Source organism: Sarcophilus harrisii, chromosome 5 (genome assembly GCF_902635505.1).
Source record: "Sarcophilus harrisii chromosome 5, mSarHar1.11, whole genome shotgun sequence".
In the NCBI taxonomy this organism is placed as follows: Eukaryota; Metazoa; Chordata; class Mammalia; order Dasyuromorphia; family Dasyuridae; genus Sarcophilus; species Sarcophilus harrisii.
Genome location: NC_045430.1, coordinates 253,721,950 through 253,843,845, shown reverse-complemented (window position 1 = coordinate 253,843,845; position 121,896 = coordinate 253,721,950). Strand labels below are relative to the sequence as shown.

The 121,896-nt window shown below is 44.0% G+C and overlaps 3 protein-coding genes across 7 annotated transcripts; 1 reads left to right on the top strand and 2 right to left on the bottom strand.

Annotated features, from left to right (window-relative positions):
* Positions 1–203: 203 nt before the first annotated feature.
* OXNAD1 (oxidoreductase NAD binding domain containing 1) lies at positions 204–44,949 on the bottom strand. Of its 3 annotated transcripts, XM_031940298.1 has the most exons (9): positions 44,793–44,949; positions 39,636–39,713; positions 32,162–32,311; positions 31,822–31,885; positions 22,955–23,061; positions 17,625–17,766; positions 7,978–8,220; positions 7,262–7,370; positions 204–807 (listed from the first exon to the last, which is right to left on the bottom strand). In XM_031940298.1, exons 3-9 carry the CDS (start codon positions 32,272–32,274, stop codon positions 653–655), a joined length of 933 nt encoding a protein of 310 aa, XP_031796158.1. In that variant the 5' UTR covers positions 32,275–32,311; positions 39,636–39,713; positions 44,793–44,949; the 3' UTR covers positions 204–652. The 3 variants fall into 3 exon arrangements, with proteins under 3 accessions (XP_031796158.1, XP_031796159.1, XP_031796160.1); XM_031940299.1 differs by lacking the exon at positions 39,636–39,713; XM_031940300.1 differs by lacking the exons at positions 39,636–39,713; positions 44,793–44,949 and adding an exon at positions 31,091–31,246 and having other exon boundaries at positions 32,162–32,179.
* Positions 44,950–45,132: 183 nt separating this feature from the next.
* On the top strand, positions 45,133–64,518 carry DPH3 (diphthamide biosynthesis 3). Of its 2 annotated transcripts, XR_004229821.1 has the most exons (4): positions 45,135–45,386; positions 58,438–58,512; positions 59,826–59,942; positions 64,258–64,518. XR_004229821.1 is itself a non-coding variant. In XM_031940301.1 (3 exons), exons 1-3 carry the CDS (start codon positions 45,279–45,281, stop codon positions 59,889–59,891), a joined length of 249 nt encoding a protein of 82 aa, XP_031796161.1. In that variant the 5' UTR covers positions 45,133–45,278; the 3' UTR covers positions 59,892–64,518. The 2 variants fall into 2 exon arrangements, 1 of the variants encoding a protein (XP_031796161.1); XM_031940301.1 differs by having other exon boundaries at positions 45,133–45,386; positions 59,826–64,518.
* Positions 64,519–71,712: 7,194 nt separating this feature from the next.
* Positions 71,713–109,271, bottom strand: GALNT15 (polypeptide N-acetylgalactosaminyltransferase 15). 2 transcript variants are annotated; one of them, XM_031940297.1, is made up of 10 exons: positions 108,025–109,271; positions 96,067–96,233; positions 92,443–92,647; positions 86,536–86,703; positions 85,325–85,442; positions 84,720–84,914; positions 81,078–81,209; positions 79,359–79,463; positions 77,552–77,714; positions 71,713–73,423 (listed from the first exon to the last, which is right to left on the bottom strand). In XM_031940297.1, exons 1-10 carry the CDS (start codon positions 108,585–108,587, stop codon positions 73,362–73,364), a joined length of 1,878 nt encoding a protein of 625 aa, XP_031796157.1. In that variant the 5' UTR covers positions 108,588–109,271; the 3' UTR covers positions 71,713–73,361. The 2 variants fall into 2 exon arrangements, with proteins under 2 accessions (XP_031796157.1, XP_031796156.1); XM_031940296.1 differs by having other exon boundaries at positions 77,568–77,714; positions 108,025–109,263.
* Between the last annotated feature and the right edge of the window lie 12,625 nt (positions 109,272–121,896).

Genomic DNA, 121,896 nt, shown 5'->3' with positions numbered 1-121,896 from the left:
AGAGCCGGGCGCTTGGTGACGAGAAAGCAAAGGCACAGCACTCACCGTCCTGGCAACTCCTGACTCCCACACCCAACTTTCCTCGGCTCCTCAGGCCGACCACAGGCCCAAGGAGCCAGGTTGCGGCTAAAACAGGGCAGTCAGAGGCCTTTTAAGCAAACAGATTTTCAGGGCAAAATTAATCTTCTACTTGTGCTGCTAAAAACACTTGATTAAAATGTGAGTTTATTGCACATAAATTACATGTTTTTTGTAAAAGAGAAATCTTACATAATCAATAGTTCACACACAAATCCAATGGTTTCAGATATTTAGGGATAAAGAGAAATCATTTGTCACCCTCACCCTCTGGAAAAAGAACAAAAAATCAATGTGGAATCAGTGTGGGGGTGAGAACATTGCTGAGGAGTTCCCGAGGACCCTTCAGGCAGCTGTCCCCCACACCCAGTCATCAGTGACTCCTTGGCGCAGATTTTGTTGTCTCTGTCCGCGTACACACACACACTCCTCCATCCTCCCCCGTGAGGAGTCCCCTCGGTGGGTGGTGTTGGGGCAGCACCAGGGAGGCCCGCGGCCTCAGCACACATGGCACAGAAGCGGTCCCGCTCACTGTCCTGGGCCAGCAGCCACCCTCTCTCCTTCGCCTCAGCGGCTACCACCACTTCTCAAAACAGATGCGCTCCTTGGGGACCCTGCGGGCTTCCAGGTGCTGAGAGAAGTGTTCTATCATGGTGGGCGGGCCACAGATGAAAAAGAGAGTGTCCTCCAAGATGTGCTCCTCCAGCTCCTCGTGGGGGATCCTCCCCTCTGACAAGAGAGAACAGGAGCAGCTCAGAGGTGGCCCCCAAGGAGGCTGATGGAGGTAGCTCCATCACCGGGGAAGGGTATGGGTGTGTTGGGGGGCTTGTTGGCCAGCATGGGCCTATGGAGGAGCTGGGCCTGTGGGGGGCGTGATGGGCCAGCCACACTTTGCAGTCTCCATCTAGGTGTGGTGACCAAGGCCTAGAGACCCAAGGGAGGGCAGAAATTGCCATGTCCCCTACAGCCAGAAGGGGGAACCAGCACGCTTTAAAAGCCTCTTCACAACTTCCATCGACTTCTTAAATAACTAAAGCTCTGGGGGCAGACCCCAGACAGATTCTCCCAGCATCCAAACAACCTTAAACCAACTGCTCAAAGCAGCAGAACCAACAAAAAATGGAGGCCCAAGAAAACTGGCAAGAGAAGTCTGAAGAGCCTGGAGAGGTCCGTGGGGGCTGCACAAGTGGTCAGAGAAAGATTAGAGGGGACCCTGGGAGGAGCAGGCTCTGATGGGCAAATCTAGGCTCCACAGGCATCTGGGACCACAGCCCCCGGGTCCCCTCTCCCCAGATCACACAACATGGGCACCGAATCACGTGCCCGTCTCCAGAACTCTCTATGAAAACAGCAGCACAAAAAAGCCTTGGCACAGGCCAACCTCAACATGGAATTCAGGTAAGAAACAGGATGCAAAAAGGAGCAAACAAAAAAAGAACCTCCCCATAAAAAAAACTACTCACTGCGGTGATAGAGAAACCCAAGAAGACAGAGTGAAAAGTTTGAAAAAAAACACAAATAAAATGCTAACTGGATCCAATGACAACAAGAATTCCTACAAGCCTTCAAGAAAGAAATGAGTCGTAGAAGAAAAATTGGGAAAATAAATGCAAGTTATATAGGAAAATTATGTAAAGAAAATTAATAGGTTGGTAAAACAGGAACAAAAAATACTAAAGAAAATATAACACCTCAAAAAACAAAATTGGCCCAAGGGTAAAAGAGACATAAAAATTAACTGAAGAGAAATACTTTAAAAGCAGAATTAAAAGTCGGGTAGATGGCTCAATGACTAGAGCAGAGCACATCCCCAAAATCAGGAGGAATTGAGTTCAAATCCAGTCTCAGACACTTAACACTTACTAGCTGTATAAATGAGCAAATCATTTAACCCCAACTGCCGAGAGAGAGAGAGAGAGAGAGAGAGAGAGAGAGAGAGAAGAGACAGAGAGACACAAAAGTTAATTAAATAAATTCCTTAAAAATGAGAACTGGATGCCACTTGTTCAGTGACAAAGAGAACCAACTACACTCAGAGAAAGGGTCATGGAAACCAAATGTGGAACATAACATAGCATCCTCACTCTCTCTGTTGTTGTTCATTGCATTTTGTTTTCTTTTTTTTTCCCCTTCCTTCTTGATCGGATTTTTCTTGTGTACCAAGGTAACTGTATAAATGTGTATATATATTGGATTTAACATATATTTTAATATATTAGCATGTACTAGACTACCTGCCAGCTAGGGAAGGGGATAGGGGAAAAGAAGGGAAAATTTGGAATAAAAGGTTTTGCAAGGGTCGATGTTGAAAAATTACCCATGCATATATATTGTAAATAAAAAGCTTTAATTAAAAAAAAAAAAATTAGAACTGTGCTCCTGGAAGCTAATGACTCCATGAGACATCAAGAAACAAAAAAAATCAAAGTCAAAGGAATGAGAAAATAGAAGAAAATGTGAACTGTCTTATAGGAAAAATAAGAGTTGGAAAAGAGCCCAAGAAGTGATAATTTAAGAATTATTAGACTACCAGAAAACCACGATCAAAAAAAGAGCCTATATATCATAATACAGTCCCAATAATTTAAGATTCAGAGGATAAAATAGAAATTAAAAGAATCTATCACTTCCTGAAAGAAATTCCAAAATGAACACTCCCACTTACATTATAGTCAAATTCCAGAATTCCAGAACAAAATATTTAAACAGCCAGAAAGAAACCACTCAAATATCATGGAATCAGAGTCAGGATCATATAAGATTTAGTAGTGTTCATGTTAAAGTAGGAGAGAGCTTAGAAAATGATATTCAGAAGGTCAAAGGAGCTAGAATTAAAACAAAGGATAACCGATCCATAAAAACTGAGTAAAATCCTTCTAGGGAACAGACAATTAATGAAACAGAGCACTTTCAAGTATACCTGAAGAAAAAATTCAGAACTGATAAGAAAATGTGACCACCTAGATTTGTGGAGAAGGAAGGAACTTATGGCCAAAGAAGAACTACAGAACATTATGAAATCTAAAATGGGTAATTTTGATAATGTTCAATTTAAAAGTTTTATACAAGTTTTTATAAAACCAATGGAACCAAAAAGGGAAGCAGAACACTGGAAAAAAGTTTTTACATTCAAGAGTTCTGATAAAGTTTTAGTTCGAAAATATACAGAGAATTCAAATTTATAAGAACACAAGCCATTCTCCAATTGGTAAATCGTCAAAGCATATGAAAAGACAATTTTCAGACAAATTAAAACCATCTTTAGTCATTTTTAGTCAAAAAATTCTCAATCACTATTGGTTAAAAAAACAAATTAAAACAATTCTGAGATACCACTTTGCACCTTTCAGATTGGCTAAGATGACAAGAAGGGATAATGATAAATGTTGGAGGGGGATGTAGGATATTAATACATTGCTGGTGGAGCTATGAACTAATTCAACCATTCTGAAGGGCAATTTGGAACTCTGCCCAAAGGGCTAGCGAACTGTGCACACCTTTTGATCCAGCAAATGTTTCTATTGGATCTATATCCCAAAGAGATCCTAAAGGAAGGAAAGGGACCCACATGTGCAAAAATGTTTGGGCAGAAACTGGAAACTGAGTGGATGCCCATCAATTGGAGAGGCTGAATAGGTTATGGTGTATGAGTGTTATGGAACATTACTGTTCTATAAGAAATGACCAGCAGGATGATGTCAGAGAGGCCTGGAGAGACTTATAGGAACTTGTGAAGGGATAGATACTTGTGAAGGGAATAGAACCAGGTGAACATTGTACATGGCAAGAAAAAGATTACACGTTGATCAATTCTGATGGATATGACTCTTTTCAACAATGAGATGATTCAAAAGCAATTCCAATAGACTTGTGATGGAGAGAGCCATCTGCATCCAGAGAGAGGAGTGTGAGGACCGAATGTGCATCAAAGCACAGTATTTTCATCTTTTTTGCTTTCTTTTTTCCTTTCTCATTTTTTCTTTTTGAACTGATTTTTCTTGTGCAGCATGATGAATGTGAAAATATGTCTAGAACAATTGCACATGTTTATCCTCTACTGGGTTACTTGCTCTCTACCGAAGAAAAGTAGAGGGAAGGGAGGGAGAAAAATATGGAACACAAGATTTTGTGAGAGTGATTGTTGAAAAGTATCTTTGCATGTACTATGAAAATTAAAAATGACTACCAAAATTTAAAAAAAGAAAATTATTAAATAAAAAAAAATGTGACCTTCAGATATAAGACTCAAGAGATGTATAAAAGGACAAGCATGAAGGAGAAATCACTAGGGATTATATAAGGTCAAACCACTTGTATTTCTATATAGGAAAATGATTCCTGTAACTTCAAAGAAATTTATCATCACTAGGGCAATTAAACTTTACAAAGACAGAAGGCATGGATGTAAGTTGATTATTTTGGAATGATCTTCCAAAAGAAGGATAAGAAAGAGGGATATATTGAGAGAAGGAAGAGGCAGAATGGGGAAAACTCTCTCACATAAAGGATGCATGAGGAAGAAAATAGAGTGAAGAAGAAAATGGGGGGAGGGGAGGCAGGCAGTAGTTAAACCTCATTTTCATTGGAATTGGTTCAAAGAAGAAAGACTATACACACACACACACACACACACACACACATTTTGAGTACTGAAATTTCTCTTAATTAAACAAAAAAGAGAAGGTAAAGTGAATAAGAAAAAATGGGCAGGAGCTGGCAAAAAGGAGGATGGATTAAGGGAAGAAGCAGTTAGAAGCATACTAAGACTTTTTAAGAGGGCCGGGATAAAAAGAGGGAGAAGAATGAACAGAAGAAAATGGGATGGGGAGAAATACAAAGTTACTAAGCATAAATCTAAACTGGAATAGAATTAAGCTCTTCCATAAAATGGAAGCAGACAGCAGAATAGATTAGAAACCAGAATCCAACAATGTTGTTTATAATAGATGTACTTGAAACAGAAAGACACACACAGAGTTAAAATAAAGGGCTGGAGCAGAATTTATTATACTTCAAATGAAGTAAAAAAAAAAAAAAAAAAAAAAAAGCAAAAAAAGGGTAGCAGTCACAAGTGCAGACAAACTACTAAATAAAAGAGAAAATCAGAGAAACTGCATTTTTGCTAAAAGCTACTACAGACAATGAAGTAATATCAAACATTTTTACAGCAAATTTTTGTGATAAAGGCCTTATTTCTTAAATACATATGGAACTGAGACAAATTTATAAAAATAAGGGCCATTCCTCAATTGATGAATGTCAAAGGACATATGAACAGGCAGTTTTCAGAAGAACAAATCATAGCTATCAAACATGTGAAAAAATGCTTATTACTATTGGTTAGTAAAAATAAAAATTAATGCTGAGTAAAATGAGCAGGCCCAGGAGATCATTATATACTTCAACAACAATACTATATGATGATCAATTCTGATGGATGTGGCCCTCTTTAACAATAAGATGAACCAAATCAGTTCCAATAGAGCAGTAAGGAATTGAACCAGCTACATACACCCAGCGAAATAACTCTGGGAGATGACTATGAACCACTACATAGAATTCCCAATCCCTGTATTTTTGTCTGCCTGTATTTTTGATTTCCTTTACAGGCTAATTGTACACTATTTCAAAGTCTGATTCTTTTTGTACAGCAAAATAACTGTTAGGACATGTATGCTTATATTGTACTTAATTTATACTTTAACATATTTAACATGTACTGATCAACCTGCCAGCTGGGGGAGGGGATGGGGGGAAGGAAGGGAAAATTGGAACAAAAAGTTTGGCAATTGTCAATGCTGAAAAATTACCCATGCGTATAACTTGTAAATAAAAAGCTATAATAAATAAAATAAATAAATAAAAATTAAAACAACTCAGAGTAGCACCTCACATGTAACCAAAATGACAAATGTTAGAGAGGATGAGGGGAAAAAGATGTACACTACTGAACTAAAGATAGAATAGTGAACTGGACCAACCATTCTGGAGAACAATTTGGAAATATGTCCAAATATATATGTCTTATATGTCTATAAAACTATGCATACTCTTGGATCCTGTGATATCACTACCAGGTCTACATCTCAAAGAGATCAGATCAAAGAAACCTTCAAAACTTATATGTTCAAAAATATTTTTAGCAGTTCTTTTTGTGGCAGCAAAAAAATGAAAATCAAGGAGATGCCCATCAGTTGGGGAATGGTTGAACAAGTTGTGTTATCTGATTGTGATGGAGTTCTAACTGTACTCTAAAAAAATAGCAAGGCGATAGTTTCAGAAAAAAACATAGCAGGACATATAAACTGATGCAAAGTGAAGTGAGAAGAATGAGAAGATCAGCGTATATTTAATAGCAATGTTACAACGATAATTAACTGTGGAAAACTTCTAATTCTAATCAATACTATGCTCCAATTCAATTCCAAAAGACTCATGATGAAAAATGCTATTCACTTCCACAGAAACAATCGATGAACTTCTGTGTGCTAACTAAAGTATCATCTTCTCATTCTATTTGTTCATTCATTATGGAAATAGGTTTTACCTGATTTCATATGTATGTTGTTTAAGCATTTTTCAATTGTGTTTGAGTCTCTGGAACCCATTTGGGGTTTTCTTGGCAAAGATACTGGATTAGTTTGCATTTTACAAATGAGGAAACTGAGGCAAACACGAACATGAGGCTTCTTAATCATGTTCAGCACTCCATCTACTATACAACTTAGCTGCTCTTTCAAATGTGTAATTAATATCATATTTTTTGCCTTCTCAGTGGATGGGGGAAGGAGTGAAAGGGAGGAAGAGAATTTAGAAGTCAAAATTTTAAAAGAATGCAAAAAGTAAATTTTGAAAATAAAAATAAATTCTTAAAAAATTAAAAAAAAAAAAAAAAAAAGTGGAACAGCTAAGGTGACAGTGGATAGAGTACAGTATAACCCCTGGAGTTAGGAAGACCTGAGTTCAAATCCAACTTCATAAGCCTACCAGTGGGTGTGATCTTGGGCAAATCACTTAACTTGGTTCCTCTTCTATCCCTCTCCCCCCAAGAAGGAATGCTTAAAATAAATAAATTTAAAAATCAAACTAAAGTTTGCTCCATTGCTCCACCACCACCACAACTACCCAATCTGTGGCTCGAATGGTGGGCGCACCTTAGGGCAGGTCTGTGCGCCATACTCACCAGTGACATATGGCCGAAGCTCTTCACTGATTTCTGCAGTCTGCTTTGTGACATAGAAATTACACCTGACTTTCTCAGGAAATGCACTTGTTAAATTGAGAATGCTCCTCTGGAATGTTAAACATACTTAGTTACACCACAGTTGGAGGAATCCCAGCAGATGTGCCCAATCAGCCCGGCTCCCCTGGCCATGCTAAGCAGGCTCTCCACATCTGCCCACACCCCAGTTCCCCTCCTCCCTCTTTATTTAGACATATTGTTTGCAGCCGGGCAGGCCAGAACATTTAAAACACACTGCATTCTTTGGCTTTAATTGAAAAATGAATATGCTAACAGGCATATTATGAACTCTTGGGATTGCTTTTTCTCAAGCACAAATAATTCAGCTGTGGCTTCACTGGCCACATTTGTGTCTTTAACTCTCTCTGCTCTTTTGCACTTTTTTGGTGACGCCCCAAAGCCCACCCAAGCAATGTGACTTCTGACTAACGATGTCCATTTAGACCAAGGAGCTCGCCTTGTTCGGGCAGACTGGCCCTCTCCAGGGCCTGGGGCTTGGGGCAGAGGTTGTAGCTCGGGGACATAGTCAGCCGCAGTCAGGAAGACGCCCCCCAAGCTCATTCCAGAAGGGGGCAATCTGCCTTGTGCACCCCAGAGAAGAGCTCTGCTGGGCGTCAGGGCAGCGGGCCGACGTCCCCACCTCCCTACTCACCCACCTTAAATAACAACTCGTTGGTGTTTCTCGCACTGTACAACAGCCTGACTCTTCCCATCTCGTAACCGCTTCCCTTCTTGTCCCGATGCCTCTGGAGATCGGTCAGGTGCAGGAGGATGGAAATGAGGGGGTTGATCCCCACGCCCCCAGCTATCAGCACTATGTTCACGGGGGGATCCGAAGGCTGAGGGTCAAAGTAGAAGTTTCCGCCAACTTGAACAGTCACTTCGGAGCCGAGCGTGCACTGAGAAGAAAGGGAACGGCGTCAGATGCCTCCCTGCAGCCGCAGCATTCCGCTCGGGCACAGGCGCAGCTCAGCCGTGGGCACACTCTCCATGGCCGCACCTCAAGAGGAGAGTGGCTACAAGGAAGCCGCCTGCTCCGTGAGCAATTAAAAGAGGGAGAGGTCCGGAGAGTGCTCGGAGACATGCCGCGACTGACGCAGAGTCGAGGGAATAATCGACGCAAGCCTGACAGGGAAAGCCACCGTGAGAGACCGAGCACTCCGAGGAGCGGGCCCAAAGGCTGACGAGAGGGGCAGACGTTTCGGGGGAGCCAGCGTGGGGGCGGCCCTGCCCCTCCACTGCACGCAAGGGTGAGCCAGACATCCGCACCCACAAGAGCAGAAGGAAGGTCAGGAAGGGCACAGCCCGCCGAGCACAGCCAGCGCCAGCACGCTCCCTCCCAGATTCCCTTCCAAACAACTAGAAAAACCTCTTCAGAATTAATCTGGCTTACCAGCCCAGCAGGAAGTCTGCCTCACCTTGGTGGCTTGTCCTTCCTTCTCCAAGAGGACCCTGACATCAGGGAGGCGGTGCCGTGACATACAAGTGAGGGAGGTCTGGGCAAGGTCACCAGCCTCCCCTTCCCCCCAGAACCCTCGGGGTCCAGGGCCCAGATACAGATCAGGACCACCGGCTATGGCCCTGGATGCACAAGGAGATCTGGGCCTTTCTAAGCTAAGGGCTCCCACAGGGCTCTGGCAGGCCACGCCCACTCAGTGATTCAGGCTGTCCTAGGGCAGGAGAGAAGGGAGGTAGGTCCCAGCCTCACTGCAGCAAGATCCCAAGCCTGGGCCCCCTTCCCCTCCTCCCCCCCAGGCCCCAGTCTATCAGCCTCTGCCAAAACAAACTCAGGAATTCTATGAACACAATTGCAAAACACAAATAAAATCAGATCTAAACAACTGGAAAAACATTAATGACTCATTGGCAGACTAAGCCAATATAATGATGACAATTCTATCTAAATTTATTTATTGAGTGACATGCTGAACATAAGCTCAAGGATACCAAGGAAATCAATGGAAAAAAATGCAAAAGTAAATGGTCTGCTGTATGTGCCAGAACGTTTGTGGCAGCCAGTGCTTTGTAGTGGCCAGAAAGTGGAAACTGAGAGGATGCCACATCAATTGGAGAATAGCTGAATAAATTGTGGTATATGAATGTTGTGGAATATTATATTATTATACAGATGAAGAAATCGAGACCTAGAGTGGTGAGGAGTTTGTCATATAGTTAGTGAATGTTGGAGTTGAGACTGAAAGTAGCTCCTGTGACTAAAGACCAGGACTTAGACTTCTAGAATGTTAGAATTGAAAACAACCTTAGAGATCACCTGACTTCCTTCTTTTTTAAAATTTAGCCCAATTCCAGAATTCACATACCAAGCAAAAAGTACCATAAGCAGCTAAAAAGAAACAGTTCAAGTATCATAGAGCTACAATCAGGATTACACAGGATTTGGCAGCTTTCACATTAAAGAACCACAGGGCTTGGAATAAGATGTACTGGAAGGCAAAGGAGTTAGGATTACAACCAAGAATCACCTACACTGAATATCTTTCAGGGAAAGAAATGGAGATCTAATGAAATAAAGGACTTCTACAAATTCCTAATTAAAAGACCAAATCTGAATAAAAATTTGACTTCCAACTACAAGACTCTAAGGTAAAAAAAGAAACAAGAAAGAGAAAACCTAAGAAATTCAAAATGGCAAGATAATATATGTAAAGGAGACAGAATACAGACAGAAGGTATGCCTATAAGACACTTTTGATGGAATGATGCCCCAAAACACAAAATAAAGGCATGAGAAAGAAAATTGCACTGGAAGGAGAAGAGGGAATTGAATGGGGTAAATGGTCCTACATAAAAGAGACATGAAAGAGCTATTATAATGGAGGCGAAGATGGGGAGCAGTGAATGGCAGGCAAAGCTTAAACCTTACTCTCAACAAACCTGGCTCAAAGAGAGAATAACATACATATTCAGTTGGATACAGAAATGTCTCCCTATAAGGAATTAAAAAGAAATGGGAATAATAAAAGGGGGGGAGGAAAGAAACGAAAAGAAGGGAGGGTAGATTGGGTAAGGGGTGAACAGAAGTTAAGATACTTCCGAGGAAGGAAAAAAAAAAGGGGGGGTGAATGAAAGAGGGGAATATACAGGGGAAAAATAGAATGGAAATACAGCCTAACTATAAATGGGAATGGGATGAACTTACCATAAAATGTAAGCAGACAGCAACAATGGATTAAAAACCAGACTCCTGTAATATGTTGTTTACAAGCAACACATTTGAAACCGAGAGATAAGGGGATGGAGCAGAATTTATTATACTTCACTTGAAAAAAAGGAAAGCTGGGGGAGCAATCATGATTTCAGAAAAAGCAAAAGCAAAAATAGATCTAATTAAAAGAGATGAGGAATGAAACTATATCTTGATGAAAGATACCATAGACAATGAAGTAAAATCAACATTAAACATAATATATCCACCAAATGGTATAGCATCTAAATTTTTGAAGAAATTTAATGAGTTACAAGAGGAAACAGATAATACTAGAAGATAGTGATGCATCCTTTTTAGATCATAATGCAATAAAAATTATACTCCATAATAGACAATAGAATGAGATTAAAAATTAACTGGAAATTAAATAATCTAATCCTAAAAAATAAGTAGGTCAAAGAACAAATTAGAAACAACTGAATTTTTATTAAGAAAACAACAACAATGAAACAATTACTAAAATTTAAGGGATACAGCTGAAGTGGACCTTAGGCAAAAATTTATATCTCTAATTGCTTATATCAATAAAATAAAAAGCAGATTAATGAGTATTATTTAATATTATACTAGAAATGTTAGCTACAGCAATAAGAAATTAAAGGAATTATAACAGGCAATGAGGAAACAAAACTATTACTCTTTGCAGATTTTATATTTTAAAATCCTAGAAAAATCAACTAAAAACCACTTGAAATCATTAACAATTTTGACTAAGTTGAAGGATTCAAAATAAACCCACATAAATCATCAGCATTTCTACAGGTTACCAATAAAGTCCCGTAGCAAGTGATGGGAAAATTTCATTTAAAGTAACTGAAGACAATATGAAACACTTGGGAGTCTATCTGCCTCTGCCAAAACAAACCAGGAATTCTATGAACACAATTACAAAGCACAAATAAAATTAGATCTAAACAACTGGAAAAACATTAATTACTCATTAGTAGACTAAGGCAATATAATGATGACAATTCTATCTAAATTGATTTATTGAGTGACATACTGAACATAAGCTCAAGGATACCAAGGAAATCAATGGGAAAAAAATGCAAAAGTAAATGGTCTGCTGTATGTGCCAGAATGTTTGTGGCAGTGCCAGAAACTGGAAACTGAATGAATGCCCTTCAATTGGAGAATGGCTGAGTAAATTATGGTACATGAATGTTATGGAATACTATTATTCTGTAAGAAATGACCAGCAGGATGAATACAGAGAGGCCTGGAGAGACTTGCATGAACTGATGCTAAGTGAAATGAGCAGGACCAGGAGATCATTATATACTTCAACAACAATACTATATGATGATCAATTCTGATGGACGTGGCCCTCTTCAACAATGAGATGAACCAAATCAGTTCCATTTGTTCAATAATGAACAGAACCAGGTATATCCAGAGAAAGAACTCTGGGAAATGTGTGTGAACCACACATAGCATTTCCAATCCCTCTGTTTTGTCTGCTTGCATTTTTGATTTCCTTCTCAAGTTAATTTTACCTTATTTCAAAGTCCGGTTCTTCTTGTGCAGCAAAATAACTATGGATATGTATAAATATATTGTATTTAATATATTTAACATGTATTGGTCTATCTGCCATCTAGGGGAGAGGGTGGGGAGGAGGGGAAAAGTTGAATTAGAAGGTTTTATAAGGGTCAATGCTGAAAAATTACTCATGCATAAAATAAAATAATAAGCTATAATAAAGTAACTTAATAAATAAAAATAAATTAAAAGCTATTAAAAAAAAAAAAAAGTAAATCATCTAGCCATCCCAGAGTTCAAACTGTACTACAAAGTGATAATTATCAAAACAATCTGCCATTGGTGTAGAAATAGAGTGGTAGATCACTGGAACAGATTAGGCACAAACTATATTATACTATTCAGCTACAGTAATCTAGTACAGGATAAGCCTGAAGATTCAAGTTTTTTTTAAAAAAAATTCATTATTTGACAAAAACTATTGGGAATATTGGAAAATGATATGGCAGAAGCTAAATATGAACCAATCTCTCTCCCATTGTATACAAAGATAAGGTCAAAATGGATAAATGATTTATACAAAAAGCAAATTGGGAAAACATGGAATAGTTTATCTGTCAGATTTATGGATAATGGAAGAATTTAGGACCAAAGAATATAAATTGAGCATTACAGAATGGAAAACAGATCATTTTCTATAAAGTCCTCATTTTTCAAATATATTAAGAACTGAGTCAAATTTCTATATATTTCAGAAATGAAGCCCTTATAAGAGATACTTGTTACAAATTTTCCTTCCAGGTTTCTGCTTTCCTTATAAACTACTAAACTTTTCCTTATAAATTACATGTTTTGAAAAATAAAAAGCTATTATAAAAAAATTAAAATTGCATAGTAAAAAAAGAAGACTCGATTAAAAAAATGAAAGAAAGGGAAAAATAGCAGGGGATGAATCTTCTTAGAATACAGCTGACTTGATGAAATTTATCTAGTTTGGAGTTCAGCAAGATGAGGGAAATTTGGAGAATTTAAGAGAATGATGAAGCATTAGGAACATTACAGAAACATTACAAAAAATGAACAGAATTAAAATATAATGCCTATAAAATTTAACCTATTTTAGATAGGGAGGATATTATTATATGAAAAACAGTAGCAGTTTCTCATTTTGGACAAAGAAATTAACTAAAAAGTGGAGCAGGATTCAAAGTAGCTGACAAGTTGGAAATTGATATACTAATCACCAAAGGTACTTTTAAAATTTCCTTCTTTAATAATTAAAAACATACATGAAGCAATTTGAATGGCTTAAGAACAGTTTTTGAATAGATCTGCCTGAAGTAAGGGAAGGGACTGGATGACCTTTCAAAATCCCTTTCGTCTCTATGTGAACCTGAGAATAATACTGAAAACCACGGGATGATTCTTCTAATGGTTCATTCTATGCTTAAGAGGAAGGCTATAAGTCTAATTTAGCTTGCTGTGTTTCACGATGCACTCCCAGCGTTGGAGATGTACCACAGCAAATGTGTGGGAAGTCAAGGCTTTCCAGGAGCCCGCCCATCCTCCCCGAAGCTATTAAACACTCTTCAGTGGGGCTACCTTCTCCTTCCTACCATGCGAAAGAAGCAGCTGTGACCCGGATTCTGACAAAGAGAAAAACTACCAGGGATACATGAATAGAATAAACTCGTAAAGACGATTAATGTATAAACACCTTAAAGGATGCTGCTTTTAATTATGTGCTAAAGAGTGAATTTGTGAATAGATTTTATATTTATAACGAAAAGGATTTTCCACAGCCCCCGAGTTTAGCACAGACCCAGAACACCGTGATGTGGCAGGGGTGGCCGACACAGCCCAGAGATAACATAAATGAAGGTGTTCACTCCGAGTCCTCCTTCTTTAACCGCCCACAGCCAACATCTCTTCTGTAGCCACCATCCCTTCAAAAAGCCAAGAATGACACCAAGAGGGGGACAACAAGTCACAGAGAGGGGCTCCGGGTAAGTCGGGCTTCACACCGGCTGCCGTGCCGGGTCTTCCCTGGGACGAGTGCCAGGACCCAGGCCAGAGTACGGGCAGAGCCGGAACAGAACCTTCCAGAACAATCACCTCATTGAAAGGCAAGGCCCCTCCCAGGGGAGAGCATGGCAGCGACCGAGCCCCTCACAAGCCCTTCGGCCCTGACTCTGCGGTCCCATTTTAATGAGGAAGGCGGCGGGAAGGCCATGGGGTGGGGAGGTGGGGGGGGGGGGGGGGGAGAGCGCCACCCACAGGTGAGAGGCGGCAACACGGCAGGCCATCATGGTCATGGGGACGTCTGAGGTGGCGGCCGGGGGGCTGGACAGCCAGCTCCACCATGGAGGGAGTCCCGTGGATGCTGCCCCTCGGGCCTCACCAGCCCCATCGGCTCCTCGTGGAGAGGGTCCCAGGCCCATAATTCAGCTCATGCTGAGGGTCTAGGGCTTCCGTTGGTCACTAATGCCTCCTCATCTATAGGGTCCCCAAGGACAGGGAATCCAAGCTGGGGAAGGAGGGCTTCTGATGCAGGCTAGTTATGGCTGAGCGGGATGTCCACCCCTTTCTCCTCAGATTTTCCTTTGACTCTGTGGGTAGGTCTTCCCTCTTCTTCCTCCCCCTCCTCCATTCTCCCCCAGCCCCCCTGCTTCTCATTGGCCGGTATGTGTGACGGGAAGGGGAAGGGGGGCGCAGAGTGGAACCTGGCTAGGAGGAAGGGAGCGCTGAGCCCCCACAGCCATTCTCTGGGGCAGGCTCTCGTCTCCCTTGGCAGACCGCCATGAGCACCGATGGCAATGGGGGACTGTCATTCCCTATGTGGTTTAAAGCACAGAGGGAAAAAAACAACACAAAAACCGTGTGTACTGCGGGGAGGGGAGGGAAAGGAGGGAAAGCATCAAAGGCAGCCTTGTTACTCCCTGCTTTCTCCCTTGCTTACCAAAAAAGAAAACCTTATAAAGGTCCTACATTCCTCAGAAACCCCCCAGGGTCAATGAAGGAAGGACACACTAATGAGAAACAACAGGTGGCTATGAAAAGGAAGGTGGGTGGGCCAATCCTGGCAGTTCCAGGCAACAAGAAAATCTGTGCAATGACCCCCAGGAGATGCCAACAGGAAAGCCTAGATCCGCCGGGCTCTTTGCCCCCATCTCCTGGGATTCTCGGCCCCTCCTCCAGTTCTAAAGCCCTCGCCCTATTGGAATGTCTGTCCCAGGAACCACCGGTGGCTCTGAGCTAAAAGGCTCCTAGGTTCCCACGGTCAGGAGGGAAAATGGTGCAGAACAGATATCCTTGAGCCCACTGGTGCCAGTAACTGGGGGGAAGGTGTTCCTGGCATCTCAAACTGGAACCTGGGACCCAGCTTCCCCAAAAAGCATCCTACGCAAGATGGCCAAGTTTTCTGCTACTTAATATATTGCAGATTAAACCGAAGCACAATTCAAAAAAACAAAACAAAATATGGTTTCTGTGGGGAAATGAATTCCAAGTATAAAACTAAATCTGTTCAATAAACTAGAACCTCCTTATATTCAAATACCCCACGAGTGACCAGAAAATTATAATACATACCAATTTATTTAGAATAACTAGCAAATGGGGAGTTCAGATTAATTAACATTTTGAGGTAACAGTTACCATATTTTTTTTTTTTTTTTTTGCTGAGGCAATTGGGGTTAAGACTTGCCCAGAGTCACACAGCCAGGACATATCTGAGGCCACATTTGAACTCAGGTCCTCCTGACTTCAGGGCTGGTGCTCTGTCCACTGCACCACCTAGCTGCCCCCAGTATTGTTTTAAATAAAATGGAATATAGTCTGATATGTTTTAACACTATAACTGTGCTGAATAGAATCTAAGTATATACATTATCCCACTTATGAAAATGGATTACACTGTAAGAGAATAGGGATGTGGGCTTTCTGACTATTTGGATTCAAGTTCAACAGAAGCTGATTTTACACACACACACACACACACTCACTCTCTCTCTCTCTTTTAGTAAGGCAATTGGAGTCAAGTGACTTTCCCAGGGTCACACAGCTAGGAAGTGTTAAGTGACTAAGGCTGGATTTGAACTCAGATCCTCCTGGCTTCAGGACCCATGCTCTATCTACTGTGCTGTGTAACTTCCCCTTACCTGTTTCCATAGTAAAGGAAAAAGATGGTAGCCCAGAAACTGGAGCCCATTCCCAACTAACTGCGGAAATTTTTTGAAAAGAACAATTATGTGCCACATGTGAACAATAATAGTAGAGTCCACAGGACCAAAAAAGAGAAGCCCAACAAGGCAAAATGCTTGACTTAACTCAGGAGAATGCAAATCCTTAAGGAGCTCATTCAGCAATTCACCGGCCTCCACGCTCCCCTCCACCAGGGCCCAGGAGCCGATGCCGGCCCCAATGTGCTCGCATACCCCACCCCACAACAAGCAGAGACACTGATTGTGCCCAACCATGTAACAGGAGAGATGGGAGAAGGAGCAATTTTCCCCTGGCTTGGAGACGCCCAATCTGCATAGGTTTTGTCAGCAAAGCCTTTCCTGAATTTGGCAAAAAATTAGCAGATGCTAATACAGCTCAGCCAGAGGAGCACAAGGGGTGAGGAAGAAATGAGATAGCAGATAAGCATGAATGACTTTGCCACATCTGAAATTCAGCGGGTGAGTTTTGTTTCCCAGAGACTAAAGGCGGAGGCCAAGACAGTCAAAACTAAAATCCCCCAGTATGGAAAAAGGCTAAGGTCGCGCTGCAGCTTAGCTCTGGGAGTGTATCCACAAGCAGAGGGGAATCAGAAAGTGGGGAATGGGGGAATACGAGGGAAAAAAAGATAAGGCTTCAAGGGGAAGGAAATCCATTAAAAACACAGCAGATAAATGAACTGAGAGAATCCCAAACTACAAAGAGAGATGAGCATTCAAGCTTCAACAAGATCTTAAAATACTAGAAGACAAAGGAAAATGAACCAAAATGAAACAAAGAATTATAAGCAAGAGCAAGAAATTCCAGACTGTTCAAAAGAGAAATGAAATTCCTAAGAAATGAGAGTTTTCATTAATAATAAGAAAAGGCATAAATGGGGGCAAAGCAGTAGAGGATAGAGGGGAAAGGGTGATTTACCCTTAGTAAGCCCTACTTGGAACACAGGTTAATTTCTACTAAAGGGCAGTGCTTCCATTCCATTACTTCTCTAGTGAGGTGATTGTTCTAAGATAAAACAGAAATAAGGAAGAATGAAGCAGATTTTACAAATTTTACAAATGGAATGATAAGAAAAATTGATTCAGAAGTTTTAATGACACAAAGAATACCAAGAAATTCATAGAGGAATTCATAAAGATAGAGAACACAGCTGAAAGATTAAAATGGCAGAACAGAAAGGAAGAGACAAAACTTACTGAAGCAACAAGAAATGCTTCTCAGAAAAAAATGCTGAAAAATATATAACAAAACACATTCTAGTGATGGACTCTTCACTGAAGTTTAGATTTCTTGAGTGAGTAAAATGAACTAAATTTAGATCCTCTAAGTGCAGACAGCCACAAGGGGATGCCAAGTGCACAATGCCCCTACCTTGGTATGGACCCAGAGAGAGGAAGCATGGTTGGTATATTTCACTGCTAATTCCAAAGCACTTTCTCGTTTTAACAGGCTCGGGCTTGAACAAATCGAGAATCCAGCAAACACAGGAACATCAGGAATAAAGAAATCAACCCTAAAGTGGAAAAGCAAATAAAATGTATGATTTTAATTCTTAATGGGGAAAAAAAAAAAAGCCATTTAGCAGTATTTGCTAAAACAAAGCGCCAGACGAACACTCTTGAAATCTCATCTCATTTCTCCTGCTGCTGCTCTGATCACAATAGTATATTCTAAACAATCCTTCCTCCTCCATTTTTCACATTGCCATATTCTAGGATTCCTCATTTCAAAACTACATGTTTTATCGAATAAAACCTCTCAGAATATTCTGGCCAATAGAGATAAACCTTTTCAAAACACTAAGGAAAAATAATTAGTCCTGAAAACTGCCAAATCTCAAATCCCGGTCTCCTGGGAAACAAGATTTAAGGCACCAAGGGGCTCCTCCCAACAAGAAAAGTCAGTCTAATCTCCCCATCTTTTCTATGTATTTCCTTTAGTGGCTGGTTTTTAAATGCCCCAAGGCTAGTGCTACTCTAAGCTAAAGCCACTATTTCTCACTCTGTGGTTTTCCATTCCTAAATAATTTTCCTTACTTTGGGTAATGAAATGGTTGGTGATTAACTGCCACTGATTAACAGTGTCCATTGTCCATTCCCAGGTCAACTGGTGAGGGAGGCTGTGTGGTTTATGGCCTGCCCTGCAGCGCCCTCTGCTGACAGATGCTCCCAGGGCCAGGTCCTGGGTGCTCACCAGTGCATTCAAGGCAGGGTCTCTGGCTTGATGGCCCACAAAGCACAAAACGGCCTTTCCGGACCAGGACTCTTTTGGGCTTGGGATGAACACCATACACTTGCAGAAATTGATCCTACTGAATAGCACATCATAACCAAGGTGAACGGGAGGCCTTAACCAACAGCCTCTAACAGAGCAGGACAAGTGGAAATGGTGAAGGTGCCAAAAATGAACTCTGGAGGACATTTCCCTGCCCAGGGCCAGCTCTGAACCCACAGAACGAGAGAAAGCTCTTTCACTCGTCTCCCAAGGTCCCCAGTCTAGTCTTCCTAATGCTACCTAATACAATCTCCTTCCCCTTTCCACACACACACAGTTTTCCTGCTTCCACACCCGAGCCGTCCTACTGTGTGACCCTGGGTCAGTCACCCTCTGTACAAAGGAGCTGCTCAGACCAGACTGGGCCGACAGACCACCCCGAGTTTTCCTCCTGTCCTCAATCTGACTCAGTCACCCCAAGTACTGTCTTCCCCAGTTAGCTGCCATTGGAAAAGAGGCTTCTGTAAGGGAAGCTGAGTTTCAGGGGTCTTCTCTTCTCAGCGACACAGAGGGCATTTGCTGGGAGGACAAATAAGCTAACAGGTGGAAAAGCATTTTGTGAAGTAGGACCAAGGGCTGCCCAGTGCCACAGCACGATCCTCACTACTATCAGGAATCCAGGGGGCTGCCTCCAGTTCTAATGTTCCACTGGATCTCTGCCTAGGCTTCTGCAGGTGCCTCAGACCACACCTGTGATCCCTCTTCCTGCTGACAATGAGGCTGTAATCACCATGACTGGGTCTAAAACCGTAAGCAGTCCTTGAGCTCTGCTTTCCCCAGTGCCCAGTACGACCACTTGTCCATACTGCTCAGGTCCTCATTACATCTCTCTGGAATACGGTTAAGAGCCCAGCCTGGGCGGACCACAGCGGTGTCTCACTCGTCAGCCCCTACTTCACTCAGAGGCCAGAATCGATTTCATCACAGCCCTACTAACGTGTCTTCAGTGGTTCCCAGGATGGGAAAACCACCAGACCAACAGGGACTCCCCAATATCTCCTTTGCCCTATCGTCCCTGTGCACCCCAAGAGATGACCTTGTCTAAAGCTCAGGAGCCAGAGTTCACACTCAGGCGGCCCTTTCCCCGAGGTGTTCCACCTCACCCCGCAGGGAGAGGCAGGTTCCAGAAGAACTAATACTAAACCCCATGGACTTCTTGGAGGCCAGCAGAAAGAGAAGATTTCAATGGTTCTGCAGGTAACAAAAGTGACTCAGGAAAGTTAAGAGTCTGAGGCAGGATCCTAGATCCCTGGGTCTCAGCTCAACCTCACTTCTACCAAGTAAGTAGACCTACTAGGTCCTAGTAAATAGGAGGACCTCTCACACACAGGTCCCGTGTTCTAGTCCTGCCTCCAGTGAGTGCTCCCTTAAGGCGTCCAGGTGGCCTGGGGGCTCTTGTCTCTGAGAAGAAAGCGGACCCTTCTCCAAAGACTGTGGCTACACTCGGGGAGCTCCTCTCTGACAGCTGCCTTTCAAAGTTTATGAATGTATGGCTCGTTCTTTTAAACACCTTCAGCCTCTTAACAGACATCTGATGTCTGATGAGGGGGATGAGTGGACACCATAGTTTAGGGTCCAAAGAATGTCACAAAGTAAAAGCCCAAGGTCTGATGATGAAGAGTTCTCCAAATACTCACTAAAAGACTCCCAAGGGGATTAAAAAACAACATCCCAATCTTTTTACTTATGTCCTGCCAAAAATGGTGAATGGGAAAAAAGGAAATTAAGAGTTCTTTGCTTCTAAAAAATACACCTCTCATAAATGGGCATGATTAGGAGATGGCCTATAAGAGCAACAAAATAGCCAACTCGTTACTGATTCCTATTTCTCCCCCAGAAATTCATCTGCACTTCCAGTATGTGAGTACTGAGCCAGACATGTGTCAACACCATTATAAGCACTCTCTAGCTAATTCTACATGGGTTGAGAATATGAATGGGATTTTATTTCTGTAAAACAGCAAAGAGACGGCAGCCTTTCTGGTTATAAACAGCTTGACCATGACAGCCTGCACCCAATATGTATGCATTTCTAACTTGGGAAAAGTGGTCTGACGGCTGGCGGCAAGTCTGAGGGGGGCTGTTGAGATGCTGCTGCCGCCACATCAAGCAGACTATAGGACAGAACAATGCCACGGAAGGAAAAATGCAAAGAGAGTCATTATAATTAAAGCTTCTAATCTTCAGGGTAATAACTGTTGAACAATTCTTGAAGGGTAAATATATTTTCTATACCCCACCCCTCCTCGAAACAGCCACCAAGAATTTAATATGTATCACTGAACATGTGCAAAGATTACAGTAAATTGCTTCAGAAACGCAAATTGTTGCAATCAGCATCTTGTTTTCTATTTCTAAATCCAAAGGCAAACTACTTAACATGAGCGCTCTTATTATTCTCACACGTCTCCAATTCTAACAAAACTTATTTTCAGATGGACCATGCCAAAATTAGCCAAGACATGCCTGTAAAATCCAATTAAGATTGAGAAACCAAGAAATGCTTAAAAATTGACGTGACCTTGAAAAGTAGCCACCCGCATTGTAAAAACAGCCCATTTATGGATCTACCTGAATTCAGGGCCCCTCAGAGGAATGGTGGGGCAGATATCTGGGTAGGAAGGCCATCGGTGTCCCAACTATCCTTAGGAGACACACAGATGACTTGTCGGTATCCAGATGAACTGGGAAGCATTGATAACATGAGGTGCGCTCTTACAACTTGACCCAGACAAAATGAAAAGACCGGGGGAGAAGTACTTGAGTGCTTGCTCTTAGCCATGGGAGCTGACAGTCTACGGCTCGTGACTGTGTGTAACCTCGTCCACTCAGTGAGTTCAGCCCTGGCCTAGTGACCCACTGCTTCTAACCAGACTAAAAAGTGCCCCGAATTCTGTTGGCAGCTTCCTTCCTGGGGTTGATGCAGCCTGTTAGAGTGAAGCGTCTCCAAAAGGCTGCGAGGCACAGTAGCCAGAGCTGGTCATGGAGCCGAGAAGAGCGGACACATCCTGTTTAGGTGACTCTGGGCTGGCCACAACATCCCAGAGAAATGAAAACTCCCAGAGAAAGGGCTGAAGCCCAGAGCTTTGACTGTAAGCCCAGCCCTCTGGCAGGTCATCAGAGAAAAACAGAAGCCTCCAATGCTGAGGATCAGAATTTGGACCACACCACAGGGCTTGGCTTGGACAGTGGGTGTCCGCAAACCTTATTCCAAAACTGTAAATGAGCGCGGGGGGGGGGGGGGGGGGGGGGGGGGGGGGAAGGGTCGAGAGAAATGCTGGGAGATGTTCCACCTACTTTATCAGTACAGGTCCTAGAAAAAGCTAAAACTAGCCAGAGTAGTAGTACTGAGGCCCAAGAAATCTATATGTAACAATATTTATTGCAGCTCTACATGATGGTGACAAAAGAACCAGAAACTAAGGAGTTGGGGAAAGGCCGAACACATCACGGGATATTCTTTACTATAAAAATTGATGAACAGCTACAGAGAAACCTGAAGACTTGTTATGAATTGATGCAGAGTGAGGAGAGCAGAAGTAGGAGAACCATTTTTGCTAGAACAACAACACTGTTAAAATGAACAACTTTTGAAAGACCCAAGAATTCTCTCCAACCTTGACAACTGCTCACCTCTTGCAAGAGAAGTGACAGGTTAAATAGACTACAAGTGTTCTCTTTTTTTCCCTTCTTCCAGTAGGGTTATGGGAGGGGAAGAAGGAGGCAGCTAAGTGATATCTAACACAAAGTGCCAGGTCTGAAGTCAGGAAGACACTATCTGTGTGAACCTGGGCAAGTGACTTCACTCCATTTGCCTCAGTCTCCTCGTTTGTAAAATAGCTAGAGTAGGAAATAGCAAACCAGTCCAGTATCTTTGCCAAGAAAACCCCAAATGGGGCCACAAAAAATCTGAAATGACTGAACAACAATATGAGGAAAAGAACAACAGGAGAGAAAAGAAATGCTTTAAAACAAAGATTCACTCACATCCTGATAGCCTCAGGATGTAGAATTGTCTTACAGTTCAACTATCCATACCTACATGAGTTGGTAAAACTAATTTTTAATTGAAACTTAAAATGGTAAAACTCCCCATTGATTACTATAAATCAGAAAAATGGATATCTTAAAAGTATTTCTCCTCTGCATAAGCCACGGGCCAAAAGCTACCACTGTACAAAATCAAGCAGATGTACTACAACAGGATGGCTACTAAGCGGACACACATGGACAGGTGTGGACTAAGCAACTTCACCTCTCAAACTAGAAACTGCAGAGCAGTTGCCAGGGTACCCAGATACTAGTTAGCCTCCTCATGAAGTAGTTCCCTATGGCAACAAAATCAAAACTCTGGATCCCCTCCCCCTGGGGCAATGATGGAATCTGCCCTTCCGTGCACCATGTGAAAAAAAGCCAAAACAACTCACCATTGGCCAGCTTTGAAAGTAAAATCTTTATTGGTGATCAGCAAACGGAGCCTTCGGACAGTTTCCGATTCTTCACTAAGCCCACATACTTTAGCGGGAGATAAAACCTAAAACAAGAACAGTGGGAGGTGATTTTGTTACATTTACAAACCACACACAAAAACTTCCAGTAACACATGGGCCGAGTGCCACATGGTATGTCAATTTAGAAAATCAGTGTGACTACGCCTCAAAGATAATTCTATATAAGCAAAACTAAAGAAAACCGGGCATGCAATTTGTCTACAAAGAAAATTCATAGTCTTTTGGGAGGCAAACTGTCAGAAGGTTTAATTTAATCTCAAGATTCAGCTTCACCCTTCTAACAAGCAATAATCACTATAGTTTCAAATTCTAACTAATATGTCTGATGCATGAGAATGGTTTTTTAAAGCTCATCACTTTCAGAAACTCTAAATGTTGTCTGGGGGGGAGAGGTCTAAGAGTCAAGGAGCCACTAACCATCTTACTGGTGAGTGACTTGGTCGCTGGATATTTCTCTTTCTGCTCCCTGCTGTACTGAATTCCCAGGACTTTGCACAGTGCCTGGCACATAGCAGGCACTTCACAAATATTTGGATTGGACTGTCTTCTGTCCTCATTAATATTTCCAGAAAAAAGTGGCCAGGAGATAAAGACAGGGTTTAAATCATTCAGCTTTGTCTTTGGAACTGACAAAGTCCTATGGGTGGAGGAGACCCTATTCCAAATTTCAGTGCGAAAGGATTAGTCGTTATCTCCCTGGCTATGAATTGCTTCCATGTTACTCATTAGGGGTGATACAATCTTGCTTTGAAAATTGTAGATTAGGGGAACTCATGCCCTCCCAGGGCAGCCATTCCCCTTTGCAGTGGCTTCCTGTTGGGAAGCTTTGCTTCACTTGGAGCCCAATGCTTCTCAGCAGTCTTCACCCATTATTTCTGGCTCTGGACACTGAGACCGCTCCTTCCCATCACAGTTCTTAAAATATTGGATGACAGCTCTCCTGTTGCCCCCAAGTATTTATTTGTTCATGGTCCACCTGCTCCCTCCCCTCTCATCATGTGCACCTCATTTGTACTATAAAGAATTAATCATTCATACTTCCTGGAGAGATATAAAATCATTCAGGCCATTAATGTCCATTTCTAGTCAACCTGGACAAAAGATAGCCTCATATAGGCAGAAACAGTCCTTAACTGTGCTCCTAGGATGCCGATTTGACATTCTCAACAGTGGCCCAGAGAACTTCCATAACTCACAAATATGGCTTCACCCTTGGCCCTTGCTTCCCGCTTCCACCCTCCTCCCTCTTCCTTTCTATTTCCATGACGGACATGTCTCTCTCCACCTTGACCTCTGAAGGTTTTCACACTGGACACTGACACCTTGAGGCTTCTCCTGGGCAAACAGGAGAATTAATGCTGTGGGCTTACCCCCAATGCTTCCTCCTACCCCCAATGCTTCCTCCTACCCCCTTCATGGCAGCATGTCTCTTCTGGGTTTAACGTGGACCCTTTTCTCTCCTGACATGGATTCATCTAGTTCCAAGACCATGACTCCCAAGATGACTCTCCCTCCCCCTCTGAATCTTTCATCCCTTCACCAATTCCCAACCTCTTGCTGACCGTTTCTGGAACTTGACACTTAACCCAACTGAACACTTGGCCTGGTCAGCCATGACCAGAGCCTCCAAGCTGCCTCTCAAGAGCCAAGGGGCCTACGGATGCCTCGATCCCATCTTCAAATGCCTCCTATCCATTCTCGCTGCTCCTACCCTCCACTGGCACACCACTTTTGCCTAGAACCATGAGCTGATCTTCCTGGCTCTTTCCAGTCTGTCATTCTCCACCTTATAGGATTCACAAGATTAATTTGCTATCTGCTAACCATGGCTCACCCATCCAAGACTGTATCACCTCCCTCCTGGTAGCAGAGGGCGCAGAGCTCTCAGTCAGGTCAGGAAGATCAAATCAGACCTCAGACTCTGCCCTGCCAACTTGTCCCCAAATGGGGAAGATGAGGTCATTGGGAGGACCAATGGAGGTATCTGTCCAGTCCTTAGCACAGTTCCAGGTACCCGGTAAGCATTTAATACACACCTGACACCCCCCCCTCCCAAACTGGATTCCAAGATCTCTGATGAAGGAGTAGATCCACTCTCGTTATCTCTCTGCTCACCAATATGCCCAATAAAAGCCTTTACATGAAGCAATCAACCATACACAGATGCTGAATGAAGATGACTTGAAAATTAGTTTCTAGAATAAGAGGAAGTAACAGAAATGGAAAGTGTTCCTTAAGATTAAAAAAACCTGGATTATTATGAATATTTAACAACTCAAGGAATAGGAAGGGGAAGGAACACCATCTCTGTTATTATTCTGAGGAACAAGAAATTTCTCTTACTCTCAGCATACTGGATTTTTAAAAATCCAAACACAAAGAAAATGAAAGAAAAGCATCACAGGAAATTCCATAATGTAATTCTTCTCCCCTGGAAGAAAATGCTTCCTTTTTAAATATCAATACTATTAATTTTCAGTAACAGTAACCTTTAAAAAATCTATCTGGCAGATGCATTATTTCATTTAAAAACGCTTAGCTTCCATCTGTCAAAATTATTTCAGAATTAAAAAAAAAAAACCTAAATGTGCAAATTCTCTTATAATTTATAAGAAGCCTTTAAAATGAAATAGCATTTTATTAACGTCCAAATATGTACTATAGTGATTTTGTTGAAAAGGTTTTATTAGTATTATTAAACAATCAAATTTTCATTTGACTGTGAGATCTGGAAAAAACCAAAGCACTCTCGACAGATCGCATGACTTGCTGTAATACTGTTCTAGGTAAGAACATGAAAACAAGCAATGAAGAGAGAGGGAAGGCTCTACTGGACACTGACTGCCAAGGTAAATGCCTCTTGCTGATGCATAAACATTTATTTTTAAAGTAAGCAATTGAGCAAAAATTTCCAGCAATGACAATCAAGGACTAGTCTTGGTGACACTCCCAGAAGTTACATTCTATTCGAACATAATCTGCCTGACCATGTTTCTTTTAATAATTAAACAACTAACTAGGGATTTCTCTTCCAATTTTTTTCTAAAATGATCTGTAATCTACAACCTTCTTATGTACTATTGTTTCTTTGTTTTGTTTGAAAAGCAAACATTCTTGATGACAGAAACAACTCCAATTTTGATGTTTGTGCTTATTTTCATGTTTAATGATCAAAAGATTTAGAAATTGGGGCTTTAACCAGGCACATTCTAAGTTAAAACACATGGCAGGAAGTGAATTTCTCCATGAAAAAACATTTAAACACGTTTATTGTACAGTAAAACAACGGGTTTTCCAATTTATGCTAATAGACATACATACATACTTGTAGATATATTTTTAAAGCTTTTTTTTGTATCAGTATTAAAAAAAAATACAACTCTACTGACTAAAGACATTTTACCCAGATGATTTCGAAGTTACTACTAATATCATAATCTCTGAACAGGAAATGGAAGTTGGTAGAGGTAATCTAAATTCCCCCCTTCTCTCCCATTACTACCCCAGCTTAAAACCATAGGTAAAAGGGCTCAAATAGGAATACAATTAGGAATTATTTGACCTTTTGTGATTTCCCTCCAAAATATTTATGCACAACCTGAAATAGGGAAGAAACATGACTTTCAGATGAACTGCTCTTCTGAGTTAGCCACATCATTGTTAAGACAGTTTTGGGTTCCGATAAACTTAATAATGAAAAACTTCACATGCATAATTATCATTAGAATAAAAGAGCTGGAAGAATGCTCAGGGAATCAATCCAGTCCAGTGCCCTCACAAAAGAAACCATACCAAGACCCCCCCTTGAGAATGCAGCTCAATGGGAGGAGATATCCTGGTGTTCCTCAGGTTGGCTGGCTCCAATGTCTTACAGCACTTAGGCTATCTGACACAGGCACTTAAATACACATTCATTGGACTGGCTCATCATTGCTCATAATTCAATTTAACCAACATTTATTACCTTCCTAGCTCCGTTCTAGTAGTAAGAGGGCAAAGAAAAATGACCCCCTCCAACCCTTGCCCTCTTGGAGCTTACACTAAACAGGTATGACATGTAAACACACCTGTGACTTCTAGCCAAAAGGGGTCTGTGGGGCTCTGTCAAGGGAGGCAGTCCCAATGCCATGTGTGGAGGAAGGACCGAGGTCGTAGGGGGTGACCTGTGAAAGCAGAGGAGGAGCCGGGATTCAGTGGAGGGGAAGAGCTCCAGGTGAGACAAGAAAGGTGGACGGAAGGCCAGCTGGGTCCACTTGGGAGTGGTCTTCAGTATCACAGGAAGAACCTGAAGGTCTGTGAGTTGAGGGGAAAAGGCCATAAGGACTTCATGGAAGTCAGGGCAGGAAAGAGTTTGGAGCAGGGAAAGAGAGAGAGAAGGGAGGAACTGAGAGGGGGAAGAAAAGACCTGGGGATTTGGCTGTTAAACTGGTAACCCTGAATAAAGGAGGGAGGCCATCCACGTCAGCCAAAGCCCTCAGGATGGGGTGGAGCCCAAATGGAGAAGAGGAGCCTTATGGCCAATCTCTTCCAATTTTCCCTCCAAACAGTTTTAAAATCAGGCTTCAAACCCAACCCAAGGGCAGAAAATAAGGAGCTTGAGGCACCTAGGAAATGGGCAGGCAGGGGCAGCCAAACAATGGGCCAGAGAGAGAGATTAGTTGGGAACTCTGGGGCTAGCACTGGCTGGGTCAAGAGCTCTGTATGGATTGCAGGCCCAGGGGAGCAGACACCTTCCTGGTTAAAGGTCAGAGCACGGACCAGAACATTCAAACATTTCTTCCCGAATCATCCCCAGAACTTGCAGATCTCCAGAAGCAGCTTTTAAAACAGTAACATGGAAAGGCCTAAAGATTAAGACAGAGCTCAACTTTAACATAAAAGTCAAAGTTAAGAAATAGGCTGGGAAAATTAGCGAACTTGACCCATAAAAAGCTGCTATATGACAGGAATGATTAAGACATAAATTCAGGTAACAATAACATGAAATAATTTAAGAATTATTAGATTACCAAAAGGCTATGATTAAAGAGTCTAAATACCATTTCAAGAATCTATAAAGAAAAGTGTCTTAATATCCTAGTACCAGAAGGTAAAACAGAAAGTCAAAGAATCTATCTACCACCTCCTGAAAGAGATACCCAAACAAAAACTCCCAGGAATATTGTGGCTAAATTTCAGAGCTCCCAGATTAAGAAGAAAATATTACAAGCAGCCAGAAAGAAACAATTCAAATGGGATAGCAAAAGATTAAGCAGCTTCCATGTTAAGGGAGCAAAGGGTTTAGAATATGATATTCCTGAAGGTAATGAAGCTAGGAATAAGCTTCCCAACAAAACAGTGTAATTCTTCAGAGGAAACAACAGATATTTAATGAAACAGGACTTTCAAGTCCTGATGAAAAGATCTGCACTAAACAGAAAATCTGACATTCAAACACAAATTCCTTAAGCTTTTGCAACCTAGATATTACAGTGATTATTTTTTCAATCTTAGTTGTAAAATGATACGTCCACACTTAATATGGAGTGTCAGACAACTTGTCTGGCCACTTGTCTAATCCGTAAACATCCAACCTACTTTATAAATTAATGTTTTTTTTTCATGTAACCCTTGGACAAATACAACAAAAACCCCTGTGATTTTGGGTCAACCACTAATACCTTCTTCTAGGTGTCTTCCTTGATAAGTGATAGGCCTGCATTAGAAGTCTACTGTACCCTCCAGCTCCCATAACCACAAATTCTTCAGGATAGAGGAGCTCTCTCTGGCCCCTTTTCTTCCAAGAACTTTGCTAATAATTTGCTAATTATTCTTGCATAAATTAATTTTTAATTCATGAGAATTCAATAAGAAAAAAATTCATTCCATTGCTTTGATTTATTATCTCCATGAGATTCTTAGTTATGCCAACCTTTCTGATATTAGGACTATAAAAAACATTTCAAATCTGAAACTATAAGCAGACAAATGTCTGCTCTTTGTTCCTATAAAAGCATAAACTTTAGATATCCCGTACAAATAATAGAATATAAATAATATCCTAAAATACACATTAAATGTGCACTTTTAAATTAATCCCTGGGCAAAAAGCTTTTCTTTCTACCATCCATGCTAGAATGTTTTCATTGTGACACAATCCAGAAGCCTTTACCCCAAGCCTCATGCAACCTTTATTTGAGAGTGGCCAGATGACCTTTACAGTGTGTACGGACACCGCCTCTTAGAGCTTTTTATAGTTCATGTTTAAGTGGAATAACAGCTCTTCATTAGCTTCAGGAATAAACTGGCTCTGAAAGACTTTCTAGTTAGGCCACCTTTTGTTCAACCTCTCCTGCTCCTTCTCTAATATAAGGAGAAAGTCTAACTTTGCATTATAGGATTAACATCCCAGCATCCACCGTATTACTACAAGTTAAGTTCTCTAAGGATAGGAACTAGGTTTTAAATAAACTTGTACACTGTCCTAGCACACTGTTTTGTACAAACTAAGTCCTTGTGGGAAGAAACTTCATCTTCTAATGTCCTGATTTCTGGACACAATGATTCTCAAAACTTTTAAAATTGTATTATGAAGAGTTTGTATTAATTTTTCTTTAAGTTTGAGATACAGTTTCCCTGCCCCAACCCCAAAGAAACCCAACTACCTAAAATTAACAGCACAATCAAGGGGTCTTCAACTTTCAAAAGTATCCACTGAATAGTCTACTTGTACCATCTTTAGAAGAAAAAAAGTTTAACTCGAAACATGCTAAAAATAATCTACAAAACTTCATGCCATCCCATTAAATTGATTTTCTTCATAATTGGCATGGTCGTCATGCTTCAAAGAGAGCTAACAAGTTTCAGCTTTACCAATTCAACAATTTGGGGCTGAACAAGACAAAAATGTTTTACAGATTTTTTTTAAAAAACCCAGTATGACAGGTGTATGTCCCTATGTCATATGAATCTGGAGCATTTAAGTTAATGTAATTCAAATTTTGCAAGAAAACTCTGGCTTAAGGTTAATCCGAAACACGATTTTAGTCCCAAAGCAACTTTTGAAGAATGGAATTAACTTGAAAACAATTCCTCCTTCCAAAATGTCAGCAGCAGCAGGGGACCTGACACATGACAAAGGGGACACTGCGGCCAAGAAACCAGATGGCCTTGCTTCCATGTCAGTGGGTAACCGTGGGAGAAATCCTTCTTCAGGGCCCAGGACGTAGTTTTCTCATCTAAAAAGCGGAGGTGAATTATTGGGTGGAGGGCATCTCCATATTGGAAGGGAGGGTTTCTACAATCCATCCCTATTCTCTATCACAAGAGTCTTTGGATCTCTTTCCAGTCTCTTCTGTTGAATAATTTGGGCCAGACCGGACCTCTGATTTTATCTGTGCAGGAGCACCCTGGTGACCACACTCCTTCCCCCAGTGCAAACAGGCAATTCACTGTGGTATAGTGAATAAGTAGACTTCAAAAGCCAAGTGGGACAGTCACTAGTTATGTCATCAGTCACAGCCTCTTGGTGACTCAAATTCCTCACTTTTGTAAATTGTTAAGTTTCAACTCCATGACCAGAGTTCCTTTCAGCTCTGAATATAGAATCTAATGAAAGAATTTTGGGTTAATATGAGTTATAGTTTATGATCTTTGAAAAGTTGAGTATTGTGTTTGCACTGTCCCCCTCTCCACCCTCTACTCCTTGACTTCCACTGATATTCAAATTCTTTAGGGTTCGACTGTGAAAAGCAAAGGAAAGAGCCCTGATCTTAGGGCTGAGAAGTGAGGAAAAAACACTGGCAAGCATAGAGAGCTACATAAATTTGAGTTGGGATGAGCAGGGAATTGTGCTATCTTCTTACTACTATAGTCTGTCTCTCCCTCCCCCCACCCTCGCATTTGATACTTGTAAACCTTAAAATTTATTTAAATATCTTTTTTTTAAATTTAATATATTTAAATATATTAACATTGTCTAACAGCATGGACGGCAGAAACACAACCTATGGAAAACCATTAACCAGCTCAAACATTCAATTTAAAATATTCAGTGAAAATGGGGCTACTCACAGAGGGAAAGGTGAGTGTCCTTCCCATGCCATGAAACCCCATCATGGAGTAGAAAAGCTTTCTAGGGGTCTGTCTGAATATGGTGGAAATTCTGCTCTTGGGACAAGGAAAAAGATCTTCTGCTCTGCTTTCTCACAGTTGAAATGAGAGGTTGCTCTACAGCAGGAGGGAGAACAAGGATTTTAAGGCGAAGGCTTGAAAAAATCCACGCACATACGATTCTGACTTAGTTCTCCCTACCACCCCGTGACAGTTCGGCTCTGACACTCTTCCCCGGAGGAGAGCCACTGTGCCACGCCACCCTGACTCGGGGTAGGGGGGAGCAGCAAGTGCCTGTCATCTACACAGCTACAGCCCCATCTTCTACAGGGCTGGGTGTATAACCAGACTGAGCTCCCAAAGCTGCCTCCCTGTGTGACCTGGGCAAGTCCCTAAACTGTAAAAGGTAGGAGACTAGACTGCCAGCCTGGGATGCCGGGGAGCTCTGGGTCACTGATCCTGTGAGCATCTGGGAGTCCAGTTTCCTCATCTGCAAACCAAAGCAGTAATACCTGTTCTCTACTTCTTCAAAGGACTGTTCCCAGGGACGTGCCCTGTAAATCAAGCTACCTCAATGTGAGTTATCATCATGCTGACTTACTCAGAAAAAGCAACAATCAGCATCACTGAGGATTTCCCCATTCTTTCCTGGATAAGACAGAAAAAACACTGCACAACATAAACATACTGACCTCTTGTCGAAAGCTTTTTGCTGTCCTCTCCAAGTGATCGGTTTTCTTCTGGGGTTTCATTATGCTAATTCAACAAAAAGCAAAACCAGAAATTTACTACGCCGGCCTCGTAGAGAAGCAATGAATCAAGTTAACATGCATAGTAAGGCAATTCAGAAAGAGACCAGGGAACAGGCAGGATCTTAAGAAATAAACCAATAAACAAGCCTGAAGAGCAATGTCCAGAAAGTCATCGTCAGCTCACGGTACCCAATGGGTCACTAATCTGGGAAAGCTAAGGAGCCTCCTGGGACAGTGCCATCAAAGCAGCCTCTGCTGTCGAGGAGCACACAGGACATACCAGCTCCCGAAGGGACGCAAGCCTTTGGGCCTCCGTGGGGACAACGCAGCCTGAGGGCAGAATATTCCAGCAGAGCCTCTCAATAACGGGCACATCACAAAAGCCTGAGTCATGGCGCAACTGGGCAGAGGCCAGAACACTCCTGAAAGCCTAAATTTCATAAAAAGATGAAAGAAGCAAAGGCAGATTATTCTACCGGTAATTGTCCCTGAATGTTAACAATAATATAAATGAGAGCTTCTTTGACATTTATCCCTATGGAAAAATGAATGTTTAAGAGGTTTATGGATAATGAGTTTATAATAATATAAAGGGGTCCACAGACTTCATCAGATTGCAGGAGGGGTTCAGGACACACACAAAAGGCTAAAAATCTGTTAATTAATTAACAAGCATTTGTTGATTCCCTACTATGTGCCAGGAATGTGCTTGGAACTAGAGAGAGAAAGACAAAAAATCCTCAAACAATTTGTGCTCTAGAGGAATTTCTATTTTTGTGGGAGAGCCAGCATACAACAGTAACAGCTAGCACTCAGGGGGTTTAAGGGTTACACATATGCTTTTGTTGTCACCACAACCTTATAAGGCACTATCTTCATTTGACAGATAAAGAACCTGAGGTTGGGGATTAAGTGACTTGCAAGTGCTTGCAAGGTGCAGAGGCAGAAGTGCTGCTCTATCCTCGAGGTATCAAAGAGGCACTCAAGGCTGGTAGCACCTCTCCCCACCCTAGCAACCAGTGCAACAGTCTGGACAGGAAATATTGGAGGTTACCTGGACCATGGAGGTGGCAGGGCCAGAGGAAATGCTCAAGAGCTGAAACCAGTGGCCTTGGGAATAGCTTGGGTTGGGGGAGCGGGGAGAACATGAGGAGTCTGGGAGGGACTGGGACGGGGGAAGTAATGAGTAACCTGAAGAATAACAGGAAAATTCAAAGGGGGTGGCAGGGAGGGGGTTTTCCAGAGCAAGGATGATGAGTTCAGTTTGAGGACAGCCCAGATCCCAGGTTTCATTCCCTGAATCTGAGGATTCACAATGCATAGGATCTCCCAGTGTTGGGCTCTTCTGGGGGCGAAATATTGCTGCATTTTAAAAAGAGGGAAGTGAAGACCTTGAATAAAGAGACCTATTTGAGAGTCAGGGTAGGAAACACCCTGACAAAAACTTGTGGGAAAAGTTTATTTCAGGGCCTTTTTTTCTAAGTCCTGTCCCAGTACTGTCTCTGTCATAAAAACATCAAGCAGCTTCCTTGGTGCCCAACCCTTTCCCCAGGGTGCTCCCCCTGAGGAGGCTGGACTCTGCCCAACCTCCACCATCTTTGCTTCAGGCAATCCAAAGAATGAATGGACCACCTATTCTAAGGCCTCCAGAAATATCTTTAAAAGCTTTTCAGAAATGCAGTTTAACTTTCTGGAGACTATAAAATTGATGCTTACTATAGTGCTAACAGTGCTTACTATGAATAAAAACATTTATACCAGGTGAACATTTACAATCCCACTTCATATATTTTGCTTCTTCAATTATAATCTTATGAAAAAAACAATCCTCTCCATTGGAAATGGGCTGTTAGACACAAGAATCTATTTCTTGTGACGGATGTAATGTGAGACAAGAAACATTTCTTTTTCTTTTGGTAAATTATGAAAATACAGGGTTACTTCTCAACTTACAAATTACTTAAAACATTTTTAAACTTAAAAAGCCAGAAACACAAACCCAATATTTACACGAACTAGATCTGTTAAAATTCATTTATAAATCTAGGATATTTAAAACTTTAAATGCTTGAATTTCATTAAGGATTCACTGGATGAAGATCTCATTGGATCTGAAGGATCACTCAGAGGATGTGGATTCAAATTCCAGCCATTTACTGCCCAAATGACACTGGCTGAGGCACACAGCAACCTCTTTTGGCCTAAGTTTCCCCATCAATAAAAGGAGGGGATGAAATTTGATGAAATTTAATACATCTTTTTCATCTATAAATTTATTATCCTATACTGTGACATATTTAACATGTATAGGACTGCTTGCCATCTGGGGGAGGGAGTGGAGGGAGGGAAGGGAAAAGTAGGAACAGAAGTGAGTACAAGGGATAATGTAAAAAATTACCCAGGCATAGGTTCTGTCAATACAAAGTTATAATTATTTAAAAAAAAAAAATTATCCTTCTATCCTCTTCAATCCACACCTGGAAAAAAAAAATGATCAGCGAATGGGCAATTATTAAACACTATGTACTGGACATTCCTAAGCACTGGATAAACAAAACAAAAAGAGCCCTGCCCTTTAAGGGCTTTGACTTGCTAAGGGAAAAGGACATGGACATAAAAAGGCATTCTCCTTTAGTTTAAAAAGCTCAATGGATACCACTCTTTTTAATGTCTTAATAACCGGGGAAGAACTTGCTATCCCCATCAATATCACTTTCCCCATTTTTTACCAAGATAGAATAGCTAAGGCTCTCAGAGGTTAAGGGAGCTACCTGGGGTCACAGCTTCAGTGTGGAGGGAGATTTAAATCCAGGTTTCTATATTTCAGATCCTATCCATTGCAGGCTATCTCATGAAAAATGCCTATCATTCAATTGAGGACATGCAGAAGGGTGGCAAATAACTTAGTGCTTTAATTCACAGATTCAGAACAGGCCAATGGAGCCAAGGAGACAATGACCCTTAAAATAAACCTAGAATTGACTATGAGGAAGTGGTAGTAAAGTGCTTAGTGAGAAAAACTCTTAAGTAGCATAGTGGCAGAAAGATAGCTTTGGAACCAGAAGACTTGGGTTTGAGTCTTGCCACTGAAAAACACTGGCTGTGACTGTTAAGTTGGAGAGAAAATGCCAACCTTTACAGGCAGTTTCCTATACCCTAAAATCACATTGCCTGTTCCTATTTTATATGTATGTGTTCGAGTGTGTTCACACTCAATCAGTTCCCACGAATCAGTCTACATATCTCTCTAGTTATTCTTTCCACGTTACAACTTTCCCCACTGTGGGTTGGCATAATTTTTGGGAAATTTTACAGAAGCCACAGATGACACATTTTGTGGAATCATAGACCACAACAAACAAGTTCAGAAAACTGGAAAAGCATAAAATATATGTATGTGATCAGACCTTCTTTTACAAGAAGGTATTGGGAACATCCTCAAAAAGAAATTAAATCAGACTTCTTTGGTGCAGAGAATCAAAAAACTTTTATGCAGATTTTCAAGTCACGGGGCCACAATGATGGGAAGAGATAACTGTATCTTTCTCCATTCCAAACTGTTTCCTGGTGAGGAAGAAATCTGGAAAAAACACTCCATTTAAAAAAAAAAAAAAAGTTCCCCCACAGATACAATCTCAAGATTAATCTCATTATAATTGGTAATTATATGGTATCCATTTCCTTTCTCGTAGTCTTCCCCCCCCCCCCCCCCATCCCATCTCCCATTCTTTTGCTTTTGTTTTTTTCCTTTTATTTTCTCTGCCCAGAATTTTCTTCATTCCTGGAAGAAGACAAGATAACAGCATTTTGGTTTTTATTTTAAACCAAGTGCCATGATTTGCTATGTAAATGGTAGATGGTTGTCCTGAAGAGGACCAAAATGACACTCCTAAGTTAGAGTAAAATGCAATGTGTCTGACTGTCCAATACAAGCTCAGAATGCTCTGCCACAGATCAGACACAAATAGACCATATCAACATTTGGGGACAGCTTCTCTAATTTTACGCATCTCTCATTTCTTTTGGGCTAATTCAAGTCCGCTTTGCTCCTAGAGCCTAGTACATTCTCTGATGAAGGTGTGCCATGCTGGGCAGTCCTTTGCCAGTGTTTCCCATGTCATACAAAGGTAGAAAGGTATTTTAACTTTTAATTTTTTGCTATGCAGTTAAAAGTTAAAATACAGTTCTACTCAATATTTTAACTAATTGTTTCTAAAATTAATTATCTATACAATGGAACACCAAGTGGTGATTAAGATGTTGAATGGGAAACAAGGAAATATTCATTTTTTTAAAAAAAGCTGCTCCCTTTTTCTTAATTCTGAAATTGTTTTGTTACAACTCCTATTAAACACAGTGCCATCTGCTGGTAACTCAAATGTGTTTGACATTTTTTTTTTTAAACCAGTTGTTTGAAAAGTCACATGGCCTTTCTTTAAGCTTAGTTTTCCAAAGCTTCTATTTGATTATTTAAAACCAGGGCTTCTCAAACTTTTTCGACTCATGACCCTTTTCATTGGAGAAATTTTTAGATGACTCCAGCCACAAAAAACAGGTATACAAATCAAACATTTACTGATAGTAAATCATAATTCCGTGACCCCCACTTTAATGTAGAATCTTGGATACATGTTCTTACCAATACTTAGCACACCACCGATGCGCAACAAACCAAAAACTTTTCAAAAACATTAAAAAAAAAATAACTATTTAACACGATGCTTGCTGAATATATTTGCTCTCTCATCAAGTAATTTATAATTAAATATAATTACCTCATTTATGTTTAATTTATTCATCTCAGATGTTTGCTAAATATATGACCTCTGGCCAGTCATTTAACCCTGTCTGCTTCAGTTACTACAACTTTAAAACGAGGATAATAAAAGCAGCCATCTCCAGGCTTGTTATGAGGACAAAACGGGTACTATTTGTAAGGCACTGTCCAAACCTTAAGGTGCTATCTAATCATTATCATTGACAAAGAGTAAACCAGATTCAGTGTCAAGAGCAGCTGTGGTACTAGAGGAGCCAAGTTCAAATCCTACCTCTTGATGCTTACCATCTATGTGATTTCAAGCAAACCACTTACCCTCCTTGGGCCTCAGTTTCCTCATGATTTTCCAAATCTAGGTCTATGAAGTCACTGCCACGGATGACACAGTAGTCATCGGGCTACTGTAAGGGCTTCCTCATTAGCCTACTGGTTTCTACACTCTCCTCCAGCCAGTTATCAGAAGGTCACAATATACATATACTGGCAGTCAAGGCTCTGTGGGTCCTAGGTCCAAGCTCCCTTTTGCTGACTATTTCACCTAAAGCCCCTCCAGACAGGATGCGTTCTAGCTGAAGGACCAGTAGTTCCCTGAACCCACCAGCCCATCTTTGACTACAGAATCTAAAGGGTTAAAGGGGCCTTTGTTGCCATCCACTCCAATCCCTACCCTGCACCATGTGACAAAGGGTACCTGAGGGGAGAGAAGTCACTTCAGAGAGCACTAATTCTTCTTTACAACTTCCACCTGTCATTCCCAGCCCTTGAGCTTCTCCCTCTCCCAGGTGAGAGTGGACAAATACTTGGAGACGGTCAGGTCAGGTCAACGTGTCCCATGCTCTCCAAAACCTAAGTCCCGCTTCTCCAACCAGTTCTCAAGTAGCAAGACCTTGATGCCCTTTCCCCTCCTGATCGCTCTCCCTCTAACATGTGGCACTCAGAACCAAACCCAGTCTCCTGGAAGTGGCTGGGGAGAGAGCAGTGGACAATAAGATCACTATCTCCCTCTCTAGATACTCTACACAGCCTAAGGTCGTATTTTCTTCTCTGCCCGTTGTATGGTCTACCAAAAACCCAGATCTTTTTCAGATGACTTAGTAAGGACGCTTCTTTCATCTCTTACTTCTGAAACTTTTGTTTAACCCAAGTGTGAGGATGGATAGTAAGCTCTTAAACGTCCACAGCCCAATACTCAGTTTGTCAAGACTTTTGTGGAGCCTTACTCTATCATACAATTTATTAGTTAATGTGTCATTCACAAATGTGAACATGAAATGTATGACTTTATCCAAATGACAAAGTATACTCTGCAAAAGTGATCATCCATCCAAGGAAATCATCAACTATGGATATGATTAACCCCTGGATCTGATTACTCACCAACCTGAAGGCAATCTACTATCTAATCTCCATTTCTCCACATAGTCCTCAAGAAAGCCATGAGAAATTTTATCACTTTTGCAAAATCTGGTAACTTATTCCTACTGCATTTCCCTTATCTAAGAGATTAAGAAACCAATCAAAAAAGTAAATTAAGTTAGTCTAGAAAAACCTGTTTATATGTTTTAGAGTCTTGCCAAGATTTTTAATTGCCAGCACAGGGGGATGGGAATGATAATAAAAACCTGTTAGTTGAAAACTAATTAAAAAAATTTTTTGGCCAGGAATAACAGTCAGGCTCATGGCTTATATAGTTCATAGTCTGCTATCTCTCTGGTTCTTTGTATTATGGTACCATTCACATCTTCTAGCAGTTTTTTAAAAAAACAAATCCTCATCCCAGGAATTACTGCCTCCCCAGCCCTGACCTTGTCTTCCTCAAAGGTCCCTAGCTACTTGCTTCTACAATCAAGACTTCTGTGTTTGCCATCAGCCCTGCTGATGATTTCTGGCCTCTGACCCCCATCTGGACTTTGATAAGCAGGGACTGTGTCTAGCACTTTCTCTCTGAATTTTCAATTAATTGCCACAGAACATTTAATACTTTTTCATTCATTTGCTTTATAAATAACTTCAATCATTAGTGCTCATTCCCTTCTCAAATTTACTATTTATCTGTGTAAATGTAGTGCAATCGCATCACAATATAAGCTCTTTAAGAGCAGTGGCTGTTTCATCTCTGTATCTCCAGTACCTGGGAAGTTTCTCATAAAAGATATACTATTGAAGGAAAATTTGAACAATACAAATAATAAGTGTAATTATTGGGGAGAGGGAATCTAGACCAGGATTCTGAACAAACATTTTTCTATAAATAAAGGAACAAAAAATATTCTATGTGGTACTGCGGATTTCTATAATGCACAGCTGGCTTTTACTTTTAAGTATAAAATTTAACATCTAATTTTCTTTTTTTGTTTTTAATTAAAGCTTTTTATTTTCAAAAGATGCAAAGATAATTTTCAACATTCACCCTTGCAAAACTTTGTATTCTAAACTTTTTTCTCCCTCTCTCCCTCCTCCCGTCTCCTAAGGGATATAATACCCCTAAGCAAGTAATCCAATATTAACATTAAATTTTCAAAGCTGTCCTGCATGTCCATGATTCCTTCTGGCATTTCTTTGGCTGTCTTCAGTGCACTTTAAGAAATGCTTCAACTGCTCTTTTCCTTTTTTCTTAAACCCCATTCCAATCACCCTCTTCTTCACTTACCTTTCCCTCTCCCACTGAAAAAAAAGAAAAAACAAAAAATAACAAATATGCATGGTCAAGTAAAACATATTCCTACTTTGTCTGTGTCTGAAAATATGTTCCCTTTTCCATCTAAAATTCACTGACTGTCAGAAAGCAGACAGCATGATCTCCCATGAGTCCTCTGAAATTGTGTTGTGGTTCATTGAGCCAAATGATTAAAGCAATTTTAATATGAAAACTCCTAAAATTGATACATTGTGATTGTGAGTGATACATTGTGAGGACCACCCTGAAATTTAGTTTTAAGAGTACTGGCTGGTGATACTGAGAAATTTAGTTACTTACCCATGGTCTTACAGCTTATATGTCAGAGGTAGGACTTCAACCCAGTTCTTCCCGACTTCAAGGTCAGCCCTCCAAACCCTATGCCATAGTTACAAAGTTAACTACTAAGGTTTTAATTTAAAGAGTATTCATGAATTGAACAAAAAGATGCTAATTCCTAAACAAGAACAAAATGTGTGTACCACTAAGTTTGAAATACTAAGTGATGTTGACATTAGAGCTGTAATGACAAAGGTCACTTTTAATGGGGTGACCAGTTCCTCCATTTGTCCTATTTCGTAATTCTGCCTTAAGGTCATGACCGTCCCCTCTTAATGGTTGAGATAAAGGTGCTATAGCCATTCTTTAATGTCATTAGAATATCAGTAACCTCCATCTATGAGGCTATCCCCACCTAGGTCTCTGCATTATGTTATTCCATAAAAGGCTTGCTGTCCCAATACTTGGTGCTAGACCCTTTGAGATGATAGTCTTGTCTAGCCCTGGGATCCATTGGTCCCAGTACTTCTCTCCATTTAATAAACTATTGAATTGGTCTCTAATCTCTGTCTTGCTCAGTCTCTTTTGACATTACATTTGGAGGCCCCAGCGAGATGATTAGAAAATGAGCAGGATGAGAGACAAGACTTTCGGGTCTCTGCCTTGGGCCGGGGTGACTGCGAATCTGAATTCTTGGCCTGGAGAGGTTGGGCCCTCCTGGATTTCTTTCCAGAGCTTCTGGGAAAGAGAGCAGTTTCCAGCCACAATAGCCTGATGGTAGAAAACCCCATTTCGGCCACAGGAGAGTAAGTTTGTCTGGGTACCTTTTGGGGTACCGTGTGGTTTTGTTTGTTTGGTTTATGAATAATCGGATTCACTGGGTTGCACGGTTGTATGGTTGTCACTTTTGGGGTGCCCTTTTCTTGGGGTACCGGTTGGTTTGGTTGATTAGTGATTACTGGACATGGGTGTCACTTGGGGTGCCCTTTTTGGGGGTGCCATTTGCTTGGTTGATGAGTGGCCTACTGGACGCAGGAGGTCGCTACTGGAGTGTGATGGAATTTTGGACAAGGTAAAAGACTTTTTCTTTCCTATCTTGTGGTGGACACTGCAGTCATCAAGAGTGCAGTTGTTTGGAGCTCTTGGGAGCTCTGGCACAATTCTTTAGGAATTGCTGCGGCTCTTTCTCTAAAAAGAGATACAAGGGAGGCTGCAAAAGTTGGGAAAACCAAGTTTTTACTTGTCTGCGATCTAGACACTCTGCCGCCTCAAAACTCTTTTTCCTGGAGCAGATGCTTTGCTTGAGGAAACTTTCTGTTCAACTCTTTTCCAGAGACAAAGGCCCGTCCTTTGCATTTCTAAGAGAGGTTCTCCCACTTCTTCCATCGAGTGGGAAGTATATACATTTGAAAATAGGACTCAGTTTCCCTGTTTGGGTCATCCTGTGTTAGAGTAATGCCGGCCCCTCTGGCTTTTGCATGGTCAGGGGGCTATCTACAAAGACTGGGGGTTTTACAAAAACGCCATTTGGTTTGGCTTTAATGTTAGTGTCCTACTGAATGTTGTAATTGTGCAGTCTAAGTGTGATCAGTGTTCTGTATGTCTTGTATGTTATTGGACAGTCTAGTTGTGCTCTGTGTTCTATGTGATTTTTGTGAAATTGTTTGTAATTTGTTTGTCTGTTTCGGGAACTTAAGAGTTCTGTCAAATTTAAGTACAATGATCAAATTTGTGAATTGGTTATTTCAATACTGAACTCCAGCTGGTGAAAACATTTGATTAGGAATTTAAAGATGATTCTAAATTTGGGAAATGAATTGGTTTTCCTCAAGTATAAGATCTTAAAGGAACAATAGCTTGTTAAAGAATGTCTGTTAACTTGCCTGAAAGAGGTCATGTGCCTCTAATTTTACCTAAAGTATGTAACAAGGACTTTTCTGAAAGCTTCATCCCTGGCCAGGCTGGGCTTAGAAGTCCATTGGGAATAATGGCCACATGGGGCCAGAAGGAGAGAAAGAAACTATGTTGTTTTATTATTTGAAATGAGATAGAAATGGATTATATGTTTTAAATCCAGCTCTGCTGGACATGTAGGTTTTATGGGAATCCCCCACCCACCCACTGATTTCTGCTACTTTAAATGTTGGGTGGGGTAGGGATCTTTTGTAAAGATTTAAACTCAACCCCCCCCACCCCCACCCCTGCTGCTACTTCAGCTATAGGAACCATTTAGTTAGCCTGGAGTGATTTCGCTCCCCACCCTTGTGGAGTTGGGGGAAGGGTAGTCGCATGGAATTCTATTCTCCCCCCTTCCTCTAAACTGTTCCAGACATTTTAAAAGCAGCAAACTGATAAGGTTATGGTAAATATCTGTCACTAGAGGTAAAATATCTTGGGTTTGTAGTTAATATGCACTGCATTTTTTTCCCTCCTGTAACTGATTTCTATAATGGTCAATAAGAAATTGTTAATTCAATTATGTCATACTTTGCTGTTTCCAATCTGGTTATGTGTAATCACTATATCCTAAATACTTGAGCAAATAAGTATTTAGTCTGGTCATCTATTGGTTACCAGATATTGTGTCTGGATATTCAAGTTTTTTTAAGGTTTTTAACTAATGAGAGGCCACATCTTGTAGCAGTCCTTGTGGACTGGTCTTTCTATCTCAGACTGTTCTAACTTTTCTTTGTTAGATTTGTTTTTATTTCTAGATTTGGTCAAATTGCAGATATATTGACTTGCTTCTGGGACCCAGATCAAACCTTTGTTTGTCAGCTCGCCACACTACAGATCCATCCCCCTCGCGGACCGAGCATCATCCCTGTTCAGCTTGGAAGAAGCAAATGACAGCCATCGCCCACTTTTCCTGATGTAATTTGGACTGATACTGTATTACTGTGCTGTGTTTAAGACTTGGAATGGAAATTGTTAAACTTGTGTAACTACTGTTATTATGTTTGAGGGACTTTTAGTCTGTTATGTATATGCATATGTGTATGATTTGTATGTGGGATGGTCATTTGATAATTCCTTTCAAAAAAAAAAGGGGGGGAGGAGAAGAAATAGGAAATTGGGAAAACTTGTACCTTGCTAGTTCAGATTTAATTGAAAGTTGGGAAAACTGGTATCTTGCTAGTTTAGATTTAATTGGAAGTCCTTTACTTCTTGCTTAAATTTATTAGAATACGATTTGCTGGTTGTGCTTTAACTTGGAAATCCCTTATTCTGTTGGAATTGCCCTGGCAGACTCAGTTTTTGGGATTATTTTTTTTTTGAAACAACCAGAAATTGGATACCTGTCTTGGAACTGGCAGTCTCTCTGAGCTGTTTCTCCACTCCTGTTACCCCAGGTCCTTAATTAGTATTTCAGTGTACTTAAAAGGACCTGGTTGATATCGAGACCTCTAAAAAGTTTGGAGTTTGCCTGCCTTGGTCTAACTGCATAATCTGCTCAGAAATCTGCATTCTGGTGGCAGCCCTGTTTGTTCCTCTGGGTGGGACAGGTGGGGCTACTCCAAGCCTCGCCCTTCTCTCCTGGAGCCGGTTGCCCCTTTGAATGGGCAACACAACTGCTTTGAGCCTGCTGCTCTCCGTAAGCAGAGGCCGAGTCATGCACAAATGACCACAGCTGTCCATATGCTCCCCAACTGCAGAGGATCTGACAATTGATCGTCAGAAATACTTGCCTTCTAGAGGAAGGTAATTCAAAGATTTGAATAGTTCCAAGAGAAAAAGGAGGGAATGTAATGTCAAAGGTCACTTTTAATGGGGTGACCAGTTCCTCCATTTGTCCTATTTCGTATTCTGCCTTAAGGTCATGACCGTCCCCTCTTAATGGTTGAGATAAAGGTGCTATAGACATTCTTTAATGTCATTAGAATATCAGTAACCTCCATCTATGAGGCTATCCCCACCTAGGTCTCTGCATTATGTCAATGTTCTTGTTAAACCATAAAAGGCTTACTGTCCCGATAATCGGGGCTCCACCCTTTGAGATAATAGTCTCGTCTAGCCCTGGGATCCATTGGTCCCAGTATTTCTCTCCATTTAATAAATTATTGAATTGGTCTCTAATCTCTGTCTTGCTCAGTTTCTTTTGACATTACAGAGCAACATTAAGAATATGAAACACATACCAGGTTTATACTAGCCAATTAACTCTGATGTTAATGAAAGTAACAATCACTCCCCATCAATAACTTTGACTAGTTTAGCGTTATTTTACCGATTCCTAAAAATGGTTTTTAAAAAATTTACAGCAGGATTCAAGTTGCAAGGAATCTAAAGCAATCATCTTGTTCAACCTCCTCATTCAAAGATGCAAAAACCCAGGGCCAGAACATGGGCTTGAAGGCAGGTCTTTAGACTTCCTTCAGATCAGGGCTTTCCCCACTAGCCCTTGCTCTCCAGCTCACTGTAGCCTTGCAGACATTTCCCCTCAGGCCCCCAAAGAACATCGTAGTTATTCGTAAGTAAGCATCCAGACCCACTATACGAAGAGGCTTTTGTTTTACATTTCCCCAGGTCCTCTTGGTTCGGCCCTGCCGCGATATTTAAATCCCAAGTGTAATGTTTTAGCCCTCTGCGACCGAAGAAAGCGCTAAAAATCCCACACGCTTCAATTCCCTTCGCTAACTGAACGGCTGCTTGGGTCAAAGCAGAAAGCGACCGAGGGAGGCCGACACGCGCCAAGCCCTGAAGGCTTCGGGCGTGGGGGAGGGCTCCCCCGGGCGCAGGGCCGGGCCTGCCAGCCTGTGCCGTGGGCCCGCTCCCCTCCGCAGCCCCGCTTGGGGGTGGGAGGAGCAGCCTGCCAGGCGCCCGAGGCGCGGAAGCGGCCAGGGAAGGTCAGCCTCGGGCTCGGGCCGAGAGGCCGCGCGCGCGATCTCCAAGGAGCCGGGATCCGCGGCACGTGCCCAGGACTGGATTTGAAATTTGCATTAAATGGCCTCTCCCACTGCGGGGACGGCGCGCGCGGGCGCCGGGGTCACAGAGGACAAGGGACCCCAGACCAAGGTCACCGCCTGAGCCTCCGGGGTCGCCGGGGGGCCAAAGGCAGCCGTTTGTCCCGGGGGGGACCTTCGCGGACCGCTGGGTGAGGTCCAGCGCCGCGGGGACCGACGGGGGTCGGGGAGACCAGGGGACGCGCCCGAAGCCCGCACACGCCTGCAGACTTACGTTGGGTGAAAGGTGAAGCAGAGGAAGAAGAGTTACAGCCTCTTTCGCCGCCCCGCGTCTCCGCCTCCCCAACTTCTGTCTCCCAGAAGCTGGGCGAGTAAAAGCCGGCGGAAGTTCTCCAGCACGTGGCGCAGCGCTGGGCGTACACTACGGACGCCGGAATCCTATTGGCTAGTTCTGCCGAAGGGCGGAGCACATCGCTGCCAGCAATTGGCTCGATTCCTGAGAATCGAGGCGGGACTTCCTACCGCGTGCTTCCTTCCCAATCCCAAACGGTTTCCATGGTGACCCCCGCCCAGATGCCTGCACTCATTTCCGGGACTCTCGCCGCGTCCATTGGCTGTTGGTGGAAAGCGCGTGTGCGCGTGCGCGTGCGCTCCAGCCTTGGTACCGGGCTGGAGCAGCCGGAAATCAAGGCGGCTGGAGTGAGTGTAGGGCGCGGCGCTGTCCGGTGGTAGCCCGAGCGGGCTAGTTGCTGCGCTGACGATGTCGGTGTTTCACGACGAGGTGGAGATCGAAGACTTCGAGTACGAGGAGGAAACGGAGACGTACCTCTACCCCTGCCCTTGTGGAGATAACTTCGTCATCACCAAGGTAACGCCCGCACGCGAGGGCCTGGGTGCAAGTTCTGCTGCTCCTCGGCCGTGTGTCCCTGCGGGCCCTGGGCCCGGGGCGTCGCTCTGACTGCGTCTCCAAACCCGGGGTTTTCCGAGATCAATGAGGGGAGGGGTCATCTCCAGAAGTCTAGGGGTCAGAAGTGCCGACTTCTAGTGAACTCTCCCAAGGAAACCCAGCCTCCCTCACCCGGCGGCGTTTGGGCTCGCTCTGACCACAGGATGACTGGCTGCGCCTTCGTGTCACTGGCCCCTTTGCCCAATCAGACTACACGCTAATTTGGTGATTCTCACGTTATACTTTTAGAAATAGTTCAGGATCTGTCCAAGGAGTTTTTGTTTTGTGTTAGTTATATTTACGGAAATTTGTCATATTAGAAATAAAATTTTCTTTCTCATTTTTCCCCTTTTTGATCTGATTTTTCTTGTGCAGCATGAAAAATGTGGAAATATGTCCAGAAGAATTGCACATGTTTAACCTACATTGAATTACTTATTGTCTAGAGGAAGGAGAGAGAAAATTTTGGAATACCAAGTTTGCAAGGGTGAACATTGAAAAGTACCTTTGCATGTATTTTGAAATTAAAAAACTATTAACATTTTTAAAAAAGAAATTGTCATTTTGTAGACCCTCTGTTTCAGAGACCCCTTGTTCGCCTTTAAGAAACTGACAGATAAGAATTTCGAAGGATGCCAAGGCAGCGGTTTGTAGTTTGTGTTTAAAAATCTCTTTTTGACCAGAAAGACCTCACCCTGAGACTTAGAGTCACAAACTTCATAAAAAAAATTTTTAGTCTAATCTAATTATTTTCTTGTTCTTTTCTATGAAAGAGTAAACTCATTCTTTCCCCCACTAGCCCTTCTCTTCAGTCAGTATCAATTTCTCCTTGAAGTTATATTTTTGTTATGTTTTTTTACATTTTCTTTTTATCATGAATATGAGGAACATAAAGGAACTATTCACATGCAAAGAACAGGAAAAGAGGATTTTATATGAAACTGAATCTCCATTATTCAGAATTTATTTTATTTTTTTATATTTATTTTTATTATTATATTATAATTATATATTATATTTAATATTAAATATATTATATAATAATTTATATAATTATATATTTACATAATATATAATAATTTATATAATATTAAACATATTATATTTATATTATATTTTATTTTTAAAAAATATGCATTAGACTTAGCAAGTAGTGCTAATATCTAGTCTTCACATTGATGAGAGCTCTTATTTTCTATTTATTTATTTAGTGTGGTCAAGTTTCAGTGACTTGCCTTAGGTTACACAGCTAGTAAGTGTCTGAAGTCAAATCTTGAACTCAAGACTTTTTATCTCCCCCTGTGGTGAGTTACCTAGCTGCCCTGAGTTTGAATTTAAGTTCTAAAGGTGTTTTCCTTTACTTAGTCATTGTATAAATTGTTGGCTCTGTCTTTCAGCATCAGCTCTTCTGATTCTTCGAATTTTGCTGTTCAGTTTTTATACCATCTTCTCAGTCATCCAGGGTAGCAATCAAGAATGTAATCCTAGATTTCATATTCTCACTTAACCCACATGTCTAATCTGTTGCCTAATTTTGTTTTGAACTTGGCAACAATTCTTACATATTATTCCTTCTTTCTACTCACCCAGCCACCCCTCACCACTTCTTCTCTAGACTTCTGATTGGTCTCTGTATCTCAACAGTTTTAATCACTCCAATCTATTACCAAAGTGATTTTTTTCCTAAATGTAGGTTTGACAATATCATCACCATCCTCTCCCTCCCCCCATACACTCAGTTCCCTATTACCTCCAGGATAAAATAGAAATAGAATAATTTCTGTGGAGAGTGGGATTATAAACGCATTAGTGTGGAAAATTGCTGCCCTGAAGAATCGGATATGATAAGGGATCATAAGTTGTTAGTTGAGGCAGTCAGCATGTTTTCATTATTTCCACCAACTCTGTTCAACAGCACATGAATAGTGCAAAGGAGGAGGGGCTGTGAGTGACCCAAGCTTGGGGTTTGGCAAAGCCTGAGCAATAACAGGAGAAGGGGACCAGGGATGAACAAGATGAGGTGAGATCTTTCAAGACAGTTGTGAAGATCAAGTAAGGCTTCATTTATTTCAAAGTTTGAGTAGATCTGAAGGACTTTAAGTCGTGAGCATACTTAAGCCCCCTCCCTGCTATCCTCCTGAGGGTATATTTAAGTCCCTTTCTTCTTATCCTCCCTATTTCAGTCAAATATGGGCAACTATGTACTTACTGGTCAAGTTCAATTTCTTGGGTAATTCCCGGGTTTAGAATGTAAGATCCTCAGCCAATAAGGATGAGGGTCAGTGGTGGGAGGGGGTATTTGCGTTAGGGATAAAAAGTGTTGACCCTGCCCCCTACAGTGTCTCCTCCCTTCGATTGTCTGCTTGATGGGTGGAACGCCTGATTCTCAAGAGAACGAGAACGGATAATAAACTTTGCTTTGCTTCTAGATATCTCTCCAGCTTTTTTTATTAAATGCTGTCTGAACCACACAAGGACTTGAGAGTAGAGGACAATGTAAAGTTATTCATCCAGGGTTTGAGATAGGGGGAAAAAAAAGAGAGTCATCAGTACTGGTGAGAGAGTACTGGAGAGAAAGAGGACCAAGAGCTGGTCTAGACTTTGTAAGACAGTGGGGAAAGAGGAAATAATAAAATGTTGTGATTAGATGAACATGGAAACGGAAGGTCAGGTGATGGCTAAATCAAGGGAATGACTCTGAATAGCTGAGATGAAGTAGAGTGCAGGTTGTAGGAATTAAGTAGGTTTGAGAAGTTGGGAAGTTAGGGAAATAGTGTTCTATTATTTTCATATGTCATAATTTCTTAAGCCATTCCCCATCTGATAGATGCTCCCCCTTTTTAGTTCTTTGCTAGAACAAAATGTGATGCTATAGAAGTGTTTCAGCACTGGTTGGACCATTTTACAGCTCTATGCGCTGTGCTACCTTAGCTGTCCCTTGAAATTATTTTTAAGTGGAATTTCTCTTTCTTTTCTTAATATGCATTGGTAATATGTAGGAAGTCTGATGATGTGCATGAGTTTATTTTAGATATTCTATTACTTCGCTAAATATTAAAAATATCTTTTAAATTTTTAGTTGAATTTCATTAATCACATCATATACAAAAAAAATGCTACCTACTTGCCCCAATTATTTGACTTCTAAGAATTAGTACATCATGTAACAGTGATAATGTTGGACATACTAATTTGAATTCCAATCTTTCTGAAATAACTGCTAGCATTTCCACATTATATATGAAGTTGACTCTTGGTTTTAGTAAGATAGTATTTACCTGAGGAAAAATACATTCACTCTTTTCTCAAAGTGTGTGTGAGTGTGTACTCACAAACATATATACACATACATCAAGATATTACAGATGTTGTATTTTGTCACAGGCTTTTTTTGATTCAGTTGATATGTGATTTTTAATTTTTAATATCATCTGTTATGTCAGTAGTTTTCTAATATTGAACTCTTTCTCTTTTAAATACTATTTGTTAAATGGGATTGCTCTCTTGCATAGGGGAGGAGAGATACTAGGGAAAACTATGGTAATATAAAAACAAAAGATGTCAATTTTTTTTTCTTAAAGAATGAGAAGAAAGGATGTGGAGGTATCAGTTCTAGATGTGAATCTTTTTTAAAGTAATATTTGTCCCAGTTATATGTAAGGACATTTTCTTAACATTCATTTAAAAACATTTTTTTAGTTCAAATTTTTCTCTCTCCTTCATTTCCTTCCCTGAGATGATAAGCAATTTGATAGGTTATATATATGGAAGAAGACATAGGTCAAAAGAGAAAAAAACAACCATAAAGAAAGTGAAAAATAATATGATTTGATATGCATTCAGACTCCCATCAGTTCTTTCTCTGGAGGTGTATAGATTTTTTTAATCATGAGTCTTTTGGAATTGCCTTGGATCATTGTATTGCTGAAAAGAACTTGGGCATCCATAGTTTATTATATGGCATTGCTGTTACTATGTACAGTGTTCTCTTGTGTCTGCTTACTTTGTATCAGTTCATGTAAGTTTGAACAGGTTTTTCTAAAAGTATCCTGCTCATAGCACAATAGTATTTTTTTAATAGCACAATAGTATTCCATTCTGTTGGAACTTGTTTAGCCATTTCCCAATTGATAGGCATCCCCTCAATCTTTAGTTCTTAGCCATCACAAGAACTGCTAGAATTTTTTTTTTTAAACAAATCGGTCCTTCCCCATTTTTATGTATCTCTTAGAGAAAGAGATTATAGTGGTGTTGCTGACTCAAAAGGTATGTACAATTTGATTGCCTTTTGTGTTTCAAATTGCTTTCTAGAATGGTTGAGTCAGATCATAATTAGTGTTTCAATTTCCTCACATTCCCTCCAGTGTTTATCATTTCCCTTTTCTGTCATGTCAGCTGATCTGAGATGTCAGGTGTTATCTCAGAGTTGTTTTAATCGGTGATTTCCAGCATTTTTTTCATATTATTGTACTGCCTATTCATAGCCTTTATTACCTATCAATTAGGAAACAATGTCTGTTTTTATAAATTTCCCTCAAGTCCTTAATGTAGTCTACAAATGAGACCTTTGTCAAAGACACTGTAAAAATTGTTTCCCAGATTTCTGCTTTCCTTGGTTGCATTGGTTTTGTTTGTGTAAAACTTAAATTTAATATAATCCATTTTATCACTTACAATGTTCTCTGTCTCTTATTTGGTCATCAGTTCTCCCTTCTCCATAGATCTGACAGATGACCTCTTTCTTGTCCTCCTAATTTGTTTATGGTATCATTCTTTCTGTCTAAATCATGTACCCATTTTGATCTTATTTTGGTATATGGTATAAGACACTGGTGTCTACCTAATATCTGCTTGCTATTTTCTATTTTCTTAGCAGTTTTTCTCAAGTAAACTCTAATACTGGGGTCTTTGAATTTGTCAAATAGTAAATTACTGTCATTTACTCTATCAAGTCTTGTGTAACTAATCTATTGTATTGACTCATCATTCTATTTCTTAGCCAGTATCAGATCGTTTTTATGATTACTATTTTATAATATAGTTTGAGATCTGGTGTGAGTAGGCTGCCTTCCTTCACTTTTTTATCCCTTGACAATTTTGATCTTCTGTTCTTCCAGGTGAATTTTGTTATTATTTTTTCTAGTTCTATAAAAATAATTTTTGGTAGTTTGATATAACACTGAATAAGTAAATTAATTTACATGGAATTGTCATTTTTATTATAATTACTTGGCCTATCCATGAGTAATTGATATTTTTCCAGTTGTTTAGATCTGACTTTATTTGTGTAAGAAGTGTTTTGTAATTGTATTCATATAGTTCTTGAATTTGTCTTGGCAGAGAGATACCAAAGTATTTTATATATCTACAGTTATTTTAAATAGAATTTCTCTTTCTATCTCTTGCTGCTAGGCTTTGTTGATAATACAGAGAAATATTGGTGATTTACATATCCTGTAATAATCCTAACAACAAAAGTTGTTAATTGTTTCAACTAGTTTTAATTGACTCTGGGGTTTTCTAGTATATGTCCTCATCTACAAAAAAATAATAGTTTTATTTTCTTATTATCTATTCTAATTCCTTCCATTTCTTTTTCTTTTTTCATTGTTATACCTAACATTTCTATTACAGTATTAAATAATAGTGGTGATAATTGGCATCCTTGCTTCAACTCTAATCTTAGTAGGAAGGCTTCTAGCTGATCCCAATTACAGATAAAGCTAACTGATAGCTTTAGATCAGTGGTTCTCAAAGTGTGGTCTAGAGAATCCTGGGGATCTCTGAAATCCTTTTAGAGGGTCTACAAATTCAAAAAGTTTTTATTTCCAACATGGTAAATGTCTATAAATATAATTCAGATAAAGAAAAACTCTTTGGAGAGATCCTCAATAATTTTTAATAGGCTAAAGATACTGAAAACAAAAGTTTGAGAACCACTGCTTTAGATAGATGTTATTTATTATTTTAAAGAAAGCTTCATTTACTCCTATGTTCTCTAGTGTTGTTAATAAGGATAGGTATTATGTTTTGTCAACAGCTTTCTCTGCATCTATTGAGATAATCGTGTGATTTTTGTTATTGATAGATTCAGTTATGCTGATGGTTTTGCTTATATTGAACCAGTCTATATTCCTGATGCAATTCCATCCTTCTCATAGTATAAAATCCTTGTGATATATTCCTGTAAGCTCCTTGCTAGTATTTTATTTAAAATTTTTGCATCCGTGTTTTCTTTTGGGAAATTTTGTAATCTCCTTTGATTTTCAGAATTTCCAATTTAGTCTTTAATTGGGGATTTAAAATTTGTTCTTTTTGAGTGAGCTCTTCACATTCACAGTTAGGATTACTGTGCATTTCCTGATCTCTCTCCTCTTTCCTTTCACACTGTCCTTCCTCACCAGAGTTGTTCTGACCACTACCTCTCCCAATTTGCTCTCCCTATCACTTCTGTTCTCATCCTTTTTTAAAAAGTCCCTTTCTATATATAGAGTAAGATTGATTTCTATATCCAACTGAGTTTATTATATGTTATTCCTTCTTTGAGCCAATTCTGATGAGAGTAAAAGTCAAATGATTTCCCACTCCATCCCTAATCTTTCTGAGTACTGTAATAGCTCTTTTGTGCCTCTTTATTTGAGATCATTTTTATTTCTACCTTCCCTCTTCTCCCAGGGAAATCCTCTTTCTCACTCCTTAATTCCTTCAAACTCAGTTTATATTCTCACCCTCACCCTCTATTCTTTCTAATTGCTCTAATAATGATACAGTTCTTAAGCGTTATAAGTATCACCTTCCTATATAGGGATGTAAGCAGTTTAACCATATTGTATTCTTTATGTAACCATATTGTTTCTCTTTCCTTTTTACTTTTTTATACTTTTCTTAAATCTCATGTTTGAAAGTCTGATTTTCTTTTCAGCTCTGATCTTTTTATCAAGAATGCTTGGGGGCAGCTAGGTGGCGCAATGGATAGAGCATCAGCCCCGAAGTTAGGAAGATCTGAGTTTGAATGTGCCCTCAAATACTTAGCAAGTCTTAGCCAGTGACCCTTGGCAAGTCACTTAACCCCAATTGCCTCAGCCAAAAAAAAAAAAAAAAAAAAGAATGCTTGAAAGTCCTCTATTTCATTAACTATTAATTTTTTCTTCCTGAAGGTTATGCTCAGTTTCACTGATAAGTGGTTTTTGCTTGTATTCAAAGCTTGTTTGCTTTCCAGAATATCATATTTCCAAACCCTCCAATCCTTTAATGTAGACAGCTGTTAAATCCTATGTAGTCCTGAAAATGGCTCCATGATATTTGAATTGTTTCTTCCTGACTACTTGTAATATTTTTTTCTTCTGGGAGTTCTGGAAGTTGGCTGGGAGATTTCACTTTGGTATCTCTTTCAGCAGATGAATGGTGGATTTTTTCAGTTTCTGTTTCTGGTACTAGAATAAAAGGGCAGATTTCCTTAAATATGATACCCAGATTTTCTTTTTGATCATGACTTTGTAGTCCAATAATTCTTAAGTTCTCTCTCCTGGAACTATTTTCTAGATCATTTGTTTTTCCAATAAAATATTTCACATTTTATTTTTTTTCATTCTTTTGATTTTGTTTGATTGAATCATGATGGGATTATCAGCTTCCATTTCGCCAATTTTAAAGGATTTGTTTTCTTTAATGGATTTTTGTACCTTCTCTCTAAATGACATTCTCAAGGAGTTTAACCACAAAAGGGAGAAGAAATATGGGACAATAGCTGGTGAAGAGAGATGGATCAAGGGACGGTTTTTTTGAGGAGGAAGAGAGACATAGACATGTTTGTAGACCATAGGGAAGTAGCCGGTGGACAGGGAAAGATTGAAAAGAAAGTGGGAGTGAGAAAGAAAAGGAAAAGGGGGCAATCTGGTAGAAAAGGCAAGCCAGAATGGTGCATGTAGAGAGGGTGGTCTTGGCAAGGAGAAGGAGCACTTGGGAGCTTTTGGAGGTTTACAGAGGTATGAATAGGTTTGGAAGAGTTGCTATGGAGGGTAGGATAGGGGATTGATTAAGAAGGTGTAAAAGGGTTGCCTTTCAGGAGCGGGAATCTATTTGAAGTTATGTACTATAAAATTGTCATGGACCAGTCAGGCTAATTTCATGACATTCCTCAGCTTCCATTAGCAGCCTATGGAGAGGAATGAAAGTAGGGGATTGTGGGAGTGATCCAAAGCCAAGATTTGTCAGGGTATGATCAGTGATTTAATAAGAGGACAAAGGCCTCAAGAGAAGAGGACTATGAAAAGTTGAAATAGTTCAACAAGTGATCTTGGTAAGAGAGAGGAGGAATGAGTTAGTGTAGAAGTTTCAGTTCTGTCTGATTCTCTTTGACCCCATTTTAGATTTTTTGGCAAAAATATTAAAGTGGTTTGCCATTTCCTTCTCCAGCACATTTTACAGATGAGGAAACTGACTTACCCAGGACCACTCTGCTACTTAGTGTCCGAGGTTGGATTTGAGCTCATGACATTTGAGTCTTTCTGATCAAAGTCGAGTGCTCTAACCTATTGTGCCACCTAACTACTGTCCCCTAGTTTTAAGAGTAATGGCCTGAAAAAGAACTAAGAGCTCAAGGGATTGGGGGTTGCAAGGCAGAGGAAGAGATGTAATAAGAACAGATTGTGATCACTCAGATAAAGGAATTTTAGAGTTTGTGGATGTGGAAATAGTGGGTTTGTGGGTGATGGCAGAATCAAAGTTTACGACTGTCTTTTATGGGGCTCAGGGAAAGTGGAAGAGTAGGTCATGTGAAATGAGCAAATTGAGGAACTGTGAGATTTAAATGTTTTAGGAGGGAATATCAATATGCATGCTGAACTTTTCTTGTATGAAAACAGGAGTTGAGTAGGAGAGAAAGACTGTGAGCCAGACACTGAATTCATTGAAGAAAAGAAGGAAGGTACCCTGGGGAGTTGTAGACTGCAACTACCAGAATTTTAATCTTATGTGATAGAGATGAATTTAGTCAACCTCAGTGGGATAGAAAGGTTAGAGACTTGGCTGAATGGAACGGATTTCTTATTTAAATTCTCTATTCTGTGAATTTGTGAATTTTATATTTTTGTAAATTCCATTCTGCTTATCACTTTGTTGGCAATTAAAAAGTACTCTGGACTCTGGATAAAGTTCTGGGCCTAAAATCAGGAAGACCTGAGTTAAAATTCTTCCTCGGGTACTAGGTATGTGATTGGGCAAGTCACTCAAACCTCACTTTGACTCAGTTTCCTTTTCTATAAAATGGGGTATAAGCATACCACCCAGGATTGTTGTGAAGATCAAATGAGATATTTGTAAAATGCTGTATTAAATGCTAATCATTATTATCACATAATTGAGCAAAATAGTTTCTGATTTTCTTTATTTGTTTTGAGTTTTCTTTATTCATTTCTTATATTGACAGATTTTTCCTGTTTTTTGAATCAAGTTAGTCTTTTTTTTTCTAATGTTGCAAAAGAACCACCAAGTTTGCTTAACTTGTGTTTATATGTTATCCCCCAGTACCACTGTTCATCCCTACCTTTAAAGACAGTATTCAAAATCAAGTTTGAATTAAAGATAAAAGTATAAAATTAACAATTAAAAATCAAGGAAAAGAAAATTTCTGATGCTAACATAGGGTTTGCTTTTTTTCTGTACCCCTCCACCTCATCCCGCCCTTACTGATACCAGTTACATTAGGCCCTCGTTGGTGAGAATAGCTTGAAAGATTCTGGAGCCAGTTAGGGAGTTCTTAGAAAGAGGAGACTCAATTTTCATAACCCTTTTATATTTCTTCATTTGGCCTCACATGGCTCTCCAAATTAGTACATGGTAATCTTATGTCTGTTCTCAGAAGAAAAAAGAGGTTCTCTTAGATATTGAGCAGGTATATCCTTGTCAAAGGGGCTCTTTCCAGCTGGCTATAGACAACAGTAACCTGTACTCCTGCAGATCTCCATATATGGGTCTAGAATGAGATGATGAAGTGGGGCTGAGATGGCAGTTGCAGAAATGGTTTCTCAGTTTTCTATCAGCTTTTCCATTTTTGTATAGATTAAAAAGAGTTCCATCTTTAGTGTATGCTAAGGGTGCTCCTCCTTTGGGGGACTTTTTAGAGTAATAATTAATAGGGAGCACCTGCTTCTAAGGCTGCACTTTGTGATCTTTGATAGTATCTACCTAAGGGTTAGAGTGTAGCAGGTGAATGTTGCTTGATTTACTCAAGGTGGATGTGAACTATCTGGGTCCTGATGAATGGTATTTTTTCTGTAAAGTTTGTAAAATAGGGGGCTTCCTGTTGGAGTTCACTTAGAGGTAAGAGCAAAAAGCAAGGGACAATTATAGAATAGCTGCCAATTATCTAGAAAGTAACTGGAAAATAACTTTGGCTATGTTCTCATAAGGATTATATCAGAGGCTTCATAGAGGTATTGATGGGTTCCTCCATCCCACCCCCTTGGGACTAATTGTGAAACCTAACTTAGCTTCCTTATGGCAGGTAGAATAAACTTCCAAGATAGAATGAACCCAATGTGGCCCTGTTTATTAATACAGCCATGTATTAATGTATATACAGATATACATCATAGCAAATTGTTGATTCATTTTCACTCCCCTGAGAACAGAACTTAGAGCTGTTATGGAAAATATTGCAGCACTTAAAGATCTGTTGGCTGTGTCACACGGCTCAGATTCAAAAGCGCTGGGGCTAAAGAAGATGAAACCCAGTGGGTAAAAACTAACCCATAGAAAGATGTTCCCCAATACAGTGAAATATAGTATGGTACAGCTTACAGCAGGGCAATGGAGGAGGCAGGATTAGACAGCATTTTTTAAAAAGATGGAGGATTTTAGTGGATTGCAAGCTCAACACGAATGAGCAGTGTGATGTGATGTGGCAAACCCCCAGAATCCTAATTTGATCAGGAAAGCAGCCTGTATGTATAGTGGGGAGGGCATTTGTTGTGGAGTTAGGAAGACCTGGATTAAAATATCACATCAGACACTCCCTAGCTCTCCGATGCAAAATGGCGAATGGGTGGAGTGGATTCAGTGACTTTGAAGGCCTCTAAATTTAAGGTCTTGAGTTTCATGAAGTGAGACATGGTTTCCAGGAATTAAAATTGGTGTGTTACTTATTTATACTTTGCTTTCGTCAGAACTCATCAGGAGTCCTGGGTTCAATTGTGAACCTCACAGTTTAAGAGGGCTGATAAACTGGAATGTGCCCGGGTGGGGAGAGGGCTGGAGATGACCAGAACAATGGGGCAAGGCCTTGAATCTTGTCATCTGAAATCTGCTGTTCAAACTAGTTATGTTTATTCAGGACAAAAGAAGCTCAGGGGAGACATGGCAACCAGATTCCAGTGCTGGGAGAGCTGTCAGGTCGATGAGAAATCTTCTTTTGTTTGGCCCTGGAGAGGAGTTCAGGAGCAGTGTTTGCATATTGCAAAGAGCCCAGTTTACCAGGCTGGATGTCTGGAAAAACTGCTCAATACTTAAGAGCTCTCATAGAAGTCAGTGGACCATATGAAGAGGTGGTACAGGTGTGTCCCCTCTTCTAGGAGTCTTGGAACAGATGCTAGGTGCCCATTTGTGGGGAATGTTATAGTGTTCCCTGAGGTCTCAGGAACTCTTATTCTTTGATGTGATTCACAGACACACACATACACATTTACTGTACACACATGTATACATGTGTACACACATATGTTTGGGACTGGGCCTGAGCCTATAATCTCATTGATATGGTAACTGAGGCTTACCTCAGGGTCATCCTAGACACCTCACTTGCATTCGTCTCTCCATCTGTGTGTATGTATGTATGTACTGTACAATCTGTTATCAAATCTGCTTGTTTCTCTTTTCACAGCATCTCTCCTCTGCTTGTCTCCCCTTCCACTGCTCTAGGTAGATCCCTCATTATCTCCTGCCTGGACTGTGGCAGGAGCCTCCTAATTACTGCGCCTCATGTCTCTTCCAGCCCAGCCAGCCCAGCTTTCACTCAGATGCAGTGATTTTCCTAATGTATAGGCAGATCTCTGCCCACCCCCCAAGATATACTCCACAAATGCCTTCAGAATCAAACGCAAAGACCTCACCTGTTTAAAGCCCTCCATAACCCGGCCCTCCCACCTTCTCTTTTCCTGCCCTCCACACTCGAGACCCGTGACCCTCCCAGCTCCTTTCTCCTCCTCTTGGCTTGCCCTCCCACACCTGAAGCGCCTTTTCCCTTCCCTCCACCTTCTCTCTTCCTGGGTCAGCCTTAGATTCAGCTCAGATCTCTGCTTGGGGGCCACTACTCCCTTTGCTCGGAAGTTACCTTCATTGTGTGAATCTTGCACGTACCTCCCTCCCCCCATGAGCTTCTGTGGCTGGGGGGCTGCGGAGTGTGGCCTTTTTTTGGTGTCCTCAGCTCCTAACGGTATACCTGGCGCGTAGTGAGTGCTTAATGAGTGGTCCTTGATGTGACGGAATATCGGGTCTGTGGCAAGTGTCTGGTGACCCCGTGGCTTCCTTCCTTAAAGGTCTTAATGTATAAACACCCAGGTTTACTTTGTGGAGGTGTCATTTTTAAAAATCCCCGGATCCCGGGTTCAGAATCCCGCGTCTAGAAAGCCCTCGCGGGCACTCGGGGGTTAAGGGACTGGTCCAGGCCCGGCCTGGTTGCGGGAGTTTGGTGGCCTAGGGCCGCCGGGGCAGAGGTGCTGCTGCGGGCCGGGCTGCTGCTGCTGCGGGGCCTTCTCCCGCCCGGCGGCTGCCATGGCAACCGCCCTGGCGGCGGCGGCTCGGCGGCAGACGGGCATGCGCAGAGGGGCTCTCCTGGCCGGCTCGGGCAGGCTGGGGAAGCTTTGACGCAGTGCGGAGGTGGGCGGTTTGGCGCCAGGCTGCTCTCGCTTCTGCTCCGCGTACTGAGCTCTACTCTACGCGGGAGGAGCGAAGTTACTATTATTTGGTTTTGTCATAGGAGGATTTGGAGAACGGGGAAGAGGTGGCCACCTGTCCCAGCTGCTCCCTCGTCATCAAGGTGATCTATGATCGAGTAAGTGCTCTCCCTCCCGGGGCGGGGGCAGGGGGCTGGGGAAAAGCCCCCTTTCCCGAGTCCAGGCGGCCGGACACTGGGGGCTCTGTCCTTAGGCTCCCGGGACAGGTGTGGGCGCTCCCTGGACTGCTGTCGCACTTGGCTGGGGGGGGGGGGGGGGGGGGGGGGGGGGTGTGGGGGGGGGGGGGGGGGGGGGGGAAGAGCAGAGGACTTGGTCCCCCTCCTGTGGGGCTCCTGGACAGTGCTCCCTGGGCAGAGCCCGGCCCCAGGGCGGCTGCTGGGTCCCTTCTCTCCCAGCCTGTGAGCTGCTGGGAACCGAATCCATGCATGTCCTAAGGGGGAAAACAATTCTGGGCAATTCACAAAACTCAACTCCAGATTAACCACAATTAATGGTTACACACGCTTGATTAATGGAAACGCATAGATGGTAAAGGTCATTTGTTTAGCTCTCCGAATAAAACGTGAACCAGCCAGAGCTGTTAACAGTTCACAAAAAAATAGATTATTTTAATTTATTTTTCCTGCCCTTTTTGAGTTTGTTCAGTTTCTAACAAAAAAAATTGGTGTGTAATCTTTTTCTGTCATTTAAAATATCAGGAAAGAAGGAGGGGAAACAAGCTAGGGGCTGGGGTTTGATACAAAATGGATAGCTACAGATTGCAAAATCAGAATGTGACGTTAGATTCTGCCATAGCTAGCCTAACAACAGCCTTGACTGACGTACTGGAATATTGAACTAATGGGTCTTTACTAGAAATAAAATTAAATTTTTAACCATTTAAAACTAAAATTCAAGAAATTTGGAGGGCACTTAAACACAAATTTCAATTTTGTATATATTTTAAATGATTATCCATAATTTACAGCTTTTGTTATAAAAATAATTACAAGAAGTAAGTAAAGGAACCTATTAAATTCATTTCAACAAGCATCATTGTCTCCCAGATACCAGATGAGACATTGGTGGTACAAAGATAAAAATATAAGTCTCTGTGCTCAGGGAGCTTACATTCTATTGCATGACGTGCAAAAATCTAAAGAGTGGTGGTTTGGAAATAAAAGATGCAGATGTTTAGTTTTTCTGTGTTTTTTCCCCCCAAATATAAAATATGAAATTAAATATGCATTTTAAATCTGGGAATGGGGGGCTTCTTTACCATGGATTTGCATTTTAATAAGTGCTACAAATTGATTAATAGAATAATATTTAATAGAAAACAAAATTGATAGTATTGAAAAATGTCACTTTAATATTGAACAAAAAGTGGTTTGAATACTTATTGGTTAATGCTATTGTCTCTCTTTCTTAGGATCAATTTATGTGTGGGGAAACAGTCTCTGTTCCTTCGACCAGCAAAGAGTTAGTTAAATGCTGAAGAAAGCTTTGAAAACCTAATTTATACCAAATAACCAAAGGATGTGTCCAGGTGGATATTAAATGTGATACTGAATACTTCTGAATAACAAGAGAGGATTTTGGGTTTTTGTTTTTGCTTGCTTGCAGTGTATTTGCGAAGCAAAGCTGCTTTACATCAATTGCCACATTAATCGTGAAAATAAAGAACTCAATTGACAGAAGGGACAAACCTAGATTTTTACAATTGAACCTAAGTCTTAATATCAATCAAAAATTTTCATTTTCTGGAATTCAAAAAGAAGAATTTCAGATCAGCAAAAGCTCTTATAATTTAATCATTTATATGATAAAACCTGTTAACTTTGATATTTCTCTTTTCCAAAGTGTCATCTACCTCTGCAATTAGTAGTAATCACTGATGCTCATTTAATTGGCTTCAACAGTAAAGATCTTGTCAGTAGCTGGATTGTAATAGGATTAGGAGTGTGCATTGTCTTGTTTTCTGTCATATCCTAACTTCATTAAGTAAAAGCAATGGATATGAAGAGGAAAATAAGTGATCTCTATCCTCAGAGGATAAAAGTCTTCTGTGTCTTAGATACTAGAAACAAAACTCAGTGCGAAATTGCAAGAGACCTTGGAATTCTCATGTCATGTTTTCTCAAAACTAAGAGGAGCATAAAAAGGCAAGCTTTGGGGCTTGATGATAAGAATAAAGTAGTGACCAAAGGGAAGAAAATGAAAGGCGCAACCCCTGTTGAGTCAGGAAGTGAACCAGTTGATTATTCCAAACCAGAGCCAATGGTGTCTCTCTGTCTGATCATTTTCTAAAAGTAAAAGGCAGTGTAATTGCACCAAGGAAGGTGGCTTTGTGTATTTTGGTACCATTACAACATTGTGTCCACTGCATGTAAAAAAGGTGAAGCGTCTCCATTAACCATATCCATTGCTGATGATCATCTTTAAAATGTGAGTGAGACCCATTCTGGATGACAGTACTAGTAAGGACACATTCAGGGCAGGTGCCATGTATGTGAATTTCAGCTAAGTTAGATCCTAATAGTCCTAAAAGCTCGCTGTGGAGAGAGGGAGATAAAAAGACATGTGGATGGTCTTTGCTGTAGTGATGATAGTAGTGAGAAATTAGAGTCATTTGTGGGGAAATTGGAAAATCCACAGCTCATGAAAGGCGTGAATCATCTTCCCTGTGAATACTAAGTTAGCAAACATGCATTGATGACTAAAAAGTTATTTTGGTATTGACTTCTGCAATTAGACAAAGTGGCTTGCCAAAGTAGATATTTTGTTGCTGTTAGATGTGCTGTGCATACCCATATTTAAATTAAAACATGTGCACGTACCTTTTCTGCCTGCCAGTCCTACAAGGTATACACAAAGTTAGTGAGACCAAGGGACAATGAACTAAAAGTTGTGTGTCTGAGGCACTCGGTTCCATGGAGTGCAAAGGAATGTAACTGTTCTAGAAATGTGGAAATGGCATTTGATAGAGTGAGGAGTCCCCTCGCTGCAGGGACACAGTTTCATACAAAAGCAAAGCCGGCCTTGAACACCAGTGGTGGCTTGGACAAAGGAGCATCTGCACTGACTCAGACTAGAATGAGCTGCCGGGAGAAATGGATTGTCCAGTCTGTTGACATTTTTGTAGGTCTTGGCTACCTCTGCTGTTACTGTATCGACGACAGGCACTTTAGTGCAAAATTTGTAGTGAGTGTAAAGGAAGAAGAGGAAGAAGCTGCTTGAGCCCATGAATCCTGCAGGAAGAGAAGCTTGGACAACATGAACAGTTGCTGAATTTGTGATAAATCACAGTGCCATGAAGAGACTCTCTCCACAGCATTGGGCAAGACTACCGAGTTCATTTGAGGGTCTGAACCATGGGGGAAAAGTCCAAGTTCAGGGTTGGGTTTTTTTTTGACATGTAACCAGTTTCCAGTCGCCTAATAATGAGAAATTCTTGGTCATTCATTTCTTCTTTAGGCTCCCTTCTAGTCCCTTTCTTGTTTGCATTTGCAGCTTTTGAGCCATGGCCAAGCTACTGTCAGCTCAAGCTCTGCCCCCTGCTGCTAGCCTGCTATAGCCACTCCCTGCAGCAGTGGGCCGAGGGCTCATTGTGTGACTGAGAGAAATTCTGCAGTGAGGAAGGAATATGCAGATGAGATGCATCGGAGCTAGCTGGAGCCTGAAAAGGGCTAGAGACAGGGCGAGGCTGCTGCAGTAGCCAGATTGGTATGATGGGGTGGCAGTTCCGAAGATGGCTTTCCAGCTTTCCCTTTTTTTGTTCAGAACAATCAGAACAATCATGTATCAAAGATGGTTATGGGGGAGAAAGGGAAAGGAGGATGTTACCTATTGTCTCTGCTTCCTTCCTGTAGGAATCTTCGAGTTATAGGTGGTCAGGAGGAATGAGGGTCATGGGTCAGGCCTCCCCCTAACAAAGGGGATGGGATCTCACCTATAATGGGGTCGTTTGAACTGAGGTGGACACTTCCTGCAAAGTTAAAATTGGAGAGATCTTTTTGACTGATTTTAGAGGTTAAAACAAAGTGAGAAGCAATTACAAGGCACCTCCAGGATATTAGAAATACAGACTTGTGTCTTTCCCTGGTAGACCTGCCTTGGAATTGCCTGGCTGTTGGTAGAAGGACAACTTTGGGCAGTGAGGACCAAGGGCCCTCTGGTAGGTGTACTTGTAGCTTCTTCCCTTGGCTTTATGCAAGAGAAATCTGTGTATTTCTATATATCCTGTGAGAGAAGGATAAGGTCATTTTTATTACACAAAGATCCTTACAAGTGGGTGGGTGGGGGCCTCAATTATGACTATAACTATGTATAAAAGTGTGTGTGCATATAGATTCTCTAGTGGGCAATAGCAATTCTCCATTTGGCAGTTACAAAATTCTTAAACATCTTTATAGATATCATGAAAAAGGTCATAAAAACCAAATTAAATCCTATGAAATGATTCACAGTAGTCATGGATTAATGGATGCTACAGGACAGGCCCAGGAGCCAGTGGGCAGAGCAGAGGCTGCAGGGGGTAAATGGCATCCACTGTCTGAATTATGGAGAGATTCATTGTTGTCATTTCTGCGTGGTTGTTGGGTTTCACCTCATTTTGAGAGTTTAGCCAGAACAGAGCAATAGAAGTTCAGTGGCATGAACTTTGAGGTTTTATTTCACAGGCATTGTAATGATAATAACTCACGTTGTGCAACAATTGGTAGTCTTCAAAGGACTTTGCTCACAACATTTTCTTAATCGTGTCACTGATGTATTTTATTCTTCTGTATCTGTCAATATGAGCATCTTTGTAAGTAGACTTAGAAAATTTAATCTCCAAAACAACTTCAGAGTACTCTGATCATTTTACCCATTTGCATCCAGTATCCCAGTGAGTGGGGGACGTCATGCCTTAGGAGTAAGATTTCTAAACAGAGATTTAGGGAAGCAGTGTGTATAGTGCACCATCCAGCTAAGAGACTTGGATTATTGGTTTTAGTTTGGTTACTAATTAGCTGTTGACATTTGGATAAGATTTAGAATCCGTCTAAGCCTCAGATTCTTCATGTGTAAAATGAGCAGGTCGCTTTAGATGGGCTCTGAACTCTAATCCATCTTGTAACCATTCCTCATTCTGTGACGACAGATTTAAGAAGAGCGACATTAATTTGCTGACCCAAACCAAATTGAACTCAGATATTCAGAGCAAATTAAACTAGGTTTTTGAAAGTGGAAATTCTTAATTTTAATTAAAAAAATTTTTTTTTAAATTCCTTAAGTAATTTCAGTTAATATAATTCTTTCAATTGAAAATGCAGGTGAATGTGAAGACACTAGTCGCAGCACTCATGCAGGTATCACCTAGGCACACAAGTTGTCACTGATGAGGAGCATATTATGTAAGGAGTTTGACCTCCCTATAAATTCATGGATTTTTATTATCCTCCTGTCCTCCCTGCCCTTGCCTAAAAGAGTAGTTTTCACCTCTCTTCAGGAAATACTGTTTTGATAACTGAACTTAATATTCTGTGTTATTTTTGAAAAATTACATTGGATTAATAGTCTCAGTAATAACAACTGGCATTTATATAGTGTCTAAATGTATGGCATAATGCCTAAAAAACAAGCTTTAGAGAGAGGGTGATCTGGCTTCAGGTTTCTTGGCACTTGGTTGTGTCTCTGGGCAATGCCCAAGCCATCTTTAGTGGAAAATTTTCATTGGGGGGAAGAATTTGGATTTGAGTTCTATTTATGCTACTTGCATTTGAGTCATGGCTATTTAAATGGAATCTAATTGAATGTCAGAATGTTCTTTTGAATGGAATGAAAGTACTTAATGTCCTATGTATCATTGTTCTTTTTAGAATTGAACCTTTTCATCAACACTCAAGATAATCAGTGAATGTAAAATGTTATGTATACTAAGATCCACCGATGATGACTGACTCCTCTTTATAGCCTCCATTAGGCCATTGAAATGTCGGATCCCTGGTATATTTGGTTACGTGGTGCCAGTGCTTTTCTCACTATGACTTAACCTGTAAAGCAAATGTTATCACTGTCTCAACTCCAATATTATACCAAAACCGTATTGTGCAATAAAGTGTGTTTGTCTAAATGCAAAACAGCTTGATTGTTTTCATTGACTTTAAAATGAAGCTTTAGGGATGCTTTTTTAGACCATGTCTTTTCCTACTCCTGTATGAGCCATTTCCTATAAAAAGAGAAAGAATGAAGCAAAAATAAGTAATAAAATAAGGAACCTTGTCTGATAAAGCAGACAGACTTCTTTCTATCTGGGGAGGATAGAAAGCTATCTGTTGCAAGGGACGTTGTAGTTACTAAGGGAATCTTTCCACTTCCACTGTTTTAAACATATCTGATTATTTGCTTATCCTTATTTATCACATCACTCATACTCTTTCAGTGTTTCTCTGAATTCCTCATACTCATTTCTTGTTGTATAATATTTCTTTATCACAACCATTTTTCCCCAATTAATAGATTTCACAGATTTTTTTTTTTTCTCAATAATGTTTTAAATCAAATGAAAGGACCTGGATTCAGGGCCCAGCACTGCCATGTCATTTTGGAATCCTGTCTCTTAACCTCACTGAGCTTAATTTCCTTATCTTTAAAATGAATGGAACTAAATGACCCCTCAAGATTCCTTCCAGGTCTATGATGAAATGCCAGTTTCATCAAACAAGTTGTTGCAGTGATAATATGGTAATTTCCTATAGTGCTTTTTCTTTGATTACAGGTAAGCCCTGTTCTCCCTTCACAGCATTTACAGTTACTGATGCCTATGCAAAATTAAAGAGAAAATCTAGGACCACACGTTTTTAATAGAACCTTCTTGATATCCATATGCTCTCACACCTGGGAACATTTGCTTATGCAAACCCTTCAAAGAACAGGATGGACAGTAATTGCACATGGAAGAAAAACTCCAGCCTGGACCTGATTTGGGTGTAATCCTTGATTTAAGCAAGTAGTTGAATTTTCCAGCTTATCCAAGCATCTTTTTTTGTTGTTTGATTGTTTTTTTGTTTTTTTAATTGTTGTTTTTATTATTTTGGTTTATCCTCCATAAGCAATGAGTATTTCTTTTTTTTTTTTATGTTAAATCCAATATGTATAAACAAGTTATACAGTTCTCTTGCTGCACAAGAAAAATCAGATCAAAAAAAGTAAAAGTATTAGACAACAAAATGCAAGTGAACAATAACAGAAAGAGTTGAGAATGTTATGTTGTGATCCACACTCAGTTCCCACAAACCCCTTTCTGGGTGTAGATGGCTCTCCATCACAAATCATTGGAACTGGCATCAATCATCTCATGGTTGGAAAGAGTCACGTTCATCAGAATTGATCTTTGTATAATCTAGTTGTTGCTATGTATAATGATCTGGTTCTGCTCATTTCACTTAGAATCAGTTCATGTAAGCTCTCTAGGTCTCTCTAAAATCATCTTACTGGTCATTTCTTACAGAACAATAATATTCCATAATATTCATACACCACATCTTGTTCAGCCATTCTCCAAGTGATGGGTATCCACTCAGTTTCCGGTTTCTTGCCACCACAAAAAGCACTGCTACAAATATTTTTGCACATATGGGTCCCTTACCCTCCTTTAAGATCTCTTTGGGATATAAGCCCAATAGAAACGCTGCTGGATCAAAGAGTGTGCACGGTTTGATAACTTTTTGAGCATAGTTCCAAATTCCTCTCCAGAATGGCTGGATCCATTCACAACTCCACCCAACAATGCATCAGTGTCCCAGTTTTCCCACATCGTCTTCAATATTCATCATTGTCTTTTCCTGTCATCTTAGCCAATCTGAGAGGTGTGTAGTGATATCTCAGAGTTGTCTTAATTTGTATTTCTCTGATCAATAGTGATTTAGAGCACCTTCTCATATGATTAGAAATGGTTCTAATTTCTTCATCTGAAAATTGTCTTCACATCCTTTGACCATTTATCAATTGGAGAATTCAGGCACCGATTTTATAGCTCACAATAAGTGACAGCATCTGCAGGTGTGAGTAATTAGAGGCTTTTTTTTTTTTTTTTTTTTTGGTAGCTGAAAATTCATCACTATTTCCCACAAAGCAAATTGCTCATAATTACATATTTGATTAGGAAATAATTTTGAAAATTATTTCTTGGTAAAGGCATGTAAAAAGGGACTTTTAAAAGAATATCGGTTTAAAATGTTCTTCCATCCATGCAAAATGTTTTAAATCTCCATTTTGCTTGCAGAATTTAAATCTGTATTTGTTGAACACTAGAGCATGGCAGAGTTAGTACCATAGAGAATGCTAGAGAAATTCTTAGCAGAACAACAGCACAAAAGGAAATTCTGGGAAAGCAAATCATTTTTGTCCTGAGACCCCAGATTCAAGGCAGTTGGTGTTTTTGTTAAATGTTTGCTTTTTCCTATGTGGAAAATCAGTGTGAACTTAATAAATTTTTATAATCCAGTTTAGGAGATTGCAAAGTTTTAGGGCTGATCCAGTGAGTATGATGTCAGGAGCACTGGGAAGATTTCATCTATAAGAAATCCTTTTTCCTTTGGACTGGGTGCTGGATATCCTCTGGGAAAGTGGGGAATACCCTTGACCACTGTGTGACCCCTTGCCCTTTGCCCTGATGATGTGAATGATCAACACACAGGATAAACAAATATAAAAATGGAAACTAGGATGCGGTCCAGGGATGACCAACATTTAGTACTCTGTAGAGGATCTGCTCTAAAGCTAGAAGGACCTTAAGACACCCCACAAAACACCCATCTTGGGTAGTCATAAACACCACAAAACGAGGACTGTGCCAGTCATAAGTAAATGTACACCTGGGTTGGAGGAATTCATTTGGCAACTTAATGGGCCTTATGGACTTGCTGGTCACTGGCTATTTCAGTGAATGTCTCCCTCATCTCCCTTGCTTTGGAGAAAAGGGCCTCGCAGACCAACCTAAATAACTCAGTAAACATTTTTGATTGAAATGTATGTGTTTATTCTCAAAGTAGAAGTGTAGTTTTTTGGGAAACCAGAATATGGCTGCTCTTCCTTTATGACATTCCACTCCTCACAACAAGGCTGGGTTGGGTTTCACACAACAAGCCCTCCATAAATGTTGACAGACTGCCGGGAACCCCATAGCATCACTCCCCACAAATTTAGGAATAGAAACAATACTGAATCCAGTAACAACTGCAGGGGAATTACCAGGGGGGTGGACAGATGGTTAATGACTAGTTTGGAGTGTTAACAATTACCAAATTTAGATTGTCAAGCCTTCTTTATAGAAAACAAATCAGATTCATGCTTGTGTAGGCAAATAACTACCACAAAGAAACCACATGCCATGTGGCAAAACTACAGTCAGTGTTGAAATTGCTAAAGCCAAGAACACTAGGCTTTTTCCACACCCATTGTTGGGTGTGGACCAGCTCCCCTCTCCTTCTTCCCCCCCCCCCAACCTGGGCTGTAGTTCCCATATCCCTACACTTTGTATTATGTGTATCTGTGTCTTTGTCCTACCCCTATCGGCAAAATCTAGGTTTTTGAACTTTATTATCTCATCTTGCACAAATCTTTTCTATGTCTCCCCACCCCCAGCCTTTTGTTTATCAGTCCTGGAACAGACCTCATCCAGGAAGTTTCAAATTGCTTTTGGGTATTGCTAATAAGCCGACAACCTCTCCATAATATTGAGCAGTCTTAGGTAGTCTGAGACTTTTTAAAATTGCATTTGGAATTAATAGGGTTCATATCACCAGTGTTATATAAGCAGTTTTGGATTTTCCAGAACAGTCTTCCGTATCACTGCTCACTCCACCTTGAAAATCTTCCATGGCTGTCTCTTGCCTCCAGGATAAAATCCAAACTGGCCGTGGAGCTCCTCCCAAATCTATCCCCAACCAACCTTTCAGGCCTAATTTCACATTCTTCCCCTTCACATACTCTTATGTTTCAGACATTTACCTCTGTGCTTTTTCAGAGGCTCTTACCACAGAGGTTGGCAGTTTTGGTTGGAGATATAATCGAAAACAGAAATACATTTCAGTAAACAAACATGGATATTGGGGAAAGAAAGCATCTTTTGCATCTGTCTTTTTGATAGCTATGCTCACTGTCTGGTGAGAGACCCTGTTGTAGGGGAAAGGACCTTAGGACTTTCTCCCCTGTGAGGTCACATGATCCAGAGTACCAGGTCTCACTCTTTGGCTTCTGCATTCGTTCAGGAATGGACCCACTAACCTTGTGAATTCTGAAAGCTCGGGAGGGCTCCCTGGCACTCTGGTGTTTAAAGTCCATCCAGGTTTGCAGCCAGTACAGCATGGATGTCCCAAGTAGCACAGAGTCACCCTTGAGAGTGACCAAAAGCCAGGTCCACAGTGGCAGAGATGGACTAATCAGAATTATGCTGCATCCAGATGTAAATTTAGTGGGACCCCATGTTACATAAGAATTGCACTAAGTTTTGAGCCTACTCTCTTCCAATGACAACTATGGTATAGAGAAGAGTATGGAGGTACTGGAATCAGATACTTGTAATTTTTTTTGAAGTTAAAAAAAAAACTTGGTAAAAGCTGGAAAAGAGGGGGGGAGCAAGTTTGAGAAACTAGTCTTAGCATATCTAGTTAGTAGATGCTGAGCAGGTTATCTGCTTAGAGAAGAGATGTAGAATTTCAGGTTGGGCCTTTAAGGCAAGAGGAATAATTTCTGCAGAAAGTGTGATAGAGGTAGAATTGAATAAGAATTTCTCCCTAGGACTGAGGGCCTAGTTGAAGTTTAGAAATGACTATGTGATATGTTTTCAATGGCACCTCAAAAGTGGTGCCATCTTGGCAGTGTGGAGAGGGTCTCATTACTGGATAAAGAGTAAAGCCTTATATGAAAAGATGCTCCAGGTCATTATTAATCAGAGAAATGCAAATTAAGACAACTTTGAGATACCACTACACACCTCTCAGATTGGCTAGGATGACAGGAAAAGATAATGCTGAATGTTGGAGGGGGTGTGGAAAAACTGGGACACTGATACATTGTTGGTGGAATTGTGAATACATCCAGCCATTCTGGAGAGCATTTTGGAACTGTCCTCAAAAAGTTATCAAACTGCATACCCTTTGATCCAGCAGTGCTACTACTGGGCCTATATCCCAAAGAGATTTTAAAGAAGGGAAAGGGACCCACATGTGCAAAAATGTTTGTGGCAGCCCTCTTTGTAGTGGCTAGAAGCTGGAAACTGGGTAGATGCCCATCAGTTGGAGAATAGCTGAGTAAATTATGGTATATGAATGTTATAGAATATTATTGTTCTGTAAGAAATGACCAGCAGGATGATTTCAGAAAGGCCTGGAGAGATTTACATGAACTGATGCTGAGTGAAATGAGCAGGACCAGGAGATCATTATATACTCCAACAACGATATTATATGATGATCAATTCTGATGGACGTGGCTCTCTTCAACAATGAAGATGAACCAAATGTGTTCCATTTGTTCAGCTACACCCAGCGAAAGAAGTCTGGGAAATGAGTGTCAACCATTACATAGCATTTCCAATCTCTGTTTTTGTCCACCTGCATTTTTGATTTCCTTCTCCTTTTTTCCTTATTTTTAAGTCCAATTTTTCTTGTGCAGCAAAATAACTGTATGGACATGTATACATATATTGTATTCAACATATACTTTAATATATTTAACATGTATTGGACTACCTGCCATCTAGAGGAGGGGGTAGGGGGGAAAAGGGGGTAGGGGGAAGGAGGGGAAAAGTTGGAAAAGAGGGTTTTGCAAGGGTCATTGCTGAAAAATTACCCATGCATATATCTTGTAAATAAAAACCTATTTAAAAAAAAAAAGAATAAAGGCTTAATCAGTGTGGAATGTCAGGCTTGGAAGAGCAATAAGATACTGACAAATTTTACAAGAATATCCAGGTTTGATGAATTTGCATTATCCTTGTGAAATCAGAAGCACAACCCTAAGCACTGGCCTTGGATCCTTTTGATTTCACCACTTGCTTATGATCACTGGATCCCATCCCCCTTTCTTTCTCTTCCTTTCTTTCTCCTTGTCTGTCTCTCTCCTCTCCTAATCTTTTTCCTCATTTCCCAGAACTTGTCCTTCCCTCCTCCTCCTCATCTTTGTTATATGTCTTCAATATTTGCTCTTCATCTTGACACTAAAAATTTTGCATAAAACTAGCTAGTTTTATGAAAAGCAAAGCAGTTCTAAATAAACCACATTTTTAAAGAACCACTTAAATACATAACTTGTATTATGATTTACATTTGTAGAGATGTGACCATTGTCTGATTCCCTTTTTTACTGGCCCTTGAATTTTCTTGAGGCCTTCTGAATGATATGGGGAGCTCAGTAAAGAAAAACCCTATTTATTGACAAATTAAGGGGAGCCCAGGTCAAAGCTAATAGCAACAATGAACCAGAAACCCTTCTGGAACAGATTAATAGTTTGATTTTTTTTTTTTTTTTTTAAAGCCAGTATAAGCACCTATCATGTTCTGATATCTCTGTTTAAAAATAATGTCACGGTATTAGTTAAAGAGAATGGACCAAGAAGCTTTTCTTTTCTACCAAATAAACCATTGGTATCCTCTTTTATTACCATTTGCCACCAAATACAATTGAAATAAACTTTATTCCTTTATATTAATTTAAGCCAGCAATCTGTGGTGCAAACATATTTTAAATACCAATAGTAAAAATCATGTAAAAGTTAGAGATCTTTTTTTTTTCCCTTTATTCTTTGCCTTTGACCATACTCTATATAGTAATTGTTACAGAATTTTTCCTACCATTGTTTAACACTCAATATTTGGAAATGTTGTTGAGAATTTGAGGATTTCTTTTAAATCAAGATAAATCTGAAGTCGGGAAAAGGCATTCATTGTGAAATGATCTTTCCTTTTTTAAATAAAGGAAGGCCATCTGGAGCATAATACAAGGAAGAAGAAATGGTTTGAATACTTACCATGTATTGGAAAAGTAATGTGCCCACATGACAGAAGTCAAGAGTAGTATAGCTCATCAAGCCCGTAAAAATCTGCTTGGTTTTACTCCTTTGAAATACATTAAATTCATTCACCCTTTGCAGAAGATGGACATTTTGGGGGAAGTTTCCAAATTCAGACGTTCATGGTCTGAGAATATGGGAGTAGTGCTCCATTTTAGGGAGAGGGATCATTTCATTCAAGGAGGCATAATGCTTTTGAAGAAGCAGAATAATCTAGCTACATATTTAAGCAAAATTTGTACATTGTCACATGGAGGAAAGATTTCCCAATGAACAAATCAGCATTTATTAAGTGCCTTCTATTTAACAACCATTCTAGTCCAGCAGATCCCATGACCCCATGCCAAATGTGGCCACCTCCTGCCCATATGAGGGGAGCCCACCTGTTCCTTCCTTTGAGAACTTCTACCAGTGTCTACTCCCACTTCTCTCCAGCCCAAGTCCTCAAGAGTTCCACTCTTTTTTAGTTAAGGAGAATGAATCAGTGCTTGGTCATGGGCAGCTCTTCTCTCTATGTGTGTCCATCATACCCCAAAGAGTGGGGTTAGGATTTTGTAACCAACTATACTTTTTTTTTTTTTTTTTGGTGGAGATTCAGACATGATTTCATCGGCAGAGGGAATTGCTGGTTAGAAAACTCCCTTGACAAATGCAGATCGGCAACTTTTTGGGACCTTGGAGGCACTGACAGGTTACAAGTCAGGGTCCTGAGGCTGATAAGGGCTAGCTGTAACTCGGGTCTTCCTGCCTTTGGGGCCACTACCCTTGGCTGCCCCCATCCACATATACATACACATGCCATTATGAGTGTGTCTGTCTGGGGCCTTGAAGAGTAAAGTGATTTGCCTACGCGTCAGAAGCAGGATTTGAACCCCATTCTTGGTTGTCCTAAGACTATACATATAGGTGTGTGCATATATATACACACATATACATACACACACACACATCTATCTATATCTATCTATATATATATATCTATATATATCTATAGATATATATATAGATATATATATATATTTCTCATTGTACAGTAATGGGAGACCAAAAGAGGTAAAGAGATTTACTCAAGATCACACAGGTGATCTGTGTGATATTTGACCAGGAAGGAGATACACTGTACAGAACATTTTCTCTTTCACTTCATTTCATGATTGTATGTCCAGTGTTCCCAAAGAGGGCCGTGACATAGGGAAGGTGATATCATGACCATGAGTTGGATTTAAATGAGAGAGGGCCATGCAAGGTCATCTGCCTCACTTTCCCCTTCAGAGCCATTTGGGTTCAGTGGCTAGATGTAGATCAGGATGACTTGAGAGAGCCCCATCTGCAGTGGGAGATCTTGGCCTTTTTAAGCTAAGGTCTACATAGACATGGTCAAAAATGTTCGAGTTCTTTTCTCGTGTCAGATATGAAGAAAGTAGTTTTAAGGTAGGACAGTCTTTTCATCCTGACAGCTGAAGGAAGAGCTTGGTACCTGTCCATACATTCATTTTCTCACAGTGAAGACTATTGATCCTCTTAAGCAGCTAGAACTGATGTTAGATTAAGAATTGGAAGGGACTTCAGATACTATATTCTCCACCCTTTGCATTTTACAGATGAGGAGACTGAGGCCCAAAGAAGGAAGTGACATGGACAAGAAATGATAGAGCTGGGGTGTAAACCTCGGTTTTGTGACTCCAAGCTCTTTGCACTGCATCTTGGTGATATACTCCAAGCCACCCGAGAGCTGGGACCAAGGCAGTTTTTCCTCTAAAGCCTGGGATGTTTTGAGTTCCTGGGAGACCATACACAAAGTCAGGCTTCTGTCTGGTTTCCACTGTTCACCGCTGATCCACAGCATGGATGCGGTCAAACCTCCACACCTGATTGGCTTTCCCATCACACAATTGCAAGGACAGAGTCTTCTCATGGTCGCTCTCTACAGCTTCTATGCATTTCCCAGAAAGGATGTGGACAATCATTCCATTCTAGAAAAAAAAGATTGATCCATTCAGTAAGCACGCATTAAGTGTCTGCCATGTGCTAGGCCCCAGGGACCAAAAGACGCAAACGTGGCTCCTGTATCCCAGAATGTTATCAACTGTCTGTTAACATCTATTATCTAGTCAGTCGAAAAACATGAAGCCCGTGCAGTGTGCCAGGCCCTGTGCTGAACACTGAGAAACCAAAAGAGACAAGTTCAATACAGAGAAGTAAATAGGAAAAACTGCAAAGCACCTGTCTTATGAAGTGGTGCTTTCCTCCAGGTTCTTTCTTTTTGTAAAACCATTCAATGAGATTTCATTTTCCTCATTATCAGATTATCACCCTAGATTCAGAACTGGACCTTAGAGGTGATTGTGTTCAATTTGCTCACTTTCTAGGTGAGGAAATGGGAGGCAGGCATAGTGACTGGCTAGGGATCACACAACTATGAAGTCCAGGATCCTCCCTACTCTGCTATATTGCTTTGTGATCAAAGTGGGGAAAAGGATACAATGACACTAACTGTGAACAAAATACTAAAACACCATAAACTCTGATTTGGCCTGGTCAATGTTGTAGTTAATAGAAGATTCTGGTCCAACAAACGAGACACACTGTTCCCCAGCTAGGCATTTTGTCTGCCTTGTCTGGAACTCTGCTTCTTCAGCTCTATCTCCTGGCTTTCTGAGCCCGCCATCTTCTCTTTAGGCCCTAGGTTCTCCCACTTTTGCAGAGGACTAAAATGTTTCTGAACCCAATTCCTCTGATGACTAAGAAAGCTCTTCAGGATTAGAGAGAGGGCCCATTATGGATATTGTCATTGATGGCACGATCCTGGTTAATGGAGGTTTCCAGTTAATTAGAGATGCAGACAAGACATGTGCTCTCACCATGACCAAAGCACTCTTTCTACTGACATTGTGACATTTTCTCTATTCCTTTTATTCAGCTGATTCAGCCTCCAAAAGGGATTTCTTTATTTCTTGGGAAGCTTAATCAATAATAGCTTATGGGAGGTTGGGAGTGGGGGTGGGCAGCTGGATGGCTCACTGTATAGAGCATTGGCCCTGGAGTAGGAGAACCTGAGTGTGAATTTAGCTTCAGAGACTTAATACTTCTTAGCTGTATGACCCTAGGCAAGTTACTTAACCTCAATTGCCTCACAATTACCCTCCCCTCCCCCCCCAAAAAAACCCAATAGCTCATTTGTCTAAGATTCCTGTAATAAATTGATGTAGTCTTCTCTAGATTCCTACTTGTATTTCCCACAAAAAAAAAAAAAATTCAGCTGCTGCCCTGTGGCTCCTGGCTTCATTCAAGTCCCAGCTAAAATCTGACCTTTAACAAGAAAACTTTGCCTATCCATTCCCCCTCAACCCCCAAGATTAGTGCTTTTTCTCAGAAACTACCTCTGGTTTGCTCTGTATGTGTCTTGTATGTGCATAATTGTTTACATATGTCCCCATTATAGAATCTGGCCACTTTGTGGTCAGGGAATGTTTTTTGCCTGATACATAATAAATGCTTAATGAATACCTGTTGTTATAAAATCATTGCTTGCTTTCTTAATGAGTAATGGAGGGACTGGAAGAAGGAAGAGAATTTGGAACTCAAATTTTCAAAAAAAAAATAAAAAATAAATAATTTTTAAAGGAAAAAATTAGGAGAAGGAAAATAAGAGCTTATCAGTAGTAACAATAGACTGGTCACTATATGTAGCTTTCAGAGAGCAACTCAGAAAATAACAACTAGCATTTATTTAGCACGTACTACCTACTAGACTGTGCTCAGCACTTTATAAATATTCTCTTATTTGATCCTCAAAACACTCCTAGCAGGTGAGTGCTATTATTATGTCCCATTTTAGAGTTGAGGACATGGAGGCAAGAGGTTGTGACTTGAAAGCCATTCATGTGGAAGGTGACCATGATTCTAATCCAGATTCTCAGATTCCAGATTCTTCATTTATTCACATATTAAACCATTCTGGCTCTTGATTTAAGGTAATCTAACATTTGGGAAGGGCATTATGGCTGAAAGGGCAGTTTTTTATGCAGTCTAAGAAAACATTTTGGAAATAGTGTCTATAATCCGGGTGTGTCTTGGCTGAATTAAACAGTAGGGGAAATTTGCCCTGGAAATACTATTCCCCTTTCCTCTCTATGGTAGCTCTAGTCCAGGCCCGTTATAACCTAAGTCCTATTTCCTGCTGCCCTCTCCCTAATGAGGACTGATCTCAAGAAGAGCTCTGGAACTCATTGTGAGTGACTGGTAACAGCTGAAAAGGTGATTTTTTCCCCCCATAAATATTTGTCTTTGATGGAGGATCAGAGTCTAAGACTAAAAGCCGGAAACTGGAATTTTAGATGGGAAGGAGCAGGTGGGATATCTGGGAGATGAGGAATTGTGTTGAGGGTCAGAGGGAAGGCTGACCCCCAAAATATCTGGGGAGGAGAAATGCCCAATGAGGCCAGAAGGGAGGGGTGGTGCCAGGTCATGAGGGACTTCAACAGCTAAACAGGTGAGTTTGCATTTGCTGGGGACATTGAGAAGTGCCTAGAGTTTATTTATAAGCTAGGAAAAGATGTGATATGATGGGCAATTAAGGATAATAACTATCAGTTTGCAGGGGATGGACAGGGAGGAGGGAGAGCCTTGAAGGAGGGTCGGCAGCAGTAATGAGGGCAAAAGAGAAGGGGGCCTGAGCTGAAGGGACAACTTGATGAGTGCAGAGTTGGGGGGGGGAGGGTGGAGATGAGAGATGGGGAGGAGAACCAACAAGAGTGAGTAGCCCGTTGGCTGTGTGGTGTGAGGAAAAGTAGACATTTGTCCAGTCAAAAGCACTTAAGTAGCCTCAGTTCTAAATGTCTAGGAACAAAGAAAAGGCTAAATAGATATAAATGAATGAATGAATGAATAAGTAAATGCCCCTCCCCTGCCTTTAAAGAGCTTCATGGGATGGATGTGTGGGTGCTGTTATTGGCCCCATTTTACAATTGAGGAAACTGAGAGAAGCAAAAACAGCTAAGTGACTTGCTCAGGATCACACAGCTAGGAAATATCTGAAGCTGGATGTAAACTCAGGTCTTTCTATTTTGTTTTTGATTTATTTAATATTTTCCCCCAGTTGCATTCAAAACCAAAATTTTTTATATTTGTTTAAAAAATTTATGAGTTTGTTTCTTTCCCTTGTTCCCACCCACAATTAAGAAAGCACATGTGAAGTTACTCACAATATTTCCATGAAAGTCAAGTTGTGAAAGAAAACATAGATCTCCACTTTAAAGAAAATAAAAACCCTCAAGAAAAATTAAATTTAAAAAGAGAGAGACATAGAGACAGCAGAGAGATGGAGAGATAGAGAGATAAAGATAGGAGAGAATGCCTCAATCTGAATTCAGACACAATCAGTTCCCTCTCTGGGTATGGATAGGAGTTTTGATCCTAGGTCTTTCAGAGTAGTCGTGGATGATTGTGCTCCGGAGAAGAGCAAAGTCATTCCCAGCTGGTCATCCCATAACACGAGTTCAGGTCTTTCTGACTGCAAGTCCAGCCTCTGTCCACTGCACACCTAAGTGGACCGAGGCCAGATCCCTGGGGACACCCACATGTGTGTGTGAAGAACCAAGCAAAGGGGACCGAGGCGGTCAGACAAGGGAAGGGAGCAGGGTCACCAAAACCAAGCCTAGATTACCCGTGAGAAGGAGGAGGTGGCCACGGTGTCATGTGTGTCAGACCAAGGAGGGTGACATTGGGCAGAGAGCTGTGCCAGCATTGGAGGGAGTTAACATAGTTAGTAATGCCGGTAACCACGTCCTTCAGTGCTGAGGGCAGAAGGCAGGTTTGCAGAGATGACGGGATCATTTGGGGGGGATGCCCTTGCCTGTGCCCCTAAAATCCCATCCCATCCTTGGGTTCCACTGATCCCAACCCCTCACTGTCAGCATCAGAGCTTTCCTAAGGAGCTGATGGCTTTCTTCAATAAAGTCAAAGTGGTTTACATCTACCCAGAGCATTCACTTTACCTGTTGGCTGTGGCTAACCTAACCTGCTCTAGAAAGAGGGCACGAGTTGGTCCCTCCCAAAAGCCCCCAAGCCAGCCCTCAGCCACATATCTGCCGTCCTCTCACCAGGCTGCCCGCATACCTCCTGGACCTCCCAGTGCTGCCTGTGGAAGGAGCGCGTCTCCTCTGTACAGTTCTGAAGAGTTACCCGATTTTCTTGGTTCACGTCAAAGCAGAGCCGGGCCTGCTCTCTGCAGCTGATCTGCTTCTTGCCTGTATACTCCAAATGCTGCAAGGGAGAGCATGGTCATTAGCAGGGCTGCCACGGTGGAGGCGGGCGACAGTTCTGCTACATGGCTCCTTTTCCTCTGTTTTTTATCTTTTCTTTAAGAGAGTGGCTCGCTGGGTCAGGGTGCTGGGTGGTGCAGTGGGTAGAGTGCCGGGCCTTTAGTCAGGGAGACTGGAGTTCAAATCCAGCCTCCAGCACTCACTAGCTGTGTGACCCTGGGCAAGTCATGTAGCCCAGTTTGCCACAGTTTCCTCATGTGTAAAATGAGCTGAAGGCTCATGGCCAATCACCAAGAAAACCCCATAAAGAGTCAGTCACAATTGGAAAACTGCTGGGTTGGAGAAAAGGGAGGGACTGTACATACACTCTCACACACACATACACATACACACACACACACACACACACACACACACACACACACACTTTTAACGCTACCTCCAAACCTCTGTCTCCCAGGGTGGGCTGTCTGGGGTTCCATGAAATGCATCTCGATGTGGCTGAAAGCCAGGAGTCCTGCTCCTCCTCTGAGATGAAGAGCTAGACAGGACCCCAGTGTTAGTTACCCCAATTTGCTCACTTTGCAAATGAGGGAACAGGCCCAAATGGGGAGTGCTTGCCAAAGGTCCCATGACAGTTCTAGCACAGCTGCAATTTAGACACTGCAGGCTGTGAGGCCGTTGGGTCTTTCTGAACCTCAGTTTCCTCTCCTGTAAAATGGGGATAATACTGATTATCAGTAAGGTGGTAAGGGTGAGCACATGCATTGAAGAAGTGCTATGTGGATGTCAGGTTTTACACTCTCATCACCTCTTTGCTGGCTTGCGTGGACTAGGAAGAACCCAAATGGTTTAAGTGAATGGAGGCTAGTTAAGAATTGGGAGACCAGGATACACATGAGAGGCTCACAGTCAGAACCGACAGGGCCCCTCTGGAGCTTCTGTTTTCTGGGGCCCCAAAGAAGTTTAATAGCTTCCTCATATTGGTGAGAAGTGACCGGTGGGCTTTGACTCATGTCCTCCGACTCTGAGGCACAGGTTCATTTCTGCTGTCCCCACTATCCCCACTGTCTCCACAGCAGGACTTCCATTTAATTATCTTAATTTGCCCATCTGTAAAAGGGGAATAATCTTCCCAACTTCTATGAGTGGGATGGGGTGGGGATGGTGGAGCAGGAGAGTAACTGTGAGGATTAAACAAGGCAGTGTTTGTGAAGGGGCTTCTGTAGCTCACCACAGTTCAATTCACATGAAAGATGTCATTGTTATTATTGGTGCCGGAGCCCTGACAAGCGAAGAATGTCCGCCCTTGAGGCACAGTGGGGGACAAGTCAGGCTTTATAGTGGGAGGGGGGGGGGGGCAGATTTTGGCCTGCACTGAAGCACAAGGACTCTGGGTGTGTAGGTGGAAGTGAGGACACATGGAAAGAGAGAAACCATGGTGAGAGAATGAGCCCTGTCGTCAGAGGTCCTCAGTTGAATCCCTCTGGCTCACCTGCCTTTATTCAGCTTTAAAATGAGGACAATGGGCTCCAGGGCTCCAAAGAGCCATGTCCCATGATCTGCAGTAAATGATGGGGCACCAAAGGCGAGGTTCCGTCACTCAGCCATTTGGCTGATCCAGATGAAACCGTGGCCCCCTTACCTGCTGCTGCCAGCTGTCACTACAGGGAGAGAGTGTCACCAGGCCTCCTCCAAGTGCCCTTCCAGATGCACAGTCTGCACAGGAGCCAATGCCAGAGTTGTAGAGCTGAAAAGTGGAAATGACACCCAAGTCAATAATGACCCAGAAATCCTCTGTCATCGACTTTGCCTTCCTCGTTCTGGGCAGATTCTGGAGTACAGAATCCAGTTCACAGGCACATAGCTCCTGGGGTCCAAGAGCACAGAGTAGCTGACTGCATGGGCTCTCCCCTTCATGGATAGGTCTCATGGATGATTAAGACAAACATCAAGCAAAAGAATCCCAATGTGATGAGTCTGTTGGCTACCCAGAGGACATTGGAAAAATGATTCTGTATCAGTGTCAGGACTTTCTGTTTGCATGTAGCATTCTTCTACTTGTATCATGCTCCAGAATGCTACACAACAAAAACTTTAGAATGAAACCCCCAGGAAAACGAAAGAGATGGGTCTAGCCATCCACAGTCCTAAACAAAGTGGATGAAAAATGCACATTGCTCAGATTATGATGTTTAGCTGAATCGGGCAGCCCATACATTTAGCCTGATTATGTCTCTGGATGCCCACTTAATCTTGGACAGACACACATAGGAAGTGAGCCGAGCCCACAGTTAAGGGAGAAAAATAAAACACAATGATTATGTTGTGCTGTGATTGGCAAGTTGCATAGGCTGTTGAGAATTCTAGGTTGTTCCCTCATTGGGTCAGAATCCTACCTTTTAACATTAATATTCTGATGATTCAAATGGCCTCAAGTCAAGTAAGACTATCTTTGAAATCTCTACTATTGCCCGGCACTGGGAATCCAGAGTCAAAAATGAAAGCTACAAATCATGATTCTGAGTATTGCAGGAGAATTCAAATGATAAGTAACCAAAAAGAAATAGAAAGTAGCATGGTAAGTGTCAATTGGCTACAGCATGTTACTTGCCTGCTAACAATTATGTTAATTAAAGACACAGAAAGCCACGGAGAGCCAGAAAGAGGCACACCTTGCAGGTAGTGAGAATGACAGGCAACTGTCCTGTTACTGTAGTACTTCTGAGTAACCAGGAGCAAAACGAAACAGAGGAAAGTCTCTGAGTGTTAGATGACACTGCAAGGATGGACTTGTGGAAAGACACAGACAGCGAAAGAACCACATCAAGTGGAAGGGCTTGGAAAGGCTTCCTTCTGAACTTGCTGTGGGAGCCCTGAGCCCCCAAAGTAGCCAGGATGGAGACAGAGCTCTGGGAAAGCTCTCTAGTGTAGTCCTAGAAGGAATCCGGAGAAAGGTCTTTCAGATGCCCTCTAGTCCCCGGCTCAGAATTGTGTGATTACAGAAAACATGGTGGTTCTGTTCAGCTCTTGCCTCCGGAAGCTGGCCTGGAATGCTCTCCCTCTCCTGTTGGAGCACTTTGCTCTCTCCTAGCTCTTTTCAAAGACTCCCTCTTGTAAGAGGCCTTTCCTCATTCTCTCAGTTGTCAGTCACTTCCCCTTTCCATAGTGTGTGTATTGTTTCCTGTCTGCATCCTGCTTTCTATGTATCCACGAACACATCTCCCCCAATAGACTGTAGGGTCCTCGAGAGCAGAGATTGCTCCATTCTTTGTGTCCCCGGTACTTAGCAGTCACTTAGTAAGCGATGGACGGATGGACAGATTTCGGTTGCCCTCCCTCTTTCCCTGGGATCAGTTCTTACCTTTCCGGAGAATCCTGGCTGGTGTTCAGAAGGGTATAACTCTGGAGAGAGGTTGGCTAGAAACCAGTGGAAGGTCCTACACCCCAGCCTTTTCTGCAGCTGAAGCCGTTCGCTGCAGTCCTGTTTCTCAGCCTGGAGGGGAGACACGGGAAGTGAACGCCAGAGGAATAGCATAGCCCGAGAAAGGCCCAGTTCTTGCTTTCACTGTTCTTGGTATCCCTGGTGGTTAGCGCAGAGCCTGACGCGCAGCAGACGCTAAGTAACTGTTGGCTTGCGGAATAATCGGTTGGTTCAAGGCCACTTTCAGAATGCCCGCTACCCCCTGAAGCTGGGCTTTCAAAAAGGGCGGGAGCCGGAGGGGGGAGCGAGACCTGAGACAAACGCGGGGGGTGCCAGAGAACACCCCGGCTAGTGGGGGAGTCATGGGGATGGGCAGCAAGTTGTGGGGCCTTGCGAAGGGCAAGTCCTGGGCCCCAGCCAGAGCCCGAACCAGGTGGCACTGGGAGCAGGAGCCTGCAGGGACTGCCGTGATCCGGGGAGAGCAGAGCAACCCTGGGCCCTCTGCGGGGGCTGCGTCCTTTCCCTTTTGGAGACTCCCAAACTAGGCTGAGCCCTGCAGAGCCCTGCTGGAGGTTCTCGCTGCAGGGAAAGCAGCGGCTTCTCCTCGGGGTGGGCGGCGGTTACCTCGAGTTTGCAGAGCCCGACAGGGCTCCATAGGGAGTCAGGAGCAGGGTGAGGGCCAGATACGGAGCTGGGTGCCAGCCCCTGCGGGGACGGCGGCCTCCTTGGGGGCCCGGTCATGGCCAGAGCCAAGGCGCCTGCGGGGGGCTCAGGCCCTTCTCCCCTTGTCTTCGGGGACTGATCCGGAGAGGGGCCTCCAGGGCTGCAGCCGTAAAGTCAATCCGGAGCGGCAGCCCGGGCCCCGGCCCCGCCTCCTGCTGCTGCTGCCCCTGGCAGCGACGATGGGGACAAGCCCACAGCCCCGAGGTCCCGAGGGAAAGAGCCGCGCATTCTTCCTCCTGGCCAGCAGGGGGCTCCCTTCGCCCTGAGAATGAACGCGCGAGGTGGCGGAAAGGAAATTACCTGAGCGGGGACTGCCGGGCTGCGCGCAGGTGAAAGAGAAAAGCGCCTCCTGAGGAGGCGGCCGGAGGCGGAGGGGGCGCCGGCCGGGGAGACCGCCCTGCCCCGGGGCCCTCCCACAGCTCCCGCTGAGCGGCCCGGAGGGGGCGGGTGGCCCTGGGGGGGCGGGGCAGCTTGGCTAGCTGGGTCCGGGCCGGAGAATGTTCTAGAGGCGGGGAGGGGGGGGGGGGGGGGGGGGGGGGGGGGGGGGGGGGGGGGGGGGGGGGGGGGGGGGGGGGGGGGGGGGGGGGGGGGGGGGGCGGGGTCGCACTCGGAGGGGGCCTGGCTTCAGATCCTGCCACGGACTCTGCTCGGTGCAGGGGCCAGAAGGGAGAGGGTTGGATGAGATGCCCTCCCCGCTCCGCGGTCTGCGCCTGCGCCAGGCGAGAAGCAGCCGCGAGTGGTTGGGGGGGTGGGGGGGTGTCTCCCAGGGCATCTCAGGGAGCTTCGCGGGGCCCGGGGAAAGGGGCTCAGGGGGCACCTGAACCCGGGTCTTCCCGCCTCTGGGCCCGGGACCCCCTGCGCCCTGCGCGGGGTGTCTCCCCCGAATCCGAACGCCGGTCCCGAGGCCGCTGGCTGCGTGGCTGTGGGCAGCCCCAAGGCCGGCACAGAATCCCCTCCCGCCCGCCCGCGTTCCGGATCTCCCTGCAGGCTCCTCATGCTACACAGCAAGACAGCCGTTAGGGCGCGCGTACTCAGTGCGCATTCAATTACACTTTCACATATTTGACGTGTGGTCACCCTGCCGTCGGGGGAGGGGCGGGGGGAGGGGAAAAGTGGGAACAGAAGGATGTGCGGCTGCAGGAGGCAAACGCGGTGGGGCCGCCAGCCTGGCTGCCGGGACCCGGCCCTCCTCCCCGCCCCCCCCCCCCCCCCCCCCCCCCCCCCCCCCCCCCCCCCCCCCCGCAGCTGTCACCGGGCACCCCCCTCCCCCGAGGCTGAGGGAAGCACGGGCAAGCGCGCTTTCATAAAGCGCCTAAGGGATGACGCGGGGCCGGCCGGGGCCAGCCTCCTGCGTCTGCCAGAGGCGCCTCATCTCAGCCCGTCTGGCTCAGCAGGGACCCGGCCGCCCGAAGGAGAGCCTCCCAAACCCGGAAGAAGCGTCCGGGCCAAAACCCTGCCCGCAGCCGGGGCGCCTGGCAGACCAGCCTGCTGGCGCCCTCTGAGCCCCAGGAACGGCGCCTGCGCTCCCTTGCCCCGGGCCGGCAGCGGGCACCGAGAGGCGTCGCGGATCAGCAGCTCGGGAAAGGGGTGGGAGCAGCCCTGGCTACAGGTTAGAGACCAGGGTTTGAATCCTGCTCTCAGGCAGCCCAGAACGAGGGTGGGGCCACGGTGTAGCCCAGAGCACAGACTCCTGAAGGCTCTGAAAACACTTGCCGTCCTTCAGAAGCAGAGGAGAAACCGCGGAATTGAGCATCTACTTGGTTTTCTTTTGCTTCAGACCGGTAGTTCCAGGGCTGCAGGGAGCCTCCTTGTTGTGCGGCTTAGAGTCCCCAAGCTCAGTGAGAGGCGAAGAGACTTGCCCAGTGTCACAGTGAGTGGGGCCACCCCGGCTCTGAGACAGCTGTATCCACCCCGCCACAAGCCTCTCACTATCTGGGTGGCGGGAGCAGCGTGAATGAAGCCCCCGTGGGACCGCTCTGTCTCCTTCACAGCTGGACCCCAAGGGCGCGCTTATCCTCTCCTGTCCCTGACCTCGCCCCTCAGCGCAATGAGAGGCACCTTTTGGGTGGGCTTGCCCAGATTTCAGAAACTTCTAATGACAGCCAGGCTCTGGCCCCATGTGCCTGGCATATAGTAGGTGCTTAATAAATGCTTATTGATCAACACTCACTGGCCCAGTGATCACCAGCAAGTCACAAAGGCTCAATGAGATTCGGCCTCCTTGTCTGTAAAATGGGGATGTTATTATCCGTACTATTTATTGCTCAAGGTTGTTACAGGATGCTGTAAATCTTAATGGCCGCATAAATGTGAGTTATTGCTGCAGCGGCTTTGCTGTCCCGGCTGAATGGCCAGCATTCTAGGTATCCAAGCAGAGCCGATGAGAGATCTGACGGCTTCGCTTGTTCTTTTTATTCCTGGCACGGAAGTGTTTTTGGTAAATGCTTTCTGATTGATTGCTTTATTGATGGATGAGCTCACTTCCAGGCCGGCTGTTTGCATGGAAATTCTCTCCTTGAGTGGGAAGTTAAACTAGGGAACTGACTCTCAAAGGCAGATTGAGAAACCGTGTGGTTGGGGAAGAGTCAGATCAAGCAGAGAGCCTCACCTCTGCCCCGCTCCCAGTGTGACTTCCTTGTCCGCCCAGGTTTTATTGCGGAGGACAGCAGGGTCCTGGCGACCCTCTCGAGGCCTGAGATCCCACGACATCCCAAAGGAAGGCAGACCGACATCTGCTGCTACCCTCCCCACGCCCTGGACTCCCTCTGGGTCCCTTCCCGGCCCCTTTCTCCAGTCGGGGGGTCTTGGGGATGAGAAGCAGCCGGACAGGGCCCGATGCAGGAGGGCCGCCTTCCTTACCTGGCTCAGAGAGAAGGCCTTAGGGTTGTGCTGGTAGAAGGTGTCCTTGAAGGAGCCCAGCCACGTCTCCACGATCCGGATCTTGTTCTTCAGGGCCGCTTCCTGCTCAGGGGAGGTTTTGGGGGCCTGGTTGCGGTAGATGTGCCCCACTCGGGAGCAGGGGAGGATTTCTACAGAGCCCCCGCAGAGCCAAACCTGCCATCCAGGAAAAAGTGAGAAAAAAGGGAGATTCTTCTAGGTTCCCTCTCCAAGGGTCCATAAACATTCCCAGAGAAAGGAGGGAAAGTTAGAGTCTTTAGATCAGAGCTGAACTTTCCAAACTGGAGGGTGTATGTGTATGTGTGTGTATGAGTGAGCACATGTGGGGAGGCAAGGGGACCGCTGTGGGGGAGGAGGCAGTCTGCTCTGCACTCTGCCCTCTCAGAGGCCCTGGCCCCAGGCATGGTGTGTGCACAGAGGGCACAGAGGGGCCTGGCGGGTCCTTGGATGCCCACAGTTTCCTACCTCTGGGCCCACTGTTTCAGATCCCCTGCTCCCCCCCAAACCTCAGTGAAAACCCAGAGATGCGCGTGCAGTCCAGTGGGAGCCCGGCCTGTGCCGCTTACCCGTATGGACAGCTCCAGGTTTTCACTGCCCCAGATGGACATGAGAGAATCATACGCTCCAGTGTTTTGAAAGTAATGGCGGTCGATGGCCACGACTCCACCCGGCACCACAGGGCTCCTGGAGAGGTGAGAGGGCCGTTATTTCAGGCCGAGCCCGGCCACTTTGGGGGTTAAAAAGTCTCGTCCCCCCGTTCAGCAAGCTTGGACTAGGGGTGGATAGCAGCTGGAGCTGCTCTGCTTTGGAGAAGTCAAGTTTTTGTCCCCAAGGGGCTTCCGAGCCCTTTGCCCTGAGTTCTCCAGCACTCTCAGGAGGCCATGCTGCATTCTCTCCTGTCTCATTGAAGGAATCACTGTGGGTCCCTCCAGTCATGAGCTCTCCCCTTATAGGCTGTGGGAATGGCCCTAACCCTAAACCTACTTACCTCTTCTTTGTTCTGTCTCCTGTCCCATCTAACTCCCTATTGGTCTGTTTTGTGTCTGTAATCTACGTATCTTTCTTTTCTGTCTGCATCTGCTCTCTATATCATCTCTATTCTATCATCACCTAGCGCACACAGTAGGTGGTCAGTAAGGGCTTGTGAGGTGCAGTAAAAGGTATACAAAAAGGTCCACGTACTTAACACCTGGGTGGGAAGACCCATCAGCCTTAGGAATGGGATAGATCAACGGTGGGTCTCTCTCTGTGATCCCCTTCCCCTCTGAGCTCACAAAGCTAGAAGGAATACCGGCGGGCACAGTCCAGAGAGGGAAAAACTTTGGCCGGGGCCCCCTAGCTGGCTGTGACAGATCTGGGGCTCAGACCCAGGTCCCTTTGTTTTCAATCTAGATCTAGATGAAACTAGGAAGGAACCAGTTTTGTTCCCAGCCATGGACCCTCCCAGGGGCTCGGAAGAGAGAGGGACAGCTAGATGGCAGAGTGGATAGGAGTCAGGAGGGCCTGAGTTCAGATCCAGCCTCAGACACTTTACTACTTTAACACTTTACTAGCTGTGTGACTCTGGGCAAGCCTTGCCCCTGCCTTACCCCAAAGTCCTCCATATAAAACTTGGCAAAGGTCAGGGGGTAGCACGTGACTTGTGATTTGGCTGCCATCCAGTGCAGAAAGATAAAAAGGGGGTCAGCACGACCCTTTTGGATTCACACTGGATGCTCCCAGCAGATGCTGATGCTGTAAAGACAAGAACCGAGAATGCTGGGAAAGCGCATCTTACCTGATGGGGCTGATGGGAGACTGGCGCAACTTCCTCTCCTGCTCTGGCAAAGGTTTCCAATGGAAATTTAATTCCCAGTCAAATACTCCTCGCTGCAACTCCAAGGAATGATAATATTGAAAATTCTTCCAGTCTATCACATCAATGATAGGAGACACCACTCGACTCCTAAAGAGAAGCATTCAGTGGGGTTAAAAATGATCCCGGATAGTGAAAACCTCATGGGGGGTGTGCCCGTGACTGAGTGTTGGAAGAAGGGATCTCCAGGCTCCCCTTACCCAGCCTGCTCTGAACAGGAACTACCTCCTCAGCAGCCAGAAGGGGATCATTCCCCCTGCCTCTAGTTGGCAATGGGGAACTCCCTACTTCCCCAAGTGCTCCCCTCATTTGTGGGTGGCTCTGATGGTTGGGAAAATTGTCCTGCATCGGAAGGAAACTCGCCTCCTTCCAAGTCCTTCCTGCTCCTAGCTTTGGTGTCAGGATCTCGGAAAATCCACCAAGAGGTTGGACTAGAAGCCTCTGAGGACCCTGTGCATCCTAAATCTGGGAATCTGGCAAGTCCACACACATGCACGTTCTAAATCAAGTGCTTCCAGGCCACTTCCTTCAAAACACACTCCTCCTACCATTTCAGGTCACCATGACATCTACATGCGTGCGCGCACACCCACCCACGTGCACGTGTACATCAGTGTTTCCTGTCCCAAGAGAATGTAAGCTCCTCAAAGGCAGGAACTCTCGTTTTTGCCTTTCTATCCCCAGTGTCTAGCATATAAGTGATATATAAGTGATCGTTGCTCATTGGTTGATTATCATGGAGGGATTTTTTTTTTTTTTTTTTTTTTTACATTTTACAGATGGAGAAACTGAGCCCAAGTTGGGCAGTGGGCCCCTGACAGAGCTGTTCCCAGAAGCCCCAGCTTTCCTGACATCCCTAATCCCTGCTCCTGTTAGTCCTTAGGAATCTCAAATCTGCTCCTAAACTATCATGTGACCATCTCTCTTTTCTGAGACCACAGACATGAGGTGAATATAAAGAGAGTGGAAGAAACAGATAATTTTATAAATGCCAAGTATAACAAGCACACGAGGGGAGTTGGAGCCCCTACAGGCACTGTATGGCCTGCTCTGCTGCAATCAGCTCTCATGCTTTTTTTTTTTTTTTTTTTTTGAGCATTCAGCATTCAGGGTTAAGTGACTTGCCCAGAGTCACACAACTGGGAAGTGCCATGTCTGAGGCTGGATTTGAACTCAGCCCTTTTGACTCCAGACCAGGGTGCCCCTAGCCCCCTCCACAGCCACATCATTCTACCGAGATTCTGTGATAAATCGTAATGATAATAACAACTAGCATTCCTGCAGATTTGCCAGCACCGTACAAACACTGTCCCCCTTTGATCCTCACAACAACTTGACAGGAGCAGGCTTTAAGCTAGGCTGTGATGACCTTCAAATGCCCTTCACAGTGGAATTCTGGGAGGTCGGTCACCATGATTTCTGCTCCTGCTCCTATTCTATTCTATCCCAAAGGTTCTGCACATCTCAGTGACACGACAAATGGAGGGGAAGGGGTGGTGGTGGTGGGGAAACCTTCCCTTCCCATGGCTGGCAGCTAACCCCGGGGTCTTGGGGCGTTTCCTTCCCTGTCCCAATCTCATTTTACAAACTGTCAGTTTGCTAACTCCTCAGGCCCACTCCTATGACCCGGAGGTAATTAAGGCCTAAAGCCAAGGGTCAGTGGAGACCCAGAATGGTGGCGCCTGAAACGGAGTCCAGGTCTGGGAAGCCAGCCCCATTCTGTGTTTACTCTGAGACCCATCTCCCTACCCTTCGTCTCTGGGGACTGGAGGCGGGCAGTCACAGGGAGAGGCCGTGGGGGGCTTCAGGTTGTCTCCTCAGGAAGTCAGCGGTAATGAGGGTGTCCGGATCCAAGGCCTTTAGGGACCTTCCCCCCCTTGCCTTAGTAGTGGCCACCCATAGAGAACGAGCAGAAGCGGCTTCCTCTCACTAAGGTCTTGGGGGACCAGGAGAACCTTACATCTTGGAGGGGATGGAAAGGGCAGCTCCCCAGTCTCTCTCTCTCTGCTCTGCCTCAGGTGCCTGCTCCTGTGGATTCTCCAGTGGAGTTTGCCCATCCTCCCTTCTCCTTTCTCTTCTCACTACCAGAGGCACCTTTTCTCACCTGGATTCCTCCATAGCTTCCTCAATGTCTTCCTGACTCCATCTTAAATGGGCTAACAGGGTTTGTTTGTTTAGGAGGCGGAAGGGGCATAGAGTTAATCTGGCCCAATCCCTTTAGTTTATAGTTGCGGAAAGGGAGTCCCACAGAAGGGAACTGGCTTGCCCCATGTCACAGCGGAGAAGTAGCAGAACAAAAATCTGACCCCCATCTTCTAACTTCAGACTCGGCTCCATGTTTCTCCTTCCTCATCCTGCTTTCGGAGGCCTCCTCCTAAAAAACAGGAGCTACCAAATGCTCAGCTATGCTCGGTGGTTCCCTCTTATTGACTAAATAAAACCACGTGGCTTAGCTTGGCACTCAATGACCCTTCTGGACGCAGCCCACATGTCCAGGCGTGTGGCAGCATCTGTCCTTCAGCCAAACTGGGTGACTAACCATTTCTAATGTCGTTTCCTTCTCTCCTAGATATCTGCATCTCCCAGTTCCACAAGCATTTATTAAACACCTGTTGCAACAAAAGTGCGAGGCAACGAGGACACAAGAACAACACAAAAGAAACGAAATTGTTTCTTCTCTTGAGGAGCTTCCATTCTACCGGGCGGAAATGACAGGTAAATAAAAATAAAGTGAAGAGTTTGGGATTGGGGAAAAGGAGTACGTCCACTCAGAAATCGGAAAAGGCCTCCGGTAAGATCTGCCACTTGAGGGCCCTGTTGGGAGGAGCAAAGTAGGAAGAGGGAAAGGAGGCAGACTCTGAGGCGGGGGGACAGCCTGGACCGGCTCTGACCACCAGTGACCCAAGTCATCGGAGCTGGGAGGGATTTGGGCATGGACAGAAGGTTCTGTTTCTTGCACATCAGGGGCTAGAGTTGGATGACCTATTCGTTGGGTGAGTCTGTCTGTCCATATAAATATATGTAATGCACACACACACACACAAAATGAGTTTGTTTGTGGTGTAGATGGTGCAGATTGATGACGAGGATATGTCCAGTATAGACTAGGAAGAAGAAATCAGACCAGATCCATTTGGGAAACTGCCGAGTTTTTAATTATCCCAAACTGGTCCCCGGGGGCCAAATCTCATCTTTTTAATAAAAGTGACTTCTTGAGATGCTGCGTTATTACATACCTTGGAATAACCCAGTCTCTCCTCAAACTACAGCCCCCGTGCCAGATGCGGTAGCTGAGGACGATTATCCCCCTCACCCAGGGCTGTGAAGTTTCTTTATTTAAAGGCCCACAAAACAGAGTTCTTGTTTTTACTATAGTCTGGCCCTCCAACAGTCTGAGGGACAGTGAACTGGCCCCCTATTTAAAAAGTTTGAGGACCCCTGCTCTAAAGCAAGAAAGCTGTGGCTGACCTGAGGGCCACCCGGCAGTGGCTCATGGGATAGGCTCAGCGGTGGCCAGGGCTGGTTTGTGCCCAGCCTCCAGGGGGTTCAGTTTTCAGTGTGAGCAGTTATTTACACCTCAGGGATCAACAAACACTGCAAAGGGCTTGATTTATTATTCAGTTGATTATCTATTCCAGAGGTTTCAGACTCCCAGCAGGCTTTCCCACTGCAGCCTGAACCAGATTCATGTGTCATTGGGAAATTTTTAAAAAATATATAATACGATATAGATATCATTAATTTGTGGTTTTCTGAGTCAATATATGCCCTTTAGGGATCCATTCTGAGTTTGACACTGCTGTTCTAGATATAAGGAAGTGATGGAGAAAAATGTTCTTAATGCAGATTAAACTTTAAAGTGTCTCAGGTGCATCCCCCTCCTCTCCCCTCCCCTCCCCTCCCCAGCCTGGTTGTTAAACATCTACCAGCATGTCCCTGGATAGTGTCAAGATGAGAAAAGATCAGCTTAACCGTGAATCAGAGGAAAGGCTGACAGGACACGGAAAGGCTACCATAGAGCCGCTGAATGGGAAATGAGCTGGACCGTGGCTGCCGGCTTTCTGGGTAGATGCTTTATGAGAAGATCCCCAAGTTCCTCCCAGATGCTTCTCAGACCCCCCAAAACTCCTCCCAGAAATTTCTCAGAACCCCAAGACCCCTCCCAGATGTTTCTATGACCCCCAAGGTCCCTCCCAGATGTTTCTCAGGCCCCTAAGGCCCCTCCCTGATGTTTCTTAGACTTCTAAGATCCCTCCCTGATGCTTCTCAAACCTCCTAATGCCCTTCTCAGATGTTTCTTGGACCCCCCCCCCGAGATCTCTCCCACTTGTTTCTCTGACTCCCAAGGCCCCTCCCAGATGTTTCTTAGACCCCCCAAGATGCCTCCCACTTGTTTCTCAGACCCCCAAGACCCCTCCCAGATGTTTCTCTGACCTTCAAGGCCCCTCCCAGATGTTTCTCTGACCTTCAAGGCCCCTCCCAGATGTTTCTCAGGCCCCTGAGATCCCTCCCAGTTGTTTCTCAGACCCCCAAGACCCCTCCCAGATGTTTCTCTGACCTTCAAGGCCCCTCCCAGATGTTTCTCAGGCCCCCGAGGTCCCTCCCAGATGTTTTGCTGACCTCCAACCAAGGTCCCTCCCAAATCTAAGTCTATGATTCTCTGATCTGCATGGGCTCATGGTCCCTCTCATCTCTAACGATCCTGCGTCTGACCCCTCTGCTTCTCTTCAGCAGTGTCTGTCAAGCCGGCCTTAGCAAATGCCCGATTCCACAAAGGAAGCGGCTTCTCCCCCTACCTGCCCCCTCCCCCCACCTGCCCCCTTCTCCCACCTCTCCCCACCTTAGATTCCTAAGGCTGGATCTCAATGGGGCGGCCTTTCCCTTTAGAAACCCCCCTTATCTTTGTTCCATTAACGAGCAGAGCTCTTTCCAAAGTGTCCTTGGCGGACACGGCTGCTCCCCAGCCTTGGGAGTTTGACCCTTCCAGCAGCATCTTGGGGTGGCGATTTTGCTGAAATTGAGGTGGCCTGCGGCCTGGGAGCCCCGGGCACCCCTCTGGCTGAGGAAGGGACTCCTGGCCCACAAGCATAGAGAGCCAGCTGGCTTAGTGTTCAGCTCTCACCACAGCAGGACACAGGCCCTGTCGAGCCCATTTTTCAGGCAGGGAAAGTGTTCCGTGACTTGCCCACAGTCTCACGGCTGGTCAGAGCAGGGGCCCCTCAGCCAACAGCAGAACAGGTGGCTGAACCCTCGGGCTGATGGAGCTCACCCCTAGGTATACAGAGCCCTCTGGCAGCAGGGACATGAGCCTGGGCTCCAGCTGCTAGTTTTCATTCATCAGTTCTGAGCACCCCAAAGATTTGCCGACTATCTTTTTTAATCTGCCCTGAACTGCTCTAGTGCACTCAGAACTTGGTCTTTGCCCCTTGGGGCCACCTGTGCAGGCCGGGCCCCAAACTGGTCCTGCCTCCAGCACTTCAGCTGTGTGACTCTGGGCAAATCATCTCACTTCTGCCGGCCTTCGTTTCCCCGTCTGTAAAATGAAGGTAATGACAGCACCTGTCTCTGGGCTGTTGTGAGAATAAAAGGTGGGGATATTTGTAATGAGCCTTGCAAGCCTTGCAAGCCTTGCGGAGCTGCTGCTGCTGTTGTTATAATAATAATACAACAGTGTGTGAGCTACAATGCCGCAGGTCTGAGTTTGCTTCCCACAGGAGGGCACGGGCCTTTCCGGGCCCCTTGGCCAGCAGCCCTTGGGGGGCCTCTCCGGCCCCATAGGTGCCCACTGCCCCCCCATCTGGTCCAGTGCCACCCCCAGGCCCGTGGTACCTGTCCCCGGCTATCCTGCTGAGCAGAGGCTCGAGCCAGCCCTTGTGGCACTCGCAGTGGGAGTCCATGAAGACCAGTACGTCCCCGGCAGCACGGGCGGCCCCCAGCATGCGACCCTTGATGACTCCTAGTCTCTTGTTGCTCCTGAGAAGTCGTACCCGCTCCAGCTGGGCCACGTGGTCACTGAGCGCAGATTTGAGGTGACCTGGAATGAACGGGATCAGCATTAGTGCCGGTGTGGAGCCCCCTGGGAGCAGGGCTGGGCGGCGTCTGGGCCACGGATGAAGCCAGGAGGACCCTGTCCAGTTCCTGCCCCAGCTGCTCACGGGCTGTGTCTCTGTCTAGTTTCCTCATCCATGAAATGGGAATGATAGTGGCACCCATCTCATGGAGTATGCGAAACACTAAACAAACCTATAAAAATATCAGCTAGTATTACTAAGTAGTACTAGTGGTAATCAGTGATTAATTAATCAGTGATAAGTTAGAATTAATTGAATTCTATATGGTAATGGTAAATGCTGATTGATTAACTCTCTGCTATGAAGAACTAACTGGGCTAACTTACTGGCAACAGCTTTGATCCTAAGCTTAAGAATATTATCTGTTAGGGCTTCAAGGATCCATGGTTTTACCAATACCCTCAGTGTTGGTGAGCAGTTTTGGCACCCAGGGCAAGCACCCTGCAGTGCCAGGAGAAAGTAACATCAGAGTGTAGCAGTACCATTCCCTTAAGTCAGCTCTGTAATGTGTGCAGCAAATATAATACAAGGAGGGATTAAGGCAATTCCAGTTGAGTTGGAAGGAAATGAATGACTGTTGTGGTTGAATGTGGATGAAGGAGTGTGTCTGCTCCATTTTCGTGCCCTCTAGATTTTAATTCCGGGGGTTTGGCTTACCCCATTCTAGCAAGGGTCCCTCCACTAATAGGGGTCTCTCGAATATGCTGCAACCTTCCTCTAAGGTTTTCCTTTTTTCCTTTTTGTGGGTGTTTTTAGATCTAAAAATTCTAGGTTCGGTACCAGAGGAATGACTATAATGGTGGAAATTTAGATCCCTTTATAGGAGTGATCAAGGAGCTATTTAATAACTCTTCTCACCAAAGGCCTGCAGAAATTTCTGTGGCTGAAAAAATTCATCCGCTCTGATGAGCGAGGAGGGGCGGGGCAGACATTTCCTCTGTTTCTGGGCCTAGCTGTAGCCCCCTCCCAGTGGGTTCACTTGCTGGAACCTGTGTTCCTCTGTCAGAACCCAGGCCGCTCCCTTATGTGACTGGGAAATCTGAGTAGGGCCCAGCTAATTCTTAAGGCTGTGTTGTACAATATGGCAAATATGGATTGGGCCCTGGGTTGTGTCTCAGGGACAGAGAAAAATAAAACAGTCCCTGTTCCAGGACCTTGTGTGCTTGGGGAAAAGGGAAAAGTGGAAGCGGGGAGAGAGGCAGAGACAGACAGAGACAGAGAGAGAGACGGAGAGAGACAGAGAGAGACATGTAGCAGGATTTAAACCCAGCTCCAGGGCCCCCAAGTTAATTATTCCTTCTGCTAAGCTAGCCCGTCTGCTGTCACGTACAGTAACACAGGTTTTACCGACTTTTTAGTCATCTGCCCTCCTCTTCCAATTCTTTTCTGTTTATTGACAAGTCCTGCCCTCACGAGCTGCCAGGAATTCAGAAACCAGGGAAACAAGCTTATTATAAGAGCCATGAAAAGGGAGCTAATAATGCCCCACCTGAGGAGCTAAATACTACATTGCCTGAGTCTTGTGACAGCTACTTCCCAGGTGATGGATTTCCCCCTGGAGTGTGCCAGTAAATGTTTAACTACTGGCTCTCCCAAAAGGCACAATACACTTTTGAGTGTAATAATTTAGCTTAAATTATAAACATTTTTTTAAACATGGGTTTCTTAAATCTAGACAATCAGCAAAATAGGAACTTAGACTTGCATTTGTAATTTTTGCTGCTTTCCAAGATGCGAATGCTCTCTGTGAACATTTAACAATCAGCTTCCTGAGCCTAATCGTTGAGCGGCTCCCCCTCCCTATTGCTGAGGGGACTTTTTGGAGCAGGTGGCCTCAGACCCTCTGGGAGCCGCTGTGAGCATAGAGCACATGTCCCCTGGGCTTGCCTACCTCCGGCTCCAAGAAGCTCACTTCTCTTTTTCCTTTGGAGGCGATCAGGGCTGACTGATCTGCCAGGTCACACAGCTAGGAAGAGTCTGAGCCTGGATTTGGACTCTGGCCTGGAGTCCAGGGCCTGTGCTCTGCCCACCGGCCGCCCAAGCTCGGGGTTGCTCTCAGGTACCCCGTCCATTTCTGGAGTCTCTCCTCCTCCTGTAAATTCTGCTCTCAATCACGAAGCCTGTGCCTCAGTTTCCTCATTTGTAAAAGCAGGGGCGACAATGCCGGGCCCTCCCTCCAGGGTTGTCGTGAGCGTCTTTGAGAGGCCTCAGTGCAGCGCCTGCACATGGCAGGGCCGCATCAATGGCAGCTTGTCGTCATCATTGTCATCATCATCATTATTGGGTCTCTCAGTTTTCCACAGGGCGGCTCTCAGGCGTCACCAACCTCGTCCTCCACTGAACAAATGCTGCCCGTGCCTTTGGTCTTGGCCTTTGGGGGCCTTTGGGGGCCAGGGTGGGAGGGGAGAGCTGAAAGTTGTCCGGGGGCCGTTCTCTGGCCGGGGTAGGGGTCTGACTGTCCTAGCCTGGCTTACGTTTTACCTCTTCTGATCTGCTCACACCCCGTGGGGCGGGCCTGGAAGCGGGTGATCACCACAGTGCTCCATCCAATGCTCTGCCAGCAGGACCCCAGCTCTGGCCAGTGGGAAAGCCCGGGGTCACTGCCTTGGGGCTGCAGAGGGGGCAGACTGGCTCCATCGAGTGCAGTGAGACAGCACCAGGCCCAGCTCCTGAAGAAATGGCTCCTAGAAGCCCAGCTCCTGGACGCCCGCTTACAAGCCCCAGTTCTGCCGTTTGCTGGCTTTGGTGGTTCTGTTGGTTTTTGACCTCCCATCCCCCTGTCTTTGGGATTTCCTGGCAGAGACACTGGGGCCGTTGGCCATTTTCTTCTCCAGCTCATTTTACAGATGAGGAAACTGAGGCAAAGGGGGTTAAGTGACTTGCTTAGGGTCACACAGCAAGTGCCCTAGCCTCCCGCAGCCCAAGCCTCTCTATAGGAGACTGAGCACGAGGCCGGAGGGGCGTGGGCAGGAGAATTTCCTCCCTGGGAGTTCCCTACACCAATGAAATCACATTGAGGGATTCCCCCCAGAAAGATAATGGGGCCCCAAGTGGTCATGTGCTTTGTTCAGGGTCCTCTTACTACAAATCGGTCCCCCTCTCCCGCTGTTCCACACTGTCCCTGCCTTTTTTACAGGGAGGGGAAATTGAGGCACAAAGCAGTTATGTACCTTGTCTGAGGTCACAAAGAGAATGAGGGGCAGAGGGAGAGCCCACAGCGTTCTGAGACCCGGCAGATCAGCCTTTCCATGAGGCTGCATTGTACCAGTTTGCCCGTGCTCACCAATGCCCCCTGGGCTCACTTGCCCACCCGCTGCTCTCCCTGGGACCCAAAGCCTTAAGAGAGAAGGGGAAGGTGGTGGGGGGAAGGGGAGGCCTCTACCTTGTTGGCTGAGGTCATCAACAAGGATGATCTCCTTGAGGAAGGCTCTGGGGGTCGTGTCCAAGACACTGTGCACGGTTCTGAGGAGAGTGGACCAGGCCTCGTCATGGAAACAGATGATGACGCTGGCTGTGGGCAGGTCGTCACCATAGTCCTGCTGCAGACACCTGGGGGTCACAGGGTGACAGGGGAGAAAACAGAACCGAGAATGAGAGGCCTGAGAAGGGTCTTCCAGGGAGAAGGGGCGCATTGTCCTGGCTCACGGTGGTCCCTCACTGTACCCCCGTCTGCTGTCTCTGTGCAGCAGGGGCTCTTAACCTAATGGGATTACCTCACGTGCTTTAGGGAGTCAAATGAGACGATGCCCATATATTCCTTCTCATGCCTCTGAATTCTTTGATTGTTCCATAAACAAACCAAAAAATCAGATGAGGAAACAAGTTGTTTTTCTCCTGACTTGGGACTGACTGAGGGACCCTAACTCCATGGCTTCGGGACCTTATTGTCCCGAAGAGACAATAGTGTTTTCTGTTTGTCTTTTCAAACCCCAGGCAAGTTACTCCAAGACTTAGCTGTTCCTTAAATTGTTTCTGATTTGGGATTTTTCCTTACACCTTAGAAGCTGTTTCTCCTCTGATGGGAGGGTATGGCTGATCATAATTTGTGAACCACTGGGCTTCAGTGGAACTAGGGAATGGTTGGGAGGGGTCTCACAAGGAAGAGAGCTCTGATCCTGTCTTCCTTTTAAATCCTAGCGTGGGGGCTTAGAGTTATATTAGGGAATTTTTATTATTAGTATTTTTAATGTTTTTAAAAAACTTGCACAAAGCAGAATTGAGATTTGTTTTCTACCCTTTCTACCCTTATAACTCCCCTGGAAAGGAGGGAGGAAATTGGAGGGATCACACTCAAATCCAAAGATGGGAGAGCAAGAAAAAAGAGATAAGCACATTTTTTTCTACGCTTGGGACCCTCCAAACCCTGCCAGCAGCTCCCCCAAGTGGTTACCCACATATAGCACTTTGGCCACCTTCAAGTGTTACCGGCATAGCCCAGGTATTACTGTGCTTGGATTTTCATTAGACTTTCCATATGTGGGAGCTCGCTTTCAGCAAAGAGACAGATGCTTATGTTCTCCTTGTTCAGGGAAAATGGAAGCAGTGAGGTTGAGATCATGAGATTATATCCCAAAGCTGGGTCATCTGGACTAACTTCCTAATTTTATAGGCAACAGAGTCCCAGGAACCTCATATTTATGTTGTTTGCTAGCTAACGGACGGGTCTAATTTGCCCGGGCAGTAAGCATCAGAGGCAAAATTCAAAGTGGGGTCCTCGGCTCCCGCTACATATGATGGGGGGCTTGGCCCGTTGGAGCTTTGGAAACCGGGCGCAGGCTTCCTCCAGGACAGGGGCTCCTGCAGCGAGTGCACAGCAGAGCCATCCCTGTCCAGCAGACAACTTCATTTTCGCGGGTGGTGAGTCTGGCCCGGTTCCATGAGAACAGAGTCATTAGCAGGAGGGAGGGGAAAGCCTCAGAACTTGGCGTCCTGGGGGGAGCCTCTGTACTCTGGGCGAACCTGGTCTGGGCTTTGTGTGCGATGATGAAGCTGCTGGATGGGATTCTGGACCAGGGAGCTCAGTATTGCAAACAGAAGTCTGGCAGGCCCTTGTGTCTCGTGGCCCATTAGAGGCTTTTAAGAGAAGCCAGAGGTTTATGATTCTGTGTCTGGCAAGGCGATATGAGTGGGAGGCAGGCCCAGGCAGACATGGCTGGATGGAGCCGCTCGCTTCGGGCCAGGTGGGGTTGGAAATAAGGTGTCGATTCCTTTGGGTTCTTTTGGGGGGGGGGAAGGGGGGGTCATCTGCCAAGTGGGGGTTTCTCTGGCTTAGATAGGACACAGAAGGAGCGGGGACGAAACCTCGGACAATCCTGTCAAAACCACGGGGCTCTTGGACACATGCACCCCATGAGTTTGGAGGTGACCTGAACGTTTCCAATAAGCAATCAGATCGGGAGTGCCCTTGTGTGTCTGATGGGGAAGGAGGGGCAGGGCAGGACAGGGCCTTTTATAATATAAGCTTCTTACGGGAAAGGACCCTTTGTTTTCATTGGGTCCTCCGCACTCTGCACAAAGCAGGTAGTTAAACCTATGTCAACTTGAATTTGGTATGTAGAAACATTAATTTTGAAGTCAGCAGACTAAGTTTCAAATCCCACCTTTGTCTCCTGTGCTTTTGTGACCTGGGCAAGCTATTTAACCTCCGGACGCTGGCTGAAAATGTGGGGGCCCAACTACATGGTCTCCCAAGGCTCTTCTCGCTCCCACTCCTTGATCTTGTGAATTGAGGTTTTGGGGTCTTCTTTACTGGTCTTCTATGATATGTGTAACTGGGGAGCTCATTAGATTCAACCAGAGAAACGGAGGGGTGACCTTTGTATTTAGAATGAAAGGTTATGGGGAAAAGAGCCATTTGGGGCCTTAGGATTTTTATGAGCCTCCCCTTGGACCAGTAAATTGCCTGGGAAACTGGTGGTTGTGGGAAAGCCTCTTTTATTCTACAGCTGAGAACTGGTCATTGATGAGGTGCCAGTCGGTTCTCATTTGTTGTGAGCCGTGACAAACCCCTCTGCTCTTCCCAGGGTTTGAAAGAGCTAAGCCAGTCTGGAGCTCCGGACCAGACACACAAGCTCTCTCCAGCTAGAAATGTCCTTATCAGAAAAAAAAGAAGCAATTACTCACTCCCAGCATCAATATTCGGGGGTGCGTAATGGGGTGTCCTGTCCTTTCTCACCAGCCTGGACAGATGGCCATGAAGAGGGATTTTGTAAGGCTGCATAGACAGATCTGCTTATTAAAGGGAAGTTCTTCACTGAGAATTCCCTTCCCCAGGGTCAGCCCACAAAATAAAAAAGGATAATTATACTCAAGTGAAGGATTGCCCCCATTTCTGTCATAATAATTGTAGAAACAGAGGGGAACCACATGGGACTGGGGCCCATTTTGGACTCCAGTGCAGTGAATAGAGACCATTGGGCTTAGAGAGAGGAGCACCTGAGTTCAGATTGTGCAGTGAAAAAAGTTTGCCTTGTTGTGTGTCTCTTAAACTTCATTCTGCCTCTGTTTCCTCAACTGCAAAATAATAAGAACATCCATCATAGGGTTCTTGGGAGGATAAAATAAAGTAATATATGCAAAGTGTTTTGCAAGTCTTAAAACACACAAATCAGCTACTCATAATAATTACTTGATTTGTTTCTTTTTGGGGGGAAGTGAGTTGCCAGGACCAAAGAATTCATTCCTACATGCCCAGAATGCTGGTAGTGAGCCTCCCTGTACTTAGCGAGGCCAGTCATCCTCAAGCAAACAGAGTCTGTCACTAGGGCCACCATCTTTGAAGCTGTTTCAGCATAGAAGAACCTGCTAGACCATATCCCAACTAACATGGCCTTTGAGAGTCCAGGGTCACCACACCACCATGGAATGGAATAAGCATTTATTAAGCACCTACTATGTGCCAGATGCTGTGCTAAGCACTTTGTAAATAGTGTCTGATGCCTTGGGACACCAGAGGAAGACTTATGGGGGATGAGTAATTATGATGATAGTTTTGGACTGATCCTGTGAATTCATTGGTAAAGGGAGCTAGCTCTTTGTGAGGAAACTTCCTTCACCTATATTGATCAGCAGGATCTTAGAGAGTTGCCTGGGAAATTAAAGGGTTAGATGATTTGTCCGGGACCACACAACCAATATAGGTCAGGGGCAAGACTTGAATCCTGTCTTCTTGACTCTAAGTCTGACTTTCTAATCACTAAGCCACGCTAACTCCTCATTATCTTCCTTAAAAAACTAAAAACAAAAGTAATCATTATGTTGATTGTTGATTAGTATAACTTGAGTATATAATTTGGACTAGACTGTTGCTACTATATAGGTTTAATATGGCATCAATCCAGCAGGGAAGAACTGTGATCTCATAAAGACAGTCCCTGGCACAGTGCTCTGCACATAGTAGGCACTTACTGCATTTGAGGAATTGCCCAGTTGGTCTTTCCCGGCATCTATACGTGAGAGCCGGCAACAGTCATAACAATAGCATAAAATTAGCTCTCTAGGTGGAAATACATTCTCCATAACCTAACAGAGCAGACATCCAGCTGGTACAAAAATAACGCCCAGCTTCCCAGATCCAGTGGGAGAGGCCTTGGATACAGCCAGAGACACGGCTATAAGCTCCACCATTTTCACACTTACCCAGGCTCTGGCCCTTCTCTGGAAAAGCCCTGCTGTTGGCAGATGGGGAATCAGCTGGATGGGGGGGCTGGAGGAGGTTTGCCTTGTTTCACCTGCAAAGTGGATAATCCATTCACAGATAATTGAAAGATGGCTGCCCCTTGCATATAGAGCCCTCGTACTACAAAGAATGCTCAGTGCTCACGTGGGCTTGGACTCAGCCTCCCTCTCAATCCCCCTGCAAAGGCAAATATCACCTACATTTTCCAGTTAGATGATCTGCTCTGGAGCACCCAGCAAGTAAGTATTGACTTCGATTAAGTGAGGAACTCAACAAATTCATCTTTATTAATCTCCATTTCTCTGGGGCCTTTTTTTGCCCATTTGCCCCAACTAAGGAGTGTAATAATCACCATATCACACCCGCATCTCCCATATTCTCGGGTTTATAAAGGGTTTAGATCCCAACAACCTGCTAAGGCAGGTTTAACAATAATAATTAGCTCCACTTCACAGGCACACAGACTCAAAATTATCATCCTTAAAACTAGGAACAAGAATAATTATTTGATTGTTGACTTGTATAATCCAGGACAAAAGCTAAGATTTCAGGCCAAGACTCTTGCTAGCTCCTCCATCTACCTCTCTTCATATAATTCCAGTCAACAGTTCAATTCTACGGACATTTATTAAGCTCTTATGATGTACCTGGCACCATACTAGAGCTGGGGAATGACAATAATCAAGCAGTTGCCTTCAGGAAGTTCTCATTCTACTGGACAACATGCACATAGAAAAGCAAATGCTTACAAAGTCCGTGTTTTTGATGGAGGAGAGAGATCCTGGGAAGGAAGAGAAAAGGCCTCCTCCTCCTCCCTCCTCCTCCTCCTCTTCCTCCCCCCTCCTCTTCCTCCTTCTCTTCCTCCTCTCACTCTCTCTCCTTCTCCTCCTTCTCTTCCTCCTCTTCCTCCTTCTCCTCCTCTTCCTCCTCTTCCTCCTCCTCCTCCTCCTCTTTCTCCTCATTGTGATTTCACTGCCAAGCAGAAGAGTTTGTATTTTCTCTTTGAGGCAACACAAAAGCACTAAAGCTTGTGGACTGGAAAGTGGCACAGTCTTAGAGGCGCCAATGTGGCCCCTGTGTGGAGTGGATTGAGGAGAGCAGAGGCTGGGCAGAAGGAGGCCAGTTTTGGAGGCTACAGCCATAGTCTAGATGAGAGGTCACTAGGGGACTGGCCACATGAGTGGAGAAAAGGGGATGGATGCCAGAGAAGCAAAATCAGCAAGCCCTAGCAACTGGCTGGTGTGGAAAGGGACTGAGAATAGAGTTAATGGTGCTTTGGAGGGTATAAAACTGGGTGATTGGAAGCGGGATGGTGTAGCTGGAAGCAATCAGGAAGACCTCAGTCAAATCTGGCCCCAGACATTTACTGTCTGTGTGACTCTGGGCAAGGTACTTCACCCTGGTGCCTCAGTTTCCCCATCTGTGAAATGATCTGGAGAAGGAAAGGGCTGACATTCCAGTATCTGCCGAGAAAGCCCCACATGAGCTCACGAAGAGTTGGAAATGATGGACCAACCACCACAAAGCTTCCTTAAGCCAGGCCTAGTTTCTTACCAAGCCCTTTACAGCTTCCTTACCTTCTGGGGCTCCTAAGAGCCAGGGGCTCTGACACCATTGGGGCTTAAATAAGGAAGGGGAGAATGATGAATGCTTGTGGAATTAAACATCTCCATACAATAAAGTGACTCTTCTCTGAAAGACCCTCAAGGGCAGGAGAATGGAGGATCTGCCAAGAGGGCCTGCTAGCGGGGGACCTGGTTCTGCTCCTCTGCCAGCTGGCCCTGGGTGGCAACCACCCGACAGCACCTTCTTCTTGAGCTGGCTAGACTGGGAGCCATGAGGCAGATCTTAGGGGTCACTGGCTCTCAGTTCCTGACCCTCTGCTCTCCCAGCCCTTCCCTGGGGTCCCACCCCCTCAGCCCAGCTCAGGCTGCTGGGACAGTCAGCACCAGCCTCACTTGGATCTGAATGGAATTGTCCAGTCAGGACCCTCACTCCCCATGGAATCCAGAGGACTTTCTGCTGGCTCTGCTAGGGGAAAGAGGGAGGGAGAAAGCAAAGGAAGACCTAGATGATGGAGCATCGGAGAGCCAGAGCTGGGAAGACCTTCAGATCCCAGGCCAGTGGCTTTCTTCCTAAGAAGAGGGAAGCAGAGGCAAGGGGAAGGCACCTGGGGCAAGGGGAAGGCACACGAAGGCAGCCCTTCCCTTAGGACCGCACCACCTCTCAGGAGCCATGGAGCCCACAAACCATCGATATAAGCACAAGAGATGTAAAAAATTCCTACTCTACAGAAGCCACTGTATATCTTCAGGGGAGGACATCTAAGAGCTAGATACCCAAGTGGGGCTTCCCAACTGGACTCCATTCATCCTCTGGCCCAACTCCATGAAGCTCTCCAGGCTGGCCCACATTGACCTGCCTCTTCACTCACCTGTCACCCTGTAACCATTCACCTTATGAGCTGCCGTTATTTCACCTCCTCGGCAAGTTTCCCGACAACACCTGGGATCTCTCCCATTGCCATCATTGGCTCTCACATCATTCATTTCTAGGCAGGCTCTAGGCTCCCCCCAGGAATTACGTTAGTGACAAATATAGCTGACCTGGAGCTACAACTAGCAACGATAACAAGTATCACTGAAAACATTTATAATCATGAATGCTTTGAGGGAAGCAGAGCATTTTATTTGGCCCTCATGTGGCATGTATGTGTCAAAGATGAGATTTGAATTCAGGTTTTTCAGACTGCAAGGGAGAGGAATGGGGACGGTCCTGAGAATCACACATATAGAAAACTCCTGGATAAAAAGAAACTCCCTCCCGCAGTGTAGATCATCGCCTGATTTGATATTTACAGTTTAAAGATACCTACAATACTAGAAGATTATAACTTTCTTGGGAGGGCGTGAATTGGCTTTCTTAAGCCTGCAGGTTGGTTCCCCCTCCACCTCATCTCCCCAAAGTCCAGCCCTTTTCTCCACAGTCTCAGGGGGCAAGGGCTGTTGTCACTGCTCATCTTTGTGTCCCCACACCTAGACCAGTCCCTCAAACCTAGCAGGGCTCAATAAACACTTATTGTAGTTAAATGGCACACGTGCCTTCATACCGTGGGCAGGGCTGTGTCTATGAAGGGTGTTCGGTGTGAGGACAGGGAATAAACGAGGTGGGCAGGACTGGACAGGGGGGTCCTGCAGTGAAAGACACGCATCTAAAATCTTGAAGGAGAAGGAGAATATGGAAAAGGCCACCTGGATGTTCTAAGCCCCAGGGAGGGAGGGCTGCTCTTGGATTTCTGCAGGGTGTTGGAGAGTCCGGCCAAGAGCTTGGCGGTCCCAAGGGCCACTGGGTATTTAGGGGTGCTAGGGACTCGGGAGGCTTGGTTCTCTTTAAAAGTGGAAGAGACTAGGAGCGGTTTAGTATCATCTCCCCAGTGGTCTGGGATCTGTGCTAGGTTCCATGCTGGTGATAGCTGCCATAGGCTAAAAGGCAGGTGGAAAGGATTTTGGACTGACCCTTAAGAAGACTGGGTTTGGTTCCCAACTCCAGCTGTAGACAAGGCTCTTGGCCCTGATATTTTCGTCTGGACAATGGGGAAGGATTAGCAGGGGGCTGAATTAGATAGACTTCCTCCTGGATTCACTTAAAAGACATGGGCATCCTAGGCTAGCTTTTGAAGATGGTGCTTCTTGGGGGTGCTGTCCCCAGAGGCTTCGAACCTTCCTTATAATGCAAGTCATGGTAAGTTCCTTAAAGGCAGGGACTGCTTTGATCTTTGTGTTCTCAAAATCTGGTAGTGCCTAGCACATAGTAGGTGTTTAATAAATAAATACTGATTGATATGTATCCTTGGTGTCTAGCATAGTACCAGAAACACAGTAGTCATGTAGTAAATGTCTGCTTATTGATTCCTTAATCATAAAGCACCTAATTGACCTGGAGAGAGTGAGTTTTTGATATTAAATATATAAACATTTAAATTTAGTCATAATTTTAATATTTCAATTTTAAAATATTTATTTAGATGTATTTGTTTATTTAAAACTTAAATGCAAAATAAGAAAAAGCAAAATAGAAAAAGAAAGAAAAAGAAAAAAAAATTGTCATGCCCAGCAGAACATCAGGGAAGATTCAAAATATTTAACAATAAATTTCCGTTTCCATAAAGCATATATAATAGAAAACATCGCATTCATGACTGTCTATCTTTTCTTTGCTTCCTTGCAGGTTTTCTTTCATCCTCTGCTGTGCACTTTTTGCTTTATTTTTTTTCTCTCCTTTCATCCTTTCCCCTACCCCAAGCAGGCTACAGTTAAGCACAGGTATGTGTGTGTGTGTGTGTGTGTGTGTGTGTGTATCATATGCATATTATATATACATACACACATTTATACACACCTGCACGCAGAGACATACACTCATGTATATACATACACATACATCTAAAACAATATTAATATGACTTAATATAGATTTCTCTTGATTGAATCTTTTTAAAAAAAAAAAAGACTTTGTCTAAGAGCGATAATTACTACCCCTACTTTTTTTTTTTCTAATAAATTCTACTCCTAATCATTATCATCACATTTGTATATATTTCCTATTTCCTATTCCTGACAGCTCTGGAACTTTACATCTTTATGCCAGCAGAGGGCACCCCAAACCTTGGGAAGTGATCAGGGGCCTTCAGTCTTCCTGGCTAAGTGAGGAGACCCCTCTCTTGAGGGAGGAGGGAGGGAGAAGTGGCCAGTCCTGCCTCTGGGGGATGCAGAACTAAAGATTATGGGGAAACAGTCAGACTCCCCACTCCTTACAGCCTACTTCAGATGAGAAGCTTTCTGAAACCGCTGTGGATGCGTAAGGGGCACTGTCCAGCTCAAGGAAATGGCCTTGGGTTTCTCCCAACTAGGCATCTGTCTGTCTGTCTGTCTCTACCTCTGCTTTCTTTTTCTCTCCTTTCTTTCTTCCTCCTCTCTCTCTGTATCTCTCTTGCTCTCCCCACCTTTTTCCTTGCATCTCTCTGTCTCTCTTTGTCTCTGTCTCTCTCCTTTCTTTTTTTCTCCTCTTTCTTTCTCCTCTCTCTCTCTCTGTATCTCCTGGTCTCCCCACCTCCTTTTACCTCTGTCTCTCTGTATTTCTTTGTCTCTCTCAATCTCTTTCTCTCTCCTCTGTCAGTCCTTCTCATTCCTCTCTCTCTGTCTGTATCTCTCTTACTCTCCCTGCTCCTTTCATTCTCTCTCTCTCTCTCTCTCTCTCTCTCTCTCTCTCTCTCTCTCTCTCTCTCTCTCTCTCTCTCTCTCTCTCTCTCTCTCTCTCTCTCTCTCTCTGTCTCTCTCTCTCTGTCTCTGTCTCTGTCTCTCTCTGTCTCTCTCTCTCTCACACACACACACACACACACCAAAGAAGCATGGATTTACTGCTCAAAAAGCAACAGGGGAAGGTCTTAGTTAAAATACTGTCTTTCTCCTTATCATAATTCTTTTGCTTTTGGGCTAATCATGTTATAAGAAGGGATAACAATATATGATAGAAAGAGATAAAAGATAGGTAGGTAGGTAGAGAAATGGTAGGTTGAGAGATGGATAGATAGGTAGACAGACAGTTAGGAAGATTGACAGACAGATGGTTGTTTGCCCCCCCCCCCTTTTTTTTTTCCAAAGAGGACCATGACTTCAGGAAGATGATGTGATTACATGCAAAGGAACTGGAGTTCAGTGAGGGAGAGGTGTGCAAGGTCACCTGCTTCACTTTCCCCTCCAGAACCATCTGGGTCCAGTGGCCAGATAGAGATCAGTTTGACAGGAGATTACCCTGGATGCAATGGGAGACCTTGGTCTTTTTAAAGGTTTCACTTTGACTGAGGTCACACCCATTCAGTGACTAAAGCTAGAGAGCAACGGAGGCAAAGAGGCAAAAGTTCTATACTTCCATGTCTTTGACACTTAAAGACCTGAAAAAATGAGAGAAAAGGGAGGAGATAAATGAATGGATGGATGAATGGATTGAGAGAAGGAGAGGAAAGAAGGAAGGAAAGGAGGGAAGGAGGAAGAAATGAAGAAAAAAAAGAAAAACAAAGAATGGAAGAAAGAAGAAAATAAGGAAGGAAGGAAGAAAAAAGGAAGAAAAAAAGAAATAAAAGAAAAAATAAAGGAAAGAAGGAACAAAAAAGAAAGAAAATGAGAAAGGAAAGAAGAAAAGAAACAAAGGAAAGAAAAAAGGAAGAAAACAAGAAAAAGGAAGGAAAGAAGAAAAATAAAGGAAGAAGAAAAGAAAAAGAGAAATGAAGAAAGAAAAAGGAAGAAAAGAAGAAAGAAATGAAGGGAAAAAAAGAAAAAGGAAGAAAGAAAGAAAAAAGGAAGGAAGAAAGAAAAAGGAAGGAAGGAAGCCCTTGAAATCTCCAAGTCCAGGGTCATGATCTCTGCCTGTCTTGCTTTTGCTCTCCAGCCCAGAGCACGGCTACCTCTGTGGCTGGAGCTCTTGGTGTTGGACCTCAGCACTCAGAACTTACCTCCTGGGAATGGTGTCAGGCTGCTGAGTCACTCAGGTTTGGCAAGGACTCCATCACTGAGTGTCCTTGGAATGTGATTGCCATTTTTTTTTTTTTTTGATACTTTGGATCAATACTGAATAATAAAAATTGTGATTCCATCTTACTCAATGACATCTGGTATTTATATAGCACTTGATTTTTCATCCAGATTGATGATTTCATCAATGGGGGAGGGGAACTCCCAGAGCAGAATGGCTCTCTCCTGATCTGATTGGCAGCCCATCTGGAGCTGAGCCTCTTAATGGGTTTCCTGGGTCCCTGACCCTGGTCACATGGAAGAGTATACCCCAGCCTTTTCTTTCTCCCCCGTTTCCTCTCTCGTTTCAGCCTATTATTCCAGGGAGGGGAATATTGTGCTTTGATTTTCCCCATTTTACAGATGAGGTACCCGAGGGTAAGTGGGAGTTCTCCACCGCCACATGGTTGGCAACCCTAACGCTCCGACTCCAAGTCTGTGACTCCCCGTCTATTAAAAACCAGCCTCAACTAACAGTAAAAGCAGAAAGCCTCCAGTTCTCAGCCTCGCGGAACTTCCCGGGTGGGAAGGGAGCCCGAGAGGTCAGCCAGGGCGAGCCCCTCCTTTCCGAGCTGAGCACAGAGCTCGGTGCGGAGAGCGCCGGAGCCGGGGACGCTCGGGTCCTCCCCGGGAAGCCGACCGAGCCGCTCCTTCCCGAGCTAGCCTCCCCCGTCGGCTCGGCCGCCCGGCGTGGGCCGGGCTTTCGCGGGGGAAGCGCGCCCCACGCAAACGGCCCCTTCTGCTCTCGGGGGGCCCGGCGCCCCAGCCTGCCGTGGGGCCGGCTCTAGGACGGTGCTCAGAGGGCACGGGACCCGGAGCCGGGAGCCCCGATTAAAGCTCTGGCGCGGCCATCCCGACTTGTGGCAGGTTGGCCCCCGGCCTCAGTGTGGCCGTCTGTAAACCGCGGGGGTTGCCTAGAAGGTCCCCTCCGGCTCTTGACTGTCGGGGTCGGCGGGAGCGCGGTAGGGGGGAGATAGCTCGGGGCTGGCGGGAGATAACAGGTCCTCGGGAGGGGAGGGAGGGAGGAGGTGGAGGGAGTCCTGAGGGGCCGCCCCTTTTTCCCGAGGCCGGGGGAGGGGGTGGCCGAGTTACTCACAGGGGATCGCGGACCTCCGGCAGCTCCCTGCGCAGAGAGATCCGCTGGCTTAGGACTTCATTGAAGCCGTAGGCGTCCGGCCCAAACTTCTCTTCCCCATCATCCGCGTCCGAGTCTGGCGGGGAGAGGCCTTCCAGCTCGGCCCCCCAGGGCAGGGCGGGCCCGGCCAGGGCTCCCTCCTCCGGCCTCCGGCCCTGCTGCCCCACCAGCCGGTAGCGCCCTGTCCTCCTGCTCTGGCTCTGGTTCCGCCTGTCCCTGGGGGACGCCACCGCCACCAGGAGCTCGTCCTCTTTCAGGGAGATGAAGGGGGCCAGGCCCTCCAGGGGGTAGTACTCCTGGCTCTCCTCCTCGGTCTCCAGCACCCAGTCCTGGGGTTTGCCAAAGTCCACCTGGTGGCCCAGCGGGGGGCTGGGCTTCTCCGCCTGGGCCGAGGGGTCCCCGGACAGGTCCTGGAGCGGGGGGTGCAGCAGGGTCACCGTCACCAGCAAGCAGCCCAGCATCAGCACCCCGGCCAGGAACTGCAGCCTGCGGGGCCCGGCTCTGGCCCGCCTCCTCAGGAGCATGTTGCCGGAGGGCCCCCAGCACAGCAGCTCATGTTCGGCCTCCCTCGGAGGTCCGGGGCTCCCCCCCAGGCCAAGGGCCTTCTAGCACAGCGGGGTTCCTCCCAGGAGACGGGAACGGGGTCTCCCGCCTCCCTCCGACATCTGCCAGCGCTAGGTGGTACCTGCTGGCCCCAGTTGGCTCGGTTCTGGCCGGACACGAGCCCTCCACTCCTGTGCGGAGTGGTTCTGGTGACTGCTCAGGAGCCCTCTGGGGTTGACCTCAGCTTAGATTTCCCCGCTCCCCCACACCTCCCACCTCCCCACTTTTGCCCCTTTTTCTTGCAAATGATTTTTTAAAAAGTCATCCATCCATCTTTCTCAATTGCTCCTTCCCCTGTGTTTTCCTGCCCTGCCAAGTTGCTAATGGATGCCCGGGGGAGCCGCTTGGTCCCTCTCCCGAGCAGCTTTGACAGCCCCGGTGCCTGTTTGGATGCTCCGAGTCAGGTCGGATCAACAGATGGAAACGAGTCAGCCCCTGACTTTGTTTCACACATAACTCCGGCGCTCAGTCAGGGAGCCGCGTGCCAGACATAATACGGAGCAAAGTGGGTGTCTTTCTCTCGGTCCTAATGCCCTCACTGTTCCTTGGCCTGGCCCAAGTCTGCGGAGCAGGACTTGTGGAGAAAACGAAAGCAGGGGCTCTGCCAGATCCAGACAGGAACAGCTCGCGAAGCCAGATTACAATCTCTTTATAGAATGGATTTCTTTTCCTTCCAGGAGTGGCAGAGGAAGTTTTTCTTGCTACTCGCGCCCATACTGCCTTTCCTATTCTACAGCGTCTGAAACATCCCCAGGAGATGGGGGTGACCCCCTATTACAGAAAGTGCAGCATCCCCAGAAGTGGGGGTGACTTACCCATTATAGAAAGTCTGCAGTATCCCCAGAAAGTGGGAGTGACCCCCCTATTATAGAAAGTCTGAAACATCCCCAGGAGATGGGAGTGATCCCCCATTACAGAAAATGCAGCATCCCCAGAAGGTGGGAGTGACTCCCCTATTATAGAAAGTCTGAAACATCCCCAGGAGATGGGAGTGGATCCCCCATTACAGAAGATGCAGCATCCCCAGAAGGTGGGAGTGACTCCCCTATTATAGAAAGTCTGAAACATCCCCAGGAGATGGGAGTGATCCCCCATTACAGAAAATGCAGCATCCCCAGAAGGTGGGAGTGACTCCCCTATTATAGAAAGTCTGAAACATCCCCAGGAGATGGGAGTGATCCCCCATTACAGAAAATGCAGCATCCCCAGAAGGTAGGAGTGACTCCCCTATTATAAAAGTCGGAAACATCCCCAGGAGATGGGAGTGATCCCCCATTACAGAAAATGCAGCATCCCCAGAAGGTAGGAGTGACTCCCCTATTATAAAAGTCGGAAACATCCCCAGAAGGTGGGGGTGACCCCTCCCATTATAGAAAGTCTGCAATATCCCAAAAAACTGAAGGCAGCTGCTTAATGCATACTCGAACCTGAGACTTTCCCAAGCACTTTGAGTATGAACATGTGTGTTTATTGGGGTTCACTCCAGTGCTAAGCCCTGTCCCACAGTCATGGCAATAATCCCAAAAACTTTTAGAAAAGCCTTGCTTTAATGATCCCTAGTTGCCTTTAATAACATGTGTGTAGCTTCCTCCAGTGCTAACCCTGTCCTCACAGAGTCCATGGCAATTAGTCAAAAACTTGTTAAAGCCCTTGCTTTACTCCCATTCCTTTCTGCAGAAATATTAATCCTCATCCTGCAACCTGTGCCTCTTGAGATCTTCTCCAGGTGGTAGTTCACCATACGAGTTGGCCTTTAGTCCTCATTTCGTGCATTGAATTTAAATGTAGGCATCCATTATGTTGGGTCCTTGAGATCTCATTCTGCAGGGTGAGTTCATAAAATCTTCCTAGAGTTTGGCTCCAGTTCTTTTCATTGGTATTGATTTACTGCAAAAAATGCTATACTCTTACTATCTGGTCCATATCATAGTTCTGCATGTCCAGTTTCATGAGAATACCTTTCTTCCAATATTGTGCTCTAAGATTCCTAAATACTCATTGATATTCTACTGCTACAACGATTTTATTGCATAATAATATTCTGGTGCTGTACTTTCTTATATCATAGTTTCTTTAGCCATGTCCCAGTTTGTGAGAATACACTTTCTTCCAATACTTAGTGCTGTAAGATCTGCAAAACAACTCACATAGATTCTGTCTTGTTTTTCATGTCCTCACATAATATTCTATGAAGTAAACTTTTTATATATCACTATTGGATGCTATTAAGATATCTTAGTAATTTAGAGGCTAAATGAATCCAACCTATAGTCACTTTAAAAATTTGCAAAACTGATCTGAATTTTCTTCCTGAGGTTTACAAAAGTATAAGATTCGATTCATAAGAATAAGTAGTTATCTCATGAAAGTCACCATTAAGATACTTGAAGGTACTTAGAGTAACATCTAGTCGAATCACCTATATTCACATGGCCCATACAATTTTGGAGACAAGGGGTATGAATCTGGATACTTCCTAGAGGTTTACAAAGTATACAGATCTCGATTCACTTGGAACATCTAGATTATGACTCTTTGTAGATAAGTACCAAATTTCAGAACTGGAAGGTACTTCAGAGACCATCTTGTCCGAATCACCTCCCTCATGGCCCAACAAGGGGACAAGGGGTATGAGATTGGATACCTCCAGTAGAGGGGAAAAGAGACAGCTCATTTCACTTTTGGAACATTCTCTTGGGTTATCAATTTCTTTGTAAGATCAAACTAAAATATGCCTCTCAGGGACTTACTTCCCCAATTCCTTGCTGTTGGTTCTGTCATCTGGTGACAAGCAGACCAAATCTCATCCCTTTTTTCACAGGGTATCCTTTTAAAATGCTTGAAGGAAGCTATTACAGCCCTTCTTGTTCAGGCTAAGTAGCCATTCAATCACCTGAGTCTTGGACATGAGGTTGGCAAAACAAATATGGCCCTAGATAGAGGAAGAAAGGCCATCCTTTGGGTTAGACAGTCATAATAACCCACATTGATGGCATTATGAAAGGCACTTTTCCCTAGCAGTCCTAGAAGGAAGGCAGTGAAGAACAATGGGTCCTTCCCAATCCCCTCAATTATTAGTACTCTCTTCCTCCTGTAACTACTTTTAATTAATTCACATGTATGTATGTAGAGCTATAGATACAGATATCTATAAATCGAAGCTTTTTGGCTGGTTATCTATCCGTTGTTCTTGAAGACGATCAACATGACATCACTGTGTCCAAGTCAAATTAGTGTGTCCGACTGTGACTGATCAGACCATCAGATTTAAGCCATACACAAAGGTCTCCTGGTCATACCAACCTCGTATAAGCAGGGATGTACTGGAGCCAGCTCAAACTGGTTTTTAAGAGTCAGATGTTAAATGTTCAGTTTCCAAGCATTTCCAACTCAGAAATCAAGCTTAAGGAGAAACGGTGCCAGTGGCACTCTGCTCTGGCCAGACCATATGTAAGGTGATGTGCTTGGTTCTGAGGACCATGATTTATGAAGGACCTCATTGATCTGGAGAATATTCACAAGGAGGGCATCCTTGTGATGATGATGATGATGAACCATGATGAAAGACAATGAGTTGCTTCCACAGCATCCTGTGGGTCCCATGGACCTACTGAAGGAACTAGGGGTACAGAAGAAAAAATTGGGGGATAGCAAGATGGATATGATAGTTGACTTCAGATATTTGAAAGGCCATCATATGAAAGAGAGATTAGATTTGTTTTGAGACCAGATGGAAGAGCTAAGAGTAATGGATAGCATGGTATCATGGAAAGAACTCTAGGGATTAAGACCTGGGTTTAAATACCACCTCTGATGCATATCACTTATGTGATGTGGAACAAAGTCTTTTTTTAGTGCCTGTAAAATAAGAGGATTTCAGTCCTTTCTAGCTCCAAATCTCTGATCCTCTTAGGCTCAAAGAGGAACATTCAGATTAGAAGGAGGGTTGAAATTCTGAACAATTAGAACTATGTAAAAGTGGAATGTGAATATCTCCAGATGGGGTGAGTTCCCCCTCAGTGAAGTTCTTCATGCCCAGGCTTAGTGATCACTTGTTGGGTGTGTTCTAATGGGATTCTTTTTTGGGTATGGATGGATCTAAATGACCACTGAGGTCTATTCCAACACTGAAATTCTTTAATTCTGTGTTTTCCAAGGCTGGTTTGGTCCCAACTAAAACCCTTGATTTCAGTTCAAAACCAACCAAGCTGATGTTTCCTTAAGGAGTCCAGCCCAGGCCTGAAAGTTTCCCAGTCCTAAAGGCCCCAAGGATGCTGAACTATGGCAGGCAGCAAGCATTTATTAAGCCCTTATGCTGTGCCAGGCACCATTTCCAGAACACGTTGGGAGTTCGTTTGGGCTGTCATTCAGTGTTCTCAGAGATGAAGTCCAGTTTGGTCCGAGCTACCCTATGATCCCTCCTGAACTTCTGGGGCCTACCTTGTTGGAGTTGTCCCTTATTTTAAATTATCTCTGTATGATCTTGTAGCCTATCGATGATCAGAAACCACAGCTGTCTTTGACTCGCCTAGCAAAACAGGAAAGGCTTCCTTTTTATCAAGGAGAAAGCTGATACTCAAGAGGATGACTTGCTTATGACCACCCAGCTTGGACATTATGAAACTGGGATTTGAACCCTGATCTCCTGCCTTCCCATGAAGACCTTTTTTTACCGAGACAACCTTGGCTCACACCAGGATGGACTCAGGACCTCATTTTGAAACTACTGGCTCTCAGCAATCAACAGTTTAACGGGCCAAAAGGAGGGAAGTTAGAAACATTCCATCTTTCACTTCTAAAGGACATTGAGTTTATGCTGGAAAAATAGCCCCAGGCAGCCCTCCATCTTGGAGAATCTGGACAGATGAGGGCTTTGACAGCTTAGCCCCTGGGGGTCACTTGGGGAATAGTGTTGAGTTTTCAATGTCTCTTCCCTTGCCTTCCCGTGCCCACCAGCCAGCGTCCTCTTGGCACAGAGAAGCCAGTCTATTGGGCAAACAACTCTTTGGTTTTTTTGTTTGCACAGAAAAGAGTTAGGTGTTTTTGGTTCTGCCCAAAATCAGTACAAACTGTCCTGGAGCGTGAGGACACGGAGCCTTTATTAGGGATCGGCTGCTGAAAGACAAATGGAGAGGGCTGGCCCTGTGGCATCCAGAGCTGGGAGGCTCTCTTGTGACCGATCCCCATTCTTAGCAGAAGGGAAGAGAAGAACAAGTTGAGTCTAATCTATTCCTCATCCCCCAGAGTAATTAGGCAGTACTGTAGTTAGTGTGTCAGTCTTGGAGTAGAGAAGATATGAGTTCAAATCCTGTCTCAGACTCTGTGTTGCATAACTTTGAGCAAATCAATTTACCTCTCACTCTCAGTTACCTCACCTGTAAAGTGGGAATAACAATAGATTTTACCCCACCTGGTTGTTGTGAAGATCCGCTAAGAAAGCATATATAAAGCACTTTGCAAACCATAAGGAACTATATAAATTCCAGCTATTATTTTTGTATTTACTGTTTGCATTCTTTTTTCTGACCTGTGTTCATATTTGTTGCCATAATTTTCCAATTGGTCTTCCTGGTGTGTTTCCTTTATAAGTCAGACCAAGAGGCCCTCAGTAATTCTTGTCTTGATCACTACAGGGAAAGAGAGAATGATTTGGCCAAATAATGCCTTTTTTTTTTTTTTAAGGCAAGCTGAGTTCTGGCCTGTCAAACAATCAAAACACTTTTCTTCTGCAAGGCACCAGAAAAAAATCAAGGAATACCTGGACACACCTTGAATCAGAGGCAGGGTCTCTTTGTTCCATATCATCTCACACTGCAGAAGTCTGTTTCCCCAGTACCCACCTGGGTTGGCACTAGGCAGACCTCCTCTTCCCTATTCTTATAAACATTTCCAGAACCAGCTCCTTATTGGCCTTTCTCCCATTCCACTTGCATAAATCTGCTTCCTTTCAGCTTCTGTCAAGTCCAGGTTTGCCTTCTGAGACCAAACATAGCAAGCCTCTTCAGGTAGTTGAAGGCAGGTGTCATATCTTTGCCCTTTGTCATATCAAGTTTAAACCACCCCCCTTCCCTCACCCAATTCTCATGGCATGATCTTGAAACTCTGTCCTCCTGTCGCCCTTATTTGGATGCTCTTTCTCCAATTCCAAAGTCCTACGAGTTAAGAGTAGAAAACTCCTTAGAAAGTCCCAGTTCATTCTCCAAACGCTCAGTTTCCTCACCACTCACACAGGTTGCAAAGTCTTAGAAAATGGTTAGTTTTCCAACCTGCTCTGATTGTTGTGATTTCAAAGAAGCCTTCTAGTTGTGTGTTAATAATTAATTAGAACAGCATTGATTCCAGCTCAGCTTCTTCCTCTCCATCACCAGCGATCAAAGCTCCGGATTTTGACATGTTAACAGTTGGCACAAAGCAGAGATAAAATGTACAACTGGAGTCTTTGTGATGAGAGGCAAACTCTACTGCTTATTACCTGTGACTTCATTGAAGAGGATCTGTGCTCTATGGAAACTGGTGTTTAGAACATCACAGCCATTTGGGAGGAAACCCATGGGGACATAAGCGGGATTCTGCCCCGGGGCAAAGCCCAGGATCAGCATGTCCTGGGAACAGGGGACGGTATCAGCAATAGAAGATAAAATACTTTGGCAGAGTTTACATTGGATTTGGAGAAGTCAGTAAGAGAATTCTTTGCTCCTCACCCTCAACTTCTACTATCCCCAACTGTCTTTCTTCATCCTGCTGTCTGATTTTTCTCCTCACACTCCAGGAGCTCTTGAGTGAATCACTGAGCATCTCTTGATCTCAATCTGCTAATCTGGAAAATGAAGGAATTGGATTATATGACTTCTTAAGGTCCCTTCTTGCTCTAAATCTTTAACCCTACAATCCTATTATAACCTAAGTAATTTTACTTACTACATATTCATGGTCTGTGGTCCCAGTGAGGTCCTCACTGCACTTCCTCCTTCTACCTCATTCCTTATGGTGTCTCTTCCCCTTTTCTTCTCTCCTTTCTCTTCCATCCCATGTACATGAGTTTTTCTCTAACCTTACTGAGAACCTCAGGGAGGGGTTCCTCAGCTCCCTCCCCCTTTTAGGTTTCAAAACCCCTCAGCAACAGCATCTAGTGATTCCTTCTTCCTTCTTGTTGCTTAATTGCTCTATGAGTTTCATCTGGGCCAGAAGAAATGACAATTTTGAAGAATTCAAAGAAACGTGAAAATCTGTATGAATTGTTGCAGAGTAAAGTGTGGAGAACCAGGAAAAGCTTATATACAATGATAAGGGGAACATCAACTAAAAGGACTACAGGATGCTGAATTTTGTGTGATTATAATGAACACTCTTGGCTACGGAGATGAGGAAATACTCTTCTAATTGGCTAGATGGTGGAATATGGGTATGGAATATTGCAGATGCTGTCAGGATAATAGGGGGCATGGGAGGGTACCTCACAGGCCATTTAGTCCAAGGATGCTTGAACGGTGGGTCACAATCCCAAATGGCTTTGAGTAACTGAATGTGGGGGCTGTGAAATTATGATTTATTAGCAGGAAATGCTTGATTTGCATACCTGTTTTATATAACTATATACCTGAAGTCACGTAAAAATTTCTCAGGCAAAAAGGACTCACGAGTGGAAAAAGTGTAAGAAGCTGTGAATCCTAGTCCAACTCCATTATAATGGAGGCGTCCAAAGCCCAGAGTGGTTAAATGGCAGAGACAGCCAACTTAGGAAGAGGGGTTTGACTCCAGGTGCTTTGATTCCAGAGCCAGAAAAGATCTGAGGCATCATTTGGCTTTTTGTTTTTGTTTGTTCCAAGGAGAGACCGGGGTGGGGATTAGGGAATGCGGGGAGAGATGAGCACATCTAGAAATGGCATTGATGTAACAACTCATGACATCAATAAAGTTAAACAGAACCAAATTTTGTTCTTCATCTGTTAAATGAGGGATCTGGAGTAGGTCACCTTGAAAAGAAGCCATTTGGCCCGTTTGGGATTCTGTCACGTTTCTGGGGGAATTTCTGAGTAATCTGGAGAGAATGAGGCTTCCAAAAAGAAGCACATGTGCTTTCTAAGTGGCCCCTCGAGAAGGCACAGAGGCAAAAACACACTCCCTTTTAATTAGCCTCCCAAGTGGGAGAGTTTTTCTCTAACAGATGGGAGGCCGGCCGCTTAGTGGATCGGAGACAGGGTAGCTGACCATGGCTGATCTCCCGTCAGTCACCGATGTCCCCATTCCTGGAACACTCCTTTGGCTCCTTTCAAAAGCCGTCCAGGTGCTATCTCTTGCATGAGGCTTCTCTTGATACCTCTTCCCCACCACGGGTGTTAGTGCTATTTCCTGCTCGCGATGTTACTTTGGCTACAGAGGTAGCGAGGTCTCACAGTGCACTGAACCGGAGGTAGGAGGCCCTGAGTTCAAATGTGACTTAGGACTGTGTGATTCTAGGCAAATCACTTAATCTGTCTGCCTCAGTTTTCTCATCTGCAAAACAAAGATATTAGCTTTGTATGAACTTCCTGGTCTAAATGCGTGTGATATTCCCCTCCCCTCCAAAAACCACCCCTAAAATAAACCAGAATATAACTTTTGGAGGACAGTAACTGTTTCATTTTTTACTTATTTTTATTTGTTTATTTCCCTTGTACCTAGCAGGGTACCTGGTAACATAATAATAAAAACAATAATAAGTAGATTTATATTATACTTTAAAGTTTGCAAATCACGTTTCATCTCCTGTTATTTGATCCTGTTGTTTGATCATTGTTATTACTCTACAGGAAACTGAGGCTGATAGAAACCACTAAGTCCAAAGTATCTGAGGCACGATTTGAACTCAGTTCTCCAGTCTCTAAGTCACAACTTAAGCCTTTAAGATCACTGGGTCTTTAAGTCACCAACTAGCTCCTAGTGATGGGTATTTATTCATTAAACACTTCTTGAACTGAACTGTGTGTCCCTGGGCAACTTACCTATGTGAAGCTGAATTTTTCATCTGTTCTAGGAAGGAGGTTAGACTGACTGACCTCTGAGTTCTCAAAGCCTGGGTCTGGCCAGTCCCATCAGTCATATTTTCTTGCTTTACAACAATGATGGGACTTCTGGACCTGCTGGGGCCCTGTTGGTGGCTGGGTCCAGGAAAACCAAGCCCAAGGAGGCAGTTCCGGGCTGTATTGTCCCGTTGGAAAGGCTCTGCCTGTCCTTGCCCATCTTGGGGGGAAGCTCCAGGCGGCCTGGGCGATTTCCGAGCCTCACTCCTGGCACACCCACACAGTGGGTCACCACTGGAGAACTTGTGACTCCCAGGCAGCTCACTGTGCCCAGGCTGTCCCCCTTGTATGAGCTTTTGGCAGAGGGAGCGGCAGGAGGGCTATGGGAAGCCCGTGTGAAAAGCGAGCAGGATCTGGGTGAGCAGTGAAGATTCCAGGCTAGGAGTCCCAGCCAAAGTCTTTGGAGACTGCCCAAGAAATGGGCTTGGTGTGAGAGGTGGGATTCACCCCAGGTGCCATCAGTGAACTCCCCCCTCCCCCGCCATGTCCTTCCCTCTCTCCATCCTCCCTGAGCTTGGCACCACTTGTGTGGTGCCTGGTGGGGGGATGTGCCTTAAAGGAAATGTTGACTGGAGACTAGGGTTGAGGACGCCTTCTCTGGAGCCCAGGGAGCTGGGCTCCAGGCCTGGGAGTCAGTCGGCTCCTCTCCGCCTTGTGCTCCAGTTTGGGAGGAACCGTCCCTGGAGAAAGCCTTTGAAAACTCTGTAATGTCTCCGAAAAACATGATTCAGGCCCAGTGAGAGGCAGCCCGTGGTTGGAGACAATTGTTGACAACCTGGAGGTATGTTCATAGATGAGGAGTCAGTATAATTTCCCAATCCTAGGCGTGGGGATGCCGGGGGAGGGGGGCTGAGTAAACAGAGCTGCTTTCCAGTGGGGTTCAGAGCTGTTGTTTTGAAAAGTCTTTAATTAGGGGGAGCTTCCAAGTGCCAGCCCAGCAGCCTCGGCGCCCCTGCAACGTTTGGGAGGACAAAAAAGAAGGGAGCACCGACATCGTGGCATGGGGCGATCGGTTGTAGGAGCTAAGAAGGTTTGTCAATCAAAAAGCATCTTATAAGTACCTACTATGTGCTCGGTGCTGTGCTAGGCCATAGGGCTACAAGTACAAATAGGAGACAGTCCCTACTCTCAGGGAGCTTACACTGTCCTGGGGACATACAGCATGTCACAGATTAGTAGTCGCAGGATGTACCTGTGGTACGCAGTGATTTGGAGTCAGGAAGGAATACTAACAACTGAGGAAATCAGCAAAGGCCTCTAGAATAGAGGACACACAGTATCTCCCTTAACAAATTATCATATTATATTAATATTACACTCAGTAATAAATGCTTATTGATTCTTGGCACAAATAATTGTCTTCAGGAATTTAAAGGACTATCATGTGAAGAAGAGAGAAGATCTTTTTTCTTTGCTTGGCCATAGACGGAGGATTGAGTCCAGTGGTTGGTGCCCTGCAAGGAGAACTGAACTTGAGCTTGACTCATGGCTCTGTTCCTTCCTAGCTATGTGACATTAGGTGAGTTACTTCACTGGGTTCCCTCTGATATTCTGTAAAACTCTAAATCTGTCATACTTAGTTACGGGGAGACTGAGTCCATCACATCTAAAGAACTGTCTCACAATTGGAATTATGAAATCATAGATGTAGAAATGAAAAGGGCCTTCAAAATCATAAGATTATAGATGGAAAGAGACTTCAGAGTCACTGGATTGTGGATAAAAAGGGCCTTCAAGGTCACAGGATTGTGGATGGAGGAGGCCTTCAAGGCCACAGGATTGTGGAGAGAAAGGGACTTTAAGGTCATAGAATTATAGATGAAAAGAGTCTTCAAAGCCACAGGATTGTGGGTGGAAAGAGCCTTCAAAGTCACTGGATTGTGGATAAAAAGGGCCTTCATGGTCACAGGATTATGGATGGAAAGGGCCTTCAAGGTCACTGGATTGTGGGTTGAAAGGGCTTTCAAGGTCACTGGATTATGGATGGAAAGGGCTTCAAAGTCACCCAATCCCTTCATTTTTCAGAAAAAGAAACTGAGACCCACAGGGGTTAACTGTCATCCAAGATGCCCACCCAAGAACCAAGATTTGAACTCAGTTCCTCTTAATTCCAGGAGCAACTCGATGGTCTGATGGGTAGAGTGCCAGTCAGGAAGATCTGAGTTCAAATCTAGCCTCAGATACTTAGTAGCTGTGTGTTCCTGGGCAAGTCATCTATCCCTGTGTGTCTCAGTTTCCTCCTCTGTAAAATGAGTCAGAGAAGGAAATGGCAAACCATTCCAGTATATTTGACAAGAAAACCCCCAAAATAGGGTCATGAAGAATTGGATGCAATTGTAACTTCTGAACAACAACCTCTTACACCACATCCAGCAGTTCTTCCACTGAACCACGCTGTTTGGAAAATGAAGTAGGTTAACTCATGAAGTAGTGAGTATCCTGTCACTGGATGTGTCCAAGCAAAAGGCAGGCGACTAGTGGCCAAAGGTGATAGAAGGGATTTGTCTGTCCAGCTAGAGCTTGCAGTGAGGGTATGCAGTGGGATGGTAGAGGGGGCAGCAGGCGGGGGGGAGGCCCCTTTGCTTTAGGGCTGAGAATTTAAACTTGAACATGGTCCCTAGAAGAAAGGAAGGGGAGGATGTTGCCCCATGCTTTCAAACTCATGCTTTGTTCCTCAGTGGCTCTAGTAGAAGATCTTGCCTGTCCAGCTAAGTTAGGATGTCCAGAGCATGGTACAGCTGGAACAAAAGCCTCAGTGCCCTGAATTAGGAGAACTGCCCATGGCCACTGCAGACACCTCAGCCTGTGGCCACAGAAGTGGTTCTTACTGTTTTCTTTGTCTGTCCAAGATATTTTTTCCTTGGGGTTTTGAACATCTGAGAAGTGAACTCATGCGAGTCATTAGCCGCTGTGAGCCCTGCCCCATATTTACAGATGGCTAGTTCCCTGCAGGGGAAGCTCCCCTTGGCATGAGATGCTGTCCAACTGAAACTCATTTAGGAGAAGCTAGAATGAAGAGCCGGCTCGTTGCACCTGGGCATAAATCACGAACAAGCCCTCGAGATGCGGATCATTTCTTTATGCACTTACCATGTTTTGGGCACTGAGTTACAGAGATGAATGAAACAGCCCCTGCCCTCAAGAAGCTTACATTTCTAAAGAGGGAGGGAGGAGCAGCAAAGGGCTTTTTTGGGGTACTTTTCTTGGATTCTAGCACTTAGCATGCTTGGCACATAGTAGGTGCTTAGTAAATGCTTGTGGACTTGATTCACTTGTTTTCCTTAACTCAGAATCTTCTTCCTAATGCTAGGCCACGTGTCCTTGCTGGCTTTTGGATGTGAGATGCTCTAGAAGGGACACTGTTCCTACTCCCTACCTCAGATGTCCCTCAGGTAGCAGCCCAGGGTTCCAATCACTTATGCTCCACCCCACTCTGCTGGATGAACCTAACCTTTTTACAAAAGTCTTGGTTATTTCCAGTTCCGCTGTTCTAAACCCCCCAGCCAATGCTGGGGGGGAGGGGGAGGGGGGAGGACCTTGAGCATGGTGTAAAGGAAAGGCTATTAGAAATGGAGTTAGTGAACCTGGATTCACATCCCCTGTTCTGTCAATTCGTGATTTTGAACAAGTCACAATCTCTGTGGGATTGATTCCCTCACCTTTAAGGTCGGAGGGTAAACGCAGAATAAATAGCTCAAAAGCCCCTCCCAATTCTGAATCTACCATCCGATCTCTTGCCTGAGGAATCTGCCTTTTTATCTCCAGTGCCTAGCACATAGTAGGCACTTATGCTTGTTGAATGAATGAATGAACGAATGAATGAATGAATAGTAGTTGCCATCCCTGGGTGGAATTGGAAGAAACATTTATAAATTATAGCCCAAATGGGCTAAATCATGTTGCAAATATGTTTAAAACCTTATTTTAAAACAAGAAGGGGAAATGTGAGATCTCAGCTCAGCATAATAACTTGGGTATTATTTTTGGTATCTATTCGCATACATGCAAGGGTCCCCACTCTCCATGTATGCAAAACAAAATAAAAATGAATTAATCAGTCAAATTGACTGTAATTGTAGTCCAACCCAATATGGAGTCATACAAACTACAGAACTGAATTTTTGACCTTAATAATTTAAGTAGATTCTTGATCTACTTATACTTACTGAGT

Coding starts and splice junctions, on each gene's coding strand:
- OXNAD1 (XM_031940298.1), bottom strand. CDS start 32,274: ATGACTCAGGCTTTTGTGATGTGCCCGTTATTGAGAGGCTCTGCTGGA. Junction 31,886..32,161: donor TTGCGTCCCTTCGGGAGCTG/GTATGTCCTGTG, acceptor TTGTTGAATTAG/CATAATGAAACCCCAGAAGA. Junction 17,767..22,954: donor ACTTTCAAAGCTGGCCAATG/GTGAGTTGTTTT, acceptor TTTCCACTTTAG/GGTTGATTTCTTTATTCCTG.
- DPH3 (XM_031940301.1), top strand. CDS start 45,279: ATGTCGGTGTTTCACGACGAGGTGGAGATCGAAGACTTCGAGTACGAG. Junction 45,387..58,437: donor ATAACTTCGTCATCACCAAG/GTAACGCCCGCA, acceptor GTTTTGTCATAG/GAGGATTTGGAGAACGGGGA. Junction 58,513..59,825: donor TCAAGGTGATCTATGATCGA/GTAAGTGCTCTC, acceptor TCTCTTTCTTAG/GATCAATTTATGTGTGGGGA.
- GALNT15 (XM_031940296.1), bottom strand. CDS start 108,587: ATGCTCCTGAGGAGGCGGGCCAGAGCCGGGCCCCGCAGGCTGCAGTTC. Junction 96,234..108,024: donor CCGGAGGTCCGCGATCCCCT/GTGAGTAACTCG, acceptor TGTGACCCCCAG/GTGTCTGCAGCAGGACTATG. Junction 85,443..86,535: donor TCTCCCATCAGCCCCATCAG/GTAAGATGCGCT, acceptor TCACCTCTCCAG/GAGCCCTGTGGTGCCGGGTG.